The sequence below is a fragment of the Mya arenaria genome, chromosome 7 (genome assembly GCF_026914265.1).
Source record: "Mya arenaria isolate MELC-2E11 chromosome 7, ASM2691426v1".
Taxonomy (NCBI): Eukaryota; Metazoa; Mollusca; class Bivalvia; order Myida; family Myidae; genus Mya; species Mya arenaria.
The window spans coordinates 65,435,711-65,557,153 of record NC_069128.1 but is presented as its reverse complement, the minus strand read 5'-3'; the positions used below and the strand labels follow the sequence as shown (position 1 = coordinate 65,557,153).

General features: G+C 34.1%; 3 protein-coding genes and 3 long non-coding RNA genes across 9 annotated transcripts in view; 4 read left to right on the top strand and 2 right to left on the bottom strand.

Moving 5' to 3' along the window:
• Positions 1–6,508: 6,508 nt before the first annotated feature.
• Positions 6,509–18,967, bottom strand: LOC128241711 (uncharacterized). 4 transcript variants are annotated; one of them, XR_008262451.1, is made up of 7 exons: positions 18,829–18,967; positions 18,380–18,440; positions 17,796–17,935; positions 12,192–12,596; positions 11,539–11,625; positions 10,525–10,668; positions 6,509–7,769 (listed from the first exon to the last, which is right to left on the bottom strand). It is a non-coding gene; the product is annotated as an uncharacterized LOC128241711 (long non-coding RNA). The 4 variants fall into 4 exon arrangements; XR_008262452.1 differs by having other exon boundaries at positions 17,796–17,900; XR_008262454.1 differs by lacking the exon at positions 17,796–17,935 and having other exon boundaries at positions 18,371–18,440.
• Positions 18,968–19,114: 147 nt separating this feature from the next.
• Positions 19,115–22,425, top strand: LOC128241710 (uncharacterized). Its single transcript, XR_008262450.1, has 4 exons — positions 19,115–19,249; positions 20,595–20,673; positions 21,019–21,059; positions 21,450–22,425. It is a non-coding gene; the product is annotated as an uncharacterized LOC128241710 (long non-coding RNA).
• Positions 22,426–23,028: 603 nt separating this feature from the next.
• LOC128241354 (uncharacterized) lies at positions 23,029–36,448 on the bottom strand. Its single transcript, XM_052958280.1, has 3 exons — positions 35,894–36,448; positions 35,515–35,761; positions 23,029–23,132 (listed from the first exon to the last, which is right to left on the bottom strand). Exons 1-3 carry the CDS (start codon positions 36,446–36,448, stop codon positions 23,029–23,031), a joined length of 906 nt encoding a protein of 301 aa, XP_052814240.1.
• LOC128240396 (sacsin-like) lies at positions 27,688–97,370 on the top strand. The gene is made up of 8 exons (XM_052957034.1): positions 27,688–27,799; positions 67,413–67,585; positions 68,099–68,215; positions 68,824–68,971; positions 70,088–71,626; positions 72,208–82,949; positions 88,496–88,615; positions 89,750–97,370. The coding sequence occupies exons 2-8, from the start codon at positions 67,466–67,468 to the stop codon at positions 89,924–89,926; spliced, it is 12,963 nt and encodes a 4,320-aa protein (XP_052812994.1). The 5' UTR covers positions 27,688–27,799; positions 67,413–67,465; the 3' UTR covers positions 89,927–97,370.
• Positions 28,408–30,530, top strand: LOC128240397 (uncharacterized). Its single transcript, XR_008262167.1, has 2 exons — positions 28,408–28,800; positions 29,591–30,530. It is a non-coding gene; the product is annotated as an uncharacterized LOC128240397 (long non-coding RNA).
• Positions 97,371–117,350: 19,980 nt separating the features above from the next.
• Positions 117,351–121,443, top strand: part of LOC128241353 (uncharacterized) — an 8,908-nt gene continuing 4,815 nt past the window's right edge. The window contains exons 1-3 of the mRNA XM_052958279.1: positions 117,351–117,815; positions 118,814–118,985; positions 120,057–120,303. Of these exons, the coding sequence (XP_052814239.1) occupies positions 117,374–117,815; positions 118,814–118,985; positions 120,057–120,303 (861 nt within the window). The 5' untranslated portion in view covers positions 117,351–117,373. The remainder of the gene's footprint in view (positions 117,816–118,813; positions 118,986–120,056; positions 120,304–121,443) is intronic.

Here is a 121,443-nt window from a genome sequence, read left to right as displayed (position 1 = left end):
ATTACACTACACCCGTTTTGACTAATATATGTGTATTCGCCTTTCAATTTATCACATCCCAGTCTGCCGTTTATTATCCTCAAACTAGACGTTTTACACAATTCAATAAGCTTGAGCCCAAAAGGGTTCGTTTTAGTGTCCATTGTAGTTCTCTCAGGAATATGAGAATCGTTCAATATGTGTTCGTAAGGTTCTAATATATTAATGTGTAAATTAAATAACAGTGTATCTGGCAATGTTGATGTTCTTGCATTAAAATCTCCAGCAAGAATTAAATTATTATTAAAGTCAATATTATAATCAAACAGGGTTTGTTCTAACATATCAATTCCTTGCTTATTTTACCTTCATAATAAGTGGACTGCTCTGGAGGTAAATATGCAAAACATATAGTTATATCATCATCCTTGTTAAATAAACATTTGTCTATTTTTAAGAAAATGGCAAACTCACAATAATCATGTAAACGTGTGACATATTTTGCAATATTTTGCTTAAAATAAACAACAATACCCGACATTGCTCTACATACATTATGTTTCCTTATTGCCTTACTAAAATAGTATTTATAATTTTTGAACAATTGAGGTAAATTATCTTCTGACTCTAACCATGTTTCTAAAAATGCAAATATATCTAAGCTGTTAAGAAAATTGCATACATTATTGTCAAAAATTGTATTAGATAGGCCGTCTATATTCCATAGAAGAAGAAATTTTATTCAAGGAAATATAACACACAATATACATTTGAAATAGGCCAACATGACCCGTGATCAAATTCATCGAATTCAATAGCTTACGTATACAAATTCAAAATTCAAATTCAAATACAAATAGCAGACAAGTAAACAAGTATAATTGTATCAAATAAATACAACTATACGTAAATCGCTGTTATCCGGGCTTCGGCCGCTATCCTATATAATGTCAGTGTTTAGGTTGACTGGCACTTGTTGCGACTGAGTATTCATGTCTGTATTAGTGTCATCACTATTCTGCTTAGCATTATCATGTTCATTGTGGTGTATACCATTAGCAGGTAAAACTCTGCGTGCAGTTTTATACACACGCTCATTCTGTTTAAGTTGATCAGGGCTCGTGTCAACAAATCTAAGTTCACCATTATAATAGTAAGCCTTGCGTCCTTGTTCACGGATCGCGTTCAGTGATGGGGGTATTATATTTATTTTAATTTATCTTACTCTTTTTTCTTTTCTTTTTTTTTTTTTTTTGGGGGGGGGGCTAGAAACACGCAGTACAAAGCATTATTAAAGTAAGTAGCCTGTACAACGAAAATACATTATCACATCGTAGAGCGTCAACAAAAATGTACAAAACTTAGTGAGTGAATTGTACCAATAATAGTCCGCAAAAATGCAGAGGCGAATATATATGACGGTGTCGCCCCTCTTTTGGTACGTGATATTAAGGGGCGTATATAGCAGTATTCAATATGCAAATGGGATCGGTACACAGTACGCGAACAACAAACACTTAAGTTTTCAGTACGTTTATCCAATTTTAAGCCGTATTCAGTAGGCATACCCTAAACTTAGGCAGTGTTTAGAGGGTTGACACCATCATATAATATTTGACTTGCTCTACACGCACTCATTTAGATGATAAAAACGAAAAAGAAAATACTGTGCACTATATGTCTATAATGAACAATACAAACAAAACATAAATGTTTCTTCCGTTTCTGATTTTCCACTCAAAGTATTAATTTCTTTGACTCTTATTGAGAGGGAAATAATTGATGTACATAGGTTCTCAAAATATTTCAAATTGAACATGCATCAAGCGGAAAAAGTATTGTCACATAGGTACGGTAAGTATCGCCAAATTACTAGAATAAAATGCAGAAAAAGCATTATATCGAATTAAAGCTATTTTTTTTCAAAAAACTATCATGAATATCGACAATACATTTTGCATAAAATTAAATTAAACTAAACAAATTACACGCCCCTGAAACTAACGTCTCTTGGCGCATGTTTCGGTTACGTTGGCATTACAATTACTGGTAGTTAACCTAACAACTAAAGCAAAACATTAACGTTTTCTTATGTCAAATGTTTGAGTGCCAATTAAAACAGCAGGACAATCTGTACAGGTAGCTACGTTTTGCACATGTGATTCTACCCTGTTGCTATACGTTTTCATTTGGCTGGTCAGAGGTTGACTGATTGCAACCCAACACATCTTAAACTATTTAGTACACATTAGTTTGGCCTTTGATCTTGTGTAAACCGTTTAGTTGCGATGAACTTGACTTCCATATCTTCATGTCGTAGTCCCAAATATTTCGAATAAAGTGAACTGACCCAATCTATAGTATTTATGTATATAACTATTACACGTATTTATTTATAAATAAAAAGAATCGTAGAATAAGGTCTATGCCCAATTATATTCTTGGGTCGGACCCAGATGTTATTGTGTATTTATGAAACTTATATATTAAGTTATTTACACCAAATCACACGTATATATTGCTGGTAACGCAGACAAAATACCATGCAGCAGCATATTGACAGGTTTTGAAGCTCTACGTGTTCTCCTTCTGTGTGGTACCAATAGTTGTGTTTAAAACGCAGACCCAATATGACGGCAGTTTTAAGTATAATATATATATATATTAAATTAAACTAAATAAATTACACACCCCTGAAACTAACGTCCCTTGGCGCATGTTTCGGTGACGTTGGCATTACAATTACTGATAGTTAACCTAACAACTAAAGCAAAACATTAACGTTTTCTTATGTCAAATGAATATATATATATATATGCGTTATAGGGTATAAAACGCAGAGGCGCAGCTAATATATATATTATATATATCTACTTAGGGCATTAAGGAGACCGTATATATTTTGCGGCATTAAGGAGACATTGTATATTTTTTGTTTTATACTTCATATTGCTTTTTTGTTAATAATATAATACTGAAATGATCATTTATTATGTGTACAACCTTTAGGCTTGTACACAATTAATAAACAAAAAATATACGTTATTTGCGGTCGCCTTAATAATTTGTAAGTATGTTGCAGGTTTTAAGAGGACAGGTATATATGTCGAAGGGTTTATGGAGACCAGTGTATATATAATATTATTTTTTAGGCATTAAGGCCATCCATATGTTATGGCATTAGGGGGACACATTATATATATCTTTCTTTTGACACTTAACCTTAAGAGACAACTTAGTAATGGTAAATTTTCATATTTGTTTGTAATGAATCCCGAAACAATGACCAGTCGAAACGGGAGGACTGCAAATTTCATAGCATATTCATCGGAAATCTTTTACCGACCATCTCGTTCTTTAAATGCAAGTTAGTATCAGTCACTTGGTCTGTGTACAGTTTGGTCAACAACATGTATAATGGTCAGGGGCGGGTACAGGTTTTGACGTTTGAGGGGGCGTAACTTAGGGCCGTTTGCATGAGGATTTGGGGTTACTCAATCAAGAAAATTTTAACAATTTGTAGTCGGAAATGATGCATTATGTGCGTATTTTATTATATTCTTCTCCTATATTGACATAAAAAGGAAACTCTGCGCCCCCCTCTCAATCTGCTTGTTAATAGTGACTTAATATTTGATATATCATGGTTAAAAAGAACTTTCAATTGAATTACAATACTGTAAATGCGAAATACAAACTTTGTGCTTGTTAAAAAAATAAAAGTTTCCTCTGCACACGAATTTGTCTGTTAACGCTCAAAAAGCAGTTAGCTCATGATTAAAGAACATTGTTCATTGGGTTATATGTTTTAATTGTGACCCGTTGGTATAAATGATTTTCAAGTGGGGATCAAATTTCGGCATAGTGATGAACATTAAATAGAGAAAAAAAACCATCCTAAAGTACCCTTTTGGCATAAAAAAAACAATAGGGGCCATCTACTTGTCAATATCAACAAACTACCAATCTTGAAAAAGAAAGACTCAGATAAACGTGACCCAGTTAACTACAGTGGAATAACAGTGACACCGGCAATTTACAAAGTATATTGCTCTGATGATAGACTTACTAAATGGAGCGAACTAAACAATGCAGTATCTGACACTCAAAATGGTTTTCGGAAAAACAGAAGTACGATCGACCAGTTAACAACTTTAACTAGTATAATCGACGCTAGAAAAAAGACAAAGAAGGATACCTTTGTTGCATACGTCGACTTTTCCAAAGCCTATGACCGGATTAATAGAAGTAAGCTATGGGCTAAATTGGATGGGAACTTCGGAATACACAGCAAAATGTTGACTGCTCTGAAGTCGCTTTACAAATCGGTCAAATGTGCCGTGCGCGTGACCAACTATACAACCGATTGGTTTGACCTGTCCACTGGCCTGAAACAGGGCTGTTTGGTTTCCACGACAATGTTCAACATTTTTTAAATGACTGCAGCGAACTATTTGAGCATTCAAATACAGGTGTTTTATCTAACGGCAAGATAATAAGTCACCTATTTTATGCGGATGATTTAGTGTTAATTGCCGAAAATGAAAACGATCTTCAACATTTTCTAGACATACTATCGCGATGGTGTTGCACAAACGACATGACCATTAATATTGAGAAGAGCAAGGTTATGCACTTTAGAAATCCGTCTAGACAGAAAACACAGTTTAAGTTCAAATGTAGTAAAAATGAATTGGAATGCGTAGAAAAATATAGTTACCTAGGACTACTGCTAAACGACACTCTCGATTATTACATCACTGCAAAATACGTTGCCCTGTCAGCTACACGATCCCTTGGACTAATTATATCAAAATTTAAATGGGAGGCATGCCATTTAACGAATTTACGAAACTTTACGACACAGTAGTCTGGCCAACCATCAGCTACGGTGCTGCGATATGGGGAACACGGGAATACGCCTGCATTAATGCCGTCCAGCACAGAGTCAGTCGCTTCTTTCTTGGAGTAGGAAAATATACACCAAACGCCGCTGTGAATGGTGACATTGGATGGACCCCACCTCTTGTTAAACAATGGAAAGTTGTCATTTCCCATTGGGTCAGATTAGCTTATAAAACTAATTACATAAAAAACAGTAATGAATAAAGTGAAAGATATAGCTGACTATAACTTGGATATAAACGTTAAATTTCGTAGATCTGAACACTTTAGATTAATAGGTAAGTGTCATACAACTATGCTTAACCAAATTCACCATCAATGGCGTAATTTTATAAATGTAAATACAAGCATACGACAGATAAATGGAGGCAACAAACTGCGGCTATACAGAACTTTTAAGCAAACATATAAAACAGAATACTATGTTCAGAGCCCATCTATAGATGAATGTCATGTTTTATTACATTGTCCTTTATATAATAATCTACGACATTTACTGTTGTTAAAAGTTATTGATATTAATAATAATTTCAATTCATTATCGGATAACGAAAAACTTTCATTCCTTCTTTCAAATGAAACTATTGTTAAATACAGTGCCAAAACCTGTCAAGATATCCTAAAACTCCGATGTCAGTATCTGTATAACAAGTAATTAGTGTTAATATGTTTTATTGCATGTTTTGTACAATAATGATTATTCTCACCTTATCTTTATTACTGATTTTTTTAAGTTATATTGCATGTTTTAAAGTTGATATATTTTATTGTTTTTTTTATTGAGCAAATAGTCTCTCATAACTCCATGAGGAGTGGTTTTATACATTATTATTGCATGTTTTATCTGTATTTATCCCATGAACGAATAAAAGTGAGACTTGAATAAATTTTCTGTCTGTCTGTCTGACCAAGTTTGAGGACACTTTGCCTGACCGTTCATCAATTATTGATTGGACATGTTTTTGTATATAGGCAGAAATGGTTATTTGAAAGTAACAAAGGGCCATAACTCTACTATACATAACTATATAGATTTTGACGGCATTTGACATGCATCATTCCCATTCCTGTATATAACCTTATGGAAAGTGATATATGACCCACCAGTATTAAGTTCCAAATGGCCATGAATCTGCTATACATTACTGGAATGTAAAAGCTCTTAACACATCATTACCCTTATCAAATATACATTCATTCAAAGTTTCAACAATTTTTTACTATCAAGTACCTAAATATGGCTCGGGACAGAAAAAAGTGTTACTGACGGACGAACAGGGGGAAGGAGGGGCGGACAGACAACATTGAAAGAATATCCATCTGCCTTTGGTGGGGATAAAAGAACTGATATAAACATACATTGTATTTTAAAATAAATTCAAACTTTCAAGAACTTTTTGTTCTTATAGTGAAATTGTATTTGTACAGTTCACTCCTTCATTAAGTTCTAATGCTGTTTCATGCTACATGTTACATTGTATCATAGTATGTTTATAAACATTAAGTAAAACTGAGGGTTATGGAAAATACTGGTGTCTCTGTTCATACTATGCTATCCTATGCCTGTCCATACCAGTTGAAAACCTATTTAGGTTTTAGAAAAGAATAAACACCGGAATTTATTTATAAATATTTACTGAACATCCAAAGAACACACATTCACAAACTTTGACACAATGTTATAATTAAGCTCTCGTGTTACCAAATCTCTTAAAATAATTGTATTGAATGATGGTTGTGTACATATGACAAGGTTTTTGTATTATTATGGCCTAAGGCTCCAATATTCTAGATCTGTGTGCAACAATATCTCATCAATGCAAAAAATCTCCATTTAATGAATTGTTGGCTGATTTATGTATTGTCTCTTTGAAACTCAATCTCAATTTTTATAAAAAGTTCACTATAACAGTAGCAACAATGCAGCATGCAGTTGACAGAATGGTGGAACATTGTACACACATTTTAAAGCTACATTAGCTTTTGATAAATACAACAAGAATGACATAATGTTGTGGTTACTGAGCAAATATCCATGTGTATTTACATACAAAGTGACACACTAATCCTGGAAAGAACTATTAAATTGTGTTATCATTATATGATTATATAGACTCTGAGACAAAAAAAATAACAAAAGGTCAAAACTGTCAATTTGTGAGAGTGCAGCTTTAATGGTTACTTTAATATCTATGGCTATATATCACAGTGTGTGCACAGTGGTCAGTCAAACAAATAGGTAGCTGTTGTGCTATTTATTTCACACCTGTTAATCAAGGCATCAGAATAAATTTATATGAATAATAAAGTTACCATATTTGCATATTATAGCTTGCTAGGTACAGATCAAACTGAGTCCAAATTTTCTTAAATAATGTGAATAAGTATGTATAAAAAGTTCTTCCACAGTATGTATCTTTTAAATATTTATAATTCATTATTGTCTTGAGAATGATTATTTGTTTGCATCTTGAAACTTTTACAAATCCTTTCCCCCTCTAACAAATATTGGACTGCTCAATATCATAACTATGTCAAATACATCTTCACTTCAAGCGAACATATGTTTAAAGTTCAAAGACAGTACAGTTTCTTGAAAACTTTAGTCTAAGTATTTTGGTTTGCGTCACAATTTTTTGCACTTTTGCAGACCACCTGCAAAACCGACCGACTTGTTGACTTTCTTTATGGTATCTTATCGTGGTGAAACTCCAATCACTTCAGTGTATCGTCATTGCTGCTTTTTTCTTCTGTGCTTTCTAACGAAAGTGTTTTGTTTTCATTAAAAAGTTTTGTTCTTGTTTTTCAATACTGCTCTATTCTGCTTAATCCCTGCAGGTAGTTGGTCTTGTCCATATCCAGGAAATCATCGATCCGTTCTTTACCTTAAAATACAAAAATGAATTTAAACAAGAAAGGCATCACTATGTCATAATTTCTCGAAATGATTTACATTAACTGTTCTGTCCTATTAGGATGTTATGTGAATGGCTTATGATCAAGAATCCTGGTATACTACTAACAGGATTATCATATAGCGCAAGGATGTTATTACACTGATAAATCTCGATATATCACTGGTAGTCTTACACTGGGGGAACATAATAAAGCCATTTAACCATACAAACAAGACGATGTTCTATTGAATGTACAATAGTAGTACCGGGGTAATATGCAAATAGTTATTATCTCACAAAAAGTACATCAAGACCAGTTCATTTACCAGTAGCATCTGACAGTTAATAATGGTTCTGGATTTAAAGAGCATAATTTCCATTTTATTGTTTGTTTAAACATTATATATTTAACAACAATTGTGAAGAAAGGAGTTATCATCATATAAAATTATATAATCTGGCAGTGGGTGATAATGTTAAGTGATAGTTGAAAATATTGTCCTGGAGTTTTTAATACCGGTATATGTTGAATAGATGTCAGGTATAATTAATTTAAATAATCTCAAACTGTGCACACAAAATTCTGTTAGCAATCAAAAATGCAAACGAGACAAGTTTGTTTTACTTGTCATTGAACGAACTGTTATGTTGGCAGGACTGTCCTCAACAATGTAAAGAATGGCCAGGACTGGCTCGCACTCTGTAAAATGGCGATTAAAACATTCTGTTCAGTTAAAACTGACCCATTCTAAACAGTCCATCACCAAAATATATAAATGAGCTGCGCCATGTGGAAATGTGTCTTGGGAAATTAACATCATTCCATGTAATAATGTCATATTAAGATGAGCAGAAGACATTTCTTACTAACTTTAACGGTAAAAATATCTTTTTTTGAAAAAAAATAAATCATAGTGATCTCTTTTATGTCATGTTCCTAATGTTAGTCTTGTACACATCTATGTTACATGTATAAATAACAAGAGCCGTCGTAAGACAGCGCGCTCGACTACGCCGCTTTGACTCAGAATACAATAACAATGTAATAATACCAGGTTTGGTCTCTTTATGTCAAACCTAACTAAAATTATTCTATACATAAGGTGACTTTGATGCTGCCCTCCCACCAGCCCGCCCAAACAATGACGCAAGTCATTCAAATAACTTGATTTCCTATTATAAAAATTTGGTTAAGAATATACAAATATGCCTTTCAAAGGAAATTAAAAAAAAAATCATAATTTGTATTTAGGCTTAAAACAGAGTTATGTTTCTTGTTGTTAGATGGTCGTAAATAATTTTGAATTTTATTAAGTGCATTAAATGAATGGTATAGAAGTTTTTTTTATTAAAATCCCAACTTGCCCTTAACTTTTACTTGCCTAAAACGTTAACCTGAGTCAATCAGGGGCCATAACTTGTATTTAGGATAATATTGAGTTATGTAACCTCATTGTGGGATGGTCCTGAACAACTGTGTGAAGTATTAAGTCAATTGAACAAAGGATATAAAAGTTATTAATAAATATTCCAACTTTCCCTAAAACTTTAACCCAAGTTCCATAGTCAATCAGTGGCCATTATCTGTGCAAAGAATAATATGGAGTTATCTAACCTCATCATGTGATGGCCCTGAACAACTGTGTGAAATATTAAGTCAATTGAATGTATGGTATTGGACTTATAAGTGAAAATCCCAACTTGCCCTGAACTTTAACCGGACGCCGACGCTGGGGCGAGTAGTATAGCCCACCTATTCTTCGAATAGTCGAGCTAATAAACAGGAATTTTCTGTTCTGACATAAAGTCTGCAAACAACATATGAAAATAAATGAGGAGTTGTGTACACACTAAATCCTCCTTACATACTGTGTAACTCAAGAAAAACTAGAGCTGTCACAGGAGTGACGAATACCACCAAATGACGCCTGGACACAGGAATGGCAAACCATTCCTTTGAAAAGAGGCCATAACTCCAAGGTTACTGCACACTGCATCTTCTTTATCATGCATGTATTGTTTTATTTAAATCTGTTGAGTAATTTAGAAGTTACACTGCTGACAAGAAAAACTAGCCTTTCATGAGTTATCGTCCGGAAACCATTTTTCTATTTTTAGTAACAGTGACCTTGACCTTGGCCCCACCAGCCCCAATATCGAACTTGACTTGTATCTTCTGATGTTACACATGTGTACCAAAAATTGTTCAATTCTGTCTAGTCGTTCATGAGTTATCGTCCGGAAACCGTTTTTCTATTTTTAGTAACAGTGACCTTGACCTTGGCCCCAACAGCCCCAATATCGAACTTGACCTGTATCTTCTGATGTTACACCTGTGTACCAAAATTGTTCAAATCTGTCAAGCCTTTCATGAGTTATCGTCCGGAAACCGTTTTTCTATTTTTAGTAACAATGACCTTGAGCTTGGCCCCACCAGCCCCAATATCGAACTTGACCTGTATCTTCTGATGTTACACATGTGTACCAAAAATTGTTCAAATCTGTCTAGCTTTTTATGAGTTATCGTCCGGAAACCGTTTTTCTATTTTTAGTAACAGTGACCTTGACTTTGGCCCCACCAGCCCCAATATCGAACTTCTGGGAAAACGCATTTATAATCAATTTGCGAAAGTTCTTATCCGTCATAAGTAGTGAACATGTATGTGGCTTATAGAACATCTCACATCAAGTATAAACTTAAAGCGAGTACGGAGATATCTTGAAGCCCAGATTTATCGCTTACCTAAAGTTAGTAGGGCTACAATTGAGAACTTTGCTGTAAACTGCAGGGACTGTCCCCATGAGCCTTGCGTCTGTTAGGGGAATGGTGGCTTAGGTGACTTGTGGTACCACTCTGGATTTCTTATCCACACACAACACAGTGTATCTGAAAATGACAGAGAATGGCCATGCACTTATGGAAGCTATGCTAGAAATACGCCGTTATGAGTGTATCAGATGACATTTCCACACAGAAATTGTGCGGCCTCCATTACAGCAGTACTGACATAAATGACGAAACATGTATATCTGTCATGGAGCTGTGCTGGTTCTGTGGCGTCAAAACCACTGCAACTGGGCAATTCACAAGAAATATCTTTTCAGAAAAAAGAAACAACCAATACTGGGTAGACTTTGTCACCCAGTGAACACCAAGAGCATCTAGTTACTTTGAGCACCCAGTTACTTAGAAGTAGCCTCATTAAGATCTCAAATAAACAAAAAGTGTATCAGAAAGCTTTCAAATACTGAACGAAGTGTAACTTTGAGGCGGGCTGCGAGAAAATATTTTCAAGGGCAGAAATCTCGCAGAAGTTTGTAAAAAATTATGCCAATCTCTAGCTTGATGATTTAGGCCCAATTTCATAGTGTTACTCAGTAACACGGCGGTGTAAATTTAATCAAACATCAATATAGTAAATAAGAAATGGCTTTAAACTCATTCATGGCAGAATGTCTGATGACGGTCCTGTATGCCAACCAGGATAGAGAATATGTAAGCATGCACACACTCACACACCTTTACAGCCCAACAGTCATTGAGTTATAGTCTCACACTTATTCACTTACACAAACTCACACTTAATCAATCAATCAATCAATCAATCAATCAATCAATCAATCAATCAATCAATCAATCAATCAATCAATCAATCAATCAACCAATCAATCAATCAATCAATCAATCAAGCAAGCAAGCAAGCAAGCAATTAATCAATCAATCAATCAGTCAATTAATCAATCAATGCACACCCACCTGGAAAGGTATGACATCCTTTGGAAGAGATGAATCTGGCCATCTGGTAGACAGTTGCTGACTTGACTTTATTGTCCCAAGCGGCAACTGCAATTAGAAAAACATGTTAATGTTCGCACTAAAACAAAGCCTAGTATTGAGTAAAATTAAACATTCAGCCTGTTGGCTGGGGTAAAATATCTAAATCCCCAAATGGATGATCAGCGAAACACGAACTGCATTGCGTGTCCGAGGGGTGGGGTCCCAGAGATATCTTGACGCAACTTACCATAGCCGCCTTGTGTTTTTGTTCACAAAGCCGGCACACACAGTTCATTCTTAATTTGCATGTTGTGTACTGAAAAGTTCCAGCTGTTCATGACACTCTTTAATAAACCTATCCATGATTTAAATAAAACAAATTAACAAATAACTTCCCGGTATTAAATGGTAATAATGTCATTTTTTACCTGAATTATTGATAAATACAACTTATATTGCAGTCAAACTGGATAAAATATCAGAAAAATGTGTCCTGTTCCCAAAAGTCAGGTTTTGAAGATGCAGACAATAGTCCAAAGACCAAGAATTTAAGTGTTCAGACAGGGGCAGGCAAATCTTTAAAAAAAATTGTCAAAATTTTAAAATTTGAATAGAACTAAAATTATACGAACCATGGTAAAATTCTTTTAGAAACTAGGTGCCTATACCCTCAGAAACTTTCGTGTGAAATTTCATTACTGCACACTGCATATAAGCTGTGTTATTCCAAAGTCTGGTTTTCACTTCTAGGTCACGGTCCATAACAAAATTGTCCTTCTTGTTATATATATATATGTAATATCACTCCAGCTCACCACTTTATTTTGAATTTGCAGAATATATTTCAGCTTTGACACTTTTTTCTGACAAATTATGAACACTTAATTGTCAGTTAACTTAACACCACAAAACCATATCAAGATTTTTTTTTCTACTATCAACATTTCTTTACAGTCACTATCTATAAAGTACATGTGCCACAGTCATGGCCGCATCTCTGGGGTCATCTCTGAATCCATCCACCCAAGAAAGACGTCCTGCAAAATATTATTCAAAACCACATCACTGTATTAAATATAATATAAATCATGTGTAAACTTGAAAATACATACAAGAATACAATGTACACACAAGAAAAAAGTTGATGCATAGCATCATGTCGGCGCAATGAAATTAGAAGAAAAACTTGCATGCAAATAACCATATTTCAATGATAATATTTTGTTTTATGTTGGGTGTACATATGCTCGAAGGACATTTTGGTTAATAATATTGTTACAATAGTTTAAGCCCGGAATTAAAGATATTCTGTTTTTTTCCAAGCTAATCCTCCGGTTAAAACTAAATTATAACAAAAATATTAGGGATGCAAACGAATGTTCGATCGAACGTTAGGTATTCGAATGTCAAAATCAATATTCGAATGTTCGATTTTTAAAAAAAATAAAAAATAAACCTTTTTGCTACCACTGTCATGTTGTGTATAATTTTCGTTTCTCTTGTTTTATACAACGAATGTTCCCTAGTGTCGGAGGCGTATTTTTAAAATATACATGCGTTTCTTCGGATGAAATAGAGTCAATGGTCTAATACATAGATTTCAATAGCATGAAATTCACCTTTTATTTGTACCGGCATGTTATGTTAATACCTTGCTTTATATTTTGTTTAAGTTTTTGTAACACATTTCACTCATTATGAGTGTATAGAACGGGGATAAAAACACTATACATCAATGGGGAATTAACTGGAGTTCATTCCTTCAAATGACATTTTCAAAACAAACAATTAAGCTCAAGATTAATTTTTCAAAACTCTGCATTTTTGCTGTCACCAATGGAGATTACTGCGTAGGAGGTTTACAAGCATTAAGGATATTTTAATAGTACCGTGTAACCATCATCTATTTGATATCTATCGGAACACCTCAGCCTGTATCTTTCTCGGAGATGGCCGAGTTGTTATGAGTAAGTTGATATTTAAAATCAAAATTTTCAAAATGATAAGCAGGGCTGTTATAATTTAAGGTTTCATTATCAATTAAAGTGTAAAATTTTATAAAACAAAATAAACTTCATATTTTATCATGCAACATGGAAACTATTGAAAGCATTGTTCTGCAGTTTATAAAATAGTCCTTAAGTTGGAATATTTCCAAAGTAATATGAAATATATTCGGCGCCCAGTAGGGCGCCGTCTAATAATCAAATGCTACCCGAGATAATCATTTTTTTCAAGAACTACTTGAAGGGGTACAGCGACCCGCAAGCATTTCTTTGTGGGCCGACACCTTTATATCTCTTTCCCGCACATTCATTAAACACGTCGTATGTTTTTGTCAGTGCCAGGTTTGATGACCAGTATAAATCCCAAAGCAGTTTTTCTGCCAATATTTACCCAAATGATTTGGATGAATGCTTAACAAGAAAGTGCAGTGTACGAGGGTTGATCCAGAATTACGTGGACTTTTTTAATAATTCAAATACCGTTGCACATAGAACATAGAAAAGTCACATACAATACATAAAACATATTTGGTACAATTCCTGAGATTTTCAGAACAAAACATAATTTATTTGCTGAATTACATGCATTAATGTTAAACCCGACCGGCGCAGTCCAATGACGTTAGTGACGTTGCACTTATAAAGCGTCACATTTTTTCGAAGTATTTCCCACCAACAGTGACACACTTTTCATGGCGCGTAATCCACTGCGTATAGTTATTCGAATACCACTCTATAGAAAACGTGGATATCTTAATATGCACATTAACTTGCAGTTGATGGAATAAATTAAAACGATGTCCTTTAAGCTGACTCTTGATTTCTGGGAATACTGGCACAATCCATTGGCGCCAGATCTGACGATTATGGCAGACGCGCGACGGTCTCCAAGTCTAACAATCCAGGGACCCATCTTGCACAAACCATACGTATGCCTAAATCATCCGTTAAAATCCTTTGCACACTTCCGTACCCCACCCCGACGACGCATGTCACATCACGACTGTCAAACGGCGATCCCCTTTGATGGTGTTCTTCACCGACGTCACTAACGTCGTGCCCCTCGTCTTCTTCCGTCCTCTTCCCTTATTGTCTTCTATGGAATCTCGCCCTTCTCTAAAACATTGATGCCAGTTGAATACTAATGAACGACACACAGGTTGCTTCATTTTCATCTTGGCCATCATTTTCATAGTCGGTGTTGGTTTTTTCCCCAATGGAACGAAAAACTTTATTACCGCTCGCCTTCTACAAAGTGTGATGACGCCATATTGTATTCCAGACTGTGCTTATAATCAACTCAGAAAATAACGGAAATGGCATCAGAAATTTGAACAATATATTAGTATGACGTCAGTATAACGTCAGCGTAATATGTGACGTAATTTCGTAGATAAACATGGAAGAAAAGCGTGTTGTGAAAGATACATAAAAAGTTTGTAAACGTAGATTCTAGACGGTGAGCCGACCGTGCGTTACTGTTATTTTAAAACCCGTAATTTTCCAAACTCCTAAAATTTTCAGACCTAAAATTCATATCGTCTATGCAGAACACTTTGTACAAGATATTCATGAATTTATAAATGATTTAGACGATAAATATCGAAAATATGTAAGAAGTCCACGTAATTCTTGATAACCCCTCGTACACAATCAAATACAGTATTTAGTGTTTCAGAAATAATGAGCAATCTGAAATCTGAACCCTTGCATTCCTTAAATATTCACAAAGTTCTAATTTAAGCAACAATAATCACATTCAATCAGAATAATTTCAAGCAAAAATGAACAAGAAAATAGAAACCAACTGAAATCTATTGTATTTTTAAATGTTTCATCCGTGTTTGTTTGTTATCTTTTTGTGATTCAGTTTTGATTAAAATTGTTTCCCAATGTTATGATGAATGGTAAAAAACGGTGCAAATGTGAGAAGCTTTGAAGAAGAAAACTGATATTTTAATAGTAATAGTGATGAAATCACTGACATTATGTTTACTAAGCAACTAAAGCAACAGACCTATCAGTATGCTAATCTTTATTTAACTGCTAAATTTTAAAACCCCAAAACATACAGATAAGATCTGTGGCGCAGTTGTTTATGTTGTGTGATTTAAATGCATATATTTTTGTTGGTGGTTAGTTTAAATCCAACTGGAGCAATCTCTAATCAATATAAACCTTAGTTCATATTACAAATTAAATATTTGAATGTTAGATTTGTTTTCAGAAGATCAGCAATAATGTTTTTTCAATAATTGTCTCAGTTTCAATACAAATGAAAAATGTAATAAACAAGTTCAGAAGCGCTGTTCTATCTGAGAATTTCCCTGGGTGTGAACCGCTTACTGTGTCATAGGCTTCCTCATCACCAAGTTATCCAAGCTCGATCAAAGGCATTATTACTTCAATATGAGCATTTTGCTCTGCCATTTTTTATAGATAATTGTGTATTCCAAAGGTATTCTTTTGGTACATTGAACTCACGACAATATTTGAACTCCTGACGTCCAGCACCACTGTCAGATTATCTAACCACTATGCCATTGCATGTTCTGAACGAACGATAAATGATCGATACTCGCAATTTTGAACAGTATTTTTTTGGTCACAGATAGCAACCTTTTAACCTGTCTTCCCTATTTGGCAAACAGAGAATATTTAGAAAATTTGTTATCTGATGGTACTGTAAATTCTGTGTGGATAGATAAAAATACAATTCGAATTTAGCAAATCAAAACTAACATTTTGGGTTTATTCAGTGTAGATCCTAAAATATCAATTTTGATTTATAAGTATGTATGTCGGTTTCAAAAGCTCAGTAAAGTTTACTTTACTTGTTAAGTTATCCAATTCCTGTAAATAAATATTACTTAACTTGACCATACTATACTGTAGAGGGGTGTGTCGTAAAGTTAAGAAAATAATCCAAGTAATACAACAGTCAATTGCAGCATAGGCCCCCCAGGTCCTGCTAATAGCGGGGACTTTGACTTTCGGTCCAGCCAATCCCAGGTAAAATTCCCACTCAGCACAGACAAACTGCTGGTAAAAGCCCCGCCAAATGCCCCCTGACCCTGGGGATATCCTAGGTTAGGCCCATTCCCGGTTTTCAGCGCAAAAACAATTCCACCGCATTCACTCGGCACTGCTGGTCCACCTCGAAGGTAAAAACATGGCCCATTTCCCCTGCTATCCCCGGTATAACCAATACCTGGGGGGGGGGGGGGGGGGGGGCGGTATGAAACGCAGCGATTAACGCAGGCTGCAAGATGCAGGCTGCGTTTTTAGGTTATAAAACACAGCAACGCAGCCAATATATATATATAGAGGAAAAACGCAGCTTTTTAAAAAAAAATCATTCTTAATGCTACAAAAGGAAGGAATAAATTGATTTTATTGATATTACATATTAAAAAACGTATTGGTAGTATTGACCAGATACAAAAGTGTGTATTTCCAATAAGGTAAGTTTAATTTCGGAAATAAAAGATGCTAATTGTTCCTTAAAGAAATGTTTTACCATTTTGTTGTTTGTTTGTTTAATTTGTTATAATTTGCATGCATGCGTGTTTGCGTTGCAAACAACTTATAATTACACATAGTGACATTAAAATTGTTGTTAATTACTGTTTATTCATCATGTCGGTAACTTAAAAGACTTTTAAGGCTTTGAAAAAGTGTGTCAATGAGAAAAGGAAGTGTTGTGAAAATTATATTTTGACAACTTCTTTTGTAATTTAAATAATTTTCATTACTCAATAAATCAAGACTGGAATGATTGGTAATGTTTCAGCAAAGTTTTAGTCATTCTGTTCTCAAACTTGTTTACAAACGGACATAACTACTGCAAATTAAATTTGTGTTTAAAACCACCCCTGAAACTCTCTCTTATATTGATCAAAATTATGCTGAGCATTTAAAAATTTACACAGATGGATCTAAAAACCCAGAAACCGGCATAGTTGCATGTGCCTTTTATATTCCATCCAAAAATATCAAAAATATTAAAAGACTCAGCAACCATCTCTCCATATTTTCGGCTGAACTTTTGGCAATTTAAGATGCACTGGACTGGGTTATCAGTAACAAGCCCATACATACTGCTATCCTCTCAGACTCGCTATCATCATTGCAGTCTATACAAAACAGAGGTAGCAGCTCCAGACCTGATTTGATAAAAGACATTTTGGAACAAAATGATAAGTGTCTGGAGAAAAACTTAAAGGTTACCATGGTATGGGTCCCAGCTCATGTCAGCCTGAAGGGGAATGAAGTGGTTGACGGGCTTGCAAAGGAGGGCCTCAGGCGTGTGGAGGTGAATGATCCTGGAGTGACCTGTGACACTTCCCACATTCTGTTACACTGTGACACTTACAGGGGACAGAGGGCAGAACTTAGGGCAGCCCTAACTTTTTCTGGTTTGGATTATAATATAAACAATATTCTAAACCCCAGCAAGGCTGCCCAGAGGTCTGTCTTCAGGTCACTTGCCAAATTCCTGGTTGACTGCCAGATAACCGACAAAATTTAGACATAATATACAATGTGTTGTATATCATAATATACAATATGTTACAATATTTTTAATTATATTTTTATTTTTATTTATAAAGGTCGGTTGTCTGGAAGCTGTCGGCACTTTTAATTAATTGCCCCATAACTGGATTTAGCATTCTCTATTAAATACTGTCAGAAACAGTCTAATTTAATATGTTGTTCATTTTTGAACATCATATATATATATAATCTAAGCTATTATTTACATTTTTAATTTATATTTTATCTTATTTAATTATTAATGTTACCCCTTTTACCGGCAGCTTTATCCTACCCAGGTCAGGTGTCGGGAAGGTTCCATTCAGTACCCCAAGACTCCTAGCAAAAATAACATTTAATTATCTATCATAAATTGAAAAAATAAGTGAATAATACAAGGCCTAGCCAAATATTCTTAGTAACAAATTATACAGGTTGGAAATTAGTAACAAAACTTTGACCAACCACAACTAAATTTTAAAAGCTTAAATAGTAGCCTTACAATTTTGCTTACTATAATCTTTATAGTATTCACCGTGGGAAACACATTCCAACGGTCACGTGATTTTCATTGATCAAGTTTGTTTATACTCTCGATCGTGAGAAATACCTATCGATCAGTAGTATATATCGTAGTCATATAATTGTGCACACTCTGACCCGTATAAATACTACTAGTGGTGTGTGTTTTATTTAACAATCATTGTGAATTTAACGGTAAAATTACCCTTCGATAGTCCGTCTGTTTAATCCTCGGCCATTGAGTGAATTTGTCACGTGACACTTTCCTCCCACATGGTAGCAATAACAACGTAACGTCGTTTTTTACACTTCCCTATTCTGCACAATGCTAATACCACTCCTCACTCCAATGGATATTACTCCTGCAAACATTTATACTTACTGCCGAAAATGGTACCAAAATAATCATGAATAAATTATCTATCAACTGTAGTACGGGTTTTATCTAATTATGTGAAACAAAATAAAACGAGCAAAAAGTTTCACAAGCATTTTTTGTAATATGTCGTTTTTCTGCCGGTCTTGGGACGTTTTGACTGTCATTTTATACTTTCGATTTCGGATATTTTAAGAATTGTTTTGATTGTCAATGACTTTACAAGGATACATTGACGTCTCCTGCATCGGTGAGTATAACTTAAATGAATTATTATGTATATTTTCTGCTTTTATTTTGACAAAAACTGAAACAGGGGATAAAACATGCTGAATTATAGGTCCAAATCGAAAGAGAACAACAATGCATCATCGAATTTCTGAAAATTCATTCATTTATCTACAAAGTGATACTATCCATTTGATTCAGTAATCTGTCGCATTTTTCCGCAAGGGCTATTTATAAACACATCGTTTCTGAGAGTGGCCAAAAACAAGAACAATTTGATGACTCATAAGGCATGCAACCTTAAAAGCCGAGAGTATCCGAATTAACCAGGAAGTAATTTTTGTTAACTTTTTAAATGCCAACCTCTGTAAATAGTAATTTATTTTTAGTAAACATTGAGGTAGGTTTATGCATATCATTGTTTTATTATATTTAGAATGCTATTTATAAGGGGTTGCCAATTCTTTTGCATGAACATTGGTCAAATGTTTTATAATATGAATAAATAAGACATTTGCAATATTGTGATTGGTTTTAATGAAATAAACAGACCGGGTTCTTTAAGGATCTGGTCACTTTCGGTTTTAAAAAATGTGAATAAACTATTGGAGAATTGGCAGTTATTTTTTATTAAGCCATTCTATATTATTAATTAAGAATCTGTCAAGCTGAAGTTTGTTATTGTTTATGCGCATGTTTCTGCAACGGGCATTGACCGACAAATTCATATTAAATAACTTAAAAGAGCTCGACAACCAAAACCCAATTAATCAAATTACAACGCCAAGTTTCCATTTAGTGTTTTATTGGTTAATAAGAAAAATGCAGGCTGGCTTATATAGGCATTTCACAATTGAAACTAAGAAAGTAAGCATTTTTTTAATCTTCTAAACAGTTAATTGGATGCCTACCAATTTTAATTGTTTATAGATTTTATAGATCATACATTATCACCAAGTAACTTATACTTAAAAGTTAAATAATAATTGGAAAGTTTCAAATTTCAACATATCAGTGTTTTAATGTGTGAATTTCAGGAAACATTTTTATGTTCTGTATAGTTACTTGGATTATAAAATCACTCTCTGTAAAAATTATTCAACTTTTCAAACATTATTTGTCTTCATATTTATTGGAATTCCTGTTATGATAGGATTTCAATTGCTGTCATTAATTTTCAACTCAATGTTTTGATTATTCATTTGAAATTATTTTAAACTTCACATTCCATAAATGGCTGTTCTTCCTTTTTGACTAAATATTTTGAGTATTTTTACACATTAGTATGTCTGCCAATTCATGGGTGGTCAGTTTTGTCATTTATTAGTCTTTTTTCCCTTTTTTATTTAATCTTTTCTTCCTTTCAGTGAGAAATAAAGCCATAGAATACATTCATACCACTCAAATTCAGCCAGTCAGAATGATGGGAAGGATTGCAGAACTGAGGTAACTTAGAACTATGATGCATATATTTACCAAAGAATATCTCATAAACATGCCATTTGCTTAATTTTCTTTGAAATCATACCTGAAGTTATTGAGAACTCTTTATAAACTTTGACATTTTGTATGATGACATATTTTATTATTTGTAAAATAAATGCTTTTGACATTTTTTTTGAGCTGTAAAGTTGAATTGATTCTTAAATTGATTCTGGTAAATACCAAACTGTGTATAGACATCAAACCTCATTACATATATATATATATATATATATATATATATATATATATACATAGTTGTCCCTCTCTGAATAATACATAATTATCTATGTTTCTGTTTACTTTCAGTTTCACTCTCACCTGACTGATGCAGATTCAGTAACCTAATTGTATGTACTTTTTTGTCAAATTGTATTTATTTGCTCTATTAAAAATATAATGTTGACTTTTTTGAGGAATAATTTGGAAGGAAAAATAAATTATTATAGAGAAAAGGTAATTTGTTATGTACAAAAAGTGGACAAAAATGTTGAACAGTATGAAGTTTTAAATTAGAAAATCCTTATTTCTCTCTGTATGTATGTCAACTTTATTAAGACAATATTAAGACAATATCTGGTAATATAATGTATTCTCTTAATTAAATGTGATAAAACCTTTTTACACTGTATGTATACATCTGTATATATGTATGTTGCCATATAAACTGAATGCATGTAGTTTCTTTTGTGAACATGTGTATTAATTGAAATCAACACATTCCTTTGTTATATTTTCAGGCTCATGATGGTTTCTGAGAAAAAAACAGCTTGGTGTAATTTGACAGTATTTTTCAGTATTTGACAGTGGTTCTATCATGCAACAGTCATACCATGAAGTGTCTCACAGATTCTGTCTCAATTCCTGCAATATCCAAGATTACAGTGTAGTGCAAAGAGGATTAATTTTCTTGCAATAAGAAGTATCTGCACTTCCAAAGACCCCTGTACAGCATGAACAGTTCCTTCATTTTTTGAGTGATTATAGAGTGAAAATGTTTCCATATAAAATGTTTTCTTTAATTGTTGTCTAAAAACCTTTGTATTTTCAATGTGATACTTTTTAGCATGTCCGCTTCAGTCAATGAAATATTTCTGTTATTTGTTAATCATTTGGTCATACTTTGTATAGAATTATATTTATAATTTAACCTTGAAAATTGCTGACAATCTCATACTTATATTGAAATATTCAGAATTGCTAGATGGGTTGAAGTTCACCTTTATTACAACTGTCAGGCAATCATGGCAAGATGTACATAATTCTCATTTTTAACAAAAAGCGATGTTTAAAGCATTAGTAATGTAATTTTTATTGAATGGTTACCATGGCAACTAATTTTTTGTTTGCCTTTAATCTTCCTATTTATAATACTATTCATTGTAAAAATGCAACAGTCAAGCAGTGAATGGAAGAATGTAAATGTTCTTTGTCTTTTACCTTTTTCAAGCTCATTCTTCAAAATATTAAGCAATTTTAAAATTTCTTAAAAATAGACGTTTTTTCATCATTTTTTTAAAGTAAAATAATTTGCTTAAAACTTTGTTTAGGTTCTGATATTTAGGAATGTGTATTAAATTTATAGAAAATAAACAAAATGTGTTGTTTGACATTATTCATTTCATTTAAATTCCGAAGTTTTGAATTTGACCTATTTTGGCAGAAAAATTGATAAAAATGTAAAATTAAAAGGGCCATAATTCTGTCAAAAATTGATGGATTTTGAAAAAATGTGTATAATTGAGTTTGTAATGACATAACCTTTAAAATGATATATCACTTTAATATACCGCATTAAATTATTTTTTTACGTTGTTATTGCTACACATGGTATCTCCTTCAATGGAGAGTATTCAAGTAGCCTAAATCATGGCACCCGGCGAACTCGTTCTTTTCTCTATCCCGGGGTGGGAAAAATAGTCATACTGAACGGAGCCACCCCTGTAGAATAGCACAAGCATTCACAATTAATCCCTTTTTTATTTTTCAAGCATTAAACCCCATACATTTATGGGAAGAAGGGCTTCTGGGAGTTTGTTTATATGTTGCTTTAATAATTCACCAGCCGTTGTATATTATAAATTTACCGTTCCTCCGGGATGAGAATCCTTTTTATGTAAATAATGTATATAACATTTTAAATTATTATATAATATTTTAACAGTGGCCCTGAAAAGGATCGTTTTCTTTCTTATAGTTAGTAAAGTCTTTGTTTATGCCAGTACTAAACTACCATCCGGAAACGGCTCTAATATAAATAGCGATATTTTAAATACACCCTGGAGGATCAACCAATCTATATTTTATTTCATAATTTAATCAATCCTTGGCAACGCTTTCACATATTGTAACACCATAGGATGGAGTCTTAAGCTGGGAATTGTTATATTCTCCATCCTGGTTTGCCTGGTTACACAGCGATACTAGTCCAAAAAAAAAGAAAAAAAAAGAAAAAAAGAACAACAACAACAGTTGGACACTTATATATACATGTATAACACACTTTTCTTTATCTTATTTATTTTTTTTATTTTTTATTGAATATCGCTGTTGTATTATAAACAAGAAAAAAAAAGAATTTACTCAAAGGAGAAAGAAAAAAAAAGAAAAAGAAAAAAGGAAAAAAAAAATCCAGGCAAACGCACTGAGGCATAGTCCTCAGTGCAAACCAGCATATACCGCCCCCATCTCTGGTGGGGGTGGTTTAGGAAACTAACTAGTGAGAAATCTGTCATTTAAAAAAAAATATATCTCACTAGCTAGTTGTTATAATGCCAAGGATACGTTGTAAATATAAACAATTACTATTGTAAAGAATTTTAAAATTTAGACATCTTTTAAAAAAAATGTAGGCTGAGCCTAAAATGTTTGTATAGATGTATTTGAAGTGTTTGATTTTAATGCGTATGTGATAGATACTTAAGATATTATTTAAATATTGAATTTTTAACCAGAGATTTATACATACTGTGTAGGAATATTTTTATATATACAGTCCAAAGCACCCACGCTACGATTAAAGACGAGATGTTTTAAATGTTATTAAATCTGTGGAAATACTGTAAAACGTAGCGTGCTCGCCGAATGGGTATAACCCGATGGCGAGGGTAAATAAGCTCACCCCCCACCCCCTGCATATTTCTAATTGTGATCACTGTGTTTACTTGTGTTTATATATATATATATTGTTTTTGTATTTGGAATAACCATGACTCTAGTGTTTGGACACAGTCAAGTTAAATGCTTACATCAGTACATTGACTCAGAAAATATAGTGACATTATGCTATCCAGGATACAAAATCAAAGACTTCATGGACCTGGATATTGTGTTTGACATGATACAATCGGTGTCGGTAAGTAGTTCAATCACTTATATTCATGTTGTTGTTTTTTGTTTAAGAAGTTTTCTAGTATTAGGCCTTAAACAGAATACGAGCTATTAATGATGACTTTTAACATTGTTATGTTATTCTCGAACATGATGCAAATAAAAATATTACATATAATTGCACAAAACTGGACACAGAAATATTATTATTAGAAATGTGTATAACCAACATTGATACTCAGATATCTTCCTTTTTCTCATGATCTTTCCCTTGATCTGCCATGGTTACATTTGACTGGTGCATAACTGTGGCAGAATAAGGGGTGGGAAATATTTCATTGTTTCATTTATAATCAAGTATGAGAATTTAACACTCATGCAAAATGCCACAATACGAATGGGTGATCGTTCTGTTCTGCTATTTCTAGGTGATGAATATCACAGTTATTTGGAGGGAATGAGCTGAATTTTGACCTTTACAAAATTTAGTGACATTTTACCTAAAATAACCTAAACTATATATTTTTTTCTTCAGATTCATCAAAGGGGTCATTCATACCAACTATGTACTCTATTTAGACAATTCGAGATTTTCTGACTTTGTAAAAGTGCCGTAAATCATAGTTATTTATGCTAGATAGTTGGTTTTTGAAATCATTTAGAACATTTTGGGCTTATGAATTCAACATCTAAATGTGATATATCGATTGGTGCTTTTACGCAATGTTTATGAAACCATTGGGAACACTTGTTACACTGTACTTGATCACCTAAACAGGCAGGTAAATCACACACACAATAATTTTCTAATGAAATGATTTTTTGTTTTTTTCCGCCTTCCGCTGATCGTTTTTGTTGTTATTGGGAATTCGGACATCTTTTGATTTTCTAAACAGAATACTAAATGTTCTATGAGCTTTAGTGATTTAAATATTAAGTCAAAACAAGGTTTTTTTGGAAATATAAAGATGTAGCGTGTGCAATGGCATATAATCCACAGTCTACTGCATTGTCTTGTTTTTGAACAGTAGGTACGACGACATTAATACAATCTTCCGTAGCTCCATAAATTTGTGATAATTGTATTTTAAGCCCATCTGGGACAATTCTTTCATTCGGCCGGTTGTTTCCTAAGCTGTCGATGAGATATATCTTGTTGTTATGTTCCATGGATGATACCCAATGGTCTTTGTGTGTATGATGTATATGAACGGAGATGTCCTTGCTTGATGGTTCAAATGAAATGTGAGTAGCCCATATGTTTTTAGATTTATCTTACTGTGGAACCTTTTCCGTTAATTGTAACCCCCCAACTGAGTGTACGAACTGTTTTCGTAAAAGTTTGTTTACTGCTTCCATATGTTGTGAGTGAAGTTTACCGTTATGGTCAGTTATGGTATTCTTATCTTTACTTGTCAGCCTTAGGTTTTCGATCCACATGTTTTCATTAATGTGCAAGTAGTCGTCGCGACGGTCGCTTAAATCGATAAGTTCCTCAATTTCGTCTATAATTGAAAGATCAGGCATTTTAGGGAATTTATTAATGCTTTCGGGGGTGTTAAATTCACATTTCTGTTTATTTTCGCTTTTAGATTGTTTTGGTGTGTTTATGGTTGTTATCAGCGTTTTTATCAGAATTGACTCAGTGAATAGACTTTTACGGCTAATTGATTTCCGTTTACTGTTTATTCGTGCCGGTTTTATCGCCGATGTTTTTCGGATAATTTAGTTGTTCGCTTTTTAAAATTGAATCTGGTGCTGGATTAATGATGATATCAACATCTCCCTGTCTTCCCTTTTTCGTTCCACACTTTTTACTACCTTTTTGTCTAATATTTCGCCTTAATTTAGTTAGATTAAATACTTTTTTATCCTCGGGTATTTCCATACCGATTGACATCATCGCAGCAATGATGTGATAACAACGCGAAGTAGCCGGACATGTACATTGCTCTTCCGGGAAAATGGTCACTGCATATGTACCCATTTAAATGACGCCGACCACTGGTGTAGGAGATAATTAACTTCGGAAGCGACATCATTCCAGTACCCAAGAAAGCCGGACTCGTACACGACACGTTCTGCTGTCTGGGCGTGGAATAGGTTTTGCCCCCTCGGTAATATCTCGGAGACAAGGACGAATTTGGTCAGTAACTTTTCATTATCGGGTTTCCTTATGCGTTACATTGGTCAGCTAAGAAATTGGTCAGTAACTTTTCAATACCAAGTTCTCCAATACATTACATTGGTCAGCACTATGCAGTGAACCGTGAAGTTGACTGACCATATAGGAACAGTACAACTTTCCAATATCGGGTTTCCTTATACGTTACATTGGTCAGCTAAGAAATTGGCCAGTAACTTTTCAAAACCAAGTTTTCCTATACGTTACATTGGTCAGCACTATGCAGTGAACCGTAAAGTTGACTGACCGTATAGAAACAGTACAACTTTCCAATATCGGGTTTCCCTATACGTTACATTGGTCAGCTAAGAAATTGGCCAGTAACTTTTCAATATCGAGTTTTCCTATACGCATAATATGAGTAAATATAATCTTCTTCCTCACTTACCGACTGCTTTGGCACCAACGGATAAAATTCCAAACTTTTATCCAGGAAATCACGCGCTTTAAATCCAGAGTACATGTATGAAAACACGGGACACTTGGTTGAATTGCCTAAGGATTTCGCCTGCGAATGTCCAACAATTAAAGCCATAATGAAACTTTTAGAAAACACAAAGTCCAGCTAAAAAATATTTCACTATATTAAACTATATGAGCATGCAAATCTAGACAAAATCCTTTTAAATTTACAAATGGAATCACACAAATTACAGAAAAATAATGAAAAATACGGCAATCTTTCGGAATTAATTTTGCAACGACTATGAAAGTGATATTCTCGACCAAGAAAATGAAATATTTACTTATCAAACTTTACTCATTAGCAACAGTTTGCCTATGTTTGCCTTATTATTCACAAAATAACTTAAAACATACAACAGATTAAAGAGAAATAATTTCTTAATTAAAATGATCGATACCGATTTGGAAACACCATTCTTTTGATGTAGTGCTGATAGTTTTTCACAGGTAGTGAAGTTAACATTTAAAGCTACATTAACAATTAAAAATATTGCTTTCAAATAATTGTACTGTACATCGTTATTAAAACCGTGATATTTTTCACCTATTTTCAACAAACCTGTAAAAAATAACTCAATTCATTTCATTGAAATGCACCCCCCCCCCAGTTAAAAGTAAAAGAGAATAAGATTTAAAACAATAAAATGATTTCGTAAATAAACATTCAAGCTTATCAACTTACTGTCAATGGACATTTTCATTGACATTTGATACATCAAATCTGGACTGAAAATATTAAGGAGACCAATTTTTGTCGCCTTAATCCAGCGGTCCCCATAATGCCTAAATTAATATATATATACGGGCACCTTAATATCTGTAGTAGCTGCGCCTCTGCGTTTTATACCCTATAACGCAGCCTGCATACTGTAACGCAGCCTGCGCAAATCGCTGCGTTTTATACCGACCCAACAAAAAAATCTAGTTTCGATTTGCGTTAGGATGTACATGGCCTTTTTCTGAAAATAGACACGTGATATGTGCGTGTTGATAGCAGCTTTCGATACTCACTTAAAATTGAGGTACGAGTAAAGCTTTTAAAATACACTACTGTACACAGTATTATTCTGACTGATTTAATACGGATACTTAAATTAACTGGGTTGTTTTGTGAGTATACTAGTTTTAATCAATATTACGCTGCCCTTTTATCGTTTATGTTATATATATGCTCGATATGAATTACAAATTTCATGCGAATAAAACCTTGTTGCATAATACTTTTATAACAAGATATCGAGACAATGGTGTTCAACTGTTATTACTTGTAATTGTATATAACTTCTGTATGCTATTGTATCAATTAAGTGCAGTGAATGTTGACTTGGTTTCTATAAGGACCAATTTTCTTTTCTCAAGGACCAATTTTCCATGTCATTTTTTTTTATAATATTCGAGGGACTCGCTCATGTTTTGGGAAATGCATTTTTTATGACAAGTGGAGCAAATCATTGTGTACCAGTCAATTGTAGCCACGCCCCTCCCCCTCAGGTCTAGGGACCAGCTGGAACAAACTGCTGGTAAAATCCCCGTCAAATGCCCCCGCACCCCGGGGTCATCCCAGGTAAGGCCCTTTCCCCGCAATTTTTTGGCGCTGCCATCTGAGAGGTAAAAACACGGCCCATTTCCCCGATATAGACCGTTTGCAACAAAGGGCGATTTTAACCATGACACCGTCACGGCGGCCATCTTCTCCATTCTCCATTACGCAATGATGACTCACATACATCAGCTGCATACATGTAGTTTCACAAACACATCAACTTGGCCACGGATCACGGCTGTCAAACAAGGAAGTGGATATATCAAAACAAGTCAAAATATCGTACAGCGATACTCTAGATAGAGCCAGTTGTAAGTGCAAGATATGGCGAAAAGCTGAAACTTTTGGCGGTAACCGACCCATACACACTGAAAACATGGTCGCCAGACGTTAAATTACTACCAGCGGTGAAATATCCTGACATTGTTAACTTCCTTGTGTATTTTCCCAGTGAATACACTTTAGATGATCTAAAATGTTACAAGGGCATTGAAGCATACAACCAGTTTATTTGTGGATGGGTATCTGGTATTTCAACAGCAGTGATCGACATGTTGTTAAGGCAAAGGTAAGAACAATGTAATTTCTAATCTCTGACATTGAAGTTAAGTATGTTATATGTGAACATCTAAACGCATGTATTCATTGTAGTTTTGTAAATATAATTTGATTTAATTGTATATTTGCTTAAAGCTGCACTCTCACAGATTTACCATTTTTACAACTTTTTTATTTTTTATAATTGAAAGGGCAAAATTTTGCGTAAATACCTGCAAACCAAGATATAAGATTGCTGACAAAAAATCAGATCGTAGATTTTCATATTTCCGTTAGAAAATTAATGTTTTATGGCTTAAACCGTTACTAACGGTTAAAGAAAAGTGCATAAAACATCTTTTTTTGAGCTTAAATATAAAACTTAAAACATGCGATCTATTTTTTGTCAGCAGTCTTATATAATTGGTTTCCATGGATTTTCGCAAAAATTGGCTCGTTCCAAGACAAAAAAACTGTCAAAACGTTCAATCTGTGAGTGTGCAGCTTTAAAACAGAAAATGATTGCAAAATACTTAATTTACACCATGGTTAATTGTCATGCATGCCGTGCCGTGCTATATTAAAATATGTATTTTGATTGTTTTTAAACTGTGATAATTAAATGCTTGATTGGGGCATATATTCATGAAAATAATGTACCCAGCATAAAGCTCCTTCCTGTGACCTCCTGCTTGCATATCAATTTATTTACCAATCGAGCTCGGTATGCGGCTGATACACTCATTGCAGGGTACATATTGGTCATGTGTCAAGTGTAATAATTTCATAGGTCTTTACTGAAATTAATGTTTTATTTTCAGGTCCTCCATTCACAGCGGCTTCGTGAAAAGCCTTGAACCCCTGAATCATCGCCGAAGAGAATGGTAAGGTGCTGTCGTCACACTGGGATTGCATGGCAGGATTGGGCGAATCCTGCACACATACTTGCAGTTGATGGGACAATCCAGATAAGAAATTCAAGGACAGTAACACAGGAACCTGCATATTGGCTGTTACCCACTTCATTGTAAGGTGTAAGGTATAATGAAGTACGAAACATTGACTTCAGTGCTGAAGAAGCGATTTAACACTGTGATAATGTCAGTACTGCACATGTTCAGCCATCTGCCAAAAAAACTAAAACGTAACACTCCAGCACCTACTGATAATGAGTTACAATCATTTGTTTTCAAATTTAGCTTCAACAGGTAGAAAACCAGCTCTACTGTCAATTGTGAAGGAACATTTAAATGCATATAAACCAAAGACTGTAACTACAAAGTACCCAAAAATGCTAACTAACCTTCGAGGAAAAGATGCTCAACTTTGCAGAACTTTTAAAATGTGCAATGACATAAACATTGAAGTGTCCAAAGAAGAAGTGAGCAATGTTGAAAAGGCTACCAAAAAACAATGTGAGGAAAATCTTGGTATGATTTCAGGGCAGGTAGAATGACTGCTTATAAAATGCAAAATGCATGCCACACTGACCCGTTAAACCCATCACAGAGCCTTATCATGGAGATTTGTTATCCTCAAAGAAACAAATTCTAAAACTTGGCCATAGTACAATTATGACATCATCATGCTGTAAAGCTATTGTTATTAAATGTACCGCCATGCACTTCTTGTTGATTTGAGCAAGGTACCATTGTTTTCTTGCATGTATATCTCATCACATTTGTTTACTTTGTCTTGTAGCATTAATCTGTTTATTTAACATTTATGACATTGAGATAAGAGAATTAAATGTGAAATATGTTGTATGTATTTTATTTTACCTGACTATAACAACAGCTTCGGGCTGGTTGTGCAACTATTGTATTAAACTGCAACTATTGTATGAAACTTGGCACATAACATGATATGATATTTTGGCAGATGATGGCAGAAGGCATGACCGTCTCACTACTTATTTATGTAAGCAGTTACTTCATGGCTCCTGGCATTTGTTCAGTAACATAAAATCAACAACATAACCCAAATGAAAGTATTGAATTCTTTTTAATGGCATTAAAGTTCATAACAATAAGCTTTTATGATTATAACATGTATATACATGCCAGACACATAATGTACAACAAAACAATCTTATCACTCATCTATGCATAAACTTCATCCTAAATCAACAACGGACTCGCACAGATTTACTAATGGGCAGAACACATGAGCGATTTTGTCAATAGTTGGAGTATTGTCAGCATCTTTCGTCATCAACAAGTCAATCGGTAATTTTCCATTTAAAATAGTGTACTTTTGTCGCACCAGTCCAATGACACGCTCCACATGAATGCGCACATTTGCTATTTTACGTGTTGTTTCCACATTTAATGGAGAAAGTTGGTTTTACCCCCGAACCTGGTTACAATTGGTTACAATTGACTAGTGCATTATGTGTGTAAAAACTAAGATCATCTTATGTTGAGTGATTTATGATTTTAGTGATTTAGCCTCGTTCAATAATAAAGCGTTTTATATTATATCACTTTAAACGCCGAGGAAATAAGAAAAGAAAAAAAACAATAACAACGAAAAACATGCCAGTGCATCACATGTTATCAACATAAGTTATATATTGAATTATTATTCTAGTAAAACATAATTATTAGAAATGTAGTTACATTAGAAAATATTCTACAACTACTTTCCTTTATCTAAAAATTTTGTGTTGTTATAAATGTTCAAAGCCAGTCTAAGGCTATTAATAAACCCTGATACTGTTGGAATGATGTCTTTTCTTTTACAGAGGAAAGTGGATCTTTTGAATTTAAGGAACAATAAGTCTAAACTGAAATTATAATTTCCCGACCCTAGTATAACAAACATACTATATATGGCAATATTCGGATTAATGGAGTACATTCTTTTGTAAAATATGCTGTAACACAGGCTGTATTTTATAACAATCCCAAAAAAGATGAAGCAAAGATTCCTCTCAGCGTCCACAAAAATAACATATATTATCATCAACTAATTTCATTAAATATAAAGCAACGATTTTGTTGGTTACAAGTATTCTGTGAACTATTCTTTTTTTGTAGCCATTGAATATATGAGTCTCTTGTGAAATATAATACATATATATAACTATATGCAACTTTCCATTTGATAATATTTACATTAACACTTCATTCCTTAACGACGGTTGTTGTTTATCAATTTAACTTTATTTCTGTATAAAGTGCAATGGCATTTCCCATCGAAATCGCGTGCGTTTGTTCGATACTTCTGTCCTGTCATTGGGCGCAATAATATTAATGGGCGGGGCATATTTACTACGGACCTATTTTTTTCAATGAAATCGTAGTAAAATTATTGGCAAAATATATGCAAAACTGTAATCTGCAGTAAAGCAGTTAAAACAAAATAAGCAACGATAATTTGATTGATTTTAATGTAGATGTTTTCATGATGGATTGAACAGTTGAAGAAATATAAAATTATATTGATGACGACTTATTTCAGAATTTGGAATTGACATTTGGTAAAAATAAAGCATCTGACAAAACGTGAAATCGAGGAAATGAAACAATAACATATTGTCGTGCACCCAGCAACGTCCAGAAGAAAGAGCTCAGTTCAACACTAAGTCTTTTCGTGTCCTCTGGCTTTCCTTCCGCGAAAGTTCACGTAACCCCACCCATCGCCACTGTCGTTTCCACAGAGACGTAATGTTTACTTCCAAAGCAATGACAATGCACTTGCTGATTTGTCCAACACCATATTCCAACATGATTCACCAACTGATTATTAAAAATAACGCTCAACAAGTAAATTGATGAATTTCTCTCCAATTTGAAAACTCGTGATTTAACAAACGCAAGTATCGCGTATCACGCGATATATAATGAGAACTTAATTTGTAGGTGACGATATTTTTGTTGTTTTCTTGTTATGTTAATTTTTCAAAACTCAAGTTGTATATTTCTAGTTGACAGTGAGGGCTCAGCGCAATACTGTCGTAACTCCATTTTTCATTATTCTTCAGGAGAAGGAAAAAACTTTCTTAATTGATTTGTGTTGGATATATTTCAAGTATTTGAACATAACAATGCTGTACTGTATGTTAGTTTTAAATAAAAGAAATATATTATCTTACAACTTTGAACACAAAAGATGAATTTGATGAAAATTTGACTTACTACAGTTTTTCACCTCAAAAGTCAGATTTCATTAAAGTATATATTTATGCAACACTGTCGTAGCTTGATATTATTTCAGTTTGAGAAAATATATTTATGCAACACTGTAGCACTTTTTGTCTTAGTCATTATCAATGTTGAATATGGTTTATAACTAAAAAGATAATGGACAATTTACGTTTGATAATTGTTAAAAGGTAGTGCTTCACTTTTTGAAATTGCTCATAATTCGAGTTTAATAGAGGTCTAACTTAACACTTAAATAATGGGAAAGGGTCAGGCTGTATAAGCTGTAAAACAATGAAGCTACAATCAGAACATAACTCAACATTACTGTATTAATTTTGAACATTTAATTACTCAACAAGATTTTGTTCATCCTGTGTCTAAAATTTAATATCAACGTTTGTATGTATTAGGGATGAAACGATGATCGTGTATTGTCGAAAGTCGATTATTTGTGTCCGAGGTCGGCGATAATCGATTTCATTATTCCATAATCGATTATCGCTAATGTACGGCAAAGGGAAGTAACCGTGTTGTGTATGTACTGATTTTCTTTAAAACGGGAAACGGTACGGACTTATACGAACTTTTAAAAGTAAAAAAAAAATCATCTTTATTGTAATATCAAATATAAAAAAAATTATCAAGTAAAAATGATTATTTATTCAGCATTTCCCCATGTTATATCTCGCTAGAAAAATATTAAATTCATCTCAACATGATGTCATGATAATTGATAAGTATTTCATGTAAAGGATTGGAACAATATTTAAAATGCTACATGTAAATACATTTTGTACTACATTTTTGTTTCAAATTATGTAATATCTGTTTTAAAGTGATGAAAATGCTGATAATTATGTAAATAAATCATCAGTTTATGGTTAACCCTTTTTTAATAAATATAAAACTACTGTCTGGTATATACTTGTAGTGTGGAAAAAAGTTTTTGTTCTCAATTATTTTAAAATTAAGTTATCTCCTAAAAACATTTTACTAAATAATCAATTGTAACCTGGAATGTTTAACAAAACAGCATATAAAACATAACTGATTGTTATATGTTTATTCATTTAAAGACATGTATGTACAAACCAATATAGTTTTGGATATATTTGTAATATATTCACTTGTTCCGTTACGATTATATAATCGATGATTGATCGAAATGGCTCGTCCGATTATTTTCGATGATCGATTATGACTTTGGTCCGATTTTCAATCCCTAGTATGTATGTATGTTTTTATTTATACCTTGCGGTCAAGGATAAACGTGAAAGTGCAAGCACTTATTTCCAACGGGGTCCTTTGTTTTTGCTGAAGGGACATCATGCGGAAGAGATAGTGGTGGGATACAAGGAAATCCGGATGCGATACCTTAGCCCCTTGTCGAAGACACCCCTTGATTCTTGGTGTTAAGCACCGATACACGATGTACAACTTTCCTGTGTTAAACCAGTTCTTAGTACACCACATTTCCAAGCACTACTCTTTAAATGCCGAGCGCCAGGCAAGGGAGCTACTTGTACAAACTTTTAACGTCTTTTGATATGACGTGGCCTGGGATCAAACACACAACCTCCCGTTCCGTAGGCGGGGGCCTTAACCTCTAGGCCACGGAGACAGTTTAAGCTTTAACAAAGCATAAATATATGATTTAAACATAAATTCCAAACAGCTATAATTAACATCATTTCGCAAAGCTTTAAGGCACACTTTCAATTTTATCATTCAATTTTTAATAGTGATCATTTATTTTATATTCTTTACTTTATAACAGTCATTCCCATATAACTGACAAAATTTGGCAATTTTCTTGATAATTTCATCTGACTGCCCAATTAAATTTCATTTAAAAAAAAATCAGCAAAAATGTTTTTGAAAATATCAGAAAAAAATGACCTTCAAAGGAATCTAATAATGGCAATATTGACCATTGTTTTCAAATATTTGGTTTGTTACCATAAAGGGGTAGTTCTAATTAATATACACAAGTTCACTTGTCCTAATAGCTCTACTCAACTGGTACAAGAACACTTCAGGTCATTGCCAGAAAATATGTTTTAGCCAAAGCAGCATTACACCAAATAAAACAAGAAAAACAAATTAACTATTTTTTTCCGGGTGACTTTGAAAAACTATTTTCAGACTATAACATATGTGGAATGCATGTGTTTCAAGCATCAATACAAAACAATCACGTTTTCCTATTTGCGATGACTACCCTGGACTTTGACACTGCAGTGTCATGCGGGAGTGGGAGAAAAAAGGGCTGGTGGACATCTAGAATGATTTACTTTATGCACAAGCTTAACAAATCTGTTTATTACATTGGGCGGTGTTTGAATTGGGAGTTGCCTTTCATTAGCTAATGAAATTTCACCTTTGTCAACAAGATAAATCAACGGCATATCATCATCTTCCTAAAAAAACACCATCATATTCATCAACATCAGCATCATTGCCATCACCCCAATCAGCATCACAATCATTAACATTACCCACATCAACAGCATTGCCACCGACCACATCAGCATCATAACCATTAAAATCTCCACCATCAACATCATTTCTTTCAACCACATCAGCATCATAACCATTAACATCTCCCCCATCAACCACATCATAACCATTAACACCAACCCCATCAACATCATTGCCATCAACGACATCAGCGTCATCACCATTAACATCATTGCCTTCAACCACATCAACATCATAACCATTAACACCTCCCCCATCAACCACATCATAACCATTAACACCAACATCATTGCCATCAACGACATCAGCATCGTAACCATTAACACCACTACCATCATCATCATCATCGTTGCCATCAACCTCATCAACAGCATTGCCATCAACCACATCAGCATCATAACCATTAACACCTCCCCTATCAACATCATTTCCATCAATCACATAAGCATCATAACCATTAACACCTCCCCCATCAACAGCATTGCCATCAACCACATCAGCGTAATAACCATTAACACCTCCACCATCAACAGAATTGCCATCAACCACATCCGCATCATAACAATAAACACCTCCCTCGTCAACATCATTGACATGAACCACATCATCATCATTACCATTAACATCTCCCCCATCAACATAATTGCCATCAACCGCATCATCATCATAACCATTAACATCAACCCCATCAACAGCAGGTCCATCATCAGCAGCATAACAATTACCACCTATCCTATCAATGTCATTGCCATCAACCCCATCAACAGCATTCCCACCAACATTATTCCCATCAATAACATTACTATCCATACCACTTCCTTCAACATCACAACTCTCAACATCACCCCAATCAACATCATAACTATCAACATCATAACCATCAACATCAGCTCCCTCAATATCATGCCCATCAATGCTGTCATACATGATGTGAACTGTAACATCATCATTGTACCAGCTCTCGCAAACATTTACATTATTTTCACAAGCATCTCTAATCGAATCAAATGTTTGGAAGAATTCTGAACTGTTATTTAAGTCTGTCATTGCCTCATTTAGAAACAAATCATCTAAAATGTAGCTGTCTGTGTCCTCATCATCTATAAAACCTCATTCTTCACTGCTGACGTCAGATACATCTGACACTTCCTGAGCCATGCCTTAGCAAACATGCTTATTAGCTAAATATGGTTTGCAAGTGATTTCTCCCTCCCTCCCTCATATCACTAAACCCCGACCAATCTGAATCAGTATCTTCTTCAGTATTCATTTCATTTTGACTTTGAGTACTTCAAACGGTATATTTCTACTTGTCCCAGGCTCAAGAGACTCGGCTAACTGGTCAATAAACTATGTCATGCTCTCAATATCTTCATGGCCCATCAGGACAGCTGACCCATCACATACTGGCATTCCTTTATTGGACCTACTATGGGGATAAAAAAAGGAAGATGCTTTGTCTGCTTTTTATGATTTCGATGTGTATGCCGAACTGGAACACCCATGGTGAATATGCATTGGGAAAAATGTATTTCTAATGTATCTGCTAGGGCATCTTGAAGAGTCAATAATGGAACTTCTGATACTTTTTCTACCTAAAGTTCCATGCAGTTACTGTTCCTTTACAGTGTTAACAAAGTCCAGCACATCAGGAATGTTGACCAGTATAGCCTTTTCAAATTGACCTCCCTATAAAGTTTGTCACCCCTAATTAAAATTTCATCCATCGTTATCTCATTCCAGTTAATTGGTTGAATTGTATAGGATGTTACTAATGCACACACCAGATTTGCTACACATTGTCTCCCTCTGCCACAAAACACTTTGCTTCCTTGATGCCTTGGAGCATGATGTGAAATCTAAAGATTGATAATAAACATGACAAAAACTTATTTGAATTAGCATTTTTTGATTCCCAATCGTTTTTACTTATCAAGTTCAGGGAGCAAAAATTCTTATCCAAATCACAATATTTTCCCTTAAGTAATTTATTTCTACAAATATTATATTTCCAATACCACATTAAAGATGCAAGCTATTAACTACTATGATATAGAAGTATTAGTAAGACTCATTTATTTATCTAAATGCTACCATAAATATCCTATAAGTTTGATAAGTAAGTTATGGAAAAAGTCAGTTTTATTAGGATATTTTCCAGAAAAAAATAAAATATTTTTCCTACCTACCGACCCACCTGTAAAATTTAGGGTCGGTAAAGGCCAACCAAACAATTTTTTAAGTTAGGCCTAAGACTTCGTTCACTTAAAATGCTACTGCAATAACTTAAATCGCCTCAAAATATCAAATATTAAGGTAATCATTTAATTTCTTTAAAGCACAAGTTACAAAACATAACTAGGATACGGAATAATTGATATTAAAACACACTATAAAACTGTTATCTTCAGATGTGGCGCAAATAAATCTTCAAATTTCTTTGGATTTCATAATTTTTAAAATGTACATGTATATATTTACTGTTGCTGTACTCTTTTCTGAGAAAAGTGACATCACAGCACTATAACATCATTAGTATGACATCATTTTGTTGAAATTCATTGAGTTACTACAGTGTTGCATATTTTTTAAATCAAACTTTGCATAGTTTTCAGTGCAACACTATATGTAACTCAAGTTACGACAGTGTTGCATAAATGAAAATAGTCAAATTAAGATAAGACTTTTGGACAACTTTTCATTTAAATAAGTACTTAAAACTTAATATTTTTTCAAAAATATTTTTATGACAGATGGAAAACTGTTAAAGCATGTGAAAAATGCAAAAACATCATTTTGTGAAAAAAAATGGAGTTACGACACTATTGTGTTGAGCCCTACAGTTATACGATATACTTGACCTTGAAAATATAGAAAATAAACATAAAAATAAGGAACTATTTTATCTGCGCATTCATTGTTTTACAAAATTAGGTTACGATAGCTGTTCTAATTTACCCACCGTTGAGAACAACGAGAGAAAGAAAAAATAGAAAATGCTCTTGAATAATCTATTTATTTTAGTCCTTCGGACTCCACCCATTTTAAACAGCCCCATTGCATACCATACCCAAATAAAATGCAACATGTCGAATTTTAATCCTTAATTGGTATTTCATATAGCAATATTCACTTATGTTGACTAGTTAGTTAGTTATATCAGTGTTTTTAATAAACGTTTTGTATAGAAATCTATTAAGGTCGTGTTTTATTAAAATAGTGTAACATGCGAGCCAAACAAACACCAGCAGATCCCTTCAGGGAAAAGCATGCTCGACACTGAAGGGGTCCACTGGTCTTTATATACACTAACTTCTCTATTCTCACAGATACCGGGTTTTGCTAATTTGCATATTACCAACCAAGTTTACATACGTATTACGAGCGTACTTCCGTTTTATACGGAATGTGATTATGAACGCACATCCGCCGCCTACAGCGGACCGTTACACTATGAACGCACATCCGCCGCCTACAGCGGACCGTTACACTATGAACGCACATCCACCGCCTACAGCGGACCGTTACAATAGGATATAAATAACAATTTATTATGGATTACTACAAAAAGCAAAATCAATGTCTCTTAAGACATTGATCTTTTTCTTTATATATGAAGCTTTTGCAGATTTTAGTCAATTAAAATGTAAAAAAACATATTTTTTTGCCAACCATCAGTTCTAAAGCACTCAGACCATAAATTTTACCGTTAAAATCAAATAAGTCTTTTACATAGTGTAATCCCTTAATAAATAAGGTATTTATAAATACATAATTTCTATTTTTAAAGTAATGGTTATAGAATAAAGGCATATGCAAAAATGGTTTTACTTTGTCAATACATAATATATATATATATATATATATATATATATATATATATATATATATATATATATATATATATATATATATATATATATATATATTGATTACATCTTTCCAAAATATATTTGACAATTTTGGGCAAATATGTTCACAAAACATTTTGCCACACTTAAACATCTTAACCAAATCAAATAAGCTAGCCATCACTTTGAAACATTTACTATCACAATATAGTTTTTAAGCCATTTTATCTTTAAACTAAACATCTTTTAAACTTGCAACATCTATATATATGTATCATATGTTTACTTCAGTTAAGTGTTTTACAAATACAGTACTTTTTATTTAAGGTTTTCCATCCCAAACAAACTCAGATAATAAATCATTGAGTTGTTTCATAAAAGCATTTGATGGATTGGGTAGACTAATAAATAAATGTGTAAATAGTGTTATAAAACAAGACTTTACGATAGTTAGTCTCCCTATAGGTGTTAGTTTTCTTCTTTTCCAATATCTTATGCTATTCTTTACTTTTAACAGTTTCTCATCAAAATTTAGTTCACACATTTCATTAAGATGCACATCAAAATGTACACCAGGTAATTTAAATCTTGTATCACCCCGTGACAAATTAAATTTTGTTTTAATGGAGCTGGCAGAATATTTTAGTGTTCCAATCCAAACTAACTTTGTTTTATCAAAATTTACTTTTAGACCTGATAACTGCGATCAATATAACTCCTCTATGGCAATTTTCACTGTTTTCTCTGAACCATCTATTTTTTCTTGGCTGTTCCGCCGTGGGTTCGCTTCCATCTGAAACCAGGTTTTTTATACTTTACATTGTAATACTTCTTGAATTTCGGTATCAAAAAGTAAAATAATTAAAAAGTTAGTGTTTTAAGATACATTTCCGTAAAAAAAGAAATTCGGTCCAAATACATGAGCGAGTCCCTTTAAATGTTTTATTGATCAAATAAAATTATTCCAACCAATTCATAAAAAACTGATAACACCAATTCAACGCATTAGTGTATTTCAAGACATAGCATTTTGAAAAAGTAAACATAATTAAAAACTTTCTAAAACAATTTTTTAAGACAATCATGTATTACGAGTGTCACTTTAAGTTGTGTCTTATGCCATTACATTATTGTTCACATTATTTCAGGTTCTACCGTCTGAGGCAGTAGTAAAAGAGGCATCACAAAGGGTAAGGCTTTACATAAACATACCTACCATGTAGGAATACACTATCAAATTTCTTTGCTATATATATAACGTGCTCGAAAAAGCAATCCGGGTATGTTAAACTTAAAAAGGCTCAATACTTCCAGGTTCAAAAATGTTTAAAGAGAAATGTTTTATGGTTGATAAAATACTTCATAACCTGTTCCATGATTATTTCTCATTAATTAGCTATATGTAAAAATTGTCTGGAATTTTAACATCAAAAGAACAAATTCCGTTGTCAATATTTGTAATTTGGTACAAATGAAGTTCAATGCAACCTTGATTGGTGACATTATTTTGTACTATATTCAGCCACATGTGTCTAATACCTTCTTTGTACTACATTATGCAGCAACTCAACCTAAAACCCCAAACCTACCTTCCTACCATGTAGATTGAACTCGGCATGGCCTACTGAACACTATAAATATACTTAAGGGATACTTAAAGTTGTAACTGACAACCTACGAATAGTGGTGGAGTGGTTTTGTACCGTAAACTCGTACTAATTTCAAACACACCCGTTTATTGATACGAATAATATTTTACTTAATTTAACAAAAACAATCTCCTGTTTAATTTCTCAACTCACAAATGCATCACAACATGTAGGAAATGATACATTTATTTTGCTCAGGATAAAACCCAACGGAGGTATACCGGTACATCTTTTTGAGATGTTAAGTATCTCCCGAGCATGTTTGCTCATATTATACATTCTTTAAGTATATCAAAACACAATTGAAGCCCAGTGGCCAAACATTTAACAATAATCCCGTTTAGGGGCACAATGCTAAGACATAACAGACACTCTTCGAGATTGTTTTATTAGTTTGAAACTGGGTAGCATGATGTCAAAATCTAGGTTATTAGGTCAAATCTAAATGCTTTACCATATAAAATATTCTTTGTTTCAAACAGTTGCAAAACAAACTTGTATCTCATATCCAATGTTCATGAGAGTCCATCACTCTGCAGCCGTATTCCATGTTTCGGTTGGAATAGTTCACCAACACGTCATTTCCACCCCATCTACTTTGCCTTATCTGGTGGAGGATATCAATTCAACGCGTTTGCTTGTTTGAACTGTATCAGTTGATGTAATATAAGGCATTTTGTAAACTCCCTTCCCTAACTCCTTATGAAAAAAAATCAAATTTGTTTGTGCTTTCATTCTATATATTTTATTTCTGTTAGATTTTTTTCATATATAGTGTTGTATGCAATTGCAAATTTTAAGAAATCACCGTTGTGAATTTGGTATAGAACCTGCTAGTTATCGAACATCGCTTATCGTTACGTTATCGTTTTCTCTCAAGTAGAAAACTCTTAATGATATAAATTGATATTATTGCATTTTTTATTTCTGAATTGTACCAGATGATGAATTTTACGACGTATTGTTTTGTTCTCTTTTAAGTATGTTCCAGGAGTAAAGGATTTAGTATCTTTTGTTATTTTCATTGCTCTGTTAGTAGCAATATAGATTTTATTTATTAGCTCGTCTGATTTTTGAAAAAAATGATGAGCTATTGTCGTCACCTAATTGTCATCGTCGTCGGAGGCGTTGGTTAAGTTTTGCGTTTAAGTCACTCACATGGAAACTATCAAAGCTATCATTTTAGAACTTTAAAACATTGTACCCTTAAGATGCTGAGTCTCACCTGTTTTTTTGGATAATTTTTTTTTTAATTTTGATGGATTTTTGGTTGATTTTAAAATTGGACATAGGTTCTTCATTTTTTGTTGTATCGATTTCAATATTTTTCACAGGCAATAAATGGATAATGCACTTCAAAATATGAAAGGGGTTTTTGAGTCACACATTTGGAAGGGTAGGGGGTAGGTGGGGTGTATTTTAGTAGTTTTGGACTTTTTTATATTTAGCGAGTCTGATTTTTTAGCTCACCCTAGCCGTGGGTTGAGGGTGAGCTATTAGGATCGCTGAATGTCCGGCGTCTGTCGTATGTTTACACTAATTTGTTAACACTCTAGTGGTCACATTTTACCTCAATTTTCCCGAAACTTGTTCAGGATGTTTGTCCCAGTAATTACACGGACGAGTTCGAATATGGCTCATCTGGGATGAAAAACTATGTCACATGACCCAAAAATAGAAAAATCTTGTTAACATTCTAGAGGCTACATTTTCAGTCCAAATATCCTGAACATTTGTCAGAAAGGTTGTTTCGATAATTTCTAGCTCAAGTACGAACATGGGTCATCTTGGGTCAAAAGCTAGGTCACAGAGCTCAAATATGGAAAAACCTTGTAAACACTTTAGAGGTAATATTTTCAGCCCAAATATTGTGGAAAATATATCAGAAAGGTTGTTTCGAGTATTTCTAGCTCATGTTCGAATATGGGTCATCTGGGGTCAATAACTAGGTCACAGAGCCCAAATATGGAAAAACCTTGTTCACACTCTAGAGGTAACATTTTCAGCCAAAATATCCTGGAAATTTGTCAGAAAGATTGTTTCAATGATTTCTAGCTCAAGTTCGAATATGGTCATCTGGGGTCAAAAACAAGGTGACAGAGCCTAAATATGGAAAACTTTGTGAACACTTTAGAGGCTACATTTTCAGCCCAAATATCCTGGAAATTTGTCAGATGATTTCTAGCTCAAGTTCGAATATGAATCATCTGGGGTCAAAAACTAGGTCACATGCCCAAAAAATCTGTCAGAATGGTTGTTTGATATTTTTTTAGTCAAGTTTGATTATGGGTCATCTGCTTTCTTTATTGTTATCCTGGTTTCCACATAGTGGGCGGCCGGGCAAGGGGCTGGGCGGCAGGGCAGCGTCAAACTCACCTATGAAACTGAATAACTTTAGTTAGGGTTGACATATCTTGACACAGCTGGGTAAAAAGGAAGAGTTCATGGAGGTCTTTCATGGATTTGCGTTTGGGGTCCCTAGGGTCAAGGTCAAGGTCACTGTTACTAAAAATAGAAAAATGGTTGGAACTGAAAACTTTAGTAAAGGTTGACATTTCTTGTGGTATAAAGGAAGAGTTTATGGAGACCTTTCATGGCATTGCGTTTGGGGTCCCTAGGGTCAAGGTCAAGGTCACTGTTACTCAAAATAGAAAAAACGATTGAAACTGAATAACTTTAGTTAGGGTTGACATATCTTGATCCGACTTAGTATAAAGGAAGAGTTTATGGAGACCTTTTATGGGATTGCATTTGGGGTCCCCAGGGTCAAGGTTAAGGTCACTGTTACTAAAAATAGAAAAATGGTTGAAACTGAATTACTATAGTTAGGGTTGACATATCTTGACCCAACTGAGTATAAAAGAAGAGTTTATGGAGACCTTTCATGGGATTGCGATTGGGGTTCCTACGGTCAAGGTTAAGGTCACTATTACTAAAAATAGAAAAAAACAGTTGAAACTGAATAAATTTAGTCAGGGTTAACATAGCTTGACCAAATTTGGTATAAAGGAAGAGTTCATGGAGACCTTTCATGGGATTGCGTTTGGGGTCCCTAGGGTCAAGGTCACTTTACTAAAAATAGAAGATTTAAGAATATTTTTACTTTTATTTGTACACATATTTGTATATCAGATAAAGACTGGTAATTTATCTTAGATAATTATTTGCAGTCATTTTTTAAGATGATAATGTCTTTAAATGTGAGTGAAATATTTTTGTTAAAATTGATTTTCAAAATCATTGCAATTTTAATTAGTAATTTTAATTGCGATTATTTTATTTACTATATGTGCATAATTGTGTATATAATATATAGTTCACCTTTGATTAATACGAATTTATCCGTTATATTTCACAATGTTTTTTGGTATATTAGTTTGTTGTTTTGTAAGCTGGAACACATGCTTTTTGGTGATTATAACGTTCTTGTGTTGCATGCCTGGCGGATATAGTTTAATATAGTATAGATTATGAATATATCAAAAACAAAGGGTCCCGGTAACTTCATTGTACATTTATTAATCCATATGATGTATTTGTGTATAAACAAAGTGTTGGGGTGTTATTTCAAACATTTAACAAACAGAGTCTTAAGATTCATTATACCATGTTTGATTTATTATTTGATAAGTTGTAACGCTGTGCTAGCAGAGAGTGGGACTTGTAATTATACATATAATTTTATTTACACATTGTGAAATAAACAATATATCAATCTTTCATTCCACAGGATATATCTTTGTGGACCCTTTGATAATAATTTAAACATGTGAATTTTCCCATATTTTTTAATTATAATTCAAATTTGTGTATTATACCATATTTAATTGTGTTTTAATTCCACAGGATGAACCTTGGTATAAACAAAGGGTGGACCTATTAATTATAATTCAAATTTGTGTATTATACCATATTTAATTGTGTTTTTATTCCAGGATGAACCTTTCTATAAACAAAGGGTGGGCCTGTTAATTAAAATTCAAATTTCTGTATTATACCATATTTGATTTAATTGTGTTTTAATCCCACAGGATGAACCTTTGTATAAACAAAAGATGGGCCTGTTAATTATAATTCAAATTTGTGTATTATACCATATTTAATTGCGTTTTTATCCCACAGGATGAACCTTTGTATAAACAAAGGGTGGGCCTGTTAATTATATTACAAATTTCTGTACTATACCATATTTAATTGTGTTTTTATCCCACAGGATAAAACTTTGTATAAACAAAGGGTGGGCCGGTTAATTATATTACAAATTTGTGTATAATGCCATATTTGATGTTTTTTATTCCACAGGAAAAACCTTTGTATAAACAAAGGGTGGGTCTGTTAATTATAATTCAAATTTCTATATTATACCATATTTGATTGTGTTTTAATTCCACAGGATGAACCTTTGTGTAAACAAAGGGTGGACCTGTTAATCATAATTCAAATTCCTGTATTATACCATATTTAATTGTGTTTTTATCCCACAGGATGAACCTTTGTATAAACAAAGGGTGGGCCTGTTAATTATATTACAAATTTCTGTATTATACCATATTTAATTGTGTTTTTATCCCACAGGAAAAACCGGGCCTGTTAATTATAATTCAAATTTCTGTATTATACCATATTTGATTGTGTTTTTATTCCACAGGATGAACCTTTGTATAAACAAAGGGAGGGCCTGTTAATTTTAATTCAAATTTCTGTATTATACCATATTTAATTGTGTTTTTATCCCACAGGATGAACCTTTGTATATACAAAGGATGGGCCTGTTAATTATATTACAAATTTGTGTATTATACCATATTTGATTGTGTTTTATCCCACAGGATGAACCTTTGTATATACAAAGGATGGGCCTGTTAATTATATTACAAATTTGTGTATTATACCATATTTGATTGTGTTTTATTCCACAGGATGGACCTTTGTATAAACAAAGAGTGGGCCTGTTAATTATAATTCGAATTTGTGTATTATACCATATTTAATTGTGTTTTAATTCCACAGGATGAACCTTTGTATAAACAAAGGGTGGGCTTATTAATTATAATTCATATTTGTGTATTATACCATATTTGATTGTGTTTTTATTGCACAGGATGAACCTTTGTATAAGCAAAGGGTGGGCCTGTTAATCATAATTCAAATTTGTGTACTTTACCTTATTTGATTGTGTTTTATTCCACAGGATGAACCTTTGTATAAACAAAGGGTGGGCCTGTTAATTTAAATTCGAATTTCTGTATTATACCATATTTAATTGTGTTTTTATCCCACAGGATGAACCTTTGTATATACAAAGGATGGGCCTGTTAATTATATTACAAATTTGTGTATTATACCATATTTGATTGTGTTTTATCCCACAGGATGAACCTTTGTATATACAAAGGATGGGCCTATTAATTATATTACAAATTTGTGTATTATACCATATTTGATTGTGTTTTATCCCACAGGATGAACCTTTGTATATACAAAGGATGGGCCTGTTAATTATATTACAAATTTCTGTATTATACAATATTTGATTGTGTTTTTATTCCACAGGATGAACCTTTGTATAAACAAAGGGTGGGCCTGTTAATTAAAATTCGAATTTCTGTATTATACCATATTTAATTGTGTTTTTATCCCACAGGATGAACCTTTGTATATACAAAGGATGGCCCTTTTAATTATATTACAAATTTGTGTATTATACCATATTTGATTGTGTTTTATCCCACAGGATGAACCTTTGTATATACAAAGGATGGGCCTGTTAATTATATTACAAATTTGTGTATTATACCATATTTGATTGTGTTTTATTCCACAGGATGGACCTTTGTATAAACAAAGGGTGGGCCTGTTAATTATAATTCGAATTTGTGTATTATACCATATTTGATTGTGTTTTATCCCACAGGATGAACCTTTGTATATACAAAGGATGGGCCTGTTAATTATATTACAAATTTGTGTATTATACCATATTTGATTGTGTTTTATCCCACAGGATGAACCTTTGTATATACAAAGGATGGGCCTATTAATTATATTACAAATTTGTGTATTATACCATATTTGATTGTGTTTTTATTCCACAGGATGAACCTTTGTATAAACAAAGGGTGGGCCTGTTAATTAAAATTCGAATTTCTGTATTATACCATATTTAATTGTGTTTTTATCCCACAGGATGAACCTTTGTATATACAAAGGATGGGCCTGTTAATTATATTACAAATTTGTGTATTATACCATATTTGATTGTGTTTTATCCCACAGGATGAACCTTTGTATATACAAAGGATGGGCCTGTTAATTATATTACAAATTTGTGTATTATACCATATTTGATTGTGTTTTATTCCACAGGATGGACCTTTGTATAAACAAAGGGTGGGCCTGTTAATTATAATTCGAAATTGTGTATTATACCATATTTAATTGTGTTTTAATTCCACAGGATGAACCTTTGTATAAACAAAGGGTGGGCCTATTAATTATAATTCATATTTGTGTATTATACCATATTTGATTGTGTTTTAATTCCACAGGATGAACCTTTGTATATACAAAGGATGGGCCTGTTAATTATATTACAAATTTGTGTATTATACCATATTTGATTGTGTTTTATTCCACAGGATGGACCTTTGTATAAACAAAGGGTGGGCCTGTTAATTATAATTCGAATTTGTGTATTATACCATATTTGATTGTGTTTTATTCCACAGGATGAACCTTTGTATAAGCAAAGGGTGGGCCTGTTAATTATAATTCAAATTTGTGTACTTTACCTTATTTGATTGTGTTTTATTCCACAGGATGAACCTTTGTATAAACAAAGGGTGGGCCTGTTAATTGTATTACAAACTTGTTTATTATGCCTTATTTAATTGTGTTTTTATTCCACAGAATGAATCTTGTTCATAAACAAAGGATTGGCCTTTTAATTATAATTCAAATTTGTGTATGACAGCATATGTGATTGCGTTTATATTGCACAGGATGTTTCTTTGTTTAAACAAAGAAAGGGCCTGCTCATTATAATTCAAACTTGTGTATTATACCAAATTTGATTGAGCTCTATTTCCACATGAAGTTCATTTGTATAGACACAGATTTCGGATGTTTATTTTAATCTAAACTCGTGCATTTTACTTTATTCGCCAGGATTCATGTTTGAATAAGCAAACAGTGGGACTGTTAATTATTATTTTATTTTGCTTATTATACCATTTTTGGGATTTTATTTTATAGGATGTATCTTTGTATAAGCAAAGATTGGGCCTTTTCATTATAATTGTAACTTGTGTATTATACCATATTCCATTATATTTTTTTCCACATGATGTGTCATTGTGTAAAGTAAGAGTGGGCCTATTAATTATAATCTTAAATTGTTCATTATACCATTTGATTGTATTTTATTCACAGTATGGAACATTGTATAAGCAAAGAGTTGGCCTATTAATTATAGATTTAACACATATATATATTATTCAAAATTGATTGTTTGTTTATTCCATTGGAAGTAAAAATATGTAAAAAAAAGTGTGGGCTTGATAATTATAATTTTAACTTGTGTATTTTACCATATTTAATTGTGTTTTTATTTCACAGGATGTTTCTGTGTATAAACAAAGAATATGCCTATAAAATATCTTTCAAACTTGAGCAATTATACAATATTCGATTGTTCTGTATTCCACAAGATGTTTCTTTGAATTGACAAAGAGCGGGTCTGTTAATTATGATTTTAACCTGTGTATTATACCATATTTGATTTTGATTTACTACTCGTTATGTACTTTGTATTAAGAAATATGGGTCTGCTATATTAATTGTAAACGTTTATATTATACTTTAACTCCGTATAACCAAAGAGTTGGTCGGCATTAATTTGAAACGCACATTTATCATGTTATCATTTTAAAGGTACATTTTTTGTAATGTCAGAATGTATCTTTGTATAAACAAGATGGACTTGTTGTATATAATCTTTACCATACATTTATTTTAGTGCGCCTTGTGTATCATTACATACTTTAATGGTGCTTGATTGCATATAATAGTGGGCCTGTTAAAAACAATTTAAACACAAATTAATGATATTTTCATTTAATGATATATTAGTTTGCAATGGTAAACGTATCACTGTATAAACAATGTATGGGCATGTTGTTTATACACTGATACAAACATTTATGTAGCATATACTATATTATAATTTCACAGGATGCATATTCTCGTACACAAAAAGTTGGTTGGTTAATTTAAATTTACATTTAACATGTGCTGTGTTATCATTTTATGATATATATATTTTCGCAATAACATAATGTATGTTTGGTATAAACAAGATATGGGCCTGTTGTATGCAACTTAAACAAACATTCATTTGGAGTTTTATTCAACAGGATTTGCATTTGTTTAAATTATTTAACGTATTTTTACTTCTGTAATTTTCACTCCATAGAAAAAGTGTTTGTCTCCACATGATGTACCTTTGTCTATAACATGGTTTGGCTTGCGATGTGTATTTTTTAAAAGCAAATTGTTTTCATTTTAAGGTTCCATAGAATGTATCTTTGTATCAGACATGAGTGGGTCTGTTTGAACTTCATTTTTGATGTTTGTGTATCATTCCACAGGACGTGTAAATAAAGGATGTGCCTGTTCATTTTGATTTAAAACGCACTGTTTTGCATATTGGTTTGAAGAAATAGTGAGATGACATGAAGTAAATTCTTAATGATTAAACATTGGCGGAGTGTGATTGGCGATAAGAAAGTTTCCCTTCTTAATCATTCAGATATTACTTCTGGTCATCTAACTGACTTAGAATATAATCTCATTGCCTGATACAACACAAACTCTGACTCTGGGAAAGTCCATCTTATAAGTGGCAGTAGGGGGACCTTTAAACACTCTCGAAAGTTTAAATTCTTAATAATTAAGTATAGAAATAAGTAATTGCCTATCTGATATTTTATTGGCTAAAATGAAAGTTGCATCCTAATTCCACAGGATGTGACTTTGAATAAGGAAAGGTGGATCTGTTAATTATACTGAAAAACAAACATCTATTATATGTTATAAAAGATGTCTTAAAGTCTTATTTTTGTACGTTTTGATAATCGTTGAGAAGTGTTTTATTGTATGTACATTTTTTTATGTATAAGCAAAGAGTGAACTTAGACTAAAACACACACATTGTTCCAATTATTCAAAACTATGTTAAGGTTAAAACATTGTTAACGTCATTTTTGTCAATTTTGCAAATGTGTTTTACTCTTCAAGTTTCATTGCCACATTTGTGATCTGCCTTACTTCTTTTTTAGTTCAAACTGGGCCTGAAAAAATATTTCTCAAGGCAGTAAAAAGGTTTAGGGTCGGGGCAAATACATAGGGTAGGTCTGGAAACCGAAAACTTTGGTGTTTGTTAAAAATATTTTAATGACTCAAGTATTTTAATGACTCAAGTATTGGCCTGAAATAAATTATTGAGGATTTATCTTTTTCATTTCGAACAGAGGGTTCAAACTTATTAATAACCCATAGGATAAAATATTGTATTAACAACTTGTGTTTCTATTTTTTATAAGTTAAAGTGAATTTTATAGTTTACTAACGTTTTCTTTATTTTGTAATTTGCTGTAACTAACAGCATCCGGTATAAGTTTGCAAATCCGGTTTACTTGCAAACTTAGTTTTTTTATTATCTTGGATATCAACTTCAAAAGCGACACATAGAAAGTTTGCCCATTAAATTAGAAATATTTTAAGTAAAATTAAAAAAAAAGTTTTAACAAATATGAAAATTTTAATTCCAAAATTGATTTCTCCCGTTGGCCACCAATTGGATTTTAGGTCCCCCGCGGGGTTTTGCCAAACTCCAATTGGAGAATTTTCCATATGAGCCGAAACGGGGGAAAAAATCAAATATTACAATTTGGAACAGAAAATTACATTTCTATTTATGTTTTGAGTACTAGAGTTATTAATTTTATTAAAATCTAAAAAAAAATCAAAAATTACGATTTTGTAAAAATGGTTCTCCAATTGGAGAAATTTCCAATTGGAGAATTCCACAGTCAATTTCTATTGATAAAATTCACCAATTGGATAATACAGAAGTTGGAGAACACAGAAGTTGGAGAAATCACCAGTTGGAGATTTCCACAGTATTACAGCTGCTGGGTTAAAAAAGTTGGGATATATACATGTCATCATATAATTGCTAATTAATTTAATATTGATAGAATATTCAAGAAAACAACAATGCAAGATGTTAGTTGTTACCTGATTTCGCGTATACCATCGGCATTTTCAACTTGTGTGCAATCTAAAGCAGTTTTATTATATACAACTGCGTCAGATGTGTACTTTTATTATTCCTTTTCAGAAAACTGTTTTATCAAAATGCATATTTCACTAATAAATCTAAAAAATCAAACTGTTTGCTTAATTTTGCATTTTCCAAAAATACTTCCTGGTGGTACTTGGTTATAATATTGAATTTTTAATCGACTTTAAGGTTAGAGAACACTGAATGTATTCCTTAAGACCACTCGGTCAAGGATTACCCGTGAAAGCGCAAGCACTTGCGTCAAACAGGGTCCTTTAATTATTTTTCAAAGCACCGATGAAGGGTTACAACTTTATTGGTTAAATCTAACTAAAATAAACAAGCTCGATTTTGATAAAGGTGATTAGCTGATAAAATCACTCTCGAGTCCGTTTCCTGGCTAGAAACTGTTACTGTGTCATTTTGAGAGGCCATTCATTCTCGACTTTTCAATAGACCATAATCCTTTGCGGCATGGTGACTTCCGGTTTATTTCCGGGTTATAACGAAGTATAATAACAGCGATTAATACGGACTTATTATCATTCCAGGTTTGTTATAATTTATTTATTTTTATTAGATTTGTTATTTTAATGAGTTTATATTACATTATTGTGATATTATTTGAATGTCATGAGTTATAAATCGCTTGACTGTTTACCTGGACAGTTAGTTCTGGTGGGTGGGGTAGTAGTCCAAATAATTGTACGTTGGCGGATTTTTTTTTAGATTTTTGATATGGCAAATCCTTCACGTACAAATTGTTTAGTATCAAAAGTGGGTAGTTGTTCCGATCAGGATTCCGGGTTAAAGCATATAGAGTCTATAAAATATCATAAAAACAAGAAATATTACCAGATAATGTTATTTTATATTAGTTCCGTACACAAAAAAATAAATATCCAACTTATAATTATGAGTTTGACGGCTTTTTTTCATTTCATTTTGTCAAAACATAACGATATATACATGAAGGGCACCTTCAAGGCTTCAGGGCACAGTTTTAAATCGCTCGGAACATTTCGGCCATGGCCGAGTTGTTACGATTGTATAACGAGGTACATCTTGAAGCTTTGTCGGAGGAGGCCGAGTTATTACGATTGTATCGAGTTGTTCCCCTTCGCATAAATGTTTTTGTGTCAGTCAACTTTCGTTTTATTGGAAAAATAAACAACTTGTTTTAATGCATTAAATGCTTGTTTAGTGCAAAATAACATTTCACTTACATGGTAAAATATGAATATAACTCTTTATGATTAATTTCAACCATAAAATACTTCACTTAAAACAATTTCAATATTTTTAAAACACCCCTGTTTTTTGCACATTCCCGTTTAGACGTTAGGGATTGGAAGAATCCCGTATAACACGTCTATTATTTTAGACTAGGTGGGGTAGATGGTTCAGAAAAGACTGCGGTTACTATTCTTATTGGAGTATTATTAACAACAAATAATTATCATCTATTCTTAAACATTTGTTTTGAAAATTAACACATAATATATTAGTCTGTTTTACTATCTGACTGTCATAATCTATAATGAGAATTTTTTACATTACCAGGTATAACTACATGTACTGTATGTAATAGTCTTATGAATGAACATATATAAATCATCATCAATATAGATTATGATATTTATACTGCTCGGTGTATTTTATTACTATGTATTAAACATTTTACTTAGAAAGAGTAATTATGTCATGCTGTCACATGTGTAGTCTTCTGTATGATAGTACCCCTGGTGGGGATCGAACCCACATAGTCGTGGGTAAGAAGCAGAAACCAGGGGGATTCAGGGGGGGGGGGTCGGTCCCTCCACCCCTTTGAATCGTCCGTTTATACATTCTCAGTCAATATCGGGGAAAATACAATGTTAAGATAAAAATGCCCTATTTCGGACTATAAATTAGAGGAGTACACCTACTCTGGCCCAACATTTTAAGCCATTCAATTTCTGTTCCGAAGGAGGGCCGGATGTGAAAAGATTGAGCCAATGAGTTTCTGTATTCAGAATTGTTGTTTCATAATGTTATAGTTCCTTAAAACAGTTAAAATGTTTTAGGACATCGAAATAAACAGACGCATGTTCAGTTTAAACATACTCTGTATACAACGTTCTCGTACTCCAGTGCGATGATGCTATGCATTATAGTTATCATCCGACCTCTGATGAACAGGAATGACAACGTTTAAAAGCTATTATTTATACAATTATGATCATCTGACTGACTGAGTATCTGCCAAAACATTTCTGTTCAAAGAGACTCTCTCATGTTTTGACACTAGACATATTTTTTTTCTCGTAATGCATATGAACACTTATATTTATTTTACTCCTTGGTATTGAATTTGCAGAAATAATAGTAACCAGGTTGATTTTCTTTTATACTTCAATTGCATTTTTAAAAAAGATGGGAGCAAGCCCATGCCGGTGCAGATAACACATACTCGAAGATTATGTCAATCAACTGATTGTGCAACAGCCTTTTGTTGAATCGTGTTTGTAACGCATTACAAAATTTTGGACTTCAAAGACTATATATTTTAGCACATATCAACATTTAGGGTTCCAGCCATCAATAGCTTAGCTTTAACACTTAGTTTGATTCACAATACTTTATTTCATAATAACAATCTATAAAATCCAAGTAAAAGATGCATTTTCAAAACCCTGTACGCTTCGCTTAAATTCACTCAAAAACTCAAGTTCGAAAGATTTAAAAAAGTATGTCATAAACATATCCCCTTTAGCGGCTGAGGAAGCCGGTCCAAACCATTCACATACTAAAAAACTGAGTATCTTAATATATAAATCTCTAATAAATTTGCCAAATAAAATTCAACATGGGTAAACAATTATAAAAAATAACGTATTTTATGTATTGCAACATATATTTATAAAAAGATAAAGTCAATTGAATCAAATGAATATTTTCAATGTACTTTCTTTCCCGCGGTAAGTGGACTTTTCATCTTACTCCAACAAGTGAGGAGTATGGTTGATTCTCTTCGTGACTGAAATCAACTTTTTTAAACACTTGGTGTATTTCAAATCTAGTCCATATAAACATCCCCTTTAGATTCTTTGACGATTGCATTTTCCATGGGAGATCACTGCGGATAAACATACAAGTGTTGTTTAGCCACACTGTGGTTTCAATAATGTCAGGGGCGTAGCTACCCCTCTATTCATGTGGATTCATAAATGTGCTGGGGGGGGGGTTCGGGGGCATGCCCCCCTCAGAAAATTTTGAAAATCATGGTGCAATCTAGTGCATTCGGGGCGTTACGATATGCATTATTTTGTACTGGAAAATAACCAGTTTTTGGATCATGTAGTCAAGTTCGCATACTGCTACTTCGGTGTTTTTTTTCAGAACCATGTTTTTTCAGTCGCGTATTCACGTATAGGCGGCTACACGCCTGTATGTTGTGCATATGAATGTATAACTTGGTTTATATGATGCATCCTTAATGTAACACCTCCTTGCTGCTACACCAATAGAAACTTCATTGGATATTAGCAGTAAAAGAACTAGCACTGACGTTCCCAATTTTCGTCTGGGTCATTTAAATAATAGAAAACAAATTACATGATAAACAAATTTGTTTTGACTTCTTTAATGAATTATATAAACACATTGTACAAACATATCATGACACTTTTAAACAAAAAGTATGGCTGTCAATTAAACAGTATGCTAGCTTTAAAGATTGAGGCAAACCATTGGAATTATTTTACAGCGGTCTTAAAAAGGTGTATTTAACTTTAAAGCTGCAATCTCACTAATTGATCATTTTGACTAACGGCACTCTTTTATTGTTGGTCTATAAATAGACCATTTTTTTGCATAGACCCAATTTTAAGTGATATAAGACTGCTGAAATAAGATCAGATTGCATTTTGTCATATTTATGGCTAAAATGATGTTTTATGGGTATAGTAGCATTACGAACAATTTAATGTAAATGAACTTTTCGGCAGTCTTACCAAACATATTTGATTGGTTCTATTGTGAATTATCTAATATGACTGAATTAAAGGAATGATAACCAAATCAGCTTTTGAGACAAAAATTTTAAAGTGTCTAAAATGACAATCTGTGAAAGTGCAGCTTTAAGTGTTGATCTAAAGCTTCATTTACACATTGTTATATTATAAATAACTGTTTAAAAGGTCTCATGTACAAAATAAGATAATAATTTTCATACAAATATCTAAAATTGATTAAAATAATAAAGTACCATTAACATATTTCTTAATAGTGCTATTTTTCTCAACTGACAATACCATTCAAAGCCATCATTTCAACTATGAAGTTATTTTTAACTTTCAACTGTTTTATAGCATATATGCAACAAAATATACCAAAAATACAAGCCATGAACAATATGATTGTTCAACTTGCATTGTCCTTGACCTTTTAAAATGACCATTTTCCTGTTTTGTCTATTTGTAAGTTGTGCCCTGAGGAATGAAGTATGACTGTATGAATCACAAAAAGCAATAAAAACACTAAAAAAATCCCCCATTACCCCTGTAATTTCTAATACAGCAGTAAAATCAAGCAATTTTCATGATTGATTGTGCTGCCAAATCAAAAGCATGTTTGCCGAAACATTTAGAGCTGCATTCTCACAGATATACCGTTTTAACAACTTTTGTTTTGTCTTGGAATGAGCAAATTTTTGCGTAAATATCAGCAAACCAATGGTAAAAGATTGCTGACAAAACATCAAATCCCAGATTTCATATTTCCTTCGAAGATTAATGTTACTAACGGTTTAAGGAAGGTGCATAAAACATCAATGTTATAACTTAAATAGAAAAGTCCGCGATTGATTTTTTTGTCAGTAGTCTTATATTACTGGTTTTCATGCATTTTTCGCAAAGATTGGATGGTACCAATCCAAAACAACCAAGAGGCCAAAAAGGGCCTATGCTCTACTGGCTGGGTTTGTGTGGTCAACATCACTGTTTTCGAAAAGAACCAACCCCTTATGGGTATCTGAATACTCAAAACTGAAAACTGTATCATATTCGCAAGCATTTATTACAAAATAGCATTTTTTATACTATCAAGGCCCATCATCTAATAATTTCAAGGCCAATAATCCAGGAAACATGGGCAGATCAGATTTTTGAATGGAACTGAGCTCTAATGGATATTCTGGACAACTTTCATCAAGATACAATCAAAACTGAAGACTGTATTGTGTTACCGAGCAATTGTTTACTGACACACTATTTTTTATTATTATCAAGGGCCATAATCTTGGCATGCATGGGCGGATCTGGCTGGTTTTCGAAAGGAACCGAGCTCAAATGGATATGTAGATACTGTACAAATTTCATCAAGATACAATCAAAACTGAAGGCTGTATCATGTTAACGAGGATTGTTTACAGACGCACATACTACGTACACATTACCATTGCATAAGCTCTTCTGGCCTTTGGCCAGTAGAGCTAAAAATGAAAAAAAGTTGTCAAAACATCCAAAGTGTGAGAGTGCATCTTTAACATTTGAAAGTAACTCTGTTTGCCTCATGCCCCTTAACAAGGTTTAATCATATTATATGAGCAGTGGGCTTGTCCCTGTATTTTTTATTGTATAATTGCAGTAATGGATACTGGTCTCATTACCTTCTGACAATTTTTCATCAATTTTAAGGAAACAGAAAACACATATTAAGCTCATATAACGCTGTACAAATTTAATCTATTTCATTACGTTGAGAAATAGTCCCTAAAAATATTAATTGTGGAAACATATCTTATTTAAATACATACAGGAAATGGCGACATCATTTTACCCTTTAGTATGAAAAATGCAGTTTCCTGATATTTGAATAGCGGTTCTTTATTTAAGCATCTCAATTCATTCAACATACACATAGTATGTATCAAGTTTCAAAGGAAACTAAATCATTGTAACAATTGTTTTCAAAGCAAATATTCACACTCTTGACAAACTTCTTTTCCTAGTTTCAACTTCGAGACTTTTTGATGAGCCTGCACCTTCCCTCCTCTTATGCAGTGGCTTCAAGCAATAAAGCTAAAAGTTCAAGTTGCACAGCTGGTGAACAAGACTGCTGTGTTGATAGTTAGTTGACAAACTGCACACTTGATGCCATAAATCATGTCCATCAACCTCCAGAATGAAGAAATGACACAGCACAGAATTGATTTCAATTGGACCTCTCTGTACTTTCATCCCCTAAGGCCTTGTTGTAGTCAAACACTATGTCTTAGTGTGCAGTGCGTGATCTTGAGAAGCCTAAATCTGCTCGTCTGAGGAAGTAAGTCTGGCAGAGTGTGAAACTCCTGTCTACTCATATGGCTAGACGAATGTGATCTATGTCTTCTTGTGTGTGCCCAACCATCACCTGAAGAGAATTTAGAGGAAGTTATTACTTGATTACAAGTCAATGTGACAAAACAAGGTCTTTTATTTATGCCACCAAGATCTAGTATTCCAAGTGTCATATCTTGTATGTTAACTCAAAGCAATTGAGCATAAACTGTTTGGTAATTTATTTTAAGTCACTGCTTCCTCTTATACTATCAGTAATATTGAACATGAACCGACTGACCCAAATATTATTCTAAATATTTTTATGTGCAGAAACCTTAATCCTATTAACCCAAAAATAATCCAATTGTATGTCTTCACAAAACATTTTACAACAATATTTGTCAATTTAACACAAATATTGATTATTGTTTTTTTGTCAGACAAACACAGAGATGGCCCTATATATATTGCTCACCAGATTTGAGAAAGGATTCTAAATTAGTTATTGTTTGAACACTTACTGGACACTTTTGGTCTGACTTTATAATGCAGCTGATGAAAATATTAAATGTCCCTTTATAATGGGCTTACAAAAACATAAAAAAATGTATTTGTTTAAAAATTAAAAAGGGCCATAATTCTTACAAAATAAGTTTGTATTGAGCAGAATAAAAAGGCTTTGCCTAAAATACAACCTCAGAACTATATTAACAAGTAAAACAAAAAAATCTACAACTTGAAATATGTTTGCTATATCTGGTTTTTAGAGAGAATGATCAGAAGAAAACATCACACATTCACAATCGTATTAATTTTTTTTTTTTAATAAATTCTATTTCAAAAACACTGCAAAAGACAAGACACTTACATTTCAATTTCTTGATTTAATACATTGATGATTATCAATTCTTATGAAGCGAGATGGGTCTTACACTCTAACCAGTGCAACTTGCATGTTCTTAGTTGCTCAGTTATTACCTTTTTTAATTTTTCCTCTTGATCTGAGCCACGCCAAAATGATGGGAGATGCTTTTGTTGTCTTTTCCATCAGAATGTATAGCACCTCTGTGTTTCTGTTTATCTCCTGAAACAGTAATAGTTTATTAATAATAATAACAATAATAATAATTAGTGACTTTTATTGGAATTATTTTCACCGCTTGTGCCTTGCACATTGGGGAACAAAATTGACTTTCGGAAAAATACAAATTCAGGCCAACATCGATAATATATTGGTAAAATATACATATTTTATTTATAACAGTATGCAGTTGTTTTTTTTTTTTTTTCAAATCCTACATAATTATATTATCAATGATATTTCATAATACAATATAATTTATATAAAAATTGAAATAACACGGCATAGTTGTTGACAGAACATGAACAAATAAATGTGTAAGACTACTACTTTATGGGGTGTAAATAACTCAGGGCTTTCACTTTAGGGACATTTGAACACTTTTGGTGAAGATCCACTACCACACCCACTAATCCTCCACTTCTGAAACCATATTTTTTATGGATCAACATAATGGTAAAGGAATTTGACAGATGGTAACCTTAGGAACATTTCTGTGACATTATTTGGAAAACAGGCCAGCCTGAGGAGAAGATTTTTCCATTTAGACATATAGCGAAAAGTAGCTCCGCACCCTACAGCAAGTTTTTTTATGAATCAATATTCGGTGAAGAAAATTCATACAGGGTATTGAAACATTTTTTTGCTTCATATGAAGATAACTTAACTAGCTCTTCATCATATTAAATAAAAATTCGCACAGTCTCTGCCGCACACACAGAGCCCCGCATTTGATCTTTTACCAAAGTTTGATTGAGAGTTTAGTTTCTTGGCACACTATGACAAGTCTTTACAGGTCTATTAAAGCTGCACTCTTACAGATTGATCGTTTTGTAAAAGTTTATTTTTTTATCTTGGAATGAGCCAATTTATGCGAAAATGAATGGAAACCAGTGATATAAGAGTGCTGACAAAAAATCAGATCACCGATTTTAATTTTTAATTTAAACAAGAGGGCCAAATGGCCCTGAATTGCTCACCTGTCATATATTGCACATTGGTTTGATAAGAAATCTGGATGGTTCAAAGTAGGTTTTTTAGAAGTCTGGAATAAGCTAGGACTTATGGAGTATATCAAGTAAGAGGATGATATGTTGAACAGTGATGATAACATTGAGTCTGGTGAATGAACAACAAGGTGTGGCCAATTTTGAACCCAGGGCCATAATATGAACAAACTTTGTAGCGGTCCACTAGACGATGAATCATGCCAAATATCTAAGCTCTAAGCAACGTAAGTTCAGAGGAGATGATTTTTGAAGTTTTCTCTATAAACATATAGAGAAAACCCATGACCCCCAAGGGGGCGGGGCCAATTTTGACCCCAAGGCCATAATTTGAACAATCTTTGTAGAGGTCCACTAGACGATGAATCATGCCAAATATCTAAGCTCTAGTCCAAGTAAGTTTAGAGGAGAAGATTTTTGAAGTTTTAACTATAAACATATAGAGAATACCCTAACCCCCTGGGGCGGGGCCAATTTTGACCCCAAGGCCATAATTTGAACAATCTTTGTAGAGGTCCACTAGATGATGAATCATGCCAAATATCTAAGCTCTAAGCAACGTAAGTTCAGAGGTGATTTTTTATTTTTTTTAATATAAACATATAGAAAAAAACCATGACCCTCCGGGGGCGGGGCCAATTTTGACCCCAGGGCCATAATTTGAACATTCTTTGTAGAGGTCCACTAGACGATGAATCATGCCAAATATCTAAGCTCTAGTCCAAGTAAGTTAAGAGGAGAAGATTTTTGAAGTTTTAACTATAAACATATCAAGTATATCCATGAACACCAAGGGAGCAGGGCCAATTTTGACCCCAAGGCCATAATTTGAACAATCTTTGTAGAGGTCCACTAGACAATGAATCATGCCAAATATCTAAGCTCTAGTCCAAGTAAGTTCAAAGGAGAAGATTTTTGAAGTTTTCACTATAAACATATAGAGAAAACCCATGACCCCCCGGAGCGGGGCCAATTTTGACCCAAAGGCCATAATTTGAACAATCTTTGTAGAGGTCCACTAGACAATGAATCATGCCAAATATCTAAGCTCTAGTCCAAGTAAGTTCAAAGGAGAAGATTTTTGAAGTTTTCACTATAAACATATAGAGAAAACCCATGACCCCCGGGACGGGGCCAATTTTGACCCCAAGGTCATAATTTGAACAATCTTTGTAAAGGTCCACTAGACGATGAATCATGCCAAATATCTAAGCTCTAGTCCAAGTAAGTTCAGAGGAGAATATTTTTGAAGTTTTCACTATAAACATATAGAGAAAACCCATGACCCCCCGGGGCGGGGCCAATTTTGACCCCAAGGCCATAATTTGAACAATCTTTGTAGAGGTCCACTAGACGATCAATCATGCCAAATATCTAAGCTCTAGGCCAAGTAAGTTCAGAGGAGAAGATTTTTGAAGTTTTAACTATAAACATATAGAGAAAACCCATGTCCCCCCGGGGCGGGGCCAATTTTGACCCAAGGGCCATAATTTGAACAATCTTGGTAGAGGACCATTTGGTGATCATACCTACCATATATCAACGGCCTAAGCCTTGTGGTTTGGGAGTTTTTCCTTTTGGTTGCCATGGCAACCAGAGTTCTGCATGGAATTGAATTCTTTGAACAACGTTGATAGAAGACCACCCAAGGAACATCCCTATGAAGTTTTATTAATATTGGCCCAGCGGTTAAGGAGGAGATGTCTTTTAAGTAAATTGTTGACGGACGACGCACGTCACGCACGCCGGACAAAAGGCGATCACAAAAGCTCACCTTGTCACAAAGTGACAGGTGAGCTAAAAATGGATACTTGTGCATTTTTCTTAAACTGTTAGTAATGCTTTATGCCATTAAAATTATTCTATTTAGATCTTATGTCAGCAGTCTTATATCACTTCTTTGCAGATATTTTGGCAAAAATTGGCTTAAAGACAAAAAATAAAAAAATTGTCAAAATGGTAAATCTGTGAGAGTGCAGCTTTTAAGTGTTTGAGAAAAGTAATCACCTTATCAACACCAGTAAGAAAACAAATACAGGGCTCTTTGCAGCTGTCTGTCCTTTAGTTAATTCAAAATGGTGAAGAAAAATAAAAGTTGTCTTCTGTTTTAACTTTTAAGTCATTCAAAGGAATATTGCCTACTGTTGCAGCAATTTGTGACTGCACATAGGCCTAAAAAAAATACATTTGGTTCGGGTTACCCGACCCTACCTACGGAATAGGCGCCGACCCTAACGTTTTTATAGTCAGTTTGAAAAAAAAAAATGAAAAACTAAAAAAAATAAAAAAAATTATTTTCTTTTTTCTTTTTTGTTTTTTGCTTTTCAATATGTAGTTTAAAACCTTAATTGCTTATATAGAAGGTAACTTTTACACCATTCTCCAATGATGAAAATGACATTCTTATATAAAGCCTAATAAAAAAAAAAATAAAAAAAATAAAAAGCCTACCTACCCTACCTATTTTTGAAAAGGATGTAACCCTAACCAAACAATTTTTTTTGGCCATATCATGTAGTATACACACACTGATATATAACAAAACCAAGTTCATTTGTCTCAGTATTTGCCTATTTTGGGCTTTCACTTCTTGAACATGTTTTGAGTTTTAGTGATATGAATAGGCTAATGTTTTTTATGACAATGATGCCGGTGATCTAAAACATATTTTTTTTAATCAAAAGATCCAGGAATGAACATATATTATTTGTGTGAAAAAACAACAGTTCAATTCATATTTTTATGTAATTTAGTTAAAAACAAAATTTATTTAAGTCAACTATATATATCTCTATATAATTCTATTATTAAAATATTTATTCCACAAAATATATTCCAACAGGGTCCTTCTGAGCTATTGAGTAATATTTTTTTGACAACACCTGAACAAATAGAATTGAGTATATCCTGTAATGCATGGGTTCTAGTTATGGCAGATTTATTCACCATTTATAAATGGTACGTTAGAAGATAGTTCAGAATGCATAATATATACAAATTAAGTTTTTTTATGAGCTACATTGAAAGTTACGGACGTTACTCAACATGCTTTGACATTGGTTTGACATAATTTTATATAATTGAGCCATTGCCGCATTCAGCACTCTTAGTGCTTTGATTGGTGTTTGTTTTTATGTTCGAGTATGTGGTAGTTTTCGACATGTTGTATAGTTGATATGGCCACAGGTCAATTGGAGGGTAAATACCAATACCAGTGGTGATGATGATGATGATGATGATGATGATTATGATGATGATGATGATGATGATGATGATGATGATGATGATGATGATGGTGGTGGTGGTGGTGGTGGTGGTTATGATGATGATGATGATGATGATGATGATGATGATGGTGATGATGATGAACATATTTGTGCTTAACCTAAATATGGTATCAAATAGGTTAAGTTATTTTTATAAACATAACACGATATATATCAGGAGTCTGTTGGGTGTACACTGATTGCAGTGTCCTCGATTTAACAAACAATTGTTGGGTGACTTGCAATTATATGAAGTTTATTTGATTAACATATCGATTTCCCCTGTTGCTCATTACTTTCAGAACGTTGATTATGCTTCAGGTCACGACTAATTAAGATTGAGTCTAATATTCTTATGTCCAAAAAAGCATGCTAGTAAACATCATCGCATTTCCTTTCTCACATTCATTTATATATATATATATATGAAGTTGAACACCGTTCTTACGAACACCGTTTATCTGAAATTATCGCTATTTCGAAATCATTTTCCCGTCCCGATTTTACTCCTTCTTTGTTAAATAAATTGTTGGTCTTTATTTCGAAATCGCTATTTCGAAATAATCACTATTCCGAAGTAAATATTACGGTCCCGATTTGTTTTTTCACACCTATTTATCAATTCTTATTTCGAACTCGTGTCAAAGTTTTTTCACACCATACTGCGAATACTCTCAGGCATCGGCTTGAGGTGACAATGGAGCTATATAAGCGCTTGTTAAAGAATGACATTGAGCACGCATATGTTACAAACGTCGATGTTAGAAGATGAGCGATTCATTTAGGTGATGTAGAGTGTATATACTTGCTGGTTAACACAATCTGAATATCATTCGAAAATATCTATATCATCTGATACGTTCGCCGCATTGCTCACTTAACCCGATACCGAACAAACCGAATGCATACATGTGCTGTCATTTCGTTTTAAAGGTTTTATGTTGTTTTAATAAAGAAGTAAAATAACGAATTATTCGTAAATTATTAAACACTAGATTAACAAATACTTTTGTTTACGAAAGATAACTCAAACTGAGTGTATCGTATTGGTAACGTGTAACCGACATTGCAATCTTCACGACTTAGTATTTCACGTCATCTATAATTCGCGAACTCTGTCATTTGCGGAAAAATGTTAGTCCGAAACATCGCTATTCCAAAGAATTTTTTGTTGGGTCCCTACGATTTCGGATAAACGGTGCTCAACTGTATATATCAAAACTAAGGTGAAGTGTACAGACCCTGACCGACCTTTTATAGACAGAGGCTGGTCCGTCTTTTGTTACTTAATTTTCAGAATCGTAGCAATGAAGGTGTCATTTATTGTAGCTACACGACCACACTGGTGGTCTAAATTTATTCTTTCGGCCTAATTCCTAACCAACTGGTGGGGGTAAAACACGTTTTCAAATTTCTCTTTTATACTGCACTGTTGCGGGTGGGGTGGGGGTGGGGGGTCAGTGGGGGTAGGGCGACTCAGGCGGTATTTGGCAGCCAACGGACGCATGCATAGCCGTAAAGCTATAAATCCACGAATTTAAACTATCAAGTGTTAGCTAAAATAAGGTATTTTTCTGATCAGTGCATTTCACGTATTTTGTAACAAGAAAACCAAACTTCTATGTTAATATTGTTACATTGAACAGGTGTTGCATACTGATAAGGAAATGAAAGACATATATATGGTATAGATTTCAATTTTATTTGTCTCTTTTCACGGGATTGTAAGGTTTAAAGTACCGACTACTTGTGTTTTTATCGTATAACGAAACACAAATGGATTGACTACAGTTTAGAGTGTTTAACATATCGAGCGAATAACATTATTAATAAACAAAATAGCAGATAAAGAATCTATTGAATGTTTTTAAACTACGTTTGTGTTTTATCTTACAGTTTAAGTTCAACTTACGGTTGATCACATGTTTAAGGATATAAAAGAATAGTTGAATATATTTAAAGAACGTGAAACTCTACTTGGTAATGTATACTACATTTACTTTGCTATATACCAACTAACACTACTACTAGATTTCCTCATAAACACATTGACTTGATAATCTGCCGGTAATGACACAAGGCTTTTTCAAAATAAATTCTGAAATATCAACAACTCCGTCAAATACAGTTTGGGGAAAGGTGGTACCAAATAGTAAGATTGCCGGTAGTGAGCAGTCAGTCTTGTCCGGACGAAAGCTCATGAAACGGGCGTCTGGTGTAAATGTTGGTACACATATTTAACACAATGTAATACAAGTCAAGTGTCCCTATGGTTGCAATCCAATTATATTTGACGGCCAATTTAAATTTAAAAAAATAGCCAGACGTGCGGTGTAAGGACAAAAACTTGAGAAAGGTTGGACGGATTAAAATACATTTGAACATATGTTTAAAGCATAAAAAAGGTCAATTTCAATTTTGATTACAAACCACAAATCATTAACGGGGCTATAGGCCCTGTTTGAAATTGCGAAAAAAAGGTGTACGGACGGAAAAGATTTAGCATTTAAATAGTATTTGCTAAACATCTTCAACACCATAAAGTACAGGTTCAACTTAGGAAACGGTGTCAAGCCAATAACTCATGTAACTGTATGTGTTTTTATGCTGTTATGTCCCCCTTTCAACATATAATTTGCAAAATAGGTGTCCGGACGATAATTTATGACAGGCTGGACAAAGGTTAATACTTGTTAGTGCATATGTTCAACAACATAAAATAAAGTTTTGGTTTGACTTTCTTCACAAAGTACAAATTTTACTGAGTGATGGTCCCTTTTCAACTGATTATTTGCCGAAATTTTGTTTGTGGACGATACACTGTGATAGGTACTTTTTAATATAAATTGCTACACGTGTTTAAATCTATTACTTACATTAAAGCTGCACTCTCACAGATATGCCATTGTTACAACTTTTTTTTGTCTTGGAAAGGGCAAAATTGCGTAAATATCTGCAAACAAATGATATATGATTGCTGACAAAAAATCAGATCGTCGATTGTCATATTTCCGTTCGAAAATTAATGTTTTATGGCTTAAACCGGTTAAGAAAAATGCATAATACATAATTTTTTTAACTTAAATACAAAAATCTGCGATTTATTTTTGTCAGCACTCTTACATAACTGGTTTTAATGGATTTTTCCAAAAATTGGCTCGTTCCAAGACAAAAAATAAAAAAAGTTGACAAACGTTCAATCTGTGAGAGTGCAGCTTTAAATTCCATTAAACTTACCTGATCACGGTATTCTCAAAGGTTAGCTTTTGTGGTAGGTGGATTGTCCAAAGTCCATCGTTAACAATTTCTACAAACGATATATTTTATGCCGCTTGGAAAAAAATCAAACTCAACAAGAATGAACTATGGCTAATACTTTTGTTATATGTCCATTTAGAGCTCTGGTTGCCATGGCAACCAAAAGAGAAAACATAAATGCTATATTTTTTTCCAAAATTATTATACCCCTAGCTTAGTGTTTTGGCAAGCAGCATTTTCTCGATTGTTCTAATCATGACCCTGGAGCCTGAGGGTCACTCTTTAACATTGACGTATATTTGGAAAATACACTCCAAAACGACAAAGCCTACATGTCAGATATGTTGGATGTAGCATTGGCTATAATGCCTCTTACAAGACTATTTAACTCATTACCCTTGGGTGAAAAATTTGTCATGCGTAAAGGACTAGAGTCCTCTACATGGATTGTTTAGATTCTTTCTCTGGGGTCAAAATTGGCCCCGCCATGCAAGTCAATTGGTTTTCATTGACCATTGTACGGACAATCTTTAAAAAGTGTTTTCCGAAGTGACATTGCCCAAAGGTCAGCTATTTTCTATGTACCATTGTTCTGTAGTCCCCTAAAAAGTATGTTCACATTGTGCCCGTTTGTGCATAATTGGCGCGGGCCTCGGTCTGTAAGCATTTTCGTTTCTAGTCTGACTGAGGCTCAGAAACTGAATTCTTAAATTTCCAAAATATCGAAAATGTAATTAATTTGACCAAATGTGTGCCTGATATCAGGTAATTTGTTACGGTTCCACATTTGTTACCATCTTTGATTCTATAATAGCATTTTTACAACAGCATAACAATTTTACTTTCCTGTGTCTGAGTCTCCAAAGAAGGCTGAAAACGTAAGTGAATATAGGTTCTAGATGTCACTGGTTTTACGTTTACTTATATAGGACATTTATTATATAAACTTTTTCGAAAAATCTCCAGATTGTATCTTTGTTTGAGATTTTTATGTTTTTGTGTTCTTTGTCAGTGTTAACCCTGTGTCAATAAACGGGGTTTATGTTTAAACGTTTGGCTACTGAGCTTGTTTCTGTAGTTTTTTTTCACATAAATATTGTGAAGAGGTCCTGTACATTTTATATAATGTTGGCACCCACGACCGTATTTAGGTGCCTTTTTCTAAGCAACAGTGACTTCCCTAGCAATAAGTGACAATATCGGATTTATTTAAAGCTTATTGCTTGATAATTCACGTGATTAATCTTTTCAGCTTCAACAAGTGACGGCAGACGGAAGGGGAAGAGGAAATCAACCAGTCAAGACATGGAGGCAGACGTGGTCAAAAAGAAGAAACCAGTCATATCAAGTTTCAAACAGCCGACTGTTATTGAACAACTGAAGTATATTCTAGCAGAATATCCAGATGGAGGACAAATATTGAAGGTTTAAAACGTTTCTTCATTTTCCGTTTACGATAATAAAAATCAATCCAACAAACGATATTCTACAATATTGTGCTACATTTATAGATGAGGATATGTTTTTCGTCATTTGATTTCAGGGTATAAAATAAGTTTTCACTGTGTTCTTTGTAGAGTTTTGTGCTTTTGTTCCATGTTTATATTTTGTATTTTTTTGTTTTTGTCTTCTAAGTCTTTGGCATGTACCCTGTTAAATTAAAGGGGGTTTATGTTTAAACTTTTGGCTACTGAGCTTGTTTCTGTTATTTTTCATACACATATTGTGACAGCATTTTGTCATCATCGGCGCAGGCGCCAGCGTCATCACGAATGAATCTTGATATTGGCCATAAACCCAGAACTGTTCCAAGACATTCAAATCAGCAGGACATACATTTTTTGTTCTATGACGATATGCACATGTTTAGCATGGCTCATTACTCTGGCCAAAATAATTATTTTATTCCTTCTTACAATATGAATGTTTGTCTTCAAGGAACTGATACAAAACGCCGAGGATGCAGGGGCAAGAACGATGGGCATACTTCTGGACGAGAGAAGACTTAACAGGACGGACGAAACAAGTCCTGCACAATGCAAGAAATACTTTCAGGTATAATATTGTACATTTAGTAATTGGTGCGGCCACTGACAACCAATTTCAGAGTTTTGTATGGAACCTTATACATGTACATGATAGAGATATCAGTCGAATGACAACTACGAAAGTGATAATAACAGGGATGACCATTATTTAAGCGACACTATTATTTAAAATCAATGCATTCACATGTATAACAAACATCCATTTTGACTAATAAGCCTTTAACTACTTACTTAATAATACATTTATGGAAAATATCAACTATTGATAAGAAGATTTTAACTGTGTAGTAAATAGCAGAATCCGCAAAAATATTAAATGATTGGTGAATGCTAAAAGAATAACTGTGGTCTACTATAGTCTCAAAAGGTTGAACTACCGTGTTTTATGCTCATTTCTTTCAAATTAAACCCAGTGTCCTTCATAAGAATCATTGTTTTCCACTATTTATTAATCCTTTTTGGATTATTAAAACAATATTATGAATTGTGGTAAATCTTATTTGGATGTAAAAGTGCATCTTTAATGTGTTAATTCATCTGACGATCATTTATATATACTTATAACAACAATGCGGATACCATTATTGATTATGATGACAACTGCTATAACTGTAGGCTCCAGCCATGTGCGTTCACAACGATGCCGAATTTGCTGAAAAAGACTGGAAAGGAATCATCATGATATATAACAGTGTAAAAAAGTTTGACATACTAAAAGTCGGACGTTTCGGACTCGGGTTCAAATCAGTTTTTCATTTAACAGGTTTGTTCATATTATTGAAATATTTTGTTACAATTTTCTTAAGCTTGAAAATGATGAAACTTTTTGTTGATATGATAAAAAATACAACTAAAACTGCAGGGGCAAGCCCATTAGTATTGAAAGAGCTAAAAGCGTTGAAATGCTGTAGGCGCAACAAGCCTGATTGTAAACAGTAGCCGATAATTGACTGTCATTATCTAATAAAACGCAAAGTAAAATGATGAATTTTTAATACAATTAAGTAGTTTTATAATAGTCACCGACAAACGTATACCTATTAGGAAAATGATTTGAAAATTGCTTTCATATCGATCAAATGTTTATTGCTAGTTTAAAATTAATTAAAATAAACCCGATATTGGCTATGGACGTTTTGACGTTTTGTAGTAGGTAAATGGTAGTCAACATTTCCATTTTTTTGCGTTATTATCTATAATTATTAATTACCTATTCGCCTCGGTCATCGCCAAGATTTATTTAAGCTTCTTCGGTTAGCTAGAAAATTCACATTGACGTTGCAATCTTATTAACGTATTTAAATAAAGTGGTCTTTTAATGTGCACTATTTAAACCGCAAAACAACGTACGGCCCCACTTTGATACAACAACCCACTAATTCGTTTGACTGTCTCATCTCAAGAACAAGGATTGATCGACGATGCCTGATTTCGATTTGCGGTACTTAAGTATTCCGATTTGCGGCCTTCAGGTCATAAAACATAAGCATACACCTATTAAAAGGCTAGGGCAATAAAGACACTGAACGAAAGACACAATATAAACATCACAGAGTTGATAGAAATCAGTTAAATTGTTTTCGAAGAGACTACTTGAACAGTCCACTGATGCAGTTGAGCGCCCGACGCAATTTGCCTTGTACCGTAGGCCTTTAACACCTTCGGCTTTTGTACCTTTTACTTAATTATAACAAATTAGATTATATATAAACACTATGCCATGTTTTTCTTGACAGGCTACTTTTATATTTTAGCGTTTTGATAATATTAGCGTTTTGGTAACATAAATGGAAGCCTCTAACACACACGCAATTTGTCTATTGTCGGTAGTTTTCATTGCATTACAAAGTAATAGCAAATGTAATATCTATATTTACAGATAACCCCTGCATAATCAGTGGGAAACGCATGCTGTTGATGGACCCGCTTCATCCGGCTGGCTGCGAACCGGCAACAATGGAAATAGGAGATCTAGGCGAAATGGAAGGGTTTGATACAAACGCTTTTATACAAGCACTTGATGGTAAATTTGGCTTCAATCGAGAAACACTGTCATCCGGATATTTCAGAGGAACGCTGTTCTGGTTTCCTCTCCGCGAAATTCCGAATACGCTATCAGACAACGTGTACACTGTGGAAAAAGTAATGAATTTATTCAGGGCGTTTCAACAGGATTCATCTAGCATCCTCCTTTTCTTGAAAAGTCTTTCGGAGGTGACATTGTTTACGGATAATCAGTCCCAGCCGCAAGAGAGAAAAGTTTATGCAAAGGTTAAAATAGCGGACTCTGGCGTAAAATGCTTGGCACAGAGAGCTGCATTTGCAGACAAAGTGAGCAGTATGACACCTGAAAGCGCCGACATTTCTTTAATTATGGAAGTTCCCATTGAATGTTTCTTTGACGGAAGTTCGAGTTCAAATACTACTTGGCTTGTTGTCAATTACGTTGTTAGTGAATCGGCTTCGGATGAGCTTAACCGACTTATGAACGATGAAAGCATTGGTCTAAGTCCATATGTTGGCGTTGCTGCTCCTATGACAACGACTTCTCAGTTCAATGGTCATATATTCTGTTTCCTGCCTCTTCCGAAAGAAGGCTCGAAACTAACAGGGTTACCATTCCATGTAAACGGGTTCTTCGCCCTTAGCTCCAATCGACACCACTTAAAATGGGAAACTGATGAAGATAAAAACCAACAGCAGTACGATAAAAATGTCCATTGGAATCACCTTATGACATCTGAAGTACTGCCGCGAGCCTACCGATTAATGTACAACGCTGCAGTCAGTAGAAGTAATATTTCTGGAAATTCAGAGAAGGATGTAAAGAGGGTGTATGGCCTTGTACCAGATCTTGACAATGTTAATGAGAATTGGAAAAGTTTTGCGACAAAAAGCATAAAATGTATGCAAACCGAATGTGTTGTTTTTGCAAATGATGTTGGGCGATGGGATGTGTGTCAGAAATGCGTATTTGGAACAACTGCCACGTTTGACACAGAAGAAATTAAAACGTCAGTGAGATCCTCTATGATACGAATGGGAAAGTCTTATGCTGAACTTGATGAAATTTCATTGAAAACTTTGCAGATGGTTTTTACCACGTCAGTTATTTGTGTCTCGCCGAATCTGATTACTAACTTTCTACAAGAATCGAACGCGTACCAATGCCTCGCTGATGAGATGAAAACAGACCTTTTAGTTTACATCTCAGCTGATAAACAGTTTGATCGACTGCAAGGACTGGAATTATTGCCCCTTGCGAATGGCATATGGGTAAGTTTTCGAAACGAAGGGAATGCCATATACCTTGCAAGTGTGGACGAGATTGAGATTTTTCCTGATTTTAAAGACCGTTTCGTTATGGCAACTCGAACCTCGAAAAGCGGCAAAGCATTCAAGGCTATACTTGAAGAAGGTGAGTGGGAAGCTAACACATATTTTCTTTTTAAAGGCTTGCATAGATCAGTGATTTTTATGGACAAAAACGAAAGAGTTGATAGCATAGTTGAATATATATATATATATATAATATAAACATATTTATAAAACATATCAACACCTTTTAACTGCACTGTCACAGATGGACAATTTAGGAAACATTTTTATTTATTTTTTGTCTTGGAATGAACCATTGTCTTCGTAAATATTTGGAAACTAGTCGTATTAGATTGATGACAAAATCTCAGATCAAAAGTTCTAATATTAAAGTTTTGTGTCTAGAAGTCTTTCTTAAGTTTTAAGAAAAATGAGTTTTTTCTGCATAACATTTCCGAAGGTAGATATGAAAAACAACTTCGAACTGATATTTTGTCACTTGTCTTATAAAACGGTCCTTTTGTGAGAGATATGAAAAAGTCTCTAATGTTTCTCACTAAATGCATAGGTTAAACATTGCGTATGTCCAATCCATTTGCCAATTTGGCCAAGTATCTTCACCATTGGAAATTTATATATGTACTCTTTAAAGAAAAAAATAGGAATGCAAATTTATTTCAGTGTTAGGGAGCTATCGTATTTCAAACCTTTCCACCGACGCACTTCTTACTTTCTTGCGGGAATCTCTACAAGCATTTGTAGACACAGAAATGAAAAACTCCTCAAAGTTCAGTCTACCTTGGCTTGAAAAGGTCTGGAGATTGGTTATGAAATACGGTTTAGAACATTTTAAAGATTTGCGACTTCTACCACTTCTTCAAGAAGGGACATTTGATGGCACGTACGTTGTCAAACTGGTGCCGTTAACATATCCTTTCGTCCTGAGTCGTTTTAACAATGTAACAAAAGGTTTCAATGAAAATGTGAAGAAGGCATTGCAGCTTCTAGGAATAACCGTGCTTGAGGATCTACCGAACTGGCTGCCGAAAACATATTTGAATGGATATGTTTCTCAGCTGAACCACTACGAACTCAGAAGATGTTTCGATACAATTGAAGAGGACAATGTTTTGGCTCTTAGTACTATATTCAATAGCAAAGCAGATGACGAAACACGGAAAGACTTCGTGAAATACTTATGTTGCAGTGAAGAAGATTACAGAATGTCTTTTCTAGAGGAGCTTGAGATATTCAAAATGATATCAAAAACAAAGGGATGCGAGAAATATGCTCGGCTGAAAATGGCAAGTGTTTTCATCGATGAAAAGACTGAAAATGAACTACCTCGAGATATTGATATACCAATTGAGTGTTTTAAACGGGACAAGACGAACAGGAGACTGATAACAATGTGTGATATCCTTGAATTGACCACCGAGAAATTTGTAAAGATAAAAATGCAAGAGATAACTAAAAGTGGGTACGCATCCGACACATACGTCTTTATGAAGTTCTTTCTGAAAAATACAATGATGTTTAAACCACAGACAGATATAATTCAAATGGCATCAAACATAGCTTTTATCAAACATGATAGCAAACTAAAACGAGCATCGAATTTCTTTGATCACACAGATGCAAACCTGAAGAAGCTATTTTTAAAACAAGATGTATTTCTTCCAGAACAGGTCTTTCCAACACGATTCTTAGATGGTTTAAGAGCAATTGGATTGAAATCCGCTAAGTGTGTCAGCGCAGATGACCTTTTCAGCATCGCACAAGTTCTAGATTCATTTAATTCAAGCGGTGTATTCGAAGCTGAAATCAATGATAAAGCCAAAGCTCTTCTTAACACTATCGAGAGTAATCCAAATCTACTTCAGAACATCGTGCATGTTAGGAACAAAACAACAAGCCTTGGAGAAGCGTTACGGACACTACAGTGCTTTCCATGTATAAACAATGACATCGGCAATGTAGAGTACCCCAGAGCATTGCTAATTAAAGATTTAAAACACCTTTATTGTCCAACTGATCTACGAGATTCTCGATACAGTATGCTGATCGGTTCAATAAAACCACTGATACGTTCTTATTGCAAAGAGCTTGCAGAATTTTATGAATGGACAAAACCGCCTTCCATAGAGGACCTCATTGAAAACCTCAACGTTGTAAAGGGAAGGTTCGTTGATACCAAATATGATGTCGCAAAAGTGACAAAAGCTATATACTCAGAGTTGGCGAGGCAGAAAGACGATGTTGTAATTAAAAAAGAGATATTTGAAGAAACGGCCTTAATCTGGACCGAAAAGGGATTCACAAGGCCGTCACGCACAATCCTGAAGCAAAATGTTGGTGATATCCTTCTTAGTCCTTACTTTGAATACATTCCCGACGAGTTCCACAACGTACATAACCTTTTGGAATCCCTAGGAAGTCACCCCATTCAAGATAGACGTGTACTAACGCAACTCCTGCAAGAGATACAGAAGAAGTACCCAGCTGATGGAGTTGATTTAGCTGTTGTTTCTTATGACAAGAAGCTCGTCAGAGATGTTTTAGAAAAGTTAGCAACGCTAAATACAAACGATGAAGCCGACATAGAGTGGATGAAACGAAATGTGCTAATAATGATAGACACAATTGACGAAAATACTATTAAATTTGATTGCATTTCAAAATGTGTATATGACAAAGAAAGAGACATGTCTGATGATTCAGATGAAGAAGAAAAGTTCAAATATGTTCATCCATCGTGTATAGAACATGCAATGAAACTTGGGGTAAAGTCGGTCACACGTCAATCATTAATGGACGCTGAAGATATCGAAGATTGGGGTCAAAACGAACGTTTGACAACACGACTTAATCGGCTTTTGAAAGAGGACTATGTAGATGGTCTCTCTGTGCCTAAAGAACTCATTCAAAACGCTGACGATGCAGGCGCCACGGAAATAAGCTTTCTTTACGACGAACGGGACCACATTGGTTATAGAAAACGTCTTATTAGCAAAGAAATGTCAGAGTGTCAAGGAGCTTCGTTATTTGTTTACAATAACACAACATTCTCCGAAGATGATTTCAAAAACATTACACGCATAAACGAAGGAACAAAACAACATGACACTTCAACAATTGGAAAATTCGGACTAGGATTTTGTTCCGTTTATAATGTAACAGATGTTCCCAGTCTTGTATCAGGTCAAAATATGGTCATTTTCGATCCACATGAGCGGTATTTGGACGAGAACAACCCCAAAAGGGGCATCAAGTTACCTTTGTCGAAACGCACATTGGTAAAAAGGCATGTCGATCAGTTTATGCCTTTTGAAGGATTGTTCGGCTGTTCGATCGTAGGTGATTCATTTACACCATTTGAAGGAACTCTATTTCGTCTGCAGCTTCGAACTGCAGTCCAGGCCGATAAAAGCGAGATTTCAAAAAAGGTTTATAACAAGGATGAAGTTTTTGGGCTTCTTAAAATGTTGAGAAAACATGCAGGAGACTTGCTTCTATTTTCACAAAATGTGACGACTATAAGAATTTTCCACCTGCGGAAAGATTATGTCTCTTCTGACGATGTAAAGCCTGTGTTTGAGATGAATAAAAGCATAATAGGTGATACATCTAGTCTTAAGGACAGATTCTCAGTATTGAAACTGTGTTCGCAGACACATCAAACAGTTGAACATGTTCAAGTTGTCTCACTTGTAACACAGGTCTCTAGTTCAGAGCTTTTCGAGGCAAGCACAACAGATAATAATGATACACGATTTGTCATATCTTGGTATAAATGTCCAGAAGACACACTCCAGTGTACCGATGAAACAGCTATTCCTGTATCGGCAATAGCAATTCCAGATATCTATTCTGATAAGGGAGTACATCGTTCATTGTCTGAAATAGGTCATGGTTTCTATAATGAAGGGCATTTGTTCTGTTTTATGCCTTTACCAGTGATTACAAATTTGCCTTTCCATATAAATGGCTTCTTCAGCGTTACACAAAATAGACGAGGTTTATCTATTGCCACAGAAGATGATAAAACCGACAATTCGTATCATTGGAACGACTCTTTACTTTCAAAGTGCACCGTTCAATCATTTATTAAGTACTTGCGTTTCCTAGCCGAATTTTATGCATTTGATCAGACTGCATCTGACACACAATATTACGGAACTTGGCCAGACTCTGGGGAACAAGCAGTTGAGCAGTTTGTTAAAGCATTTTACATCACCGTCTTGCAAGATGATCCACATGTATTCAGAAGTAATGAAAGTCAACTGTATTTACCGTTCAGCGGTATATTAGTGCTAAACGACGAAATACGAAACAATGAAACGTTATATGCAAATGCTTTTGAATTTGTAAAATGTGTTCCTATCACTAACAGTAGGATTGTCGTGAATTTGCCTAGGAAACAGTTTGATAAACTCGTGCATTATAATCGCGATGCTAGTGACATTCTGGATGTTGTCATAACAGAGGAAATGTTGATTATTCATCTGTTGGATAATATGAACAGTGAATATTGGATAGGAAAAACGGATGTGCGTAATGTCATGCTATTGCATGCAATCTCGTACCAAAACAGAACCGTTCAAGAAAAGTTAAAACGTGTTTCCTGTATTCCCACTCAACCCAATGAACGTCTTAGAAAAATCGATGAACTTATACACCCTTATTCAGAATTGGCGAGACTATTCTCAGAAGAAGAAGAACGATTTGTGATTAAGACAGAGGAATTTAGAGATAGCAAATTACTTAACAGGTTGGTTGAGTTAGGCATGATGTGTGATACGTTGACTGAAGAATTATTGATAGACAGATGTAAAAGTGTAGAAATCATATCACAGAAATGCTCGGAATGTACAATGTCACGTATAGATGCATTGTTATTTTACATGAATACACGAATATCAAATATAAAAACATCGCTTATTACAGAAATTGGAGGTTTATCTATACTTCCGGTGCAAACAAGACTGCCAGAATGGCTATTCTCATTTCAATCCGAAAATAGAGAAGACATGAAGACTATCACAGATGATTTGTGCCACGAGCACAAGATACCGAAACAAACTGTTAAAGTTCTGATTGGGAGGCCTTGTACATTATATGAAAGCCGCTTAATGTATGCAATTGGTTCAGTTGAATGCGTAGTAGACAGCAGATGTGAAATAAGTCAAGCGTTATCAGAACTATTAGGCATAAGATCGCAGGAAAACTTAACTGCAAATGTGTTGCTGCAGCAGTTAAATGTGTTAGCCGACGAATATAAATGCCCCGAGCTTAGTTTTAACGTAATGACTGAACAGATAGTGCATCAGGTATATTCTGAACTGGATAACGTGTTGACGAAACCATCGTTAATAGAAAACCTACAATGCGTCGATAAAAAGATAAAAGATGTGTTTGATAAAAAAATCATTTTGATCGGCAAAACATTTTACCACGTGAAACAAGTAGCTATGCATATGGACACAGATTGCTTCCCGGAACTGTGCGTTTTGCATAATATGTCGGATTTAAAGTTACGATTGTTTAGAAAATTAGGTGTTAAAGAACACTTCGGCATAGAAGATATAATTGCAGTCATGAAAACAAAAAGTTTGTTATGGAAAGAAAAAACATGCAGAGAAGTGAAAATAATGATAAATTTACTTAGAAATTTACATTCAGTAATGGAACGCGAAAATATAACGATTGAGAATCTGCAACAGTATAAGGATTTCATTGTTGCACCAGATGAAAAGAATGTTTTAGCCGTTACAAGTGAGCTAGCTTTGGAAGACCAAGCCGTATGTTGGCAAAGAAAGGTCAGACTAGTGCACGGTGATGTGCCACCAAATATCGCGAAAGCTGTTGGGGTCAAATCAAAAAAAGCAAGTTTAATCAAAGGATTTTCAAGAGGAATATCTTTCTTTGGACAAAAAGAACAGCTGACCACAAGATTAAATGGTCTTCTTATAGATTATCCTAGTGATGTCAGTATATTCAAGGAGTTTATTCAAAATGCCGATGACGCTGGTGCGACCGAAATCAATTTCATAAAATTCTTCAGAACGCAGAAAATAACACATTCAATAGGACAAAATCAAACGATAGGACCGGCATTGTGTATCTACAATAATTCGCATTTTACGGATGATGATTTCGATGGCATAAGAAATTTAGGAATAGGTAGCAAATCCGATGATCCAACTAAAACGGGACAATACGGATTGGGGTTTAACGCAGTTTATCATATCACAGACACACCGTCGTTTTACACTAAGGGTCCTGGCTTAGGAAAAGAAGGAGTTCTTTGTATATTTGATCCTTTGTTTAAGGATATCCCTGAAACAGGTGAACCCGGTATTAGATGTAACCTCGACAAAATGGATGACGAACTTAAGGATATTTTGAAAGGATATCCAGAAATCGAGTTCAATGTTGGAACAATGTTTCGTTTACCATTGCGACAAGAAAAGTCAGAAATAAGCGTGCATTGTATTAGTGATTCCGAGATTGATAAATTACTTGGTTTTCTTCAAGAGGAGGCAAGTACATGTCTTCAGTTTTTGAAAAACCTTAAATCAATAGCAATTTCAACTTATATAGATGGCGAGGTACGCAACGAGTTTAGCGTGGAAGCAAAATTGACGGATTCGGATGAAATGAAAAGAAAGCAATATTTTGATAATGTTAGGATTCGTTGTAAAAATAATATGAATGATAAGTATAAAAACATTTTAGAGGATCCTTTTTCTGTGACGTACAATCTGTTTATTGTTGAAAATAAGGGTCGGTGCAAACGATGGCTTGTATGCAATCAGTTTTCAAGTGATACTAAACCAGACGAAAAAGACACTTCATGTAAACTTAGGCCGGCATTCGCCGATAGGGATCTTGGCTTAATGCCAACAGTAGGAATATCCATACCGGTGTTCGAATCAGAAGTATCCGACCTAACACAAGCTCATAAGGCTTTCTGTTTTTTACCATTGCCTATAGGAACAGATCTTCCTTTTCACGTGAATGGCCATTTTTCAGTAGATCGGGGACGACAGAACTTAACCAGCAGCAGCGTGGGCGAAACATGGAATAAATACTTGTTGTCCGTTTTATTACCGAAAGCATTTTGTACATCACTCCTTGAAGTACAGAACATACTTTGTGGTCTTTCTGAGGAAGGTATGAATCTGGCAAAACTCAAGAAAAGACTGAGGCTATACAATAACAACTTTCCAAGATGTTTACTTGCAACAGACGGTAAGTGGAAATACTTCGTACAAAATGTATACAAAATGATTCTGGAAAAAGAGTGTAAATTGTTTCCGATTCTGCTCACATCTGATTCTCAAGATAAACCGCATGGTTTACAATTGGAATGGACGCATTTAGCTCGTAGTGAAGACGATAAGACAGGTGGTGTTTTTAACAGAATGCATTCGACACACGATGAGCTGAATTTACAACAAGACCCGGTGAAGTCTATAATGTTGAGAATCGGAATGAAAATTGTAGAATGTCCCGACGTCGTTAAAAATTTGATTGAGGAAGTGAACGTGAAAGTTTTAAGTTGCACACCTAATTTAGCATTGAAGTACATTCGTGAAACTAATGTGCAGATATGCGGTAAAAAGATAGAGCAATCATGCTTTATGTCGGTTGATCATTTCAGAAAGTTAATTCCATTCCTTCTTCAGTCTAGTCGGTTTCAAGAAATGACAATTTGGCTGCCACTCTGTCTTACAGAAGACAACGTAATTCAAATGTTTGATTCAAATAAGCCGGTATTTTGTTCAAGATACTTTCCCTTGTTACCCGGGTCTTCAAATGAATTCATGCACAGAGACATAGTGAATTATTTTGAGATCAAGGTGTATCTCTTTCAATCTGGAATGTTAAAACAGTTAAGTGTGCACGATCTACGTAATAGGCTTCCTTCCTCATATAATGAAACTGATTTCCATGTTGGAAATGATTTAGCAGTTGCATCGTTTCAGTTCAAAGACATGAATTTTGACCTGAAGATGTTTTTCAGATTTTTGCACGAGAAGTCAATCAACTGCAATAAAGTGTTTTCGGTGGACCAATTCATTGCGAATGTTTTGTGTTTCAAAAGTTGGCCTTTTCTACCATCACATAGCACAGCACCCGGGTGTTCATCAAAATGCCTTATTCCATTGCAGCAATCTTGCAGACTGTATACAAATGGAAGCGGCTATGAAAATGTTCATAGAATTATTTCAAGACTCAATATTCCTACACTAGACACAAGCTGGTTATTTATTGATGAAACACTGATGGAATTTGAAATAAAACGTGGGTTAGAGGCAATGATATCGTCTGTTTCGAATCCAGTTGAACTAATAAAGTGTCTTAATTTTTACAAACAGACTCTGCAAGACACCATAACACGTTTTGAAGCTGTCGAAATTCTTGGATATGTTTCAGAAAGAATAACAGCAATGGATATGGATGTCGATCTTGTGAACATGATACGGTCTCTGCCGCTGTATGAAACTGCATACGGAGATTTAATTAGTATTGAGAACGAAAATGATGTTGTCGTTCTTTCTGTAAGAATTCCCCCAGATGGAATGAAAGAAATCGCCGAGGCTACAAATACGACTTTTGTGAGGTTTTATGAAAAGTATTCCAAACTGTTGAAGCATATTTCATCAAGCCTTGAAGTTAATCGGCTATATGCAGATATAATTGTGCCAAATTTTCAAGTAATTCCTCCCGAACATCAGATGAAACATCTGGAATATATCCGAGATTATATTTGTACAGGTTTGTCGGAAAACACATGGTATACAGACAGGATTACTTTTCTTCTCACGGACATTCCATTTATTCGAATTGGAAATCGAGAACGACGTGTTAACGAATTCTTTAGCCACAGAAACAAAGTATTTGTTGAAATGCTTACAGATGATGAATTCCTTCCAAATCATTTAAGAACAGACGTATGGAAAAAATTTCTTGAAGCATTGGGACTTGTCACAAAGCCAACACAACAAAAAGTGTTGGAATTCGCCAAATGTATTACACATGATTCAGTAAATGTCCAAGGGAACATAAACGGACTGAAAAAAAAATCACACACACTGACGTCATTTATTTTGAATGCTGAAAAAAGTTTCTTTAGCCCAAACGTCCTTGACGAACTTAAGATTGTAAAGTTTGTAAACTCTCATGAAGTTAACACTGACAGAAGCGCAATATGCAAATCGTTCAGCAAGCCCAATGAGTTCATTTGTTTTAATGGGTCAACAACATACACATGGCAGGACATATGTTGGTCAAGTACACATATTTTGCACAGTGATATTCAAATCAGGTCAGATGAACGTCGTGAAGAACTTGGTGTTTTGAAAAATCCGTCAATAGAAAGAGTTATTGTGCATAGTCACAATGTGACTGAAGTATTCAAAAAGAAAACTACTAAGACGCATGACGAATTGAAGTTTATCACTCCACTCTACGACTTTTTCATGAACCATCTAAACAGCCCGGAGTTGATAAAATTAAGGAATTCATATTTTGTTCATATACCTGACGAAGCTATGGTACGAGCCGATATGGTGTATGAAACCTCCGCGTTAAAAAGCACTGAGATCAAGCCATATTTGTATCAGCTACCAAAATCCTTACGAAAATACATAGACTTGTTTGAAAAACTCGGAGCGATGAGTCTAGTTTGTAGATCACAGTTTGTAAATGTGCTGGATTCAATACATACTGAGTACGGTGATCAAAGTTTGCCACCGCCGGTGCTTAAAAAGGTTGCACAGACGATCACACTTTTGTTCAAACTTGAAGGATCACTTGGAGATAGAAATGCAAAGTTGTTTCTCCCAAACAAAGAAAAGAAACTGAGGGAATCGTCAAGTCTCACTGTCTGTGACAACAAAACATACGCGGGAATCATAAAAGATGTTACTGACATTGACTACTTTCTTGAACTCAATGAAATGGAAATAGAGGAGTTTACAGACTCAGCTGCAGTGTTTGAGACATTGCCAAATTCTATGCAGCCATGCTTCTTAAGCAAAGTCGTGAGTGAAAGAGTGTCGTTAGAATCGATTGTAGTTGTTGAATCACTTGTGTCCTATGAATGGCAGTACTTTTTACGAAGCGACAGTTTTATTAATGGAATAATCAGGCTCATTCGTGCTCAGGGTGGATTAAGTAACAAGGGAAAGCCAACAAATGATTTAGAAGATAGATCAAGAAACAAATTGAGAAATGTCCGCATTAAACAAGTGAATGGGTTACGAACAAAAGTGTCATATAAAGGCAGTGTGCTTGATGGGATAAGTTTGCAACGGATATGCTATATAACAGAGATAAATTGTGACGATGAAAACTCGTCTTTTGAGCTGTACTTTGACTCGCGTGGCACTACAGACGAGAAAATGATTCTTTCTGAGGAGGACGGAATTTTCGATTTAGTACAAAAATGCACTGACCATATCATGGACAAGGACAAATGTAATATATTGAGTGCAATATTGAACTACAGGAATGATCCTGAACATATTGCTGAACTGCTTGATAGACGTAATATTGCACAAGTCGATTTTAAGCCCTCTTCCGTATTTCCAAAGCCTGGTACCTATGTTAATCGAGACTTTTACCCATTTCTACTCCATGAAATAGTTCCCTTTAAAGCGCATGAATTTGAATTCGTAGCAATGGAAATTGAGTATGAAGATGATAGAAATAACGCATATATATACGTACATATCATGAGTCAAATTCAAATGGTTGCGGGATCTTTAGACATAGCGTTACGTTACAATGTAAATGCTGGCGAGCCTAGAGGTTTCATCGAAGTGCCGATTTTCAAACTTTATCGCTTCGTTTCCCCAAATTCTCAAAATACTTCTACAGAAGTGGAACTTTACGACTCACAAAATATAATCACACGACCTCTTGACGAAAATCGCCGAAGAGTAAGGGAATTGTTAACTGCAGCTTTTAAGATGTGCGAAAAAGATAGAAAGATATTGATTAAGCGACTATTGTTAAGGTGGCATCCCGACAGAAATCCTGGTTTAGAGGAGTATGCGACGGAAATATTTAGCTTTATTAAAGAACTAATCGTCGAATTGGAAAGAAGAGAATTTTCTGCGGGATCTAGCGGAACATTCGTGTCTCGTTACCGCAATTTTAGTTCGAGGATTGTAAGCGATGGTCAGGTGTTTGCTGAAAAATTCCGAAACAGAAGACGCAATTATCAATCGTTTTTCTCCTGGGGCTTTAATACTGGCAGTAGCAAAGAGTACGTTCCTGTTCCTAATCCCGCAGAAGCGGATAGATGGCTTTGCCAAGCAAAAACGGACTTTAAAGTCGCGAGTGTAATGATTGCCAATACCGAGGAGTCGTTCAAGGGTTTCAACTGGATCTGCTATCAATTTCACCAGGTCAGTAAATAAAACAATATTTAGATATATCATACAATATAAAGCACCTGTAGTCATGATCAGTTCGCTAACTGTTTACTTAACAAACGTGGATACTTTCACTGGATTTGCTTTCAAATATATTAGTTAGGGTAATCTTGAATATGATATACCTGTTGCCATGAGCCACGCTTGACGATGACGGCTCTTTTAAGAGCCTCAACTCAAGTTCCTATCAATAACACCACGAAAAGCACATCTGTAATTTGATTGATAATTTGAATTGCTGTCATTACAATATGACAAATTAACAAAAGTTATTGAAGCATTCATATAGAGTAACTGAATTGAAAAAAATCAGAACATACGTTTATTTCAAATCAAACACATGATACACTCTAAATGAATTTGGCCAACATGACTTATGACAATTGCACACATATACAGAGTAAAAAATGCATGGCTATCGACAGATCAATAATCAACATATACAAATCTGTATCTCTGAGTTTGATTTTACGTACACTTTATAGTTACTTAATTTATGGATATGATATTACGGGCGGATATTCATACATATTTCACATGAAGTTTAGTTTATTTTAATTTCATGTGCGCAATATTTTACATGCGAAAACTATGTGAAATTTTCGACTTAAAAACAATGTGAATTACCCTACTAAAGCTTATTCAATTTATTCTGCATTTCGAATATAATTTACATGAATAATAAAAGTTAAATTAAATTATCATATTGGCTATAAGGTTTAATTCCAGTCACTAGTAAAGTTCCCAGTAGAATGAGTACTTCCTTATTGTTCATCAATCTAGTATTTGTCAACTGTTATCGCGCATACTTGTTCCTCCTAGTGGTGACCAGATTTAAAAAAAGTTAAGACTTTAATCATAAGAGAACCGAAAGGTTGTAAGAATCCTCAAGTCCGCGTTATTCTTATCATTCAGGCTTATTTTCCCTCTGTTGGTCAATACACAACCATACGTATTAACTATAATGTTACTCTCGCAAGTTCAAATGTTTTCTCGGTTAAAGTCTAGTTATCTGTTATTAATGACGGATCGAAAGCGCGGTTCATGTATTTCTATCAGTAATAGTTTCCGTGTGATCATCTTGTGAAATTCTTGACCGGAATAAATAAAGGTTAAGGCTCACAAAGGGAAATCCGGCCAGATTTGTGCAAGATAAGGCGAGTAATTATAACCTGGATCTTGTATTCCGTTGATAGCCTTTGAGGCTAATCGGTGAGTCAAATACTGTAGCACAGTATTGTATATATTGACCGAGTGGAAGTCAATTATTTATTGCCGACTGGGCTTAGTTTAGTTCACTTGCTATAAGTGGTTGATGTTATGATAACCCAATTAGTGTCCTTAGGCCTCAAAAAATTGATCATTTGTTCGTCGGAGTAGCCGCACCTAAAATTCGAAAAACGGAAAAAGAACTAAAAAAAACAACTCTTTTTTTGCGCCCGCACATACATTTTGGTCGCTCATATTACTTTTTTTGTTTACTTCTGAATTTTCTCTATTTCTGACGTTCTTTTACATATAATTTAAACCTGCAACGTCAACGTCGCCTTTTTTGAAGGTTTTTCAATGCTTTACATTCTTCGCGACCAAAATTTCCTCGTGTCAGGACAAAATCAGGTTCGGGTAAGCGCAAAACAGCCGATTTAGTGTTTACAGTTTTTTTGTCGGGAATATTTGGCAGGACGCACCGTTGTTATTTATTTCCGGTATTAATTTTCAGGTTACTTTCAGTTTTCGTAATCTAAAATGCAAGTTTTAAATGAAAATCAGTGTCTTAGTCAATGGATTATAGTCTATAGTAAACAACAACAGTTTCACAGCGTCGAAGGCAATACTTATTCATGTGTGTTTGAAGTAATTCATTGTTTTATACTCAAGATTTAGTGTTAAATAATAACTAAATCGGATTTTGAGTGCAAAACTTGCATTAAAATACACGGACACACGACTAAATAATTTTACGCCAAGAATCTACTAGAAACGTATAGGGATTTCGCCCGAAGTCCGCCCCTTTATTTTGTACAGGCATACACTGAAAAAAAGTTTCTTCTTGGTTGAATTACTAACAAATACATGACCATACACTGAAACAAAGTTTCTTATTCGTGAACTTACTAACAAATAAATGTCCATACACTGAGACAAAGTTTCTTATTGGTTGACCTACTAACAAAAACATGACCATACACTGAAACAAAGTTTCTTATTGGTTGACCTACTAACAAATACATGACCATACACTGAAACAAAGTTTCTAATTGGTTGACTTACTAACAAATACATGACCATACACTGAAACAAAGTTTCTTATTCGTGAACTTACTAACAAATAAATGTCCATACACTGAGACAAAGTTTCTTATTGGTTGACCTACTAACAAAAACATGACCATACACTGAAACAAAGTTTCTTATTGGTTGACTTACTAACAAATACATGACCATACACTGAAACAAAGTTTCTAATTGGTTGACTTACTAACAAATACATGACCATACACTGTGACGAAGTTTCTTATTGGTTGACTTACTAACAAATACATGACCATACTCTGAAGCAATAAGCAATGTTTCTTATTGGTTGACCTACTAACAAATACATGACCATACTCTGAAGCAATGTTTCTTATTGGTTGACCTACTAACAAATACATGACCATACTCTGAAGCAATGTTTCTTATTGGTTGACTTACTAACAAATACATGACCATACACTGAAGCAATGTTTCTTATTGGTTGACTTACTAACAAATACATGACCATACTCTGAAACAAAGTTTCTTATTGGTTGACCTACTAACAAATACATGACCATACACTGAAGCAATGTTTCTTATTGGTTGACCTACTAACAAATACATGACCATACTCTGAAGCAATGTTTCTTATTGGTTGACTTACTAACAAATACATGACCATACACTGAAGCAATGTTTCTTATTGGTTGACTTACTAACAAATACATGACCATACTCTGAAGCAATGTTTCTTATTGGTTGACTTACTTACAAATACATGACCATACTCTGAAACAAAGTTTGTTATTGGTTGACCTACTAACAAATACATGACCATACTCTGAAGCAATGTTTCTTATTGGTTGACTTACTAACAAATACATGACCATACACTGAAGCAATGTTTCTTATTTGTTGACCTACTAACAAATACATGACCATACTCTGAAGCAATGTTTCTTATTGGTTGACTTACTAACAAATACATGACCATACTCTGAAGCAATGTTTCTTATTGGTTGACTTACTAACAAATACATGACCATACACTGAAGCAATGTTTCTTATTGGCTGACTTACTAACAAATACATGACCATACTCTGAAGCAATGTTTCTTATTGGTTGACTTACTAACAAATACATGACCATACTCTGAAGCAATGTTTCTTATTGGTTGACCTACTAACAAATACATGACCATACACTGAAGCAATGTTTCTTATTGGTTGACTTACTAACAAATACATGACCATACACTGAAGCAATGTTTCTTATTGGTTGACTTACTAACAAATACATGACCATACACTGAAGCAATGTTTCTTATTGGTTGGTTGACTTACTAACAAATACATGACCATACACTGAAGCAATGTTTCTTATTGGTTGGTTGACTTACTAACAAATACATGACCATACTCTGAAGCAATGTTTCTTATTGGTTGACCTACTTACAAATACATGACCATACACTGAAACAGAGTTTCTTATTGGTTGACTTACTAACAAATACATGACCATACTCTGAAGCAGAGTTTCTTATTGGTTGACTTACTAACAAATCCATGACCATACACTGAAGCAATGTTTCTTATTGGTTGACTTACTAACAAATACATGACCATACACTGAAACAAAGTTTCTTATTGGTTGACCTACTAACAAATACATGACCATACACTGAAGCAATGTTTCTTATTGGTTGACTTACTAACAAATACATGACCATACTCTGAAGCAATGTTTCTTATTGGTTGACTTACTAACAAATACATGACCATACTCTGAAGCAATGTTTCTTATTGGTTGACTTACTAACAAATACATGACCATACACTGAAGCAATGTTTCTTATTGGTTGACTTACTAACAAATACAAGACCATACACTGAAGCAATGTTTCTTATTGGTTGTCTTACTAACAAATACATGACCATACACTGAGACAAAGTTTCTTATTGGTTGACTTACTAACAAATAAATGTCCATACACTGAGACAAAGTTTCTTATTGGTTGACTTACTAACAAATACATGACCATACACTGAAACAAAGTTTGCAATTGGTCAACTGAATAATACATAACCATACTTCGAAACAACATTTCTTATTTGTCACATTTCTATGAACTATATTTAAAATGAATGGATAATGTATCAGTAACACACGTCCAACTGAAATGTCAAGATGGTATACTTGTAGTTTAAAGTTTGAATTTTGTAAGTATAAAAGCGATAACTCCCGAAATAGATATAATTTTCAATAATCACAAATATCTAACATATTGAAAGCATTGTACAGATGACCGATGAACGCCACTTTAAACACATGACACAATTCTGTTGTTGCCAATTTACCAGACTCGCGTATAACCAAATCAATTCATAAACTTCTAAAACTATATCGAAATGTATTTTAGGATAGTTAAAGATAAGTGCCGGTATCAGTCAAAAGATAGTTCGTTGACAATATCCCTAAGCTGTTGTTTTCCGGTTATATTATTTAAGGATGTTTAATCCTTCTGTTTTAATATGAAAGGGAGGTAATTTTACAATAAATTTTAATTCAATTTGACGTCATATTTGTTCAAACTTCTTTGATGATTTGGCAAAATGAAATTAACTAAAAAAAAATCTTAAATGCTCTCTCATAAATTTGTGACTTAATATTAATATAATTACTGTATAATAGTAAAATGAGGGAATACGCAATAAACAAATAACAAATTAGAATTTTTTTTACTCGCAATAATATTCGGAGGAATTGACCGCCTACCGAACTATTGATGTAGCAATATATAGCAAACACTATTGACCAGTGATTTATATATATAACGAAATCATGTTTTATTATTTATGTAGAATTAGCAAAGTCTTAGAAGGCAGTTATACTTCGAATTGCTTTCGTCTATATTTCAGTTTGCTACGTTCACTTTCTTAAAACAGAATTCCGCTTAAGCTTGTCCTACGAGGATTTAACATAACGCATTTATTTTCACTACGCACAAAAGAGTTTCAGCAAAAAATACATTTTTACTAAATTTTGTTTAACTGAGGTGGGAGAAAAAGCATTTACCATAGCCGCTAGTGTAAGAAAGGTTCATTCCAACCCTCGCGCAGCGAGTTTTGCGGGAACTCGGTAAACTTGTTTCCGCAAAACACCTTACACTCGGGTCTGAATGAACCTTTCTTACACTCTCGGCCATGGAAGATACTTAAACGCATACATTTTAATGTACTTCAAAAAAATGGATTTTTAAGTATATATCTGTACCCTACAGGCATGTGAAAAAGCGCTAAAAGCTGCCAGATTTTCCAGAGATGCCAACCGATGTACTCGATGGACTCATGACCTATGCAGCCTCATGGTTGGAGATGAGTTTGATGAAATTAAAGGAGAGGTATGTATTGATATTTACTCGCAAGCGGAACCTGACGAGTGGCTCTTCTTTGAGCTTTTCCTCGCTACAAGTATGTGGAGCATACATGTACAATTATTAATAGTTTTCCCTTTTATATACGCTAATTATTGTGACTCTTCTTTAAGTTTGTCCAAGATAAAATAACACAGAACAGTTTTTCACCCACCGCTCGTAAATTAGGTTTAAACAACCCACGCTAGTCACTCGCGTTTAATTCTAACCATTCGATAAGTGTATGCAGTAACTTTTACTTGTATATGTCACATAAAAAACAAAATATGTTAACAAAATTATTCACAATTTAATGAATGTATTGTAATGGCGTATTCATTTTAAAACTGGCAGTTTTAAAAGTAAACTTCCTTAAATTAAGTCTTTTGTTGGTTAATGAATGTAAAAGTAGTGGAATTTTCTATTGATTGCGTTTGTTTACACTAACCTACAAAATTGATTTCAGAGATTGACCGTGCAAAGTCAGTGACCCCTATATATACCAATATTTATGCAAAAAGCTGCAGAGACAAGCTCAGTAGCAAAACGTTTAAACATAAACCCGGTTTAGTGGCACGGAGCAAACGCCAAAGACATATAACACAAAATCACAAACAAGAAACATAGAAGAACAGCACAGTTTTGTTGTAGATATCTAATGTCTACCTTGTATGCTATGTTCTTATAAGTACATATTGGCTTCATCGGAGTGTACAGTATGTTTACCCTCTGTCCGCCCGTTCGGATAAATTGGACGCTGCAATAACTAAAAAGTATGCAAGCCAGTCTAATAAAACTTAATTTGAGGGTATGTGTCCATCCATCAGCAGATTGTGCACAGTAATTTTATTGGTCAGAAAACGATTTGTGAATGCTATGATGACAGAAACGGTAATACCACTCAGTGATCAATGACCTTTCCTATGCGCTATAAAGTTATCCCCACGTAACATATTCTCATAACAAGTCCTCGTTCTGACCATTTCTTGTAAAGTACTAAAGGGATTTAAATGCAATTTGAACTTTCGGTATTAAATACTTCATATCCAAGTTATCTGTTATCATTGACCATTCAACGGCGTAACCCATCATTTATGTTATCACGGTATTAACATATTTCAGGTAAGAGAGTTCGAATCACGCCTGAACATATCGGGAAGCCATTACTTCCGACTTCGATATCCAGATGCCGTTGAAATGGAAAGGTTGCCTTCCGACGTATTCAGTTCAGACGATGCCGCATTTGCAAAAGAAACTGCTCATAAAGTTATAACGTTCGTGGAGGATTACATCGTGTGAATTGTTTTAACCATACGCCAAAAGTAGTACTTCGAGTGAATTAATTAAACCATACACCAATAGGATTGCCTCGGTGTTTGGTCTTTTGAAGAATAGATTTCGTTGACAATAAGATATCTATTCTTGTAATGTCTTTTGTATGACAGACGCGTTAGCATTCTATATCATGTCATGTGAGATATATTTGTTGCTTTTTTTCCTTAATTATTGTAGCAACGTGTTATTGAATGTACATGAAATAATAAATGTCATTTGCTATAAATAAAATTGTTAGTAAAGAATTGTTAGTAAATAATAATGTTAAAATATTAAATTGTTTGTCTGTAAATAATTAAGATATAGATTGCAGTTTTTCTCTATTATATGTGTATGGAGCATTTTGCTTTTACTTTTTTCTTTGTTTTCCATTTTTCTTTGTTTTTTGACACTCCTATAGTATTCAACTGTCTTTCCCGATCGTGCGATATATTGGTGTAATCTGTAAAAATGTATTTATATTTTTAGAGTCAAAGGAGGAGTATAATAAATTGCTTCCAATAATAGTTTAAGCCTTTAAGAAATTTGCCTTAGCTTAAAATTAAGACTATAAAGATATTCTATTTTCATATATTAAAAAAAGTGTGTATCAGATCAAAACTGTTAATTTTAAGCCGCTTAGGAATTTGCTTAAGGTTAGAATTCATGTTGAATACATATTTATTTATTTGTATTTATGATAATATGTGATGATCACTGTCAATTTAAATTAGCTATCTTGATGTCATGTGCTTTTGGGTTTTATTTATTTCATTATAATATTTTTTTTCCTTGTATTAACAATGTTTGGACATTCAAATTTTTGCTTTATGCTGTTTTGTGCTGTTCTTTCAGCGAGATGGAATTTTCTATAAACAAGGGGTTGGCCTGTTAATTAATTATTTAGATAAATGTCATTTTATTTGTCTATCATTGATAAGCTTTTAACATTCATTTATCTAAGTTTCATTTCATGATCATTATTTTCAAGTGTTTTATATCACAGGATGGACCTATGTATGAATTAGTACATGCTTGTTTATTTTAATTTCAAACGCCCTGTTTAATGTATATAGGAATACTTAAATATCGCACTATTGGTTTATTTTCAATATTTCATTTTGTTTCATTTAGCAGGATATACATTTGTAGAACAATGGCTGTTCATTATAAGTATAACGTGTGTATTATAACAAGAGTAACAGTGTCTTATTCCACAGGATGTACCTTTGTATAAACAAAGGGTGGGCCTGTTAATAATAATTTTAATATGTGTGTTATTTAAACTATCATTGTTTTTTATTCCACAAGATGAACCTTTGTATAAACAATAGGTGGGCCTGTTAATAATAATTTTAATATGTGTGTTATTTAAACTAGCATTGTGTTTTATTCCGCAGGATGAACCTATGTATAAACAAAGGGTGGGTATGTTAATAATAATTTTAATATGTGTGTTATTTAAACTATCATTGTATTTTATTCCACAGGATGAACCTTTGTTTAAACAAAGGGTGGGCCTGTTTATAATAATTTTAATATGTGTGTTATTTAAACTATCATTGTGTTTTATTCCACAGGATGAACCTTTGTATAAACAAAGGGTGGGTCTGTTAATAATAATTTTAATATGTGTGTTAATCAAACTATCATTGTGTTTTATTCCACAGGATGAACCTTTGTATGAACAACAGGTGGGCCTGTTAATAATAGTTTAAACATATGTATTACATAAACTATCATTGTTTTTTATTCCACAGGATGAACCTTTGTATAAACAAAGGGTGGGCCTGTTAATAATAATTTAAATATGTGTATTACATATACTATCATTGTGTTTTATTCCACAGGATGATCCTTTGTGTAAACAAAGGGTGGGTCTGCTAATAATAATTTAAATATGTGTGTTATTTAAACTATCATTGTGTTATAATTCACAGGATGAACCTTTGTATAAACAAAGGGTGGGCCTGTTAATAATAATTTTAATATGTGTGTTAATCAAACTATCATTGTGATTTATTCCACAGGATGAACCTTTGTATAAACAAAGGGTGGGCCTGTTAATAATAATTTTATTATGTGTGTTATTTAAACTATCATTGTATTTTTATTCCACAGGATGAACCTTTGTTTAAACAAAGGGTGGGCCTGTTAATAATAATTTTAATATGTGTGTTATTTAAACTATCATTGTGTTTTATTCCACAGGATGAACCTTTGTATAAACAAAGGGTGGGTCTGTTAATAATAATTTTAATATGTGTGTTAATCAAACTATCATTGTGTTTTATTCCACAGGATGGACCTTTGTATGAACAACAGGTGGGCCTGTTAATAATAGTTTAAACATATGTATTACATAAACTATCATTTTTTTTATTCCACAGGATGAACCTTTGTATAAACAAAGGGTGGGCCTGTTAATAATTGTTTAAACATGTGTATTACATATACTATCATTGTGTTTTATTCCACAGGATGAATCTTATGTGTGTTATTAAAACTATCGTTGTATTTTATTCCACAGGATGAACCTTTGTATAAACAAAGGGTGGGCCTGCTAATAATAATTTTAATATGTGTGTTATTTAAACTAGATTGTCTTTTATTCCGCAGGATGAACCTATGTTTAAACAAAGGGTGGGTCTGTTAATAATAATTTTAATATGTGTGTTATTTAAACTATCATTGTATTTTATTCCACAGGATGAACCTTTGTTTAAACAAAGGGTGGGCCTGTTAATAATAATTGTAATATGTGTGTTATTTAAACTATCATTGTGTTTTATTCCACAGGATGAACCTTTGTATAAACAAAGGGTGGGTCTGTTAATAATAATTTTAATATGTGTGTTAATCAAACTATCATTGTGTTTTATTCCACAGGATGAACCTTTGTATGAACAACAGGTGGGCCTGTTAATAATAGTTTAAACATATGTATTACATAAACTATCATTGTTTTTTATTCCACTGGATGAACCTTTGTATAATCAAAGGATGGGCCTGTTAATAATAATTTAAATATGTGTATTACATATACTGTCATTGTGTTTTATTCCACAGGATGATCCTTTGTGCAAACAAAGGGTGGGTCTGCTATTAATAATTTAAATGTGTGTGTTATTTAAACTATCATTGTGTTATAATTCACAGGATGAACCTTTGTATAAACAAAGGGTGGGCCTGTTAATAATTGTTTAAACATGTGTATTATTCAAACTATCATTGAGTTTTATTCCACAGGATGAACCTTTGTATGAACAAAGGGTGGGCCTGTTAATTATAATTTAAACATATGTGTTAATCAAACTATCATTGTGTTTTATTCCACAGGATGAACCTTTGTATAAATAAAGGGCGGGTCTGTTAATAAAGATTAAACATGTGTATTATTTAAACTATCATTGTGTTTTATTCCACAAGATGAACCTTTGTACAAACAAAGAGTGGGCCTGTTAATAGTAATTTTAGTATGTGTGTTATTCAAACTAGCATTGTGTTTTATTCCACAGGATGAACCTTTGTATAAATAAAGGGTGGGTCTGTTAATAATAATTTAAATATGTGTATCATTTAAACTATCATTGTGTTTTATTCCACAGGATGATCCTTTGTACAAAGAAAGGGTGGGTCTGTTAATAATAATTTAAATATGTGTGTTATTTAAACTCTCATTGTGTTATATTTCACAGGATGAACCTTTGTATAAACAAAGGGTGGGCCTGTTAATAATAATTTTAACATGTGTTTAATCAAACTATCATTGTGATTTATTACACAGGATGAACCTTTGTATAAACAAAGGATGGGTCTGTTAATAAAGATTTAAACATGTGTATTATTTAAATTATCATTGTGTTTTTCCCACAGGACGAACCTTTGTATAAACAAAGGGTGGGCCTGTTAATAATAATGTTTACATGTGTGCTTTTCAAACATGCATTGTGTTTTATTCCACAGGATGAACCTTTGTATAAACAAAGGGTGGGCCTGTTAATTATAATTTAAATATGTGTGCTATATAAACTATCATTGTGTTTTATTTCACGGGATGAACCTTTGTTTAAACAAAGGGTGGGCCTGTTAATAATTGTTTAAACATGTGTATTATTCAAACTATCATTGAGTTTTATTCCATAGGATGAACCTTTGTATTAACAAAGGATAGCCTGTTAATAATAATTCAAACTTGTGTATTACACAAGTTATAGTTATGTCTTATTCCAAAAGATGAATCTTTGTATAAACAAATGGTTATTAATTATTGAACTTGTGTTTTATTCCACAGGATCAACCTTTGTATGAAGGGTGGGCCTGTTAATGAAATTGTTAATATTTGTATTACACAAACTATAATAATGTTTATTCCACAGGATGAACCTTTGTATAAACAAAGGGTGGGCCTGTTAATGAAATTGTTAATATTTGTATTACACAAACTATAGTAATGTTTATTCCACAGGATGAACCTTTGTATAAACAAAGGGTGGACCTGTTAGTTATAATATAAACATGTATCTTATTTAAACTTTCATTGTGTTTTATTCCACAGAATAAACCTTTATATAAGCAAAGAGTAGGCTGGTTTATAATAATCTAAACATGTGTGTATTTCATAAACTATCATTGTGCTTTATTCAACTGGATGGACCTTTGTGTAAACAAAGGGTGAGCCTGTAAATAATAACTTTAACTTGTGTATTATAAAAATATCTTTGGTTTTATTTCACAGGATGAACCTTTGTATAAACAAGGGTAGGTCCTGTTTATAATAATTTAAACTTTGTATTATTCAAACTATAACTATGTTTTAATACTTAGGATGAACCTTTGTAATACGAATGGGTGGGCTGTTTATTATGCTTTAAACTATTATATTATAGAAACTAATTTTTTTTATTTCACAGGATGTACTTTTGTAAAAATAAATGGTGGTCATGTTTATAATGCTTTATACATGTGTATTATTCAAACTGTAGAAATGTCTTATTCCACAGGATGTGCCTTTGTATAAACAAAGGGTTGGCCTTTTTATTATAATTTAAATCTATGTATTATAAAAACATATTGTGTTTTATTCAACAGGAAGAAACTTTGTATAAACAAAGGGTAGGTCTGTTAATACTGTTTTAAACTTGTGTATTATAAAAAATGGTATTGTGTTTTATTCCACAGAATTTACCTCTGTATTAACAAAGAGTGGGCCTAATAATTATGAATTAAACTTGTGCATTGTTGAAACATTGTGTTTTTATTTCACAGGATGTATCTTTCTATAAGCAAAACGTGGGCCTGTTAATAACAACCTTAACTTATGTGTTATTCAAACTATCGTTTTCGTAAGTTCACAGGACGTGCCTTTATACGTACAGAGGGTTGCCCTGTTAAGCATATTTAACACTTTTGTATTATACAAAACGTCATTGTGTTTTATTCCACATGTACTATACAAAATATCATTGTGTTTTATTCCAAATGAATTATACAAAATAGCATTGTGTTTTATTCTACATAATTTCAATATATATATATATTCCTGTTGTTTATATCAGTATCACTTGTGTGGTGCAACATATTATAACAATGTTTAATTGCACAAGTTGTTTGTTGAAACAACAACTGGGCCTGTTAATTATATTTTAAATCAAAAATTGTCTTTTCATTTAATATTATACTTTTGTAACGCTACCAACGTGCTTGTTGTATATAATTCTATAAATGACTTGCGTTTTATAAAATACTTGTCTAGGTTCCACTTCTTTAAAGAAGTGTTATATTCCACAAGATGTACATTTTGTATAAACCAGGAAGAATGTGGGACTGGAAACAATATAAAATGCGCATTGATTGTGTTTCAATTTAATTACATATATTTTGTAGTTGTACTTTATGATGTATCTTTGTAAAAATAAAGAATGGGTCTGTCATTTAAACATACATTTATCTAAGTTTCATTTCATGATCATTAAAATCCTGTGTATTTTTTCCAGAGAATGGACCTTTGTATGAGTAAATGCTTGTTAGTTTTAGTTTTGAACGTCCTGTTTAATGTTTATATGAATACTTAAATATTGCACTATTGTTTTACCAAAGGCAGATAAAGGCAGATAAAGGCCCAGAATGTGAGAGAAAATAAGACATGTGAAGGCATTAATATCGAATTAAAACTCAAATTTAGTAATAATAGAAAAAAAACATATAATTGGAAATTGCAAAAAAAACCCTAAACATTGTGTAAACTTACGAATGGTACTGTTTTGCTTATTTTTGATACGAGTTTTTGCGAAAATGAACATGCCACTTTTACCTCTGTTAGACTCATTCTTGAAGATGACGTCACATTAATTAAACACGCTCGCACAACTATTGTAGCTGACTGTCTTAAAAGCTTTATTTCAGCAGTGTATTTCAATAATGTATACTAGCAAAAAATTATCATTGTTTTCTTTTGTAATTTTTATAATTTTGTTACACTGTATATACCCTTGTATAAGGAATGTGTGGGCTTATCATTTATTGTTAAAACCAACAAATAGTGTATTTTATAAAATATGTAGTGGCTTTATGTGTTAGATTTAGCCATAGGATGTACCGTCGTACAGGAATAAGTGTGCATGGTCCTTATAGCATAACAATGCACATCTATTGTGTTTTATTCCATGATTTTACAATATAATGTAATTATGAAGCTGTAAGAAAGAATGGGCTTTTCATATATAATTGAAATAACATACACAGTGATTGTAGTTTATTTTTTCTATAATAAGGCACATCATGAATTATTGTTTGAACCTGCTTTTCGTTTTTTTTGGAAAGAATATGCAAATAATATATATGTCTGTGAGTTTGTAAACTGATTGTGTTGTAATAATCGATTGGATGAATGATTGAATATAGAGTGATTTTGAATATTGTTGTTGATTGTTAATCATTGAATTTACTCAAACCATGTTTATTTCTAATTTATCAACATAGTTTTTCTTTGAATAAACAAATGACTTTGGCTGCGTATTAGAATTTGAAGTGCAAAATTGTAAGTTTATATTTTTTATGAAAGGCCATTATTTTTTAATATGAATTCACCGCATGTTTTTTTTTGACAAACTGAAATTAGTTATTAAGGTCATATTCAATGCATTTTGAAGAGATGGGTCATATATTTGTTAATAATCCTTCGTAAGAATCATTTCATAAACAAAACATGTCCCTTCTAGTTGTTAATTTGACTGAATTATTTTAGTTTAATCGCGATATATTATTTTTAATTTGCAGGTATATCATTTGTAACTTTAACCATGCTATTTTGATACGCCTAATCCTTGCAATGTATATTGCATGGCTTGTTAATTTAATTGTATGTAATTACATATGAAATGTATATGTATGAATGACTATGAGTTCTAACGACGCATAAATGTATGAATCTTAATATACTCTCTGGTTATGTTCTTAAAATATAAGTAATATATTGAAAACTATGGGGATTAGCCCAGTTGTCAAACATTCAAACATGTCCACGTGCTATAAAGAATGATGTTAGATTGAAATATCCGAGACAATCTACAGACAAGTGAATGCAGTCCCGCAATGTTCCTGCACTGGAGATTATAAATTATTGAAAACTATATTAAACAATAGCAAAACTTAAAGAACGAAAGAACTCCCTATAAGTAAGTTTAACAAAAAAGCTAAGCCATATTGGACAAAGTGGTGCATGCGCAGGCCCCATACACTAACAGCGTTATTATATATATGTGTATAGGTGTAAAAGGAAAGACAAACTTGACCCTTTCAGCTACAATCATTTATCATTACTTCTTTTTTGTAAACTTTTCGCAAAAAATAATTGCCGAAAAGATCAACTATCATCTAAACGGTTTCCAAAGGGGTCTAAGTAGTGCGACCACATCCTTGAATCTCCAGGAAACGATTAACTATGCAATAGACAATGACAGCAACGTGTACATTGCATGTCTTAATCTGAACGCCGCCTTTAACACAGTGCGACACTGCATAACTTCAATTTAGGTAGACTTCGGCTTCAAGGTGAAATACTACTGGCTATCAAGTCCTTATATGAATAACTAAATGAGCAGTACGTATTTGCCAAGACCTTATGACAGATACCTTCGACGTAGTACGTGACATACGTCAATGGGAGGCCTATCCAGATTTTACTATCTAGTTAATCTCGATAGCCTATTGCAAGACTTAGATCTAAGTAAGCACGGCCCCGGCTTTTGTCTGTCACTTGCGGCAGCCCAACACTTGCCGACGACATCTCAATCATACCGTTATCTTCGTATAAGCTGTAAACATGTATATGGTCGAAATTGTGTACGGATATTGCAAACGTTGGCACGTTTATATTGATGTCGATCAATCTACTGTCATCGTATTTACTTAATCCCACCTAGACCCTCAAATATGCATTAACCCTGGATACCCCAAATAGCACAGGCTACAACAATAACGCTCATAGGCTTTTCCAAAGCAAGATGCCTTTAATTAATTACACGCATTTCAGAGCGTTTACAGTAAGCTAGAAATTCTTTCTTTTCAACGTCCGGACAGGGTGCCCATCCTTTCGGTTTTAATACATTAGTATTCACAAGTGTCTACGAGAAATATAGTTCCGATTGCTCTCTATAGCTCCGAGCTCTGGAACTCTATGACTAACGTTGACACCTAAGCTTAACGCCTATGTCAAAAAAAGAAAACTGATGCTCCTGCACAAATTGCTAACGCTTCCAAACAAATTTATAAGTAAAATAAATTGTGCGAAAATATATAACGTACATGCTTGACGTACATTCTTGATAACGGCTCATTCAAATGAGGATTTATACCAAACATATGTAAGCTGTCGACCAAAAAGCTACCTCTCCGTTGAAAGAGCCGTTGCAGATAAACAAACTTGGAAACGCATTGTTAACAACCCTATTATACTTAAATGCAATTAATGCTGGGATTCTCGAACTGCAAATGATTGTGAATGTATGCTATTTCGTTTTATTCAGTCAAGTCTACAACCTGATACTATGTTAACTGTTTCTAGAAATTGAAGTATTTTTCGTCACAAAACTGTGATGCAGACCCTCGGTTTTAAGAGACATAAATGTTACTTTACCTTTTCAGGATGAACGTGTGCAAATGTTAAGTGAATGTAATCACACATCGCCAATCTGGTGTGGTATTCAATTTTCAACTTAAATAGATATTATGGTCATACATCATTTACTTTATTCACTCTAATGGTCAGTTATTTATAACCAGTAGTCTGACCAACTGCATCGTTTTTAGACCCAAATAAGACCAATATTGAATACCAGCCTAGGGAAGACACTTTAAATGAAGCATTTTACCGAAATAAATAATCTTTTGACAGAAATTTTAAAGTTTAAATAACTTGGAAAATATACAACGGCCATTGCAACTTCTTGAAGCACCTTTAGAATCTTTTTATGGCCACTGACAGCAAAACACTATTTCTGCAAAGATTTTACAGCTATAAAAATTACTACGGTGTATACGCGCATACTCTGACTAGAATACGCTTAAGCGGCATTTTATAACGCATAACACATTGACTGTAGCTGCGTTGCTTGTCAATAAGCAGTTACTTCCCAATACCTTTATCTTATTTCATCTATATTTACTGTTAAAACACATAGCATATAAACATATTGCCATAAAACAAAGCAATACTTATATGTTACAATATTCGTATAAAGAATTCCTATAAACCTTAATTATTCTTCTTTAAGTTATGCTAACTATTAAAATCACTAGTTCAAATCAAAATTTTGATGTAAATTCATGTATGTTCTCTACGTTTACTCGTTCTATACTGCTCGATGTAAGAGCACTTTATGCATACCTTTTTGTATAGGAGGAAATAGATATTTGATTGATAGATTGATCGGTAGCGAACATATGTCGTATATACATAACATATGCCAAACAGCCTTACCATTTTTTGTAAACTAGTTATTAAGATGTTCTCAAAAATATTGTCATTTAGATATGTTCAATATGACAAGCAATTTAGTCACAACGTTTATTCACGCGAACTCGACAACCACAACATAGGGAATAAATATGCATTCGAAGCTCCTCGGCCATTTTTATCGACAAAAACCTCGGATGTATATGGACATACATACTCAGAAATCGGTATGTTTAAGTCCGCTGCAAGTAGATCGCTTAGTAATTTAATCTAGCAGTTAAATTTCATGACTTATCTCTTGGGAATCGTAATAATGTTTGCAATAAAACACTTCACAGGCAGTCGATTTTAAACTTAGATCAACAAATACAAGCTAAAATACTACATTTAATTAATGATATAATTAAAAAATACGTACTGCTTCTACTGATGTACCGGCATACATCCGTGGTTGTTTTCGATAAAAATGGTCAAGGAGTTTTGTATGAGTGAATATGGTACCTCAAATTGCTTGTCGTAACCGAAATGACTTTCGTGATTAAATACAGAGTCAATACCATGGGGTCAATGCCATAAATTACCAAGCGAAAATCCGTTTTTAAAAGGAACTGGATTTCATATTTAATATTGGCGTCGCATTAACTACTTGATCTTGTTCCTTTGCACAATGCGCCAGTTTGGTTACGTTTTTGTAAAAAAGTAAACTAAATAACTATTTTGAACTTACGAGTATGTTAGAATGATGTTCACTAAAACACCGAATTAACAAGTTCAATATTTGACCCAATAGACCCCTAGGATGTCAGAGAAAGCCCCTGTTATGGTATCTTAACACATCGCCGACATCCTATGTACCCTCGGCGCCCACTACAAGTACTAATGATCGTCCGAAACTAACACCAAACAGGAGTCCTGTGTGACAGCGCTATATGTACTAGCGCACGTTTAATATCAAGCTAAGCCCTAACCAGAGTAACATTCTGTATGGTCAAATCATATTAAGACTGATACTAACTTGGGCCTACGTCCATGGATTTGCCAGTAGCGTCGTTAAATATATACGGTTGTGACTGCTGCTGTCGTGGCTGCAGCAGTTGTTTGCTGTTCTAACTAGTGGGTAGTGAACGCTAGCGGTAGTTGACCCACAGCCGTTGTTATGCGTCGTTGTGGTTGAGGCATCGGTTGAATTGTTGTCACTAATAATAGTAATAATAATAATATTAATACAGTAAAGAACCTATGTTTATTTAATTTAAGCTATGGAAAAGAAAAAATAAATATTGAAACTGATCGTCAAAATATCAGTCAGCCACTTCCCATCAAATCATCATTTCAGGTATAGAATGGTGGCAAATAGCTATAAAAGGGTGACGAATAACCCATCTGTAGAAGACTCGTATAGAGTACAGGTGGCATCTGGATGTATAATAAGTCGTAAAAACTCCACACAACGGTTACTTCCCTTAACAGCTCAGTATTAACTGCATCACGCAAATCGTGTGAAGATAACATGACGTCATTCAAAAAATAATATTTTCTTGCATTGGATATAAATCTTTATTATTTCACCTTAGGAGCAACGTAATTCACTAAAACTTCATCACTTGCTCTAAATATTAACAAAACTGTAACCACATTCCCAAAGCATACAGTCCTTAATTAACTACAAAGAGACGTGCCCCTCTGTCCTGTCAGAAAGATTCACTTCACGGGTATGTAAACAAATTATACCCAAAAAAGACCAACCGTCATTTGAGTAACAAGGTTATACTGTCGAACCCCGTTGACTCGAATTCGCTTGGCCCGATTTCCTCGTTGATTCGAACTTGATGTAAAGGACCGATTTCTTTTTACTGTCTGTAAGCATTCACGCTTAGCTCGAATGTTTCGAGGCCCGAGGTATTTTCGTTGGTCCCTTGGAGTTAGAGCCAACGAGGTTCGTCTGTTCTACTAAGTACCGTGACTTTCATTAATCTTCCCTGATGTGTTACCCTAATCCGAATGTAGATATACCGTCATCTACGTTAAATATGATCATACTTTTAAGAGCCGGGAAGATTCACTGTGTTGGTTTCAAAGATCCACAGAAGATCAGAATTCCATTTCTGTGAAAAGGACAAGATCACAAATTACCGTCTTTTATCTTTTAAATATACCAGCCGAATTATTAACCGCCCTGGTACCACATTACCAAAGTTAAACAACCGCCATTTATTATTATTATTACTATTATTATTATTATTATTATTATTATTTTTATTATTATTATTATTATTATTATTATTATTATTATTATTATTATTATTATCATACCTCATTTATAAATTATATTATACCTCATTATATAGCATTATGTTTCATTAAGCACTCTTTTGATGAAGCAATATACGTTCAAAAGTGTTTTTACATTTACCTCATATGAAACTATTAAACTACAAATTAAGTGTAACTACAATTTCGGACCATAATACACCAAGACGTTACGACACTATCTTCAACTAAAAGGTAAATGAATAGCTTAGTCGTTTTAGAAATATAGCTTAATGATATTGTACATTATTATACCTCACGTGACCTGCCCATGTTAAATTATCATATACACGACATCAGCTAATCTGTACTGGTACCCTGACATAATGATATTCATCGGGTGATATTATAATATTACCCTCGCTTGGGGCTAAAAATAGACACTTGGAATTTATAATAGATCGAGTCGACTTTTGCAGAAAATAAACTTTTTGACCAAAAGCTTTCTTGTGAAAAAAGACCTGATTGTTAACTGATCAAGAAATGTGTTATCTACTAATGTATCATTTATTTTAAAAAGAATGAAGATGCTCATTATGTATGTGTTGAATTTCTGTATAAATTTAGCAGTTAATCTGTTAAATTAAAAATCCGTGTTAGAAGACGCTAAAAATAGTTTCAATAAATCGGAAACAATTTATTATATGACGTAATGATTACGCCGAAAAAATTAATAACTTCAATATAACAGTTGATTATTATGTTCTTGTTAACTCCATGTATATCTGAAGACAACTGTAGTTGTTTGGTATAATAAAATAAATATCAGATGCCATGGAGGGTGAGAGCATATATTTTTAACCCTCGATATTAATATAATATACATAAAATCCATTACAATTATATTAGCATAATTACATAAAAAGTGATACACTATACATGTTTGAAAATATAAATGATATGCACTTAACAAATTAGCATGATTCATACCAAATTATTACTTCTCTGAACATCTAACATTCTGAGTGAATATTAAAATCGAAACGTTATAAACGTGGAAACGCACAGCAACAGAGCGGGTCCGACCTAGAGTGCTAAACAAAAATGACCCCAGACATAGGATCATATTCCCTTCTCTCTTTAGTGCGTTAGGCTTCCGAGCAGGACCATGCCGATTAAACGTTACACCCATCACGTTTTTAAAACAAATAGATAGATCGGTGATGCTTCGTAACACAGTGACAGTCAAGCAGTAATACTGGTACACTTCACACACTTTATTAACCCTAATGTTTAAGGAAGAAGTAAGTTTTAAGTGTCTTCTTGGAGGAGTTCAACGTTTAAGATCATGGGATTTGAGATGGAAGAAGAGTTCCACAGTTTTTGCGCCGTATACATAATCATTCGTTCTCCAAATGTGCCAGTAAGAATTGTCCTTGGAATCACTAATATAGGCCCTTCATTCTTTGGTCGTAGGTTCTTCATATATACTGGCAATTGTCCATGTAAAGCTTTGCCTGTGGTAGTTAGTGTTTTGTATTGAATTGTTTTCTATACCGGTAGCCATTGTAAGTCCTTAAATGTAGGAGTAATATGACTTAAACGAGATGTTCGTGTTATGAGACGGGCAGCAGTATTCTGTACATTTTGTTATTTCCTGATGTACATTTTGTGGGTGCATAGGTCTTTAAGGTCCTGCATATTGCCACACTCGATTTCTGATTCTGCAATATCACGTTTGCTTGATTCAACATCAATTGCCCGTAGCTTCCGAAAGGTGGCAGTTCTTCTGATGGGAGCTGTGTTTGATCCTTTTGCATTGAAATTTATAACAAAATTATCTTTGGTAATCTTTCCCGAAAATGGGACAGTCCATGATCGGATACTTACACATTAGAGACTGTTACAACGTTATCCCTGGTGATGCCAACGGTCAGGTTGTGCCCTCGTAAGTGGGTTGGATGAACTTTGCTCCTTTACATTTTGCGTCATATTAGATTCCTATTTTAGTAGACAAATTACCCATTATAGTTAAACCAATTCCGTATTATAAAGTATCGCGTCTTTATATCTTGCACGAAATACGCAATGCAATTTCTGGTAACATATACTTAAAATAGACAAACAACTATTTACAGTAGATAACGAGCCATACTATATACAGTCCAAACTCGCTATGTCGACGTCGGATATCTCGACTTTCCGGTTGTGTCGACTTTTTTCTCCGCTCCCGAATTTATTCCTTCTTATTCCATATAAAAATTAGGCATGTCCCTAAATTATCGTGCGTGTGAAAATAACAAACTGTCACAATTGAAGGTTTATTGGTAAATGTGAATAATTAAAGTTGTTTGTTTATGTTTTTGATTAAAGAGCCATTTATTGCTCAAGCTATTCATTGAACCGCACAAGAACGCCGATGACATCATCGGGAAATTCGACAACATTGAAAGTTACGTGACGAAGAAATATCTATATACTGCATGTACAAAACAAACAATTATTACGAATGCACCATTTTAGTAGTTGTCATATGTGCTGTACTGTTTTCTTAAAATGTACATGTGTATGTAATTGTTGTTTTATTTTTTTGGGGTAATCCATAAACGTGAATTAAATAAATTTGACACAAATAATTCTTTTCCTTTTTCACATTATTTTTCAATAATATGTTTGCTGTTTTCACATCGGTAACAAGACCGTTTAATTGAAGAAGTCAGATGGCGGACATAAATCACTCAAATGTGTTGGGATTGGTGATATTTTTTTGTAATTCGTTTGTGTCGAATGTTCGTTATCTCGACTTTTGTCCCTAGGACCTGACAAAGTCGACATAACGAATATCGACTGTAGTTTAACCTAAGTAGAGTGTACCGAGCGGTTCGACTGTACATAAACTCGGAATTTATGTGATTGATCGGTGGTTGAAGCCGTTTCTACATCACTTGATTCTGTATATTGAAACAATGCAAATTAAATTTGTGGTACTAAAGAAACAAGACTTTATCTATTTTTGAGATTATATATATATGTTAATGAAAACTAAAACATGTTTTATGTTAATTTATTATATACCGATAAATATTCCTTCAAAATAACTGCATTTTTTAACTGAAAACTACAAATGATCGGACAAAAAATCCCGTAACACACAGTATGGTTTTCTGTTTCCGTATCACACACAAGACCGGCTACTCAACTGTTAAATCACTATCGACCACTACGACAGATCGCCACAGAAAAAACCGTAGACGGATTCGTGTAATCGATAGTGACAGTTATTGAGTACCAATAAAGTTCTTAGTTCCATGAATAAAACTCAAATTTACCAGTTTACCAGTTCAACCCGAAACCGTTTACTTTTAAAAATGGCGGACGCTTACTTTCGATTTAGTCCATTCATAAGTGACGTCACACAAAGTCGCGTGAATTAATTAATTCATACGTCATTCATATTTTGTATTGTACATGTTTACTTAATTGGTACTGTTTTGTCTAGTTGCTCGCGTGTTTTTGGGTTCGATGAAGTGAAAAACGTTAACAAAGTTTGTTGCTTTTATTCACAAATAGTTTGAAGGTATATAATAAAAGGAAAATTATGTAAGTCGGTTGATCCGTGGTGTTGTATCAATCTTGTTATCCCCCGCCTTGAAAAGGCGAGGGGATATAGTAATGGTAGGCGCGATTCCGTGTGTGTGTGTGTGTGTGTGTGTGTGTGTGCGTGTGTGCGTGTGTGCGTGCGTGCGTGCGTGCGTGCGTGCGTGCGTGCGTGCGTGCGTGTGTGTGTTTGTGTGTGTGTGTGTGCGTGTGTGTGTGTGTGTGTGTCCGTCCGGCCCACATTCATTTCTTTGCATCTCCTCTTACATTTCTCGTGCGATTTCTACCAAACTTTCACAGATTGATGATCATAAAGTGAAGCAGCGCATATTGTCGGGCTTTCCCGATTCGACCATTTTTGAAAGAGTTATTGCCCTTTGCTTATTTTACATTTAAAATTGGTTTCTTCGCAACTCCTCTTACGTTTTTCATGCGATTTCTACCATTGTCGGGCTTTCCTGATTTGACCATTTTTGAAAGAGTTATTGCCCTTTGTTTATTTTACATTTGAAATTGGTTTCTTTGCAACTCCTCTTACACTTCTCATGTGATTTCTACCAAACTTTCACAGATTGATGATCATAAAGTGAAGCAGCGCATATTTAAGGGCTTTCCCGATTCGACCTTTTTTGAAAGAGTTATTGCCCTTTGCTTATTTTACATTTAAAATTGGTTTCTTCGCAACTGCTCTTACGTTTTTCTTGTGATTTCTACCAAACTTTCACAGATTGATTATCATAAAGTGAAGCAGCGCATATTTAAGGGCTTTCCTGATTTGACCATTTTTAAAAGAGTTATTGCCCTTTGCTTATTTTATATTTAAAATTGGTTTCTTCGCAACTCCTGTTACGTTTTTCATGCGATTTCTATCAAACTTTCACAGATTGATTTTCATAATGTGAAGCAGCGCATATTGTCGGGCTTTCCCGATTCGACCATTTTTGAAAGAGTTCTTGCCCTTTCCTTATTTCACATTTAAAATTGGTTTCTTCGCAACTCCTTACGATTTTCATGCGATTTCTACCAAACTTTCACAGATTGATAAACATAAAGTGAAGTTGTAAACGTTCTCTACTATAAGAGAGCATGTTAATATGATATGACCAGGTATGTACGGAATACATACCAAAGTAAGTGCAACCGTACAATTGATCAATATGAATATAATACAATAACGCTATAGAATTGAATACTTATCGGAGTGAATTCTGACAATAGAGGTTCTTTTAAAAAATACTGAACGACCTTTGATTTTCAGAAAACAGCTCTAGTTTCCATTCGCCTTTTTTTGAAATCAGTTACAGACGTATCAGTTTGTTTTGTTTACGCGTGTCGATAGCAACTTCGAACCTCGCTGATAAAACTGCTGTGCGAGCATAGCTAAATAATCTATTCATCTTACTGCTTGTTAATGGATAGTTAAATTGAGTTAAATTGAGTTGTTTGTGAGTACAAAAAGTTTTCTATTTCATGTATTTGTTTCTTTAATAATAAATTATATAGCTTGTTTCTGTAGTTTTTCATATAAATAGTTTTATGTTTAGTATGAAATACAGAGTATTTATACATCGATAATTAGAACAAAACTCAACATTAAAACATTAATTCCAACAGCCTTTAGTTTATTTCAAACTTATTTATTTTGCAACGAATTTCGCCTGTTTAAAAAAACTTGTTAATATTAAAGGCATGTTTATATAAGAGAGTGACAGGTAAAAATTGCCTTCGGTGAGTTGGACAAGCAGCGTTTTTGTCATTTCGGCCTTCATCAGCGCCTTATGAACAGGAAATGACGGGTTAAGATACGCACATTTGAGAATTTGTATTTTGGGTGTAAATATATTTGGGGAAGACAACAATAACATGTGCAACAAATTACTAATCTGCGGATATTTTTATGTTTATATTCGATTTTTTTTATATTTATACAATAAATTGGCATTATCATTAAAAATATTTTAATAATGAGTTTGATTTCACCCATTGCTCTCCTTTCCCTAAGACAAAATACTGTAAGACTACCATCGGCAAGGACATTTTGCACAACTTCATACGAAAGATAATGTGATATACACACTTTTGAATTATATTCTTCTTTTTTTCTGATATTCTTTTGATCCCATTTCTAACTTGTGACTTCATATTGACAAAAGTGAGGGTTTTTTTTTTAAATTTAAGTAAGTGATGTCTTTATCGGGGTATAAACGCAGTTGGGTGGTAAAAATGTGTGGAGTCCGAACGTGCATTCATATCGCCGATAATGACATCAATCACGCAATTTATTACTTATATTGACACCAGTATTACTTTCTAGAATACCCCCCCCCCACATTTTTAAGGAACAACATTATTTCATTTTTACCCATGATGTAAACAGAACGATCCGACCGTAACCGGAAACAGTTTATCATAACACGGAACACTAACGGGGGAAAACTAATCACTTCAAATAACGCCTCGGTCCATACATACTTTCGATGGCTGACTGGCCATCCTTATTATTTCATTTTACCCTCAGTGATGTGTTCTATTTCTTAAATGAAAACTACAGGGACAAACCATGTAGTATTTTGAAAATCAAAACACCCTGGTTAGAGGCACAAGGATAGGGCTTAAAAGACAGCAACGTACACTCAACATGCACTCAACATACACTCAACATGCACTCAACATGCACTCAACATACACTCAAAATGCACTCAACATGCACTCAACATACACTGAACATGCACTCAACATGCACTCAACATGCACTCAACATACACTCAATATACACTCGAAATGCACTCAACATTCACTCAACATACACTCAACATACACTTAACATACACTCAACATGCACTCAACATGCACTCGACATTCACTCGACATGCACTCGACATGCACTCAACATGCACTCAACATGCACTCAACATGCACTCAACATGCACTCAAAATGCACTCAAAATGCACTCAACATGCACACAACATGCACTCGACATGCACTCAACATGCACTCAACATGCACTCAACATGCACTCAACATGCACTCAACATGCACTCAACATGCACTCAACATTCACTCAGCATACACTCAACATGCACTCAACATGCACTCAACATGCACTCAACGTACACTCAACATACACTCAACATGCACTCAACATACACTCAACATACACTCAGCATACACTCAACATACACTCAACATACACTTAACATACACTCAACATACACTCAACATACACTCAACATGCACTCAACGTACACTCAACATACACTCAACATACACTCAACATACACTTAACATACACTCAACATGCACTCAACATACACTCAACATGCACTCAACATACACTCAGCATACACTCAACATACACTCAACATACACTTAACATTCACTCAACATGCACTCAACATACACTCAACATGCACTCAACATACACTCAGCATACACTCAACATGCACTCAACATACACTCAACATGCACTCAACATACACTCAGCATACACTCAACATGCACTCAACATACACTCAACATGCACTCAACATACACTCAGCATACACTCAACATACACTCAACATACACTTAACATTCACTCAGCATTCACTCAACATACACTCAACATGCACTCAACATACACTCAACATACACTCAGCATACACTCAACATACACTCAACATACACTCAACATACACTCAGCATACACTCAACATACACTCAACATGCACTCAACATGCACTCAACGTACACTCAACATACACTCAACATACACTCAACATGCACTCAACATACACTCAACATACACTCAACATGCACTCAACATACACTCAGCATGCACTCAACATGCACTCAACATGCACTCAACATACACTCAACATACACTCAACATACACTCAACATGCACTCAACATGCACTCAACATGCACTCAACGTACACTCAACATACACTCAACATACACTCAACATGCACTCAACATGCACTCAGCATGCACTCAACATGCACTCAACATACACTCAACATACACTCAACATACACTCAACATACACTCAACGTACACTCAACATACACTCAACGTACACTCAACATACACTCAACATACACTCAACGTACACTCAACATACACTCAACATGCACTCAACATGCACTCAACATACACTCAACATACACTCAACGTACACTCAACATACACTCAACATACACTCAACGTACACTCAACATACACTCAACATACACTCAACATGCACTCAACATGCACTCAACATGCACTCAACGTACACTCAACATACACTCAACATGCACTCAACATACACTCAACATACACTCAACATACACTCAACATACACTCAACATACACTCAACATACACTCAACATGCACTCAACATGCACTCAACATACACTCAACATACACTCAACATACACTCAACATACACTCAACATGCACTCAACATTCACTCAACGTGCACTCAACGTACACTCAACATACACTCAACATACACTCAACATACACTCAACATGCACTCAACATGCACTCAACGTACACTCAACATGCACTCAACATACACTCAACATGCACTCAACATAAACTCAACATGCACTCAACATGCACTCAACATACACTCAACATACACTCAACATACACTCAACATACACTCAACATACACTCAACATGCACTCAACATGTTCTCAACGTACACTCAACATGCACTCAACATACACTCAACATGCACTCAACATGTTCTCAACGTACACTCAACATACACTCAACATACACTCAACATGCACTCAACATGTTCTCAACATACACTCAACATACACTCAACATACACTCAACATGCACTCAACATGCACTCAACGTACACTCAACATGCACTCAACATACACTCAACATGCACTCAACATACACTCAACATGCACTCAGCATGCACTCAACATGCACTCAACATACACTCAACATACACTCAACATACACTCAACATACACTCAACATACACTCAACATACACTCAACATGCACTCAACATGCACTCAACATGCACTCAACGTACACTCAACATACACTCAACATACACTCAACATACACTCAACATACACTCAACATACACTCAACATACACTCAACATACACTCAACATGCACTCAACATACACTCAACATACACTCAACATACACTCAACATGCACTCAACATACACTCAACATACACTCAACATGCACTCAACATGCACTCAACATACACTCAACATACACTCAACATACACTCAACATACACTCAACATACACTCAACATGCACTCAACGTACACTCAACATGCACTCAACATACACTCAACATACACTCAACATGCACTCAACATGTTCTCAACGTACACTCAACATACACTCAACATACACTCAACATACACTCAACATGCACTCAACATACACTCAACATACACTCAACATGCACTCAACATGCACTCAACATACACTCAACATACACTCAACATACACTCAACATACACTCAACATACACTCAACATGCACTCAACGTACACTCAACATACACTCAACATACACTCAACATACACTCAACATGCACTCAGCATACACTCAACATTCACTCAACATACACTCAACATACACTCAACGTACACTCAACATGCACTCAACATACACTCAACATACACTCAACATGCACTCAACATACACTCAACGTACACTCAACATGCACTCAACATACACTCAACATGCACTCAACGTACACTCAACATGCACTCAACATACACTCAACATACACTCAACATGCACTCAACATGTTCTCAACGTACACTCAACATACACTCAACATACACTCAGCATGCACTCAACATACACTCAACGTACACTCAGCATGCACTCAACATACACTCAACGTACACTCAACATACACTCAACATACACTCAACATACACTCAACATGCACTCAACATACACTCAACATACACTCAACATGCACTCAACATGCACTCAACATACACTCAACATACACTCAACATACACTCAGCATGCACTCAACATACACTCAACGTACACTCAACATACACTCAACATACACTCAACATACACTCAGCATGCACTCAACATACACTCAACATACACTCAACATGCACTCAACATGCACTCAACATACACTCAACATACACTCAACATACACTCAACATACACTCAACATACACTCAACATGCACTCAACGTACACTCAACATACACTCAACATACACTCAACATACACTCAACATGCACTCAGCATACACTCAACATTCACTCAACATACACTCAACATGCACTCAACGTACACTCAACATTCACTCAACATACACTCAACATGCACTCAACGTACACTCAGCATACACTCAACATACACTCAACATGCACTCAGCATACACTCAACATTCACTCAACATACACTCAACATGCACTCAACGTACACTCAACATACACTCAACATGCACTCAGCATACACTCAACATACACTCAACATACACTCAACGTACACTCAACGTACACTCAACATGCACTCAACGTACACTCAACATACACTCAACATACACTCAACATACACTCAACATGCACTCAACATGCACTCAACATTCACTCAGCATACACTCAGCATGCACTCAGCATACACTCAACATACACTCAACATGCACTCAACTTGCGCTCAACATACACTCAACATACACTCAACATGCACTCAAAATACACTCAACATACATTCAACATGCATTCAACATGCACTCAACATACACTCAACATACACTCAACATACACTCAACATACACTCAACATACACTCAACATGCACTCAACATGCACTCAACATTCACTCAACATACACTCAGCATGCACTCAGCATGCACTCAACATGCACTCAACATACACTCAACATACACTCAACATGCACTCAACATGCACTCAACGTACACTCAACATGCACTCAACATACACTCAACATGCACTCAACATACACTCAGCATGCACTCAACATACACTCAACATGCACTCAACATACACTCAACGTACACTCAACATGCACTCAACATGCACTCAACATGCACTCAACGTACACTCAACATGCACTCAACATACACTCAACATACACTCAACATACACTCAACATACACTCAACATGCACTCAACGTACACTCAACATACACTCAGCATACACTCAACATACACTCAACATGCACTCAACATACACTCAACATGCACTCAACATACACTCAACATACACTCAACATACACTCAACATACACTCAACGTACACTCAACATACACTCAACATACACTCAACATACACTCAACAGGCACTCAACATGCACTCAACATGCACTCAACATGCACTCAACAGACACTCAACATACACTCAACATGCACTCAACATACACTCAACATACACTCAACATACACTCAACATACACTCAACATACACTCAACATGCACTCAACATACACTCAACATACACTCAACATGCACTCAACATGCACTCAACATGCACTCAACATACACTCAACATACACTCAACATACACTCAACATGCACTCAACATGCACTCAACATACACTCAACATACACTCAACATACACTCAACATACACTCAACATACACTCAACATACACTCAACATGCACTCAACATACACTCAACATACACTCAACATACACTCAACATACACTCAGCATGCACTCAACATGCACTCAACATACACTCAACATACACTCAACATACACTCAACATACACTCAACGTACACTCAACATACACTCAACATACACTCAACATGCACTCAACATGCACTCAACATACACTCAACATACACTCAACATACACTCAACATGCACTCAACATACACTCAACATACACTCAACATGCACTCAACATACACTCAACATACACTCAACATACACTCAACATACACTCAACATACACTCAACATGCACTCAACATACACTCAACATACACTCAACATACACTCAACATACACTCAACATACACTCAACATGCACTCAACATACACTCAACATACACTCAACATACACTCAACATGCACTCAACATACACTCAACATACACTCAACATGCACTCAACATGCACTCAACGTACATACAGCACAGACAGACGACACATGCAATTGACCTATAAATATTGGGGTTACCGCCTCGGTAAAGTAATTTTACGTTATCTTTTGGGTTTTATTAGTCGCATATCACATATATCCATAACAAAAATCTTACAAAAATCTCTTGTCGTATAACTAATTTAACTATAAAACAGCTCCTTCACAATTTCCCTTATTCGCATTATTTCAGGTTACAGCGTTAAAGGCAGTAGTGATCGAGGCAACATAATGGGTAAGGCTTTACATGTTGCTTCTATTTTGAACGTCACGATCCAATTTCAAAACCTACTATCAAGCAGGAAACCCAAAAACGGTTCTTTGCGATATATAAATTATGTCTTCGTAAATGCATTTAGAAATGTTAGGTTTAAATAAAGCTATGGATATAACGTAAGAGTTGTCAAGATTTGAATGTTTACTGGAATTGTTATGAAAAAATGCAGTTTTGATATTTTAGTTTCGTACTGATAACATTTTAAGCGGCATAATTCAAAACGTGTTTTATTTCTTAACTAATTTATACAAACGCTCGCCATCGCCAAGAATGCCACTTAAAACAAATATGTAGAAATGAGTTGGCATTTTATGAAAATGAAGAATATAAATATACTTTGAGTTTCAATTGACTTCATGATTGGATATTGTCGAAGATTTGTGTACCGTAGACTCATATATTCAAGCACGCCTGTTATTGAATACAAGTGCCTTTAAACTCAATTCGATATAAACACTTCAAAATAAATTGTATCAGCTCTCTCACGCATGCGATCAACCAAGCATTTTCATGAATTTAAACAAAGCTAGTCGACGAATATTGAAAAATAAGCCTATTCAGAGCCACAATGTATGGCCTCTACGAGTTTAAAAGTAATCAATTATGCATTTAAATAATGTTATTGATCATGAGTATTATACAAAATACCGGGGTTTTATGTGCGCAGGTTCTTTTATCTAAGTAACTTGATGACGTCTCAAATCATCGATCGGAATTGAAATAGCTTTATTTTTGTATTGCATTTGATCAAATGTAAATAAGAGAGTGTCTCGATTGCTGAATAGTCTTTGTGTGTGCATTTTATCGTATGTCTTTTGTAAAAAAGAACCTTTTAAAACCCTGTGACAATACAAAAATGGCATTATAGATACATTACAGTCGGTGATCCCGAAGCGCCAATAATACTAAGTTAGCAGACATAGACGGTTTTGTCTGCCCTAATTGGCATAACTTTAGGTCCAGCTTATCATTCACAAATTTTCCACAAATTGAAATGTGATTTTACAACAAGTGAATATAACATTTGCATTCATGGACAGTCAGTATATATATATTGAAACTAAGCAATGATACAAAAAAATGGCAATAAATAGCAACGAAAAACACATTTAAAAGACAGTTATTCAGTAAAGCACTTCTTTAAAGAAATAAAAATGTGTTTTTCTATTCTCCTTTTCCGTTTTTTATCTAGTTTTCAAGTGTCTAAACTGTTCCATAGTAAATATGACATGCGCCTCTTTTTGTCTTTTTAAAAGACTCAAACTAAGAAGCTTTCGTAGTTTTGCATTTTAGGTTTCTGTAATTTTAACAGCCTATCACGTGTACTGTTATTCATGGGACTCGCAGTACTTAACAGTTTTAATAAATAATCTTTGGGAAGATAATTAGATTGAACTACCTGCTGCGTTTATTGCTATGATTAACATCTCTCACATTTCATTGCATGTAAAACATTTCAATTACAACGTAATCACAATGAAAATTTGTCATAGTTTGTATTAGCCATGTTGGATCGAATACGGCACTGATTGATTCTCGTAAATCTACAGTAACAACTATTAACTTACTGTTTTATGTACTACAAATTGAACATCACTTATACCGATTGGTTGGACATTATATCTAAAGTTTGGATAGTGAAAAAGTTAAAATGTCTAAATGAACACCATGTCTGGTTTTTACCCAGGAAATGGACTTGAACGTTATTCCATAAGTTTTCGTCGCAATTAAGCTAAAAGCAATCACTATAAGTTATAAACAGTGATATTTTCATCTTTATATTAAAGTATTTCTCACATGCACATGTACAAATGTATATTAAAACTGTTGCGGGCAATAACTTTCTGTGTTTTTATTTAATTATATCATTACAGGGAATTATTTACAGCTGCTCGCATCAATACACAAGCAATTCTAAGGTGATGTGCACAGAACCTGACCGGCCTCTCATAGACAGAGGCTGGCCCGTGTGTTGTTATTTGCATTTCTGGAATGTGTTGCACTGTAGATGTCATTTATTATAGTTGCACGACCACACTTTGGCTTATAAAGTTTTCTCTTCGGCTTTAGCCCAATGGCCAGGATGAATCAACCTCATGAGGTTCTTAAGTTTCTTAAATACTGCTATGTCTCAGTGGGGAGATGCGTATAAAGAATTGCGACGGGTCAAGTCATATATGGCAGCCAATGGTCACTTGCTTCTTATTGACATATATAGGAAATGCAAAAAAGTTTTGTTTCTCCAAACCAACAATTTTTCAAGTTTAGTTATATGGTTTGTAACATTGTTCTGTAGTCCTGTTCAATGTATGTTTATATTGTGTCCCAAGGCAATAATTGGCCCGGCTTGGGGTCACCTGTTTTACATAGACTTTATATGAACTATTTAGAGTTTTTTTATATAAACTGCCTCTATTTTCAGTTGAAGCTTAGTCTAGTGGTCCTCTATTTTTGCTCTTAGTAACTTATGAATATCAAGACTTTTGTTTGCTTTCATTTTTACCATCACATTTCATTGAATTCATGGATTTTTAATGTGGAACATAGGCGACATTATACATTACAATATACCTAAATACTTCTCAATTGGACGGACTAATAGTTCGTTTCAATAATTATTATATGCAGTTGCAGTAGTATTAACCAAAGCAGTAAAATAACAATAGCAGAACCACAAGCATCAGCATCACGAACAGCAGCACCTGCAGGAGCAGAAATAATCGTAGTTAAATACTTCTACAAAATTAGGACACTGGCACAGACAATCGATTACTATTGCAACCAGTTTTATGAGACCTCTTCCGTTTTCAATGCAATCTTTCGTTACAATATTAATTTATACATACTCAATCATGCAAAATTTGTTAATAATGTATGCAACATATAGGATGGCCATAAGCAAGATCCCGATTTGCAAATTAAAATTGTTCAAATCATACAGACTGTATAATTATACTGTTGGAAGCGATAATAAAAATGTTCATGGAACTATTTCAAAACTCAATTTGCCTACTTTAGACACTAGTTGGTTATTTATTGATATCATACAAAGGGATTTAGATATTAAAAATGGGTTAGAAAAGGTGATTGCATCTGAGTCAAGTCCAGTAAAATTAATCAAGTGTCTTAACTTTTACAAACAAAAGTTACAACGCAAAATATCACAATCTGAAGCTGCCGATTTACTTGGATATTTTTCAGAAATGCTTAAAGAAATGCTTAAAATTGCCGAATTTGATAACATGATACGGTCACTACCCTTGTTCGAATCTGTTAACGGAGATTTAATTAGTATTGAAAACGACAAAAAGGTTGGTATCATATCTTCAAGAATTCCTCCACATGGAATGAAAGAAATCGCCGAGGCTACAAATACGACATTTGTGAAGATAAATATAAAGTATTCCAATCTTTTAAAACGTCTTTCGTCAAGTTATGACGTTGACCGACTGTATGCAGAAATAATTGTTCCAAATTTTCAAGCAATTTCGTATGATCACAGACTAAAACATCTGGAATACATCAAAGATCATGTTTGTCGAGATGTTACTGAAACCTCGGGATATACAGAGGAAATTATTCGAAATCTTATGGACATTCAGCTTATTAGAATTGGAAAAAGAGAACGACGCATAGAAACAAAATATTTGTTGAAATGCTTACTGATGATAAATTCCTTCCAAAGCATTTTAGAACAAAGGCATGGGAAATATTCATAGAAGCATTGGGACTTATCACACAGCCAACAGAACAACAAGTGTTGGAATTTGCAAAATGTATCGCACATGAATCCACAAAATCCCGAATTAATATAAAAGATTTGCAGAGAAAATCAAGCGCACTTACGTCGTTTATTTTGTCTGCTGAGGATAATTTCTTTAGCAAAAACGCCCTTCAAGAGCTCAAAAATATAAAGTTTGTTATCTCGCACGCAGTTGACGTTGACAAAAGCGCCATAATTAAGTCGTGTAACAATCCGAATGAGTTTATTTGTTTCAATGGATCAACAACATCAAACTGGCAGGATATATGTTGGTCAAGTGCACCTATTTTGCACAGTGACATTCATATCAGGTCAGATAAACGTCGTCAAGAACTTGGTGTGTTGACATATCCGTCAGTAGAAAGGGTTATTGTCCATAGTCATAATGTGACTGAAGTATTTCACAACGAATTCAAAAGGAAAATTACGAAGACGCATGACACAATGAAGTTTATCACTCCACTCTACGACTTTTTCATGAAAAATCTAAACAGCCCCGATTTAGCAAGATTAAGAAACTCATATTTTGTTCTGATACCTAACGAGGCTTTGGTTAGAGCCGACATGGTGTTTGAAAGCTCCTCGTTTAAAAACACTGAGATCAAGCCATATTTGTACAAACTACCAAAATCCTTAAAAAAATACATTGACCTGTTTGAAACACTTGGAGCCATGAATCAACCTTGTAGATCACAGTGTATAAAAGTGCTGGAATCAATAAAAACCGAATTTAATGATCAAACTTTGCCACCACATTTGCTTAAAAAGGTTGCACAGACAATCACATTACTTTTCAAACTTGATGGATCACTTAGAGATAACGAGTTAAAATTGTTTCTTCCAAACAAAGAAATGATACTGAGAGAATCGTCAAGTCTCACTGTATGTGACAATAAAACATATGCGGATATTTTAATAGGTGTTGCTGACATTGATTACCTTCTTGGATTTAAGGAAATGGAAATATTTGAATTAACAGACGCAGTTGCAATATTCAAATCATTACCTAATTCTATGCAACCGTCCTTTCTAAGCGAAGTCGTCGTTGAAAGTGTGTTTTTAGATTCGATTGAAACTGTACATTCTCCTGTGTGCTATGATTGGCAGTGCTTTGTCCGTAGTGAAAGTTTAATAAATGGAATAATAAGGCTCATTCGTGATCAGTTTGGATTAAGTAACAAGGGACAACAAACGACTGATTTAGAAGAAAGAGCAAGAAACAAATTGAGAAATACCCGCATCAAACAAGTAAATGAATTAGTAGCAACAGTGTCATACAAAGGCAGTGTGTTGGATGGGATACGCTTGCAAAGAACATGTTATTTAAAGGATATACATTGTCCCAATGGGATCTCGTCCTTTGAACTGTACTTTGACTTACAGGGCGCCTCAGACGAGACAATGATTCTTTCCGAGGAAGACGGAATTTTCGATCTAGTACAAAAATGCACCGGACATACCCTGGACAAGGACAAGTGTAATATACTGAGTGCATTGTTGACCTACAGAAACACACCTGAAAGAATTTCTGAACTGCTTGATAGACGTAGAGTTGCACAAATTGATTTCAAGCCCTCTTCCGTTTTTCCAAAGCCTGGAACCTACGTAAATCGGGAATTTTACCCATTTCTACTCCAGGAAATAGTGCCCTTTGACGAGCATGAATTTGAATTCGTAGCTATGGAAGTTGAATATGAAAATGATGGAAATAACGCATTTATATACGTCCATATCATAACTCAAATACCAAAACTTGCGGGATCATCAAACATAGCTTTACGTTACAATATAAACGCTGGCGAGCCTAGAGGTTTCATCGATGTGCCGATATTCAAACTTTATCGTTTCGTTTCCAAAAATTCTCAAAATACTAATAGAGAAGTGGAACTGTATGATTCACAAAATATAATCACACTACCGTTCGATGAAAATTGCCGTAGATTGAAAGAACTCCTTACAGAGGCATTTAGGATGTGCGAAAATGATAGAAAAATATTGATAAAGCGATGTCTGTTTAGGTGGCATCCTGACAGAAACCAAGGTAAAGAAGAATACGCCAGCAAAATATTTAACTATTTGAAAGAACTTATCGTCGAATTAGAGAAATGCGAACTTTCTGTGAGATTTGGTGAATCTTTTTCTTTAAATATGTTTCGATCAAGATACAGCAATTTTAGTACGAGGATTGAACACGAAGGTCGGATATTTGCTCGAAAGTTCCGCGAAGGACAAGGCCATTACCATTCGTTTGTCTCTGGTGGCAATCTATACATTCCCGTTCCAAATATCGGAGAGGCGAGACTATGGCTACGCCAAGCGAAAACAGACTTTCAAGTCGCTAGTGGTATGCTTGACAAACACGACGACTCGTTCAAGGGTTTCAACTGGATTTGTTATCAATTACACCAGGTAATTAAAACAAGCCACTTAACTGATATTCATGACAAAGGAATGGTAAGGTTTTCGATGTATCATTTGAATTTAAAGTAATTTTTAATTCATATTTTACTGGTTATATAACTGACATGCATGAGCTATAACCAAGAACTCTTAGCGGACATATCCATTTCCTTTTAATGCCCCCGAAGGTTGGCATATTAAAATTGCACCGTCCGTCCGTGTGTCCGGCTCAATAATTCGTGTCCGGGCTGTACCTTTCTCTTGTATTGACAGATTTTAAAATAACTTGCCACATATGTTCGACATACCAAGACGACGTGTCGCGTGCAAGACCCGTGTCCCTCCCTCTAAGGTCAAGGTCACACTAAGGTGTTTATTCACAATGGAATGCTGCATATAAGGACATAGAATATAGGTTGTCGTGTCAGGGCTGTAACTTCCTCTTGTAAGGACATATTTTTAAATGACTTACCAAATGTGTTCGATATACCAAGACGACGTGTCGCGTGCAAGACCCGTTTCCCTGTCTCTTAGGTCAAGGTCACACTTAGTGTTTATTCATAATGAAATGCTGCATGTAAGGACATAGAGTATAGGGTGTCGTGTCCGGGCTGTAAATTTCTCTTGTATGGACATATTTTAAAATAACTTGCCAATTGTGTTCGCATACCACGACAACGTGTCGCGTGCAAGACCCGTGTCCCTACCTCTAAGGTCAAGGTCACACTTTGTGTTTATTCACAATGGAATGCTTGATATAAGGACATAGAATATTGGTTGTCGTGTCCGGGCTGTAACGTTCCTATGTATGGACATATTTTAAAATAACTTGCCACATGTGTTCGACATACCAAGACGACGTGTCGCGTGCAAGACCCGTGTCCGTCCCTCTAAGGTCAAGGTCACACTAAGGTGTTTATTCACAATGGAATGCAGCATATACGGACATAGAATATAGGTTGTCGTGTCCGGGCTGTAACTTTCTCTTGTATGGACAGATTTTGAAATGGCTTTCCACAACAACACTGACATATTGCAGTGACCATGCATGGGTCTCATGTGGTGTTTCAAAACATCAATGACAAGTTATTAGTGTTTTTATAATTATTCCACTTGTTCATAAGCATCCCTTGCTTTATATTATTATGA

What these genes read in the sequence shown, in the direction of transcription:
- LOC128241354 (XM_052958280.1), bottom strand. Translation starts at nt 36,448, where the DNA reads ATGACAGACTTAAATAACAGTTCAGAATTCTTCCAAACATTTGATTCG. An exon ending in ATGGTTATTACGCTGATGTG is followed by an intron (nt 35,762 to 35,893) that starts GTTGATGGCAAT and finishes GCTGTTGATGAG; the next exon opens with GTTGATGGCAACGATGATGA. An exon ending in TGATGGGGGAGATGTTAATG is followed by an intron (nt 23,133 to 35,514) that starts GTTATGATGCTG and finishes TTTTTGGACTAG; the next exon opens with TATCGCTGTGTAACCAGGCA.
- LOC128240396 (XM_052957034.1), top strand. Translation starts at nt 67,466, where the DNA reads ATGGAGGCAGACGTGGTCAAAAAGAAGAAACCAGTCATATCAAGTTTC. An exon ending in AATGCAAGAAATACTTTCAG is followed by an intron (nt 68,216 to 68,823) that starts GTATAATATTGT and finishes CTATAACTGTAG; the next exon opens with GCTCCAGCCATGTGCGTTCA. An exon ending in ATCAGTTTTTCATTTAACAG is followed by an intron (nt 68,972 to 70,087) that starts GTTTGTTCATAT and finishes CTATATTTACAG; the next exon opens with ATAACCCCTGCATAATCAGT.